At 47.1% G+C, this 137,149-nt stretch overlaps 2 protein-coding genes across 12 annotated transcripts; one reads left to right on the plus strand and one right to left on the minus strand.

Annotated features, from left to right (window-relative positions):
• The first annotated feature begins 18,549 nt into the window (after nt 1-18,549).
• CFAP100 (cilia and flagella associated protein 100) lies at nt 18,550-69,724 on the plus strand. Of its 5 annotated transcripts, none has more exons than XM_047742815.1 (17): nt 18,550-18,846; nt 19,818-19,925; nt 32,090-32,164; nt 38,601-38,701; nt 40,118-40,310; nt 41,927-41,994; nt 42,078-42,241; nt 42,450-42,530; nt 43,013-43,194; nt 43,514-43,546; nt 43,623-43,749; nt 49,533-49,581; nt 49,667-49,818; nt 66,320-66,455; nt 67,491-67,696; nt 68,389-68,482; nt 69,399-69,724. In XM_047742815.1, exons 2-17 carry the CDS (start codon nt 19,877-19,879, stop codon nt 69,510-69,512), a joined length of 1,824 nt encoding a protein of 607 aa, XP_047598771.1. In that variant the 5' UTR covers nt 18,550-18,846; nt 19,818-19,876; the 3' UTR covers nt 69,513-69,724. The 5 variants fall into 5 exon arrangements, with proteins under 5 accessions (XP_047598771.1, XP_047598776.1, XP_047598784.1 ...); XM_047742820.1 differs by having other exon boundaries at nt 19,818-19,910; XM_047742837.1 differs by lacking the exon at nt 18,550-18,846 and adding an exon at nt 22,115-22,234 and having other exon boundaries at nt 19,817-19,910.
• A 249-nt stretch (nt 69,725-69,973) lies between these two features.
• ZXDC (ZXD family zinc finger C) lies at nt 69,974-108,306 on the minus strand. Of its 7 annotated transcripts, none has more exons than XM_047742749.1 (11): nt 107,273-108,305; nt 104,593-104,745; nt 104,419-104,497; nt 103,319-103,449; nt 99,149-99,319; nt 94,980-95,668; nt 93,748-93,810; nt 93,015-93,099; nt 75,353-75,522; nt 73,200-73,301; nt 69,974-71,641 (listed from the first exon to the last, which is right to left on the minus strand). In XM_047742749.1, the coding sequence occupies exons 1-11, from the start codon at nt 108,237-108,239 to the stop codon at nt 71,555-71,557; spliced, it is 2,697 nt and encodes an 898-aa protein (XP_047598705.1). In that variant the 5' UTR covers nt 108,240-108,305; the 3' UTR covers nt 69,974-71,554. The 7 variants fall into 7 exon arrangements, 5 of the variants coding, with proteins under 5 accessions (XP_047598705.1, XP_047598713.1, XP_047598741.1 ...); XR_007129588.1 differs by lacking the exons at nt 69,974-71,641; nt 73,200-73,301 and adding exons at nt 81,437-81,713; nt 84,356-84,474 and having other exon boundaries at nt 75,390-75,522; nt 107,273-108,306; XM_047742757.1 differs by lacking the exon at nt 93,748-93,810.
• Between the last annotated feature and the right edge of the window lie 28,843 nt (nt 108,307-137,149).

The following is a 137,149-nucleotide window of genomic DNA, read 5'->3' on the forward strand; positions in this document are numbered from 1 at the left end:
TATTTATTTGAAAGAGAGATAGTGAGAGAGAGCATGAGAGCTGAGAAGGTCAGAGGGAGAAGTAAACTCCCCATGGAGCTAGGAGCCTGATGCGGGACTCAATTCGGGGACTCCAAGATCCTGACCTGAGCTGAAGGCAGTCGCTTAATCAACTGAGCCACCCAGGCGCCCCCTATCCTACTATTTCTTAAAGATAAATTTGAAAAGTGAGATTTCTAAATGAAAGGGTATTTTTAGATTTGGTATCTTTTGACTGACTTGTCTTCCAAAAATGATATGAATCTAGATCCCCGCAATCAATAAATCCCAATCCCCCTTTTCCATATCTTCTTCAGTACTCAGTATTAGCGCTTTATCAAAAGTGACAAAATTTGGGGCAGTTTTTGCTGGCATGGCGGGTTTTAAAAAAGTACCACTGTTTGAACCTATATCTCTTGGATTATTGGTGAAGTTAATTTTTTCCTATGTATATATCTTCCTGGTTGCTTCTGTGTCTTTGTAGAGTGCCTGTTTCTATCCTGTACTTCGTAGAGTGTCAGGCGAATGTGATAACCACTGCACTACGGAAACTATCCTCTACTTCGCAAGGAAGCTTTCTCTTCCTTGAATTCTGTGCAGGGTAGATGTGGCCAACCACGTTCTTAGAGTTGCAGGATTTGTTTAGATTTCTGTAACCACAGGCAGTCAGGGATTCTAGAAGCCTCTGGTGTCATATTTAGCAAATTCCTCTCTTTCAGGGTTCCCTATGGCTTAGGCACATTTTCCTCCTGCTGCATAGTGATCCATCACCTTCCAGCCCTGCCACATTTCCGAGCCCTCATGAGCTTCTTCAGGCCAGGTGGAACTTATTAGGATGGGCGTGTGCTGAGATTAGACCGGCCATCCCGGAGGCCTGTCCTTCCCCAAACGCTCTCCCGGTTCAGCACTTTCTCCCGTCCTGTGCGGGCTTTTCACACAACTCCCACCCTCAAGAAGAGAAAAAAACGCTCTCCTGTGAGGCCACGCCCCTTTGCTCAGCTTATTCAGAAGAGGACCTGATCAGGGAGAAGATCCCAGGCCAGGGGGCCCAGACCACGGCCTTTCAGGAGCCACCAAGGACATGTAATGGGTAGCCATCGTGGGACAAGGAGCTCCTTCTCCAACTGGCCAGACTGGCAGGCACCCGCTCTGCCCACAATTTGGAGTGATTTATTATCAGGGTCAAACCACACACCAGCCTTTCAGCAGGCTGGCTGCAGTGCGCATCACCTCCCCCAGGTCTCACAATAAATGTTACTTCCCATCTTGATTTCCCAGCTGAGGGGCTGGGCCACAAAGAGGAACCTGTCTCAGGACCCGGCTGCCAGTGGCAGAGGCAAGACAGAGGCTCTCCTGGTGCACGTCCTCAAGCTTTCTGCCACATGAAGGAACCTGTCCCCTGGAGCAGGAACCTGGAGGGTGTTCCAGCTGTCAGGTCAGGCAGTGTTAAGACTCTCCAAGCTGTCAGCGCTGACAGGAGCATGGCCCAGGGCAGGCAAGGGGTCAGAGGTCCCAGGCTTGAGGGCCCCTAGCCATTCTCACCTGCACCCGCTCCCCTGAGCCAGAGTCAACCCAGTGTCGTCAAACATGCGAGGCATCCTGGGATGCGCTTCCCTGAAACCTCCCTGTTCTCAGAAACCGTTCATCCACTCATTCTCTTGCCAGGTGTGTATTGAGCACTTACTGAATGCCACACACTGGTCTGGGGATACAGTAGTTAGCAAGAGGAAAGGGCCTATCTTCTGGGAGCTTCTATTCTAGTGGGGATAAGCAAGGAGGCAAGGGAAAACCTTATAATTACATGAGAATAAGCGCTGCGAACAGTTAAGAGTACTCACCCAAAAGCTGTTTATGTCCTCATGGAGGTTCTAATGCACCAACGTCCTGTGAGGGCGATGGACAGAGGGAAGCTGCTTCAGGTGGGCCAACCCAAGAGGGCCTCTCTGAAGAGGTGACATGGCACGAGAGGAAATTCTTGGGAAGAACAAAGGGAAGGGCAATCCAGGCCAAAGGAACAACAAATCCCAAGGCCTACTGGCGGGAAAGAGCCTGTGGGTTTGAGGCACTGAAAAGAAGCTGAGGCTGGGAGCCGGGAGTTGTGGGCATGCGGCAGAAGCATGGAGAGGAGGTGAGGGAAGGCAGCCCACAGGGAGACGTCACCTTCTGGCCCACCCAGCTTGCATGTTACCAAAGCAGATTCTCACACTATCCCCTAACCCAGGCTCCCTGTGGTGAGTGCTGGTGCCTTGTACTCGGTCTGCTTGCGGTCCTGTCATTCATTACACAGAGGAGAGAAAAGAAAGAAATGCAACCCATGCAATTAACCTCCTGACCTGCTAAGGGACCGCAACTGGCAATTAAACGAACACTATTGTCGATGGTCATAAAGATTTGTGTTTGTATTCTCAGAACAATGGGAGTCCACTGAAGTGTTCAGGGGTGGGAGAGACTGGACCAGATTTAGGTTTTAAAAAGATTGTTGTGCTGTTGTATGCAAAAGGGAGTGTCTGGGGCGTATCAGTCCACCAGTGTCCCTGAGGGACAAGACAATGCCCTCAAACGAGTGATACTGAATCAACGACAGGGCTCTCAACAGAGGTGGGGCAGGTGAGGGGCAGTGTGGCAACCCGTGACTCCCACTGAGGCCAGAAGTAGCTGGAGGACTGGAGTGGGAAGGCGGGGGCGGGGGGGGGGGGTGTTGGTCAGCAGCAGGCCAGAGCCCTGGCATGGGACCGTGCCTTACCCCTCTCTGCTCCCACCTCCCATTGCCTGCAGCGCCTCCTATTGGCCAAACCACACAGGCTTCAGTGAGGTTCAAGGTCAGCCTCCAGGAAAAGGCAGAGGGTAGAGAGAGGGGTGGCTAGCAGACACTGGACACCCAGGAGGAAACAGGAGGAGAAGACAGATGGGATTGGCGGAGCCAGGTGAGCGCCTGTGCTGGCTTGGACCAGGTAGTGGCAAAGGAAATGCAAATGGCTTTGGGAATAAGGGCAGGCGAACCTCAGGGCTAGCCAAGGATTGGATTGGGCTCTGGTAGAGAAAAGGTTTCCTCTTTGAAGCCTTGGAAAAACACAAGATGCAAAACTGGTGGAGGGAGCAGGGCGGGGGTTGGAGTGGAAAGAGCAGACGTCAAGGCCCACAGGCTGGAGGCAAGCCCCCGACTCAGCTCGGGCATTGAGTGAGGGCGGGGAGGATACTCAGAGTACCTGCTGCAGGGTGCAGGCCTCCGCTGGTCAGAATACCAGCAGAGCTGGCTGTGGGAGGCACCCCCCCTCTGTTACTGGGCCAAGGCAGCCCAAGGCAGAGGTGTGGCTGGGAGCAGGGGACCCCTGGGAGTCGGGACAGGGCAGCTCACCCATTGTTGAATATTTTCCTTGTTGGTCCTCTCATTGTGGGGGATCCTGGGTGCATCACCACCCAGGTGTGTCATTTCAGTTAAGGGGGATCATGCTGGAATATTCTGAAGGCAAAAACAAATGACAGAAGCAGAGCTCAACCTGAGATGGCATTTGGGGTGGGGGGCCCAGCCCAACTCAGCAGGATGAAGAAAGATATGTGACATTCCCTTATCTATGAGACCCCCAACATGCTCAGGGAAGGGGCATGAGCAGGGGCAGCCTTGGATGGCACACCTTCCCTCCATGGTCATTTGCAGAAGTCTTTATCCCTCTGTCCAACTAAACAAGTTAGAACCCAGTCATGGGTTATGGGATCCCTTCACTAAAGTGTAATCAGCATTGTTAAGAACAAACAGCAAAGAAAAGGATACTATCAAAAGGGAAAGGAAAGAAAACGTGTGTATGGTAGCTATCTAGCACAGAATATGTGCTGGGTCCTGAGGAGAAGGTAGCAGACAAGCTCCACGGAGCCCATGTTCCAGGCACTTACATAAATACCTCTCAGGGAGGGAGTTTCTCTGTAACGTAGATGAAGAAAATCAGCCCTAGAATGAGAAGGAGGGGGGTAGCAGGAGGCATAGTTATATAGCAATGTCAAGACGGGCTTCTATCAGGGTATTTACATGGAAGGGCCCAGCCAGACTCATAGTCACAAAAAAGCATTCCTAGCCAAGAGCTCAGCACATGCTAAGGCACTGAGGTGAGACAGACTGAGAGAAGACCAGTGTGTCTGTAGCATGGTGAGCACACGTAGTGAAGCAGAAGTCAGGCCAGATGGAAAGGCTTGTTTCCAGCTAAGGGCAGTGAATAGTCATGCGGGGCCCTTCACTATCCTGCCATCAGCCCTGGGTCCAAGGTCCCGGGCTCACCATGGCCCAGGACTGCCACATTCTCTCAGCCTGCTCCCCAGTGGCTTAGGAGTGGGCTCTCCCTGGTTCAAAACAGAACACACCACATGCCTGCCCTGAGCTGAGGCCCAAGTAGGGCACTAAAGGAATGGAAGTCTGGTACCGTGTGCCCAGCATGCCCACTGCTAGGACCTTAACCACATATATCTGTTTTCAGTGTAGCAGATTCTTCTGTGTAACTCATGCACCCAGCAAATAAGCCAAGAGATAGACAAGGGTGTTCAGTGAAGAGCCTGGGTCCCTCCTATTGCCACCTGCTCCCACAGTGCCCCTTCCCAGAGGCCACCCTATGGACATTTCCATGGATATGTTAAGCAGTAAAGGGTCGCCATCTTTAATACACAACGTGGATTCTAATGCACACACATGCACACACGTACGCACACATGTACACATACACATGCTCTTTAACCATCTCCCTGAGGCTGTTCCATATGGATACGGGGACATTCCCCGACATCTGAGACAGTCCCACTGTGTACATGACTCACCATTCACGGTCAGCCCCTCCTGTAGCATAGTGGTTCTGGGCAGGGTGAGGTGAGTAGGGCCAGGTCAAGGGTATTTGTATCTTTTTAAAAGATTTATTTATTTATTCTAGAGAAAGAAACAGCATGGGAGGAGGGGCTGACTCTCTGCAGAGTGCGGAGCCCGACTTGGGGCTCAATTCCAGGACCCTGAGATCATGATCTGAGTCAAAATCAAGAGTCAGACATTCAACCAATGGATTTCCCATACCCAGGAGCCCCAAGGGTATTTGCATTTTTAAAGTTGGATTAATATCTTCAAGGTATCTCATTGACTTTTGATATGGAATCAAAGAGGCAGGGCCTCCTGGTGACTCCAAGTCTGTTAAACCTCTGACTCTTGACCTCAGCTCAGGTCTTAATCTCAGGGTTGTAAATTCAAGCCCCACACTGGGTTCCATGCTGGTCATGGAGCCTATTTAAATTTAAAAACAAAAGGAAAGAAAGAAAAAAAAAAGAATTGAATTAACTGACTCCTAACCTTTTTGCCCACCAGCAGCCCTGCCTGGTTCCCATTCCTCTTGTGGGCCAGGGAGGAGGAATCACTGGCCCAGGAAGGGGGACCACTGTCTCAACCCTACAGGGCCTGGCCCCTATACTTAGAGTAAGTGGAGGCCTCCACCAGGTCATCCAGTCTCCGAATCTTCCTGCATCTTCTCCCACCCACCCCCACCCAGCCTGAGGCCATCCTCCATCCTCAGGATCAAGACCTCTTCAGTTGCCTGAAAGGATCAAGACCTCTTTGGCTGGTCCTAGTCCTCGCTGGGACTTTTTTCCATGCCTCTGGCCACTTCTTGCAAAAGGAAATGTTTCCCATACAGCACCGGGCATGTTGCCACTGTCGGAGAAGCCAGGAAAACTCAGGGACACGAACAGCTAGGGTTGCAGAAGTCTGATTCGGATTGTGGTCTGGGCACCAGGAGCACAGGGCCCTCGGGCAACATGGGCGTCTGGAGTACAGGCCTCCCACTTCCGTACAAGGACACTTGAGAACATCACTGCTAGGTGTCAGCTACTCTCTGAGCATTCAAGCCATATCAGTGAACACACAGGCAAAGATTTCTGCCCTCAAGGATTATGTAGTCTATCGCAGGAAGATAAAAAACGGGCAGCAGGAAGACTCAGACAGAAAATGATAAGGAAGGTCAGAAGAGAGCTATACTATGGAGAAGTAAGAAGTGGAGCCAAGTGATGTGTTCAGGCCGGAGATGCAGACTGTAATGTGGAACAGGCCAGAAGGACAGGGCTTGTTGAGAAGGTGACAGCAGTCTTGAAGGTAAAGGAAAGAGGAAACAGTGCAAATGTCCTGAGGCAGCTGGGCTGGTGTCATTGAGAAATCAAAGAAGCTAGTGTGGCCACAGCAACATGGAAAGAGTCAAAGGAGAGGGGTGACGTTGGGTGAGACAGGCGCCCACTTGGAGACTCTTTCTGTAAACTGGATGAGGATGTCTAAGGCTGAGCAGCAGCCACAGTGTGAAGCCAGCAGGACCCTAAGTGGGACCAAAAACTTAGCCCAGGCCAGGCTCTGTTCCAAGTGCTTTGCCAGTATTAATCCATTTAATGCTCACATAACCTTAAAGACCTGGTGTACTCATGGTCCTGTTGTATAGATAAGGATACTGACGCACCGAGAAGTAAAGGAACTCACCCCAGGTCACACAGCTCACAGATGGTTGAGGTCAGATTTGAACCCAAGTCATCTGAAGCCAGAGCCCAGGTTCTCGAAGAGCCACATGTTTTGGACAAAAAAGTCACAACCTTCACCCTGAGGAACAATGTTTGTAAAGAAAATAGAACACAGAGTTCTTGTCAGAGAGGTGAGCCAGCAGACAGACAAGAGGTCCGGCTTGGGTCTAACACTGGGAAGTCCTACCTGCACACTCACCAGAGGTGGGAACTCAAGCATGCCCCTCGACTTCCCCACATCTCCATCCCACACTGTGAGGAATGGGAGCTGTGACGATAGCTGCCCAGCACAGGGCATGGCTCGGTGAGGGGGTGGAAGTGTTGTCATCCACCTGGGGTGACACAGGCTGCCCACAAGAGTGGGCAGGCCGGGCTGGACAAGGGACCAGAGGTAAGGGGAGCCTGGGTCCCAGGACCTGGGAGGAGCCATTGACAGACAGCAACCAAGAGTAATGGTCACCAGAAGGATGCTGAGTCACAGAGAAGGACCTGCATTAAGGGCTTCTAGGAAAAACTGACCACTGGAGAAGATAGAACGATGTAGGGAACGAGACCCCAGACACACAGACCTGGCAGCTGTGTGGCCTTCACATATCTGGACCCATCGTGGCCTCAGTTTCCTCATCTGTGAAACAGAGAAGGAGAATGTCAGAGGCAGCTGGCTGAGACAGAGTGAGGGCTGCAGGTCACAGAAGCTCCCTGTTGGGATGAGGAACTTGGCTCAAGGTGGTCATACGATCCTTTTGTCTTCTTCCTGCCCCTGGAGGGTTGGGGTCACTCGGGACTGTTTCTTAGGAGTACATTTAAAAGTAATTTCTATTTTTGGCTGGGAAGCTTTTGGGGGCTTGGCATGGTTATGCAAAATCCGTACCCATGTCCCAGCTGTATGTGGCCGCTGAGCTTTCAAGTGTGCCTTGTTTCGTTTGTTCGTGGGTGGACTCTAATCCACCTGGGGTTCCATTCTGCCTTGCTTCTTGCTCTGTTCCCCGCCCCTGGCTTGTGTGTCTTGCCCTGAAGAAGAGCTCTGCTGGTCATCCACAGGCCACCAAGCTTCTGACTCCTGGCTCCTGGAGGCTTGTCAAGTACCTCTCCCTTGTTCACAGATCCCATCACTGTTTAGGTATTACAGCTTGACTGTGGACATTTTTCTTTTCTTTTTATCTTCCTTGCCCACATGCCATGGATCTGAGGCCTTCTTTATCTCATCAGCAATAAAATCGGCCATTTTCTGACCCTTCTGTGTCAAGTAGTCTATTTATTCTGAGAGGACAAGCTTTTTTCTGCCCTCATCAAAGTTCAACAAAGCTTCAGAGTGATGCTATGCCCTGAGAGTGGCCTTTTCCCAGAGATTCCATTGGTCTGGGCGGCTTGTAGTCTATCTTTTTGCCAGTAACTTTCAAATTTCTATCTCCTGCTGGGATCTCTCCCCTGAATTCCATCCGGTCTTTTGAATCCAGTCACCTGTCTGCATCTCCACGTGAGTGTTTCTGAGACACCACCAGCCTTTAGGCTGTTGTTCACCCCTAATATTTGTGGGACCCAGGGTGAGAGGGAAATGGAGGTCCCATCTCCCTGCTTCTCCTCCCTTCCCGGCTCCATCCAGAGTGTCAGGGTCTAGCACCCTCATGCAGACAGAGCTTGTGCTCTGTCCACACCCGTGCCTGCCTCCACAAAGATCACCCTTCCCCTCCCAGGCCTAACAAGGCGTATGCCTGTGCTGCAGCGTCCCTTTGGAAGGGTCAGGCCTGGGAGCAGGCTCTGAGTCATCTGGGCAGGGAACTCTGGGGTCCAGTTCCTGAAAGGTCAAAGGTCAGCCCTCTTCCTGGGCTCATGGCTGACCATCACTTAGTCCTGTAGATTTTGTTTCTGTCTCTCCCTCACCAGTCCCTGGGGCTTTGTCCACACCGCCTCCCTCTCATCCAGAAGGCAGAGCAACAGTTTTTCCCGCATCTCCGCTTGTCGCTCCAATCCATTCCCAGCTGTTCCTGAGACTAAGACCCTAGCTAAGCAGTTTCCACTTGCCCCACACAGACTCTGCCCCCTGCAGCCGTACCACACCCCTCCTCACAGTGGTTTTAAGCACTACATTTTAGGGTGGTTTATTACAGAGCAAAAGCTGACTGACGCTTCAGGGTAGTTCCTAGAGCTCCCCCGGGCCTTCCTGAACTCTGGTCTCTCAAAGGGGCCACTGCCCCTCCAGGTCCTGCTTCACCCTGACCTGCCGGCTGAGCTCCGTCTCAGCCTTTCAACTTGGTCTTAAACAATTGCTCTGTAAGAAGGCTGCTCTCACCATCCTGTCCTCCGTGTAACTCCTGGCTGTCCCTGTCCCCCTTCCTCTGATCCTCCTAGTCTGTCATCCCTGTCGCCTCTCTGCCCCTCCTCCTCCCCACCTCGCTCTCTTCAGCTTGGACTGGCCTGCCTCACTGTGAACCAAGGGGTCTCCCTCTGGTGCTCCTCCTGTCCACAAAGCCCTTCCCTCACTCCCTGTGCCCGTTCACCTGATCCATGTCTCTCTACTCTGAGGGACTGTGAGCTCCATGGGGACAGAGACCACCACAGACCTCCAGCTCCTACCACGTGTCCGGCACAGAGCAGGAGCTCAATAAATGTTTGCTGAGCGAATAAATGGCTGAACAAATGATTTCCATCTGAGTCAACTTTCACTCCAGCACTGCAGACGGCTGTAAACGCGAGCTCAGGGTGGGAATGCGGGGGCAAGCTGCATCCGGCTGAGTGCCCGGCAAGGCCAGGTGGGGAGCAAGAACTCCTCCATCGCCCACAGGTCACTCAGGCCAAAATCATCTCTGCAGTCCTCCCTGGCTCCTCTGTCTCATGACCAGCACCCAGCAACACGCTCACGATGTATCCAGGACTCTACCCCTCGGCCTTTTCCCAATGCAGCAGCGACAAGGACCCTCCAAAAACATGAGTCAGCCCACATCTTCCTCTGTTCGGAACCCACCAACAGCTTCCCACTTCACCCACGGAGGTGAAAGCCCAGGCAATGAGCTGGAAATCCCTGCCACCATCCTCGCCCTCGCTTGCTCTGCACCCTGAGCACTCCCCATCCTCCCTCCCCTCCTCCATCCCACTCCCCCTCCAGTGGTTCACCCAGCTGGCCCTCTCCTGGATTCAGGTCTCCCAGGAAGAGGTTAACTCCTGCCATCACCATCTTCAGGTCATTGTGCCAAAGTTCCCTTTCCCGGAAGGCCCCCGCTGACTACACTGTACAAAGTAACAACTCTCCACCCCCACCAAATCATCCCCAGTCCCCTCACCAGGCTTTTTTTCCTTGCCATTGCATCTTCTGCATCAGGCCTGCTGCCTGTTGGGCTGTTTATGCATTGTCTCTCATGCTCCATGAGGAAGTTCGTTCTTTGACAGGAGGGATTTTTGCTTCTATTATCCTTCGCTGCATTCCCATCACCTGGCTGGTGATGAATGCTCAATAAGTCTTTCTTGAATGATTGAAGGAATAATGTCACACTGCTCAGGCTGTCCCCCCCCCCACCCAGGGGTCATTCCAAGGCCTCATCTCAAATCTCAGCCCAAGCACCAGCCCCTGCCTGGCTCCAACCCACCACCTACAACCAGGGCAGAGAAGGACCCGGTTGTCAGCAGCTCATGCCTTGCGTGCTCCTGGACGGGTCTTTCCTGTGCCCCTCTGCCTCACCAGGGCTCCCTTCACAGAAGCCACACTCTTCCCTAAGGTGACCTCCTTCTGCTTCATCTGGGTCAGGAGTCACTGCGGGGAAATGACTGCCTTTCTGGCTGTCACTAAGCTGCACTGTGTTCTAGAGCTCAGCCACCTAGGTTGGAACCTAACCGGGTTCAATAGACCTTTCCTAAATTCCAGCTCCAGCCCACACTTAAGAGGGATTAGCTGTGCTTGCTCACGGTCCCCCATGGATGTCAGACTTGGAGTGGGCGGGGCTGAGGTGCCTACCGGGGACCACTGCACTGCAAAGGGGACCAGCACAGGCAAGATTGTAGCCACTCATCACTCTCCAACTTCTTGTCACCTCTTTGTCACCAGCAAAATCTGGTCAAACTTTCTCAGAGAAGCAGACCTACAACTGTTTTTTCCACTCTTCAGTAGGGCAATGCGCTGTCAAGTCTGGGTACATTGCTGTAAACAGGAACAAATGTCAAGGCACTGGGGGATATGTGGGTTACTCACATTTTTCAAATTGAACTGAATTGAATATATTATGATCTCCTTAGGTGCAAGGAATAGCCTACTCACCTCTCACATCCTCAAGGCCTGCTTAGCTAGGAGCTGGCATACAGAAAGAAATTCTGTTGCATTGGCTATGTAACAAATACCCCAAAACTTAGTGGCTTAAAACAATGACCACACTTATTTGCAAATCTTCAATTTGAATAGGCCTTGGTGGGGATGGTATACTTCTGCTCCGCTTGGCTTGGCCGCAGCTGGGGTGATTCAAAGCCTGAGAGCTGAAATGATCCAAAAGACTGCTCATCGTATTGCTGGGAGTGGAAGCAAATCCTTGGCTGAAGTCTTAGCTGGGGTTACCAGCCAGGACACACACACGTGGCCTCTCCATGTGTCTGGGAATTCCTCAGCACACGGACACTGGTTTCCAGGGCTGAGTGTCCTGACAGACAGCCAAGAATAAACCCTATCACCTTGTATGATGGAACCTGGAAAACCATACAAGCTCACTCTTGCCACATTTGTCAAGGCAGCTGCACAGTCCCCCAGGCTCAGGGGGTAAGAAATGGTGTCTACATCCTGATAGACAGTCGCCAGGTTCTAGAAATGCATGTGGGACTAGACATATTGCTCTGGCTCTTTGGGGGAAATACTATCTGTCCAAGGGTCTACAAAATGCCTTCAGCATCCCAGCAGAAAAAAAAATCATTCCCACCTAAACTTCTGTACCCAGCAAAACTATCAATCAGGTGAATGTCTGGAAATTCTCAAAAGTCTATATCCTGTGACTTTCTCTCAGAGAGTGTTTGGGCACTAGGAAGTGATATTTAGGGTGGTTGCAAGGGTTTGTGATCATGACATATAGACTGGAACAGATAACAGAAAGATCAGTTGAATAAAATAGAACCTGGACACAGGCCTATGTGTAAACAAACAGATACTATCTGGCCATGGTAACAGTGCAGATTAGACTGGCAAAATTTAAAAGCCTGATAGTACAGAGTGTTGGCAAGGAAACAGATCAAAAGCAACTTAAATTCCCTGTTCACAGGGTGTAAATTGGTGCAACCACTTTGGAAAACTATTTGGTATTATCCAGGAAAACGGAACAAATGCACATCTTCTAACTCAGCAATTCCACTCCCCAGTGTACACCCAAGAAAAACTCTCATACCTGTGCATCAGGAAACATAGAGAAAATTGGTTCTAGAACCATTGTTTGTAAAAGAAAAAAACTGGACAGCACAATGTTCCACAACAGTAAAATAGATCAACTGCCTTACATTCTTACAATGAAAGGTTACCAGGTACCCATGAAAATGAATGGGCCACACACATGTGAGCCGAGGTGGATGGCTCTCCTGATGCTGAGCAAAAAAGCAAGTCCCCAAAGAAGAAGGGCAAATGCTCACCTTTCTATGTTCACCACCAGGTGAGACTAAACAAGCTGCTAAGGACACACACGTGGGTTATAAAACTAAATGAACCAGGCAAAGCACATCACGGAAGTCAGGGTGAGGACACCAGGGATTTCTAAGAGACTGGAAAAGTTTCAGTTCATAGTCTGCATATTTTTTCTTCTTCTTCTTCTTTTTTAAATAAAATTATTCTTGGGGTGCTTGGTGGCTCAGTCAGTTGGACATCAGATTCTCAGGTTTGGCTCAGATCAAGATCTTAGGGTCCTGGGGTCAGCCCACATCTGGCTCCACGCTCAGCGAGGAGTCTGCTTAAGATTCTCTCCCTCTCCCTCAGCCCTTCCCCCGACTCTCCCTCAAAATATACAAATCTTTAAAAAATAAACAAATGAAATAGAATGATACATTCTTCCATATGATTTCTGTATTTCATAATTTTAAAAATGGATAAAACTAAGAAGGTGGAAAACACAATATTTAATCTCAGGGAGAATTGCAAACATTGGGGAAGTGTCAGAAGGGAGCAACACTAATGCAGTCATAATAGGACAAAGAAACATGGGTACTCAAACCCTGAGTCAGCCACACTGGGTAGCTGATGAACAGAACCCAGGGTTGCATGGGATGTTCGATCTTCAGCCCATGACAGGAAGTCAACTGATATTTATTCACAATTGAATCAAGAGATTGAAATCTAAACCTATTATTTACAAAAATGAAGGCACATATCAAAAGAAACAGCCAGAAGAGTTGAGAAAAGAGGGGAGGGGTGTCAGGGTGTCAGGGGCCAAGGAAGTGCTGGTTTTTATCACATGGCTTCAATAAACCTTGTTTAATATTTAATATTTAATAAATAGTTGCTGGGGGAATTTGCCTTTAAGTCCTTCAGAAATGCAAATTAAAGTGATACTTGGGATTTTTCTCCCCATCAAATTGGCAGAGAATAGAAAAGGTGATAATACTCAGCATTGGTAAATGTTGAGGTAGCTAGCGCTTTCCTACACTCCCACATGGGTGGATGTGAATTGGCACCCACAACATACTGTGCATTTGTCTATTTTTTCAGTGTTTTGAAGCATTTATGAATCCATGGTTGGTTTTGGAGGTGGTTCCTATTAAGTTATATTACTATTGGTTTAAGGGGTGCTCTGATTAGGCCCAGCAAAGTTGGGGTAAAGACTACTTGGGTTAGTGCCTGGGGAGGATCAGTTTCAAAATGTGGGCCTGAATCAGGGTCTGGAATAAATTAAGATTCTGATGGAGCCAAGGCTGGGATGAATGGTCTTGGGTTGGAGTTTGTCAGGATGTAGATTTCCCATTAGGTTCTAAGTCAGGCAGCTTAGGATAATGTGTGTTCCCACGTGGGCAAAAGGAACTGCGTAGGCTTTGAGACATCCCGCCTGCCCTCAACACCTCCCTGCGACTTTCTGCAGCAGTTCAAGGCAGGCGTCTTCGGGGTCCCCAACCGGGACGCTGTGGCCGGGTGGCTGCGTTCATATCAGCGAGCAGGACTCCTGTCCCAACGCTCAGCTCATACTTGTGCTAGGAGCAGCCGGACACCGGCCTCCGGGACTAGGGAGCCAAGGTCGAGGTGGCACTTGACGTGAGCCCGCAGGGCAGTGTCTTTTCAACTTATTTACAAACCTGCGTCACCGGGGAACATTTCACCGCTACCTAGGACAAAAGGTTCCTCTTTTGTAAGTCCCCTTTGGACAGAAAGGGCATTCGCACGGGCCCGGAGCTCAAACTGGTGTAGGGCGCCACCCCGTGGTAGATTCGGACAGCGCGCCCACACCCGTCAGCTCGTTCCTCCTTTTGCCCATCTATACCCACTCTACAATCTACCCACCATACATGCATCATCTATCCATACCACCCATCCACCACCCATTCATCCACCTCTCTACCCCGCCACCCAGCCGATGCACGTCCACCCATCAACACACCAGTCACCCATCCACCTACATAAGTATAGCTCAGCTATACATACATTCTCTCTCCATCCAGCCAGCCACACATTCACTTATTCATCTCCAAAAATTTTCATTCTTTCAGGTAAATATTTATTTTTTCCATTCATATCCACTCACCATCCACTATCCGTTGACATATGACAAAATATTTATGGAACACCTTCTGTGTGCTAGGTACTGTGCAAAACATTAGGGTCAAGAGGTCAGAGGGCATAGTTCTTATCCTCATGGGACCTACACGACAGCAGAAGAGACACACTCATAGAGGCCCTTGTGAAATGGCCATTGCTTTGAAGGGATTACAGGGCACTGTAAGAATGTATCAGCTCAGACTTGGGGACTAGGGATGGCTGGGCTGACAAATGACTTCTAGGCTGAGGTTTAAAGAATAGCCAGGGATAAGCCAAGCAAAGAGGAGTAGGAGGACAGCAGCTAGTGGTCTGGCACAGGATGCCACAGAGGCAAAGGCCTGGAATCCAAGTGGGCTCTGAACAGAGAGGGTGGAAGATATTTTGACATATGTGCATCCATGGGAGAGCCTGCACTAGGCTCCTCAGTGTGAGATGGTTGGGGTCAACACATTGTCCATTCAACTTCCGCTCCCTCTTCCACTCTTCCCCAGGGCCATATGCCCTGATGCTGAGATCCCCCACAGAGTCCCATTTTCCATGCTAGCACTGGTTTAGGCATGTGTGGAAAAATTGTTTTTGCTTAGGAGATATGACAAGTGTTCTGAGGGATTTCTCATTGTGTGAGATGATACTGCCTTCTTATTTAAGTCATTTTCTCATGGAGCTTTCTGTTTCTTGAAACCAAATGCAACCTAAATGATGTCAGGAACTATTATTGAGAATCTCCTTATCCTGGGCTCCTGAAGCTCAATGACACACTCTTGTGGGGCACAGTCCAGGAAGTGACAGCCTACTGTCTCAAATCTCCTAGTCCAAAAGCAAGAATGTCCTACCCCACCTTAGCTGCAACCACCCCCACCAATTCAGCACCATGGTTCCTCCATCTTGTCCTCTTTCTCCTCCCCTCTCTCTCTCTCAGTCTTGCTTCCTCCACACCCTCAAGCCTGGTCTAGTCTCAGCCCCTCTTCCTGGATGACCACAATCCCCATGACCACTTGGGACCTGCACCCCACCCTGCCCATCCCCACAAAGCCTATGAAGACCAGGCACTGGAGCACCGTCTTTGATCCAGAACAATGCTGTTGCAACTTTACCAGCCAGCACACAGAATCTCCCAAGCCTTAGCCATCTGGCTTCTCAGCTGTGGCACTGGGTCTACCTCTGATGACCAAGGCTTCAGCAGAACTGCAGGGAAAGAACTTGGTCAGATCTCCCAGTCCCACTGTGGGTCAGTGCCAGCCTGCCCTCAAAAAGCAAGATAGGGCCTCAGCCAAGGCCCTTGTGTCTCCTCCTTCCTCACCCATCAGATCATCCCCAGAATTTCCTGAAACTACTCTCACCCAGGCCACTGACAGTCTCCTATTTGACAAACTCAATGAACACTTTTCAATCTGTTAGTCAGTCAAGAGCATTTCTTCTTCTTTTTAACGTATTTCTCGAGATATTATGTACCAAATAATCACCCATTTTAAATGCATTTAGCATATTCACAGAGTTGTGCAGTCACCACCATAATCTACTGTAGACATTTTCATCTCCCATAAGAAAAAACCTACATCTCCATTTAGTGGTCCCTGCCAGTTTCCCCCAACACCATCCCTCCCTGAGCACCTGGCAACAACTCACGGACTTTCTGTCTCTGTGGATTTGCCTATTCCTGGCAAACAGAATCAAACAATACATGGTCTTTTGGGACTGTCTCTCAGCACTTAGTATAATGTTTTCAAGGTTCATCTATGTTATAGTATTTATCAGTACTGCATTTCTTTTTATTGCCATATAATATTCCATGTGTGAGAGTACTATATTTTGTTGATCCATTCATCAGTTAATGAAAATCCAGGTTGTTTCTTAGCCATCATGAAGAATGCTGCCATGAATATTCACATATAAGTTTTTGTGTGGACATGTTTTCATTTTGCTTGGGTCAGTATCTAGGAGCGGAATTGCTGGGTCATGTGATAACTCTGGTGTAATTCTTTGAGGAGCTGCCAGACTGTGTTCCAAAGCAGCTGCACCATTTTGCATTCCCACCAGCAATGTAGGAGAGCTCCAATTTCTCCACATTCTCACCAGCACTTGTTATTAACCATCTTTTTGAGTAGAGCTATCCCAGTGGGTGTGAAATCATATCTCATTGTGGTTTTGATCTGCATTTCCCTGAATAGGTGTGCTGAGCATCTTTTCATGTGCTTGTTGGCCATCTGTACAACTTCTTTGGAGAACTATCTACTGAGATCCTTTGCCCATTTTTAAATGGGATTATTTGCATTTTTCTTAATGAGTTGTAGGAGGTCATTATTTGAGATACAAGTCCTTTATCAGATATATGCTTTGCAAATATTTTCTCCCATTCTTTCCTCTTTCTTTTTTTTTTTTTTTTTAAGATTTTATTTACTTATTTCACAGACAGAGATCACAAGAAGGCAGAGAGGCAGGCAGCAAGGGGGGAGAAGCAGGCTCCCTGCTGAGCAGAGAGCCCAATGTGGGACTCGATCCCAGGACCTTGGGATCATGACCTGAGCTGAAGGCAGCAGCTTAACCCATTGAGCCACCCAGACACCCCTCTTTCCACTTTCTTGATGGTATCTTTTACAACACAAAAGTTTTAACCGGGATGAAGTCCAGTCTATCTCTTTTTGTCTTTTGTCATTTGTGCTTTTGGTGTCAGAGCCCAGGAATAGCTGCCTAAGTCAAGGTCACAAAAGATTTACTCCTGTGTTGTTTTTTTTCTGAGAGTTTTAGTACTTACATTTAGGTCTCTGGTTCTATTTGAGTTAATTTTGGTAGAGCTCAGCCTCATCCTTCTGCATGTGGAAATCCAATTGTTCTAGCACCACTTGTTGAAAAGCCACTTTTTCCCTCATTGGATTTTCCTGGCACCCACTCTTTAAGCTCTCTGTTCCGCGGACTTTCTGAAAAACACACTTATTTGCCGGCTCTGCGGGCAGGTTTCTTAACCTCACAGTGGTGCAATCTCCCCCTTGAGGGCAGGGTAATAAGAGGGGCCGACCTCACAGGCAGGCTGCATTAAATGGGCACAGAGAACAGTGGCGGGCATCCAGACAGACTCTGAAGGTTCACAGATAATTTACAATCGTTCATAAATGTACCTGCTAATAGCAATGAATTGATAGTATGCTCAGTAGCTTTTCCCTCTTTGGGTCACCTATTTTCAAGAGTCCTGAAAGTCTCATTAGAACTCCAAGTATTTGTGATAAACTATTTTAAAACTCTTTGCTTTCCTCCCTGAGTCACCAATTAATAAAGTGCCTCTGGCCCTTGCTGATAGCTGACTCCACTGTCCAGCTCCTTGTTCTGCTGTGGCAGAGACCAGAGACCAGCAGAGGCTAAAGTGTTTAGGACTTTAAATGACAGCAGAAGGACCCTCTGCCCTGGGGCTACATGGAAACCACTTGTTTGTTCAAGGGGTTGTTCAAGGGGTCTGTTCAAGCTAGCTGCTGTAACAAATAGTCCTCTCCTCTCCACGTACATGTGGGCACCCCCACACACTCATGCACAAATCATGTATATGGCTTGACATAATAAAAATTTCCTTCCTCCCTTGTACAAAGCCTCCTGTAGATAATGACAGTAGAATGCTGTCCTCCAGTGGTGATTCAGGGATCCCCGCTTCTTCCAATCCAAGGAGCGTGGCACTGGTCTTCCTATCTACTACACCTGCCTTGAGCAGAGCTGAGAGCTGCTGGGATTCTCACTGGCACCCTACTTGCTTGCAGACTGCTCCAGAGCAGAGTACAGCTAGAAAGACAGAGCCCTGACTGTGCCCCAGCTCCAAGCAGCCTTGTCAATCTGCAAATTCCCTGGATGCGTGGGACAATGTGGTGACCATGGTGAGAACTGTGGGAGGGGTTCTCCTGTTTCGGAGGAACCAGGGACCTGAGCTGGGGAAGCAGAGAGCACACTTCAGCCCATGGCCACATCAGCTGATGAATCTGAGCTGTCTAAACTGGATCCCTGCTCTTTACCCGTCCCTGCCCTGTCTACTGATAGCCCTTGCCATGCTGTGTCTTTATTGTAAAAAGTCTCATTCACCCTCGGGAATAGTGATTCTCAAGCCTTAGCCCGCATCTTATTCACGGGGAGGCCTGGTTACCGCCCAGATTGCACGGCTCCGCCCCCCAGGCTTTCGGCTGCAGGGGCGGGCACAACTTTTGCTTTTCTAACGAGTTCCCGGCATTATCTGCTGCTGCCGCTGGCCTCGGAACCACACTTTTAAGAACCGACCCTCTAGAGAGTGAGGTCCACTCGGCAGAAAGGACAGGTCTGTGTATGCACCACATGCATCCCGAAGTGCACACTGAATAAATGAATCGGAGAACAAAAGGCAAAGAGCGGGAGGAGTGCGGAATAAGGAATGACGGAGGAAGGAACCGCCTGTGGGCGGTGGGACTCCAGGCCTCTCCTCTACTGCTGGACCCGGACGCCCGCAGGCCCCACCCCCACGTAGCCAGAGCGCCTCGGCTTTGTGACGTCACCGTCCCAGCGGGCGGGGAGAATGGTTGCCTTCGCGACGTAAACCGAACTCCCCGCGCTGGGAGCAGGGAACTGCGGTGTGGAGGCTTCCGGGCTAACCCGGGCGCACTGGGCCGGTGGGTGCGCGCGGCGTCGGGTCGGGGGTGCGCGGGGCTTGGGGCGGGCTCCTCGGGCGCCCCTTGCAAGGCCTCTTTGCAAGTTTGCCCGCCCTTCCTTATTTATTACTGGATTTGCTTTATCACATACCTAACTACCTAGCCATCCCTCTATCCTTCCTTGCCTTGTGCACCTCTGCTGTGTGACCCACGCATCCCCGCCAAGTTGGGGTGCTGGGAGACGGGGCACTGCTAGCTAGTTCCTCTCCAGGACCAGGATTTCTTTCCTCCCGGATTGTAGCAGAATGTTGCTGGAAGGGCGCAGGCTTTGGAGTCAAGGAATCTTGGGGTAGAATCCCAGCTAAGGGCCTTCCTTACTGTGTGACTTTGGACACCTAGCTGAATCTCTCCTTTACTTCCTCCTCTGCAAAATGAAAAATTCATCCAATGAATAGTTACGAAGACCCAAGGCTATGCCAGGCGCTTTGATGAGCACGTTGGCGCCAAATGAGAAAATACCCCTGTTCTCTTGGACCTTCCGTTCAAGGGGTAATAGGCAATGCATCGATGTGTGTGTGCGTGTGACAAATCAGAGAGTGGTAATTGCAGAGGAGAAAGTAAAGTGAGGTCTTATGGAGGTGGGAAGAAAGAAACTGTTTTGAATGGAGTGGTGAGAGTAGTGTCTCTGAAGTGGGTGACATGAGCTCAGAGCTGAAGGGAGAGACCCATTCTCCGCAGCTGGTTGTCCATGAACATTTTTTGGCCACTGAGGCAGACCAAGGTTGGCATGTTCTAGACACTGAAAGATTAGGCTGGGCAGCTAGAACTAAGTCAAGGAGGGGAGAGAGGGTGAAGGAGGGGGGAGGCAGGGAACTATAGGTGTTGGTCACATGGTAGGCCCTAAGGAAATGCCAAGTTTCCTCAGCCACCCTGGGGCAAGGGAAGCTGAGGGCCTGGGGATCACCTGGCTCAAGCACTGTATCACTCCTCAGGTTGGAATCGCCTTTAGCCAAAATCAAGCTTTGCAACAGGCCTTTGTTCCTCTGTCCAGATGTCCAAGATCATGTCTGCTGTGGTCTCCAAGGGTATGACTCACAACGGTAAGTATGGGGCTGGCATGGGTTCAGAGTCGAAGATAGCCTCTGGAGCCTGGGACAGTGCCATCCAGACTTAACTGAGGGTTAAGGGGATTCCAAATCAGACCGTGAGGCAGAAACATAGGTGTGCCAGATTCTGGGGAAACTTAACATTTTATTTCCTCGGGCCGCCATAAGCAAAGTGCCACCACCCAGTGGTGGCTTTAACACCAGAGATTTATTGTCTTACGGTTCTGGAGGCTGAAGTCCAAGATGCAGGTGTCACTGACAGGGCTGGTTCCTTCTGAGGGGTCAGAGGAAGCGTCTGTTCCAAGCTCTCTCCTAGGAAGCTTCTGGTGGTTTGCTGGCAATCTTCGGTGTTCCTGGGACAGGGCACGTGTCATCGCTATGTCTGCCTTCATCATCACGTGGCATTCTGCCCGTGTGCATGCCTGTTGCAAATTTCCCCTTTTTATTAAGGTCAGGAATCATATAGGATCAGGTGCCCACACCACTCCAGCATGACCTCATCTAAGTTAGGGCTGCTGTGACCCAGAGTCACCTTGTGAGGTGCTGGAAGGTAGGATTTCAAGTCTTCAAAACCATTAATTTTGCGGGCGGGGGCACAGTTCACCACATAACAGGCTTTGTGGCAGGTACCAGAATGGATGTGGGGTCTCTCTCAGCCTCTCTGCAGCTAAGGTCACTAGGCTGAGCCCAGAGGAAGTACCAGCCTCAGGCCCTTGTGGGAGATGTCCTGGCTCCATGGAAGTCCCAGGTCTGCTGCCAGGTGCTCCCGCCAAGTGCTGCGGGCGCACCTCTAGGGGCCGTGGGCACTGAGGTGGGCAGAATGGTCAAGGCTGCCTGCTGTCAACTTTGTGCTTTTAATTTAATTTGGTTTTGAATAGGTAAAAGATTCCCATGGTTCAAAATTCAAAAGTGTTCAAAGCCCCCTCTCATGAAAGCCCCTCCCCCTCCTGTCCCCAGATACCCAGTCTCCCCTCCTCAGAGGGGAGTGGCACAAGCCTCTCCTCTCCTGCTCCCCGTGCTCCACGCACATGCTCTGTGCACACAGGCAAATACATACAAACATGGTTTATACCGTTTGTCTTTTTCTCACACAAACGACCACACAAGAAAAAGGCTTCCTGCGCCTTGCTTTTTCCATTAACCCCGACACAGTGAAAAGACTTCCTTGTCAATACATCGGGAGTTCCCTTCAACTTTCCGTGTTGTGAGCAGAACAGCGATCCTGTAGCGTGAATGTATCATAATTTACTGAACCAATCCATGTGAACGGGCACTTAGCTTGTGGCAAACGTGTGCTGCTCTCTACAATCATCCCCACTGCTGCCATTGTGCACGCACTCACTCTGCTCCAGGGCAAATTGAAAAATGAAGGAAGTCTGAAAGGGAGTTACCAAAAAAACAGATAGCTTTGAAATGTTTGCAGATAACAACAAATTAACTTTAGACACACACACAAAATAATGCAGCTGGCACAAGACAGTTGAAGGCTTTATGAACTAGACTGATTCATCCTATGGTACCAAGAGAGTAGTTACATGGCGGGATGGGGGGGAGTAACCTGTGACCCTCGAGATTGGGTTTATCACTTCCCTTGGCAGTGATATGCAAATAGGAGGTCCTCCTCCCCCAAGCTGATCTCCATGGTCTGGGTTGAGGATCTGTGCATTTGGGAGGAAACCAGGCCAGGCAGGCACAGCCAAGTGGACAGACCGATGGCATTTGCAGGCCAAGCCAGGCAGGGGCACCTAGCCAGGTAGGCAAGTGAAGTCAACCTGGATGGGAGCACATCAGCCAGGGGCTCAGGCCAGGATGACAGTTGACCCTGACATCCTGGGTTCAGCTGTAGGAGCTGGGGACGAATGTAAGAGCCAGAAAGACTCTGGGGAAGAGGGGCCTCCTGGGGGAGAAGAGCCCAGGGACACTGAGCTCTGAGCCTCAGCCAGGTACAGATGGCGTTTCTGGAGCCCAGCCGAGGGGGAGAACACACATGGTGTCAGACACACATGGTGGAGTACAACACTTCTGTGAGCCTCAGCTGCCTCATCTGTGCAATGGGATCAATCCCAATTCCCTGAGGCTGCTGTGACCTGTAAGGGGGGGTGCGTGTTGAGGGCTCAGCTCCTTGATACTGCTATTATTAGGGTCTCTACTCACTATTACGATACCCAACACACCACCTCTAGGGCCTTGGCTTGTCTCCCACTGTGTGAAGTCTGAGTCAGAAGATAATGCTTGGGGAGTGCTGGTGGAGGGGCCGTTAAGAGGTCTGGGCAAAGACTCAGCTGGAATATGATATCAGAGAAGTAAGCTCTGGATTTGGTCTTCATTCCCAAATCCTTAGTAAGTGCCAGCTGGAAGAGGGCTTGTGTTCTAATGGGGGATTCAGGGGTGAATAATACCCTCCCCCACCTAGGACTTAGATTGTAAGGAAGGCAGACATTGCAAAGCAAACAGCCAGTAGAAAGGAAACCTACCGGAAGTTTTGGGCAGGGGCAAGGCATAACTTAACTGGGAGAGGTAGTCAAGGAAGGCCTCTCAGGGGAGGTGACATTTGATGCCTATCCATAACAATCCTGAAGGATGAAAGAGGGAGAAGGGCATTCTAGGCAGGGGGGAAGGGCCAGCAAAGGCTAAGGCTCCTATGAGCTCAGTGTTGGAGAGACAGAAGGCCAGTCTGGATCTACTTGGGTAGGACCTATGAACCATGGGGAGGACTATTCAGTTCTGTAAAGATGCTGAGAGGGGTTGAAGCAGGGAGATTGCAGTTTCTGGGATTAATGACTTTTATATAGGGATGGCAATGTCTGTGACACAGACAGAGGGTCTGATTCACCAGAGCCTCCATGGAGACCCCAGGCAAGGCCTCACCCCTGGTGCAGAGTGGAGGACACTTGGTAGAGACCTTGGCCAGGCAGAGGAGTCAGTGAAAGCCCATACTACACCTAAGACTTCCCAGCCAGGGCTTGTGGGGTGGGGTGTGCTGGAACAGAATGTGCAGTTGGAGAGAAAAGCCACAAACAGCTCCCCTCTTGGGGCTGCCCCATTCCTGCCACTCAGCTGCCCATGCTCCTTGGGCTGGGGACACTCCCCTCAGTGTCTTAGCACTGCTGTCTCCCTCCCCAGAATGCTCTCCCCCTAGATCACCCTGTGGCTCCCTCCTCCACCTCCTTGAGACTTTTATTCAAATGTCACCCTCTGTTTTACTTTTCTTGATACCGCTTTCCGCCTCCCACCGTCATCACCATTCCTTCCTTGTTTCTCCCTCCCAGTAGAACATAAGCTCCATCCGGTCAGGAGTGTTCGTCTGTCTTGCGTGTTTCTGTCTCCCCAGAGCCTGGCACATAACAGGTCCTCAATAAAATTCTGTTAGCCTGAAATCTTTCCCCTGAAGGTCAGGAATACGGCCAGGATGTCTGTTTTCCCTGCCATTCAACACTGTATGCTGGCAGTTCTAGCTGGAGCATTTATTTATTTATATGTTAAAGATTTTAAGTAATCTCTCTATCCAATGTGGGGCTCAAACTTACAATTCCAAGATCAAGAGTCACACACTCTACCGACTGAGCCAGCCAGGTGCCCCTAGCCAGAGCATTTAGACAAGGAAAAGAACGAAAAGATATACAAATTGGAGAGGAAGAAGTGAAACTATCTTATTCCCAGATGACACAATCCTATATAGAAATAATTCCCAGGAACCCACAAGAAAGCTACTAGCACTAATAAATGAATTAAGCCAGGTTGCAGGGTACAAGATCCAAACATCGATGTTAGCTCTGTTCCTCCACACCAGCACCAAGCAATCCAACTTGGAAATGAAGAAAGCAGCTCCATTTACAATGGCATCTAAAAGAAGAAAATATCCACGTATGAGGTGACACCTGGGAGATGTTAATTAGAGCAGAAAGCTCCCAGGAATCAGTCTTTCCACCCAAACAACCACTGAGCTGGTCACAACCCTTAGAATCCGAAATCGGAACTCTGGAGCCTGGATGAACACATGCGGGTTCCAGGACAGAACTGGAGGGGGAGGCTGGGAAATTTTGGTGAATGATGACATTCTGTGGAGCAGCTTCTAGCCCAGCAACAATGGGGAGGGCAGCCCACGTTCCTCACGTGGCTGACTGCTGCCCCGGTGGGCCATAAGGACCTTTTCCTTCCCAAGCCCAGCTGTGTGTGTGGTTGCTGAGAAGCCAGTACTGAGGTTGGTCGCTCTTTCAGCTCCAGGAGCTGGAGTGACCTCCCTGCCAGTTCTGTCAATAGTGATTTAAAGACACCAGACCACCCTCTCAGCCTTTCCAGACCCAGACACTGAAGGAAATCTTTAATATCCAGAATGTATAGAGAATTCCTAAAATGCAACAAAAAATGAACAACCCACTAAAAAGGGGGCAAAGGAGTTAACAGACATTTCGCCAAAGAAGATCTTCCGAAGAGCCAATAAGTACATGACATGATGCTCACAATAGCATCAGTCATTAGGAAAGTGAGATATCACATCACACTAGTACGATAGCTATTAAAAAAAAAAAAATCCAATGTAACAAGTGCCGGCAAGGATGTAAAGAAACTGGGACCCATGTGCGCTGCTGGTGAGGAGGTATACAGCTATGGAACATGGGACGGTGGTCCCTCAGAAAGGAATGCATAAAATTATATGACCTGGCAATTCCATTTCTGGGTACATTCACAAAATTATTGGAAGCCCAACACACTCTTATTTGTGTTTGTCACCAGTCTAGAATATAGGCTCTGAGGAGGTTTGCCAGCGCCTGCTGCAGGACCTCACACTTAGAATGCCAATAACCATCGGCCAGCAGACAGTGAATGACCATCTCACCCTGTCCTCCCCACCCCGCCCCCCGCCACCCCACTCCTGCCAGCTCTCAGAGCCCACCAGAGAGTCCTCAGTATCAGCCCAGACACTGCTCTAAAGCCCGCCCTCAGAGACTCAGCTGCCTTCTCGATATCATCACGGATCCCGTGCTGGGAGCTGGGGATGGACAAGCATGGTTCCTGTTGTTTTAAAATGTAGATTTCACTTGTAAAACTTAATACCCAAAAACCAAATAATCCAATTTAAAAATGGACAGAAGACATGAAAAGATGTTTCTCCAAAAAAGACGTACAGGGACGCCTGGGTGGCTCAGTTGGTTGAGCAGCTGCCTTCGGCTCAGGTCATGATCCCAGCGTCCTGGGATCGAGTCCCGCATCGGGCTCCTTGCTCGTCAGGGAACCTGCTTCTCCCTCTGCCTCTGCCTGCCATTCTGTCTGCCTGTGCTCGCTCTCTCTCCCTCTCTCTCTGACAAATAAATAAATAAAATCTTAAAAAAAAAAAAAAGACGTACAAATGGCCAACAGACACAGGAAAAGATGTTCATCATCACTCCTCATCAGGAAAATGCAAATCAAAACTACAGTAGGTATCACTTCAAACGTGTCAGAATAGCTAAAATCAGCAACACAAGAAACAACCGGTGCTGGTGAAGATGTCGAGAAAAAGAAACACTCATGCTCTGCTGGTGGAAATGCAAACTGGGGCAGCCAATGTGGAAAACAGGGTGGAGGTTCCTCAGAAAGTTTAAAATAGAACTACCCTATGAACCAGCCATTGCACTATTAGGTATTTATCCAAAGAAAATGTAAGTACTAATTCAAATGGATACATGCACCCTGAAGTTTATAGCAGCCAATAGCCAAGATAAGGAAGCAGCCCATGTGTTCATTGGCTATGAATGGATAAAGTAGATGTGGTGTGTATACAATGGAATATTACTCAGCCATCAGAAATAATGAAATCTTGCCATTTGCAACAACATGGATGGAGCTAGAATGCACTATGCGAAGCAAAATGTCTCAGAGAAAGACAAATATACGATTTCATTCATATGTGGAATTTAAGAAACAAACGAGCAAAGGGGAAAAAAGACAAAGCAAGAAGTGGACTCTTAACTATAGAGAACACCCTGATGGTTACCAGACGGGGGAGCGGGGGGATGGGTGAAGTAGGTGATGGGAATTAAGGAGGGCACTTGTCATCACGAGCATGGGGTGAGGTGTGGAAGTGTTGAGTCGCTGTATTGCTCACCTAAAACTAATATAACACTGTATGTTAACTAAAAAAAGAAAAAGAAAAAAGCAATCAGGAATACACCCTGTAGATAGATCAAGGTAGTAAGAACGATTAAAATGTAAAGGCATAACATAGATATTAAAATTGACATACAAATAAAAGATAAGTAAACTGTCGGTCTCACTACTGCTCAGGTGTAGCAAGATCAGCAGACAAGGGGATGGCTGCCATTGGAAAGATAGTGTGTGATCTTCTTAGATCCCTAGAATAGGCAGCAGGGCCACACTGGAAAGGACCGGACTGGTCAGAGGAAGAGGGAGCAGGGCACTGTGGGCAGGAGCCTTTGTTGTGATTTCCTTAGGAAGGAGCAGAGGATGCAGAGTGTGCAGGCTTAGGGTTGACTGGTTTGAGTAATGTCAGGACTCTGTGGCACAAGGCTGTCCTGAGTTGTCTGGGACCTGGTCCTGGGTAACTAGAGCAGGGTCCAGGGGCCCTGGGTGTGAGAGGCTGACAGTGGAGGTGGGAGGTGGGCATGTGGTCTCTGGAGTAGTTGGTCTACATTTGTAAATCACCCTCTTGGACACCTCCTTCACTCTCGCTAGGGGTTGACCAACCCCAGGGTGGAGAGATGGGGACAGTCCCTGTGGGGTCCGTAAGACCGATGTGCTAGAACATCAGGTGCAGAAAGTACAAGACATCCTTAATGCACCTGGAGCAGTTGCCCACCTTGGGAAAGAAGGTGACCCTACATAATACCAGATGTGACACGTGCAAGAGAGGGGAGTGCCATCTCTGGGAGGGCAAGCAGTAAGCCCCTCTGTCCTGGATGTGGGGGGAGGTCAGGGGGCCAACAACAGATGAGGGAGATGTTGACTGACGGGGCTTGGACTCCTGTGCAGTGAAAAAAGCAAAGGGTAATGTTGCCTGTGGGACGGTCCGTGAGAGTCTTCAGGTGGCCAGAGGGTAGCAGGGAGGGGTGAGGCTGGGAGCGAGATGAGAAGCTGCAGAGGTCGCTGCGTGAGATCACGTAGGGTCTCCCAAACCCTGTGGATTGCGGTCCTGGACCTCCTAAGCCTGGGATGCCCCTGAAGAGTGGGCTGTGTAACAAATTACCTCAAAACTGAGGGGCTTGAAAAAACAGTAAACATGAGTTAGCTCAGTTTCTTTGGGTCAGGAGCTCATGAGGGGCTTGGCTTGGGGATTCAGACCCAGGGGGTCTCCTCCGTGGTCACCGGAAGGCATGACCAGGGCTGGAGAATCAGTTCTGGGCAGGTTTAGTCATGTGGACATTGGCTGGGGCTGACCCCCTTCAGAACAGGTGATCCCAGAGAGGCAAAGCAGGGCCCAAATGTCCTCTCTGGCCTTGCTTCTGAAGTCCCATGCTGTCACTTCCGCAGCTGACCACACAAACCAACCATGATCTCTTACTGGAGGGACACTGAAGGCTGTGAGTGCCTGGAGCCCGGGGACACTGGGGGCTGTTTCAGGTGCCGTCCACCACGAAGGAGGTAAACACACCAGTGGTTTTATGACTTGTGTTTTAAAGTGGTCTGCCCTGGGGCACCTGGGTGGCTCTGTTGGTTATGTGTCCGACTCTTAATTTTGGCTCAGTCCTGATCTCAGGGTGGTGAGATGGAGCCCCACCTCAGCTCCATGCTAGGCATGGAGTCTGCTTGGGAGTCTCTCTCCCTCTGCTCCTCCCCTCTCTCTATTTTACTCTCTCCACCCCAGCTCAAAAAAAAAAAAAAAAAAAAAAAGGTCTGCCAGGGCTCCTGGGTGGCTCAGTGGGTTAAACCCTCTGCCTTCTGCTCAGGTCATGATCTCAGGGTCCTGAGATCGAGCCCCACATCGGGCTCTCTGCTCGGCAGGGAGCCTGCTTTCTCCTCTCTCTCTGCCTACTTCTCTGCCTATTTGTGATATCTCTCTGTCAAATAAATAAAATCTTTAAAAATAAAAAAGAAATTCTATGTATAAAATATTTAAAAAAAAAAAAAAGGTCTGCCAGTCTGCTCAGCGTGGTCAAGTCTCTTCATACAGCTTCATCTTTGGATTTTGGTCTGTGTCTCTCATTTGCCCTCTCATACCCAGGGATGGGCAAGGCTGCTACGGAATTGCCCCTCTTTGTTTCTTGGACCCCTCAATCACTCCACTTGCGTCACACTTCTGTGTCTTTCTGGGATTCCAGTGGTGGCCGTTCCCCAGCTGCATGGTCCCTTTCTAACTGTGCACCTCCCCTCCATTCCCAGCCATCCCTTGAGAGCTGGCCAAACCTACCATGTCCACTTGCCTCCCCTCCCTAACCCTGTGGGATCTTGGCTTCTGCCCCCTCAATCCACACTACCAATCTCACTCTTGGGGCTAAGACCTCTCCAAAAGCACCTCCCCTCAGACCCTGGCTCCTTCTTCCACCCTCCCCCCAGGGCTCTGATCTTCTCCCGCCTGTCCCTCTGCTCCGCAGGCCTCCTTGCCAAGCTCCTGGACCATCGGGGTTCCTCGGGCTCTCCCCGCCATCCTCTGTCTCGACCACAAGCACGGCCTCAGTTTCCATCTATTCGCCAATGACACATTTTCATTCTCTATTGTCTTAGTCCCCAGACCTCCATCAGGAGTGGCCTCTTCAGAGTCCCTGTTTGGCTGCTCCCACGGGCACCTGAACCCAGCACTTCCGCCTGAGCTCCAGGCCTCTTGCTCCCCCCCACTTCCTCCCTTCTCTGCCATCTCAGCAAACAGTACCTGAAACACAGGAGTTTATACCCAAGGGATGGAGTTTTCCCCTGTGCTTCCTTCTCTCCCTTGCCCAGATCCTGTCTGGCACCAAGCCCCCGGGCTCTCCTGAAAAGCCCTGCATCCACCCCTCCCTCCCAACCTCATTGAAGCCACCAGCCCTCTTCTGTGGGGGAGCAGCGGGGACTTGCAGTGGAGAGGACAGGTTTGCCAGTGTGCAGGGGAGGTGCTGAGTGAGTCCCAGGGTGAAGGAGGGAGATGGCGGGAACTGGGGCCCATGATGGTGGCCCAGCCCTCTTGGAATTGGAATGCAGAGAAGGTGGCTCAGGGGAGTAGAGGGGGAGAGACCCCTGGCTGCTAGAGAGGAGCAGGTCAGCCGATGGCTTCCCTGGGGAGCTGTCGTTTCCCACCGCCCCACCGCCCCCCCCCCCCCCCCCCCCCCCCCGTCCCCGCACTCCAGTACTGCAGAAGGCAGATGGGGTACTAAAATTTTATCACTTCTTATGAGGACATTTTTTACCCGGTTCACCTCCCCTGTCTTTCTTGGAGAATTTTTCTAAAAGAAGGCTCACATTTTAAAACTTCTTAATTTGGGGCACCTCGGTAGCTCAGTCGGTTGAGCATTTGCCTTCCGCTCAGGTCATGATCCCAGGGTTCTGGGATCGAGCCCCCGTGGTTGGGCTCCCCACTCAGTGGGGAGCCTGCTTCCCCCTCTGCTTCTCCCCCTGCTTGTTCTGTCATCAAATAAATAAAATCTATAAAATTTTTAAATTTAAAAATTCAATTCTGTTAAAGTACTAGAATAAAACAGGAGTTTAAAAAATGTATTTAACTTTCAGATGCAGAATTCCTTTCTAAACAAGACACAGAAGGCCGAAGCATTTCACTAAGCAAACATGAAAATGTCCTGTAAGGAAAACACATGAGAGACAATCCAAAGGAAATTGTCATATCAGCTGGAGCAAAAATATTTTTAGCAGCTCTGACAAACAAATGAGCTAGAGTCCTCTAATAGATAACAGTTCTCAAGATCATTTAAAAACTACAACATCCCAATAGTAAAATAGGCAAAGGATACTAACAGAGAAGCAAGCAGATAATTAACATCTGAAAAGACACACAATAGTTTCCATAATTGAGAAGTGCAAATTAAAACTGAGATGCATTGATCACCTGTCCTACTGACAAAATTCCAGGTGTGTGGGACCCGGTCCTGCTCAACTAGGTAATAGAGAGTAACCATTGCACAAGCTTGGAAATTGCGTTAAGACTGGAAACAGCCTCAGGGTCCACCACATGACCTGGCTAAGGAGCAATGAGACTTGGACATGAGCAGACGTTCTTTTTTTTTTTTTAGCATTTTAAAAATTGGGGTCAACTGTATATACATAACAGAATTTACTCTTTGGGGCATTTGTAAGTGGAACGTTCAGTTATAAGTACATTCATATTCGTGTGCAATAATCCCCCACATCTGTCTGCAGAAGTTTTTCACCTTGTAAAACTGAAACTCTATCCCCGTTGAACACTAACTCCCATCCCCTCTTCCGCAGCCCCTGACACCCACCATCCTACTTTCTATGTGTAATTTGATGACTCTAGGGACCCTCATAGAAGTGGTCCTTTTGTGACTGGCTTCTTCCCTGGGCCCAGTGTCCTCAGGGTTCATCCATATTGTAGCATGAAAGCAGATGCATTGTTCAGTAAAGAAGTAAGGGGCATCTAAGAATGTGTGTGCATGGGGTGCCTGGGTGGCTCAGCTGATTGGGAGTCTGCCTTTAGTTTGGGTCATGACCCCAGGGTCCTGGGATGGAGTCCTGCATCAGGCTCCTTGCTCGGCAGGAAGCCTGCTTCTCCCTGCCTGCTGCTTCCACTGCTTGTGCTCTCTCGCTCTCTCTCTCTCTGATAAATAAATAAAATCTTAAAAAAAAAAAAAAGAATCTGTATGCATAAAATACCTCTGTTTAGGTGAACAAAGATCCATCTGACAGGATCTTCATGGTGGCATGTTGTATCAGTGTTCATCATAACACATCAAACGACATTGTTAAAAAAGTCTGCTATGTCTGCACATCATTTTTTCAATTAAGAAAAAGCTGAATTTGGGACGCCTGGGTGGCTCAGTTGGTTAAGCAGCTGCCTTCGGCTCAGGTCATGATCCCAGCGTCCTGGGATCGAGTCCCACATCGGGCTGCTTGCTCAGCAGGGAGCCTGCTTCTCCCTCTGCCTGCCATTCTGTCTGCCTGTGCTTGCTCGCTCTCCCTCTCTCTCTGACAAATAAATAAAAAATCTTTAAAAAAAAAAAAAGCTGAATTTTATTAGAGTTTGGGTTTGTTTGTTTGTTTGTTTGGGTTTTGGTCTATTTGAATAATAGTGGTATGTTCTGATTTTTATAATATGGTTGGTTAAATGTTGCTACCTGGTAATTGAACCTGAGTCACTAAGAAAATACTCACTGAACAGCCTGTGCTCCTGAACAATCTCCGCTGGCCTCACCACTCCCTACCGCCTCCCCTCTCCTTACCATTATATATATGGCTTGACCTCTCCTTACCATTATAAATATACAGCTTGACCTGTAGGCCTTGGGATTTTGGGGTCCCATGCCCTTGACATTCCTGCCAGTGCCACAAGACAGCTGTTCCTCCTCGTTCTCCCCACATCCCATCGCCCAGCTGCTCAGGGTCTGCCCTTCTGTATCACGTCCCTTACCTTGCGAACCCTGTCATCTCCTCATCATCCCAGGTTTCCTCCTCGAAGCTGGTCCAAAAGGACTAACTCCTTGAGCTCCACACCAGACCACACCCCAGGCTCTCCAGCAGCCCCTGCCCCTTCTGCCAGTGGCTGGCTGCCCTCCCTGGCTGGCATAAACTGGAATCGCCAAGCTACAGATGATTTCTGAGTTGGGGTAGGAGGAAGTATCAGACCCACTGCCCCCTTCCCTGTGGGTATCCGTGGAAGAGAGGACAAGAAAATGGGTGTCTCTGAATCTTCTGTTGCATCTGAGGGAAACTCTGGGAGGCTCACAGCAAAAGTGTGGGCAGTGCCATGAGGCAGAGGGCTTGGGTCTGTGACCTCCCAATAAAATAGTCCTACACTCCTCTTAAGGAGCAAGTGGAAGGATGCAAAAGGGAAGGCACAAAATATGTTCTGTGTGCCAGGCATGTGTACACATGGGCCCTTTTCTTGCACAGTTATCACAACTTGCCACAAAGTCAGCGTGATTATCTCAGATGTGGAAACGGAAGCTCAGAGAAGATGAGCACCTTGCCAGGGCCACTTAGCGGGCCAGTGAGGATGCTGGTGCCCAAGCCTCTCCCCAGCCTCACTCTGTGTTTACAGCTTTGCTTTTGTCTCTCTCCAGAGAACAGCCTGGAGTCCCCAGACAACAGTTCTTCTTCAATCATTGAAGAAAAAAAGAAGAAACATGGGAAAAAAGGTAAACATAGCCCTCAATCTGGGAGCTAAAGTCTAAGTTGGTGGGAGTCAAACATCTTCCTTCGTCAACATAGTCACCCATGCAAATGGCAAAGGGAAATGCTTCTATTTCCATTAGGAATTGGGTGACTGAGACCTGAAATAACAGTAACATAAACAAAGTAGGATTTGTTTTTCTTCCAGTAATGGGAAATATGGGAGGCAGTCCAGAGCTCCATGAGGGTCTACAAACAGCAGTTCTAAGAAATCAGGTGACCACTTCCCAAGTCTTTCTGCTCCACCAGTTTTAACCTTAGGGTTTTCAACTGCAAAGTTATCATGCAGTCACAAAATGGCTGCTGCAGCTCCAGCCATCACATCTGATTTCAGACAAGGAGAAGGGGTAAAGGGAAGGGCAAAACTGCACACCAGCCAACTCAGCCCTCCCTGGAAAAAGAGCATTCCCAAAAGCCCCACCCAGCAATTTCTGCCTACATTCCAATGTATAGAAATTTGTCATGTGGCCATCAGTATTTGTAAAGGAGGCTGTGAAGTATAACTGTTCAATGAGGCACATTCAATGAGGCTGCCAACTATTAAGAGGAAGTAGGGTAGGCAGCCAGCTGCTCATACTGCTTCCTCCAAGCCCCTGCACTGCCGTTCATCCCTTTAGCTCCTACGCTGTGCGCTGCCCCCCAGGCTTACTAGCCAGTTTGATGCTTCTGCAGAGGAGTGCAGATGTGAGCATGTTCCCTGAGCCTAGCTCTCTCAGGCTGAGCCCCCTCCAATCAAGCCCCCACCCCACTGTGTCCCCTCTTGCTTTTAATTATGACAATCCAAACCTGCTCAGAAGCAGAGACCAAAATGCAGTGAATGAACGTGCCCATCTCCAGACTCTATTTGGCCACATTTGTTGCATCTGTCCTTTTTATTTTTTTTGCCAGAAATTTTTTTTAAATTTTTAACTCCAGTATAGTTAACATACAGTGGCTAAGTAATATTCCTGTGTGTGTGTATGCCTATCACATCTTCCTTCCATTCATCTATCAAGGCACATTTGGGTTGCTTCTGTACTTTGCCAAAATATTTTAAAGTAAAATCCAGGCATGTCATTTCATCCTTATATCCCGCAATATTCATTTTTCAAAAATAGGGATGTTTCCCTGCAAGGCCACAGTGAAGGCTCCCAAATGTCTCAGAAATGTCTTCCTATAGAAGATTCGTTCTAATTAGGATTCAGATGAGATCTGATCATCTTCCCTCTAAGTCTTGCAGAGTCCCTCTGTCCCCCATGTCCTTCCATTTTCTGAGTCTTGACTTATTGAGAAGTGGTGTTAAGTATCCTATAGAATGTCCCCCATTCTGTATGTGTCTGTTTACTTCCTGGTCATTGTCATTTTTATTGAAACTATTCTTCTGTTCCTCATATTTCCTTTAATTAGACATAACCCTACATGCTTGGTATTCCACTTTGACTACCAGAATCCTTCCTACCTCCTTTCACAAGAAGTCCATGCTCAGTGGGTTCAGGTGGTGACTGCCTGGCCCTCAGTCAGATTCCCATCAGACATTCACCCAACAGCTTCTTCTGCTTGTGGATGCCTAAATTGATCACTATAGCAAGGGTGAGCAGTCTGGGTTTGGGTTTGGTTTGGTTTCTTTGCTAAGGTATAATTCATGTAAGGTGAAATGCACAAATCTTAGGTATACAGTTTGATAAGTTTCAATAAACGTATACAATTTTGTAACTTCTACCCCATGGTCTAGAACCTTTCCATCTGCCCAGATATTCCCTTTGCCCAAGAGATAGCACTGTTCTGTTATCACCAGAAAATCACTTTATCCATTCTCGAACCTTGTATAAATGGGGTCACATTCTGTGCTCTTGCGGTCCTGACCCTGTTCACTCAGCATCACATCTGTGGAATGCCAGTCACAGGACTCCCTTCTTTGTTGTTGCCGTGTGCATCCTATTGTGTGCATATGTCAACAGTGTATTATTCTCTCTGGAGTGGCTGGACATTTGGGTTGTTTCCGGATCTTTGATATTACAAATAATACTGCAATGAACATTCTTGTACATGCCACTTAGGGGAAGAAGCACTGCTTTCTCCTGGGTGTATATGAAGGGGTGGAATTGCTGGTAGTATGTTTAACCTTAGTCAATACCACTGTGCAGTTTTCCAGAACAACTGTACTGGTTTACAGCCCAACCAACAGGTGTGAGCATTCCAGATGCCCCGCACCTCTATGCTTTTACTATTATCTGGCCCTTTCGATAAGTATTAGCATCTTGTATTCCCTGTGACCAATGAGGGTGATCCCTTCTCCATATGTTCACTGATGACTCTGTGTTATAAAATGCCTCCCTGGCTCTGCTCATTTTTCTACTGGGTTGTCCTTTTACTTCAATGATTTCTAGAAGCTCTTTACATATTCTGGAAACAAATCATTCACCAGTTCTAAGCACGCAAATACCTTCCCTTGCTTAGTAGATTGCTTTTTCCTTTCTTGGTGTTGCCTCTTAATAAACAGATGTTCCTAATTTTCATGGAGTTCACTTTACCAGTCATTTTTTTTTTTAAGATTTTATTTATTTATTTCACAGACAGATATCACAAGTCAGACAGAGATCACAAGTAGGCAGAGAGGCAGGCAGAGAGAGAAGGGGAAGCAGGCTCCCTGCCGATCAGAGAGCCCGATGCGGGGCTTGATCCCAGGACCCTGGGATCATGACCCGAGCCGAAGGCAGAGGTTTTAACCCACTGAGCCACCCAGGCGCCCTTACCAGTCATTTTTGTATGGTTGGTACTTTTTGTGTCCTGTTTCAAAGCTCTTTGCTGACCCCTCCCCCGAGGTCATGAAGATACTGTATCTTATACAAGTTTTGTGTTGACTTTGCAATCAGGCCTACAAATCATCTCTAATCTAATTGTAACCATTTTGTTGGTAGATTCTTCAGATTTTCTCCTCGACACTTACATCACCTTGAGATGACATTATTTGCCCTTCCTTTCCAATACTATGCTTTTTATATCTTTTTCTTGCCTAACCACAGTGTTGATTAGAAGTGCAAAGATGGGTATCCATGCCTTGTTCCTGATCCTGGAAGGGAAATATTCAATATTTCCCCTTGGAACTTTCTTGTAGATACCTGTATTCATTTCGTATGGCTGTTGCACCACAAACTCGGTGGCTTAAAGCAACACAAATGTGTTATCTTACAATTCTGAATTCAGAAGTCTGGAATTAATCTTACAGAACTCCTTCCAGAAGCTCCAGGGGAGAATCTGCTTCCTTGCAGTTTCCAGCTTAGAGGCTCACGCGTCCTTGGCTCCCAGCCCCTCTCTGGCTCCAAGCCAGCAGCACAACCTGCCCAGTTTCCGGGACGTCACTCCAACCTCCGCTTCTGTCATCACACCTACTCCTCCTGCTTCTGGCCCTCCTGCCTCCATCTTAGTAGGACCCTTGTGATTACATCAGGCCCCTCTGTCTAATCCAGGACCATCTCCCGTCTTGAAGTCCTTCATCCCATCTGCAAAATCCCCTCTACCATATAAAGGAATCTAGTCACAGGTTTGGGGTTTAGGGCGTGGACATCTCTGGGGGCCATTACTGAGCTCACCATGCTTTCCCTTATCAGATTGGGAAGTTTCTTCCTCTTCCTAGGTTGCTATGACTATGATTTAAAATCAGTTTAGAATTGTATCAGACACTTTCACTGCATCCCTTGAAAAGGTCATATCATTTTCTCCCTCATTCTGATAATGGGGTGTATTCTGTGAAACCATATGAAAAAAAACCATAATGGTGTGTATTATGTGACACTAAATGTGAAACCGACTTGGCATTTGTGGAATGATCTGCTTCAAATGACTGCCAGTCTGGGTTGTAGGCTCATCTTCCCATTAACATATTTCCACTTGGAAACATTTCCCACTCACTGCACAAGCAGTTCCTGTTTTCAGAAGCCAGTCTCCACGCTGCTACTACAGGTTGAGCAGCTCACCTTTACCTCTCTGTCCCTCTGTTCCTCCTCACCAGGAGTAACGATATTTCCCACCTCAGGGTTGTTACGAACATTCAGTCAGGTGAAGTCTGGCCATGGTTAAGTGCTCCGTGCTGGCTAACTAGCATAATTAATGACTTCATGGGGCTGTGGGACATGCAGCCCATGCATGCTACTGCCCCACAATCTGCGTACGTCAAGACTCTAACTTTTCCCTGCCTCTCTCGTCCATGCTCAGTCCTCACTATTCTGAATTTAGGACCCCTGCTTGGGGTTGCTGGAGGAGCACAGGGACTGAGAGAGAGTGGGATGAGGACATGCGGACGGGCGAGCTGCAGGGGTTCTGTCCAGGTCCCTCGTGCCCCCATTGCTGCACTCAGAGCCGTCACTTCCCTGATACCTTCCACCCCCCAGGCCGGCCTACTTGGACCATACACCCCCACTTTACCCCATCCCCGCCACGTTCCCTCTTCCAACCCTCCCTGGCAACTCCCGCCCACCGCTCCCCCACCCAGAGTCATCCCCTTCTTGTCCAGAGCTGTGTGCATTCTCTGAATGTGTGTTACATCATTTCTGGGGACTGGGGTTGGCTTGGTAGGGGAGGCAAGCCATGTGCCCGGTGCACCATCCACACCTCCCTCCCCAGCCTCCCGATTCAGACAGAAAGGCCCTGAAGTCTCTTCCAGAGCGGCTCTAGCAGCCACAAAATCCGTGTGTAAAAGAAAGTCGTGATTAGGTGTGGGACGAGTGTCCACGCTCCAAACCCGCACAAGCCCATCCCACTTCTGTCCCTCCTCTCTGCAGGTCCCTGATGGCCCTGGGGCCGGCACCGCCCCTGTAACCTCTCCCTGTCTTGGGCCGCCCCCTCCTGCATTCTCCCGTCTCCAGGAGCCAGGCTAAGACCTACCAGAGGCTGCTGCGGGCTTCGTCCCCTCAGCGGGGCCTAGGAGCTGGTCATCTTTACTCCTCTTACTCAGATTTGTAAACTATTTTGACAGGATTTCATTCTTAGAGAAAATTTGAAAGAATAGTACAAAGACGTTGTGGACTTGGAGCTTTTCTGCCTCCTCCATACGATGGGTGCAGGCGAAGACCCTGGGGGAGCCGTCTAAGTGACTGCTGGGGTCGCACTGGCCAGAGAAGACCGCGCCTCTCGCTTCTGCTCTGGTCCACTCGGATGGCCTGAGCAGGATGGAGTCGGCCAGCTTCTCCACTTTCACTCATTCATAAGTTCGGCTCTCATGCGGAGGTATTTTGAGACCCTCAGAGCATAACTTCGAATCCCCTTCACAGTCTCTTCTTGCTGGTGAGGGTGTAAAATGGGACAAACCTCCAGAAAGGCAGGTCGGCATAAGGCTCTGAAGCTTGGGAATGCTCACAGTCCCTGGCCCCTTTTCCCCCTTCAGAAAGTCAGTTGCCAAGAGCCAGCCTGTGGTGGCACACCAGTGCCCGAGGCAGCATGTGGCTGCCACTCTTGGTCCCCCGACATGCCCTGGTTAAGTCCTGCCTTACTGCACCCCTTTGTAATTGCGTACAGGGCTCTCACCGAATTAGTAATTTCCCAGGCATTTGCTGAAGGTGAAGTGTTTTTTTTTTTTAAAGATGTGAAATTATTAAAAATAGGTGTTAGAAATTACTAGAAGCAATACCCCCAGAATGTCACCCACAGTTTTTTCAAAGTGGAGGAGTTATTTTGTTCTCATACTCTTTTACTTCTAAGAATTTTTTGTTTTGTTTTGTTTGGTCTTACAAGGAACCCTTTTTCCTCTAAATCGAGGATAAGGGGAGAAAGCATCCATATTTTGAAGCCCTTAGTTTGGTGCCTCTTGGGTTCTGTCCCTGCTGAGCTGAGCAGCAGGAACCTCTCCCTCACCCACAGGAGTAGGAGAGCAGCAGAGCTGGGGTCCTTGGCAGCTCCCATCTCCCAAATTCCTGCCCTGCCCTCCACCCCCTAGGCCTCAGGTGCTTTGCCTCACTCACCCACAAACTCAGCCTTCCCCTGGGAAGCTCCTGGAGAATCCTGCAGACAGGGTATGTTCACCTGGTGTCCCACTGCCACCCTGCAGGCAGGTGCCTCTGTTTTGGAGCTGGCCAACCTCCTGCCAGCTGGCCCCATCAATTCCCGCCTCTTGCTTCTCTCCTCTATGGAATGGGGGTTCCTAAGACTTTAATTTAGAGGGGCCAGATGTCTGAGACACAGATTGTTCTGGGTTCACCAGGTCTCTTTCAGATGCCCATGTCCAACTAGGTTAAACCAGACAGGTGGGTTTATGGAGTTGGAAGGTCCAGGGTTGGACTTCAGGCACTGCCAGATCCAAGAGAACATTTGCCACTAGCTTGTGCTTTCAAGTTCCTCGTGCTGGGCTGGGGGGACGCCAGGACTCCCGAGACACAGGCCACCATTTGGAAGAGCCAGCTCATCTCTCTAATGAAGTATCTCTCTCCCCAGTGTCCACGATTGCTCCTGACCGTTCCACAAATCCTTTCCACATGTCTGGAGATGTGGATTTCTTCTTGCTCAGAGAACAGGAGCGGAATAAGTCTCACGCAGTGAGTATCTAGGATTGATTGCCCTTCTCAGAAGAATGCTTTATTTTATTTATTTAGAGAAAGCACAAGTCGGGGGGCAGATGGAGAAGGAGAGAAAGAATCTCCAGCAGCCTCCAAGTTGAGCGCAAAGCCGGATGACCCTGAGATCATGACCTGAGCTGAGATCAAGAGTTGGATGCTTAACCGACTGAGATGCCCAGGCACCCCAGTGGCTCACCATTTTAAAAAAATCATTTCAAAAGCCTGACTAGCTCTCCAGTCTCTGACCTGTCCCACTGTTCTCACACGGTTTTATCACTACTGTTCCTGGGCCTTATCCAAGTGGGCTGTTAGAAGCTGCTGGGGCCTAGCCTCAACCATGAGGCTTTACTTCTGCTTCCCTTGCACCAGAGGTCATCAGCTCCTGAGACTCTCCCTGTCCTGCAAGACCTATCTCAGACCTCAGGGACCCTCACACCTCCCCCAGGAGACCACCACCCTCCCAACTGCTCTAGCCTTGCACAATCCCCCTCTCTGGAATTCTTGGAAGCCAGATACACACACAAACAAGCACACAGGTGCACACACACAGATACGCATGCCCCTCAGCAGTACCTGGGAGTCCTGGAGCCGGCCCCAACCCCCAGCCCCTGCTTTGTCTGTACCTCAGCATAGTCTGTCTTGCCTCCCCATCCAAGAGCCCCTTGTCCATTCTCACCCCCTGCGGCATGCAAGCAGCCCTGCAGCCAGGCTCGGGGAGGACTCACCTGGGGCATCTCCACTGAGAAGTGGTCAGCATGGGCCGTGTTTCTGGGACACACTCTCAGGGGCATGGGCATGGCCAGTGTTCCAGGCTCCCTCCTGGGCTGACTCTGTCTGCCCCAACTCAGGGTTCAGTATCTGAGATTCCTTGGACAAGTGGCTCCCACTGAGACCCAACCAGTGACCAAAGATACATCAGGAAATGCACATTTTCCAGCCCCACTCCAGACCCCAGGGATCTTGAGTTTCTTTTGGAAGCTCAGATCTAGTTTCCCTGAACCTTGGAGGGTCAGATTTAGCAGATCACAGTAAGTGTGAATTTCAGATGAAAGAGGAATTATCTGTTAGTGAGTATGTCCCTGCACTACTGAATGCCATCTAACTGGGCAAACTGTACTTCCCCTGGGGACCCCATCTTCACCCTGCTCTCTGAAAATGCTCCCTGCCCACTTTCCTCTCAACCCGAGAGCTGTGTTCAAGGCATCCCAGGTGCTTCCACAGGCACACACAGCTCCACAACCTTCCTGTGCAGCGACGGCACATGCAGGACCCCTCTCTCGGACCTTGGTGGCCCAGACAACATGCTGAGGGGAGGAGGCTTGTCCTAGGCTTGGTGGGGGAGGGTGTAGAAATAGATGCTGGCCCCGCCCAACTTCACCTGGCCCCGCCTGCCAGGAGCGGGAACAGAAGACGACCCTGCAGGTGCACGAGAAGATGACCTACTCGTCCAAAGTGTTGGCCAAGCACACCAGCCTGCGTCGGGAGCTGCAGCTGGAGGACGAGATGCAAGACCAGGAGACGCGCGCCGAGGCAGAGCGGCTGCGTGCCTTCCACGACCACACAGCGTGGAAGCTCTGCATGACCAAAGGTGCCCCCTTTTTCTGGAGTCAGGCCTTGCCCTTCATGCTTTTAAAGTGCTTGAAGAGGCGGGGCTGTGGTGCAATGGGGAATGTGGGGGTCTTCATGTCTGACCCTGCCTCCCACTGCCACACACATCAGTTCCAGATGGACTATAAATTTAAAAGCCTTTGAATCCCAATATTGCCTGCATTTGGAACGTTACCGTGCACATGAATGCAGATTGCACACATATAAAATATAGTCCCTTAACTTGATGGTAAAGAGAGTCTGTGTGGCATGAAATTCCCTGAGTTCAGATCTCAGTTTTAGCATTGAATGACCTCGCTCTTCAACTCCTTTGCACAGCAGTTTCCTCTCCTGGCCAGTGACACTGCCGACCTCGTGGGTTGTATGATCCGTCTTCAGATGCTACATATAATTAGAAGGAACTGTATGTGCGTGTGTGTGTGTGTGTGTGTGTGTGTGTGTGCTCTTATTAGTTTTCTGACCCAGTAGGAAATCTTGAGTGCAGAATATGCATTAATATTCTACCAGCCCAGACAATAAAATCCTGGAACCCAGCTGGACTGCAGGTGTACTGAATGGGAATATTAATTAAAAAGACACCCAGCCTCCACGCCTGGCCCCATGGCTTATTTTGGGGTGGAGAGCCCCGAGCTCACTCTGACACTTTCGTGCCCAGTTCTGTGTGAGCAGGAACAGCAGCACTGCAAAGTTTTCATTTCTGTCTCCACCCTCTGTTCCTAAGATCTGGGAGAGGCAGGCTGTGTCTGGATGGGGAAGACTGGACTCAGCATGTTTAGGCACAAGACTTGTCCTTATCCCATATTTGACTTTCAGTGGGGAGCTGGGTCTCCTTGAGGGAAAGGGTCTTCCCACAAGGTGGGCCAGGGAGACAGAGGCCAAGCTGGGTCTCTGCCAGGCTTCTAGACTTAAGACTCCCACACCACAGCATCTTCCAGAAAGGAGAGGGTTTAAGAGATAATGCAGAGAGCCACATGGTTCCATGGCCCTTTCCTCAGTTCCTGGCTTCTCCAAAGTCAGGGCGCTTCTAGGACTTCCTTTCCAGAAAGACGAGAGAAGGAGGCTCCCATGGCCCTTAGCCCCAGCTACATTACCTCTCTGGTTGCCCTCCGGAAGGTGTTCCAGATACCCACCTTAATTTCCTCCCACCTAGCTGAAACCCTGGTGTGCTGACTTAGCTTCTACCGAAATTGGATCCTGAGGGCTTAGGGTTCCCCAAAAAGAGATCATGGTGCCACATTTTTCTCTCACCACCCCGATGCAGGTCCTGACCTAATAGGACTTTCGTTATTAGATCCCGTTGGATGAAATGTCCATGGCGGGGGGTGTCCAGAGTCTTACTCCAGGTGAGAAGAGTACTACAGCAAGAGAGGCTCGAGTCAGACATAGGAAAGGACCCCCCACCTGGCCCAGTCTCCAGCCATGCAGAGTGCAATTCATAAACAGAGCCTTCTTTCCTTTTGCTAGAGGCAGGGCTCAATCTCCCAGAGTCCCTGTAATAACCTGGGCCTCCTAGCACAGCAGATGGGATTGGCCCAGCTCGGGTCTCTCTCGCGCTGCCCACCCCGCCCCCCAGAGGCTTTCCTCCTATCTTTGCAGAAAGGAAGATGGAATCTGATAACATGAACATCTACATTAACCAGAAGCGGCAGATATTCCTCATCCAGGTTGGCCCACCTACAATGCGCAGGGGGTCCAGGTAGGGGGCTCTCCCAGCCAGGAGCCTGACTCCCGCTCTGGTGGCCCTCAGTACGCCCTGGACATGAAGCGGAAGGAGATCCAGCGGCTGGAGATGCTGGCGGCCAAGGAGGAGGCGGAGCTGGAGCAGGCAGAGAAGTCCCTGGAGAAGGACGCAGCCTTGTTCGACGAGTTTCTCCGGGAGAACGACCGCAGCTCCGTTCAGGCCCTGAGAGCGTGAGCCCCCCGCGGAGGGGCAGCCCGCGCGCCCCAACCCCGTGCCCCCGGAAGTCTGCACCTGCGCCCAACCTGCCTGCATCCGCCCAGCCGCCCAAGGGGCCCCAGGAGGCTCCTCACCCCACCCCCCCTCCCCCAAGGCAGTGTACACGCCCCCTTTAACAGTCTGCGGTTGGCTCCCTGCCCCCACCCCCATCCCCACCCCCAGGGCTGAAAAGGAGACCAAAGCAAAAGTGGAGAAGATCATTGAGATCCGTGAACTGACCACCCAGATCATGAACATCAAAAGGTGAGCTAAAGGAGAGAGCCTGCCCATCCTGGTCTGCTGCCTTTCCCTCCGCCCCTCCCAGGGCCAAAAGGAGCCCCCGTGCAGCACAGACCTCATGACTTCACCTCCCAGACTTACTAAATAGCTTAGGGACTCATAAGTTAGGGACTCAAAGCCTGCCAGATGCAGCTGCACATTTTACGGATGAGGTGACAGAGGCCAAGAAAAGATTCAGTGACTTTGCCAAAGCCTCATTAGGAGGCAGGGCTCACTTGGCAGACAGGGTCGCCAGGGTCCACGGCCACTCCAAAGTCACAGACCACTGTCACTGTGGAGGTCTGAGCCCCATTGGTCCCCAGTACAGCAGTGCTGCCATGCCTGTCCCCAGGAAAACAAGGAGCATGCCAGGCTTGGCCAGGCGTGGCCAGGCTTCAGGGGCAGTCCCCTCTGGAGGGGTGTCCCAGCAGGCAGAGCCTGACCTCACCACTCTTTCCCGGGTCTAGTGAAATCTCCAAATTTGAAGACACTTTGCAGCATTACAAGATCTACAAGGACTTCCTATACAAGCTGTCGCCCAAGGAGTGGTTGGAAGAAAAGGAGAAGAAGCACCAGGATCTCAAAAAGACCAAGGAGGCCCCCGAGCCCCCCAAAGAGAACATTTCATTCTCCACAGGAGGGGACAAAGGTAGCAGAAAAGAGACAGCCAGTCCCTGGGTCCATCTAGGGCATGGAGACCCACAGGCTGGGCCCCTTCCATGCTTCACAAAGCCCCAGCCAGAGGCAGTAAGTGCCCTTTGGGGCCTGGTGGCTCAGCTCACACATCCAGTCGAGGAAGATAGAGCCTGCTCTAACTCAGACCCCAGGCACGTTCCTCCCATGCATATCTTTCTGAAACTGAGGGGAAGAGGGCTGGGAGGATCCTGGGGGCCCTGTGCCCTCAAGCAGTGTTGCTGAAATTCTGGCTCCAGCAGAAGCCATCTGGAACCCTCCCTTGCTTCCTGTAGGACCAGGGAACAAGGGCAAAACAAGCTCTAGAGGTATGTGGCTGCCCCAAGCTGGAAGAGTCCTGCCCTGGACTGGGGGATATGGAAACCATTCCTCTGCTTCCTCCAGATGGGCAGGGCCCAAAGAAACCCTCGAAGTCCCTGCCGGTGACCCGGCTGAGGCGGCTTCTATCCAGCTCCATGAGCCTCCAGTACAGCAGACAGCCCAGCCTGAACAGTGAGCTGGACCCCAAAGGGTGAGTAGGCCTCGGGTAGGGCAGGGAAGTGGCTGGGGCCTGGTGGGGAGTGCTCTGCAGTGGCTCTGGGCTAGGGGTGCCCAGGATGAGCCCAGACTCTCTGGGAAGGGCGAGACCATGAGGAAGGGCTGTTCTCAATACAGAAGCTGTGTAGTCGGACTTAAGCACTAAAATCAAAATGTTTTCTGAAAAGTTTTATTTCTGTCCGGTTTGATCAACTTATGCCTGAGGTGGCCCACTCAGGTGTTAATGGGACAGTCTGGTATAAACGGTGCAGGCAGCCAAATTGGGCACAGTGAATGGGAAGACATATGCCCCCTGCCAGCCCTCGGTGGCCAGGGAGTGCTGGCCAAGGAGGTCAGAGCTCCGGAGCCTTTCACGAAAAGCCAGAGTCTGGATTTTTACTAAAATTACCCAGATTTAAGTGTGACACTTACTTTGGACAAACAGAAGCCTCAAACACATCCGCGAGTCAATGCAGACCTATCCCTACCCCACTTTAAAACCTCTCTGCTTCTAAGGCCAGAGCCATACCCCCCCCACCTCCCACTGCTGCTGGGTCACCCCCCAGTTACTCTTCCTCCCTCACTGAAAACTTGTTTAGTTTTAGGAGTTTGCTAAGTGATACATTCAGAAAAATCACAATCGTATAGAAAGGTATAAGCTGAGAAGTCTTAGCCTCCTGCCCCCAGCCCCAGGCTTGGCACACCTCCTTCCAGCCCTCTTCGCACCCAGACTGGCTTCTTGGGCCAAGAAGCCACAGATGGCACTGCAGTGAGATTGGTTATCTACAGGATATCCTACCAACCATTTGGTTTTTTTAAGATGTATTTATTTATTTGACAGAGAGAGCACGTGCGCGTGAATGGGGCGGGGAGGGGCACAGAGGGAGAGGGAGAGAGAGAATCCTAAGCAGACTCCCCACTGAGCCTGAGACCATGACCTGAGCAGAAATCACAAGTCTGACACTCAACCCATGGAGCCACCCAGGCACCCCTCTCCAGCCTTTTAATGTTAACAGTACATTGAACCATAAGAAGTTGCTGTTCAGTAGTTCAAATGAATACCGGCATGTCCTCCTGGTTCAACGTAAATACAAGCAAAGGTGATTTTCTTATGCCCGTCCTTCCTTTTACTGGAGAGCTGACCCTGTGTATCTTGCTGTCTGTCCATAAGCGGCACAGCCGGGGAGCGCTGGAGGTAGTCCTTCTCAGCTTCCCTTGTCTGTCTGTCCCTGGCCTCTTGGCGCTACTGGAGCGATACTAATATGTGATTATGGGGAGGGATGGCCTCAGATGGCTACCAGGTGCTCGCCTTTACAGGGCCAGGGGCCACTGCCAGGGGTCTCACCTGTCTTGTGCAATCTGGACCATCCCCTCGGGCCAGCCTGGCAAGACTGGAGAGCCAAGGGGCGCCTGGGTGGCTCGGTGGGTTGGGGCCTCTGCCTTCGGCTCAGGTCATGATCCCAGGGTCCTGGGATCAAGCCCTGCATCGGGCTCTCTGCTCTGCGGGGAGCCTGTTTCCTCCTCTCTCTCTACCTGCCTCTCTGCCTAGTTGTGATTTCTCTCTGTCAAATAAATAAAATATTAAAAAAAAAAAAAAGACTGGAGAGCCAAGGCAGGTGGCTGGCAGGTGGAAACCCAGGGAAGAAGAGCTGCTGCTGCAGCATGATCTGAAGTCAGTAGGCTGGCAGAATTCCCTCTTCTTTGTGGGAGGTCAGTCTTTGTCTCTTCAGGCCTTCAACTGATTGGACGAGGCCCACCCACACCATGAAGGGTCATCTACTTTACTCAAAATCTACTTATTTGTTCATCTCATCTAACAAACATCTTCACAGAAACATCTAGAATAATGTTGAACCTAGGCAAGTTGACACAAAATCCACCGTCCCAGGGCACAGGGGTAGGTCTACTGGTCATGCATAGTCATTCCAGTGTCTGACAGTTCTCTTAGTCATCCTGGATGCTCTAGCCGAAGGTCCTGCCTCCTCCTGGGATCAGGTTCCAACTCCAGGGACTCTTGCCCCTTAGCCTCTCCAGCACCATCTCTGGGACCACCAAGTACCTCTTACACATCCTGGATTTCTTCCTGCAGTGCCTGACCCCCCCCCACATATGCCCACCAGTGTTCTCCAGCCATGACCAGTGACCACAAGACAGACCTCCTGCCCCAGCCCCCCTGCCCCTTCCCCAGCCAGCCCCTGCCTCTCTCCCTGCTACTTCCCTCGTTGCTACTCCAGTCAGCAACCCCCAAGCCCCAGTGCCTCCTGGAGGGTACCCACATGACAGGCGAGAAAATGGGGTCACATGGAGCCAGATGTAATTGGCACCCTCAGGCCCAGAGCCTACAGGAGCTGGGAAGCTTCAGCAAACCAGTGATGTGATCAGACTTAAGTCTTTTATTCTTTTTCTCTCATACTTATGCTATGTCAACAGATCACAAAAAAAAAAAAAAACCTTTAAGTTTTTTAAGTTTTTTAACTTAACTTAAGTTAAGTGAACAACTCTTGAGTTCTTACACATATATGTACCCGTGTAATCACACTCAGGTCCAGACATAGAATATTCCCAGAGCCCAGAACTCCCTCAGGCCCTCCTCATTCAGACCCCACACCGGTACCTTCACACTATTTTGTCTTTGTTGCCCTGGGACACTCTCCCTGTTCTGAAACTCGGTGCACCGAGGACAGCAGCAGTGGGCTCTCGGGGCCAGTGTCCCTTCACTGAGCATCTGCGCGGTTGTGTGCGGCGGCAGGTGGTTCTTGGCAGTTGCCGCTTAGTGTCCCACCTCATGAAGAAGCCCCACTCTTTGGGTCCTCTCTCCGACTGGTGGCCTTTTGCGTTGTTCCCAGTTCTTGGCTCTTCTCATTAAAACTGCTGCCAACATTCCTGTACTTCTATGCATAAGCACTCTCTTTTGCGTGAGCACTATGTTGGTTGGAAGTAAGAGTGGGACTGCTGGGGCACAAGTGAGTCAACGTGAGCGTTAGCAGCTTCTGCCAAACAGACTTCTGCCGTGGCTGCCACATTTGCCGCTCCGGCTGGCACCCCCACGTCCCGCCCCACATCAGGTCAGATCCTGGGATCATGCTATTGTAGGTTCCCGTCTGTCTTGGTATTCTGGCAGGGTTGTTCAAAAATCATGTCCTAATAGAAAATGTGACAGTGGGTAAGACCAATACATCATGAGATGATGTCATTGAAAAGGTGGTTTTTACTCTGTTCTCATGAGGAGGGGGCACGCCACACAGCCTGGGGCTACAGGGGGAGGCAACCAGCTGGGTCCGGAGGAAGAGGGAGTGCAGGAGGTATGGGCAGGAGCCCTTCTTGTGGTTTCTGCAGGAAAGAGCAAGTGCGCAGGGTACGTGGATTTAGGATTGGTGGGCTTGATTAATTTCAGGGCTCTGGGGCCAAGGGGTGTCCTCGGTTATCTGGCCACCAGGGCAGGGGAATAGTGACCCCAGCTATGAGAACTTGGTATTGGTTGGTTTGCCCCTGAAAAGCATATTCAAGGGTGTGTCCTTTACCCTTTCTAGGAATTGGCTAGCCCTGGGAGGGACAGTCTGTCCAGTCAGGAGTCAGCTCAGCCCCAGGGGTGAAAAGATCAGAATATGGAGAATAAAAGACAGGAGTCCTATGGGGGTGGGGGTAGTATCTCATTGTGGTCTTCATGACACTTTCATGATGACACATATGATGGCTACTCAGATAGCCTCCTTTGTGAGGTGTCTGTTCAATTTTTGTACATATTTATTGGATTATTGGTCTTCCGCTTCTGGTTTTCCATTAATTCTTTATATATCTGGATGCCAGTCCTTTGTGTAAAAGTGTAGTATGACTATATTTGCCCAGTCTGTGACTTGTCTTATTAGTCTCTCAGTGTTATTCTTTTGAGTCCAATTAGCCAATCTTTGCTTTTATGGTTGGTGAATGTTGTGTCCTATGTAAGAAATCTTTGCCAATCCCACTGAAATAGTCTCCTTTGTTTTCTTGGAAGCTTTCTAGTTTATCAGCTTAGGTAAGTGTGGTGGCACAAGGGTTGGAGAGAATGGGTGGCCCAGGAGCTCAGGAGCCTCCCCGCCATTCTGCTGTGCAAGGTCTGTATCTTCTGCTCTTCCCTTAAGTGCATCATCCTCTCTTCTTCCTTCTCTACAACAGCCTGCCAACCCTTCCCCATGGTTCTCTCCTCCACCAGCTCCTGATCTCTATGCCCCTGTGAGCATACCCTGCTCCCTTTGATGTTCTCCTCACTCAACCTCCCACATCCCAAACTGATGTTTCTTGGGCTGCAAGGGGACCTGAGTGCTACCAGTTTCTGAGCTCACTTTCCTCGTTATGCATCATGGTTGTGCCTTGTGGAGAAGAGTAGCCACCATTGGTGGGCCAGGCACAAGCCTCAGGTTAACTTGGATCCCGGCAACCCTGGCCATTGGGAACTGTCTTTTCCAGTTCCTTGTTGAACAGAGGCTCTAAGAGGTTAGCTATGCATGCTTCCCCTGCCTTCATTGCCCTCGGCTCAGGAGCCTCACCCTCAAGGCCCCATGCTGGGGCAATCCCTCAGAAGAGAGGTCTAGGATCACACTACCTGGGTCCCTCCATCTTTTAGCCATGTGACCAGGGCCACTGAGTACAGTTGGACAGGTTGTGGGCTGCACAAGGCATTCAGTAGAGAGGGCAAGTGGGGGCTAAAGTCCAGCCCACCCCACAGACAATGCCCATCTGGAGGGCAGACTCTCAGGCACCTTATGGGTCAGCAGTGCCCTGCAGGTGGCCTTGAGCGGTAGCCAGTTCTCTAAGCTGCATGTTCTTCATTTGCCAAATAGACACCAAGTGTTCAGTATGAGCCACAGGCCTGGTGAGTGCTTTGGTTGGTACTGTGGCCCTTCCTCTGGGAAGTCCTCTGGGGTTCCCCCTCTGGGATCCCACAGAGTCCTGCACTTACCACCTTTCCCTGTCACATAGATCAGAACCTGGAGTCAGGCAGGCCTCAGCTTGGGTTCTTATGGGTGGGGCCCAGATGCCTCTGGCTATGAGCCTGCCCCACCTGCTTCTCAGCCCCCAGAACCAGCACATCCAGGGCAAGGGCCCAGGCTGAAGGAGGCCAGGAGGGGTGATGAAAGCAGGTTTGGAAGTCGGTTGAGGTTAGGTCCCCTCCAGCAGGGCCTCCCAGGTCCCCACGCTGAGTGCTCAAAGCTCATAGTTTTCCCCGCAACCCTGAGGGTCAACCCAGGATAGTCCCTGCCCCTGTGGGGTTCTCAGGGTCAAGCAGAAGTGACTTTGAGTATCACAGGATAGCTCTGAGTAGGACCATCAAGGAAAGTGCCAAGGGCAAATCTAGATAGGGGAGGTGGGCAGAAAAGGCCCTGAAGGTTGTTCTTAGAAAAAGAATGGTAAATGGGGCGAGGCAACTCTAGCAGTGGGAGCGGTGTGTGCAAAGGTCCTGAGGTAGGGTCAGCAACCAGAGAAACAGAAAGAGAGCTGGTAGGAACGGGCTGAGTAACAAGGGGTAGCAGAGGGAGGTGAGGGGGCAGTAAGGGTCCTATAGGCTCTAGGAAGGAGGCTGAGTCCTATTCTAACTGAAATGACATGAACTAATTGAATTTTGAAACCCTTCCCTGACTGCTGTGTGACATGTATGGGGCCAAGAGGGAAACTAGTGCCCTCTCCAGGTCAGCTGGTGGGAAGAGAAGGGGAGGCTTCCCCATTGGGGGTAAAGTAAGACCACCACCAGACCTCTGCCCCCCAGGCTGGGCAGCAGTGCCCTGACCCCACATCTCTCTGCAGGTCAAGCTCTATCTCCACCATGTATGAGGATCCAGACAGTGACGGGGAGGTCAGTGGCCCCACTCTGGGTGGGGCTGCAGAAGCTAGTCCCCCTGTGCTGCCCAGCCAGCCTGCACACGTGGCTCTGGTTGCAGGAGCTGGAGCTGTACTTCACAGATCCTCAGCAGCTCCTGGACATCTTCATGAAGCTGGAAGAGCAGAACCTCTCGCTCATCCAGAATACACAGGAGATGGAGGAGGCCCTGGATGATCTGAATGTCACCCTGAAAAACACCCAGATCCGCATGTAGGTCTCCTGCTGGGGCTGATTGGGTGGGGAGATGAGAGCTTTCTGTCACTGGCTGTCATCCTGGGACCCCCATAGCCACTGGGAGCTGAGCTGTGCAGCCACCCATCTGCCCATCCAGGGCTCCGGCCCTGCACTAGCTTCCACTTTCTGGAAAGCTCCACTGGAAGCCTGACTCTAGGAAGAGGTCATGCCCTGTTGGGCAGGGGAGCTGGGAGGGTGGAGGGTGGGAAGAGGTCAGGTAGGTGGAGACACATGGGGCTTGTCCCATCTCCACCCAGAGCAGCCTGCAGCCAGCAGGAGGCATCAAGGAGTTCCCACCCAGGGGCATTCTGCTGATACCAGGCCCAGCAGGGCTGGGCCATATCAGGCTGGGGCACTAGGTTAGGCTGATCAGGAGCAAGGAATCATCCCTTCACACCCAAACATGGGGTGAGCTCCTGTTCTGGGTCAGGCCCAGGTCAAGGTTCTCCAAAGATAAGCAAGGCCTGCCTCATGGAGCTGATATTTGATGGAGACAGACAGATAGGCCCACAGTTGTGACTTGTAGATGCGACATGTGCCAGAGGAAAATAGACAATGATATGAGAAGGAGACTGAAGTAGAGGGAGAGGGCAGGGTTCCAGGGGAAAGCATCATTTGACCCGGGCACTTCCTGAGCATGGGAAGCTGCACAGACATCTGGTGGAAGAGGGTTCCAGGCAGAGGTAGAGCAGGCGCAAAGACTTAAGGTGGAAGCCAGCCCAAGGCTTTGATGCCCCCTAGGAAGTCATGTTCTTGAGTATCCATGTCTTGTTGGCTCACATGCTGCCATGGAGAATTTCCTGCCCAGAGTCTCCTGCAGGTGATGCAAAACCACCAGCACACTCAGGCAAGACTGTGTCTCCTAGAAAGCTGGGAGTCACCCTGAAAAACACCCAGATCCACATGTAGGTCTCCTGCCAGGGCTGATCAGGTGGGGAGAGGGGAGGGTTCCATCACTGATGTTTTTCAGGGTGACTCCCTTCCATCTCAGAGAGAGAGAGAGAGAGAGAGAGAGAGATGAGCTGGGGAGATGCAGGCAGCCTCCTAGGTTCCAGGAACCTGGCAACAGAACACACACACATACACACATGCAGAGCAGAATCCTGGAGATGAGCTCCAGTTGCTGGTCTTTAGCCAGCTGAGCTGTCCCTGAGCACCAGTACTTTATTATTTCCAGGAGAGTCATGGTCTGTATGCATTAACTGTCATAAACTCATCTGCCCTATCTGGGCAAGAAAAGAAGATATATATCTATATATCTATATATCTATATCTATCTATCTATCTATATCTATATCTATATCTATATATACTTTTCTGAATAGGCCTGGATCGAGGAAATCAAGCCAATTTTTTTATTATGTTATGTTGGTCACCATACAGTATGTCATTGGTTTTTGATGTAGTGTTCCATGATTCATTGTTTGCATATAACACCCAGTGCTCCATGCAGTATGTGCCCTCCTTAATACCCATCACTGGGCTAACCCATCTCCTCACCCCCCTCCCCTGAGCCAATAATTAATAACCTTCAAAACAGAAAGCACCAGACCCAGATGGGCTTACTGGCAAATTCTACTAAATATTTAAGGAAGAAATTTTGCCAATTCCCTACAATCTCTTCCAAAAGATAGAAACAGAGGGAATACTAACTCATTCTGTAACACCAGCGTTAACCTAATTCCAAAACCAGGCAAAGACATCACAAGAAAAGGAAATGACAGACCAGTATTTCTCAGGGACACAGATGTAAAAATCCTCAACAAAATATTAGCAAATTGAATGGAACAATGTATAAACAGAATTGTACATCATGATCAAGTGGAATTTTTCCAGGGTATGCAAGGCTGTCTCAGTGTTTGAAAATCAATTAATGTAATCCATCATATCAACAAGCTAAAGAAGAAAAATTACATGATTATATCAATAGATGCAGAAAAAGCATTTGATAAAATCTAACACCCATTCATAATAAAAGCTCTCAGTTAAGTAGGAATAGAGAGTTTCCTGAACGTGATAAAGAACATCTACAAAGGCTTACAGCTAATATCATACTTAAAGTTTTTCCACTAAGATCAAGAACAAAAGCAGGGATGTCTTCCTCTTTAGTTTTCTTTCAGTTAGCAAAAACAGGTACTAATGAAGATGTTTCATAAAAGGGAAGTGGCGTAAAACAAAGTTTAGAAAAGCAGGAATACCTGTTATACAGATGGGGAAGAAAGAAATAAAGCTTTTTGGCAGATGACATGTAGAGAATCTCAAAGAATCAACTAAAAACTCCTGGACTAGTAAACCATTATGGCAAAGTTACAGAATACAGAGTTACTAGACAAAACTTCATTTCCTATGTACCAGCAATGAACAAGTGGAATTTGAAGTTAAAAATATAATACCATTTTCATTAGCACCCTCAAAAAAGAAATGCTTACATATAAAACTAACAAGGGGCACCTGGGTGGCTCAGTTCATTAGGCATCCAACTCAGCTCAGGTCATGATCTCAGGATCATGAGATTGAGCCCCGATTTGGGCTCCCCTCTGAGCATGGAACCTGCTTAAGATTCCCTTTCCCTCTCCCTTTGCCCCTCCTTGCCCCTGCCCCACTTGCTCAATATCTTTCTCTAAAAAATAAAATAAAATAAAATAAAATAAAATAAAATAAAATAAAAAATAAAACTAACAAAATATGTACAAGATTTATATTAGGAAAAATGCAAAATTATGATGATGGATCAAAGAATTAAAAAGAGCTAGTTCATGTTTATAGGTAAGGAAATTCAGTATTGTCAAGATATCAGTTCATCCCAACTTGATCTATAGATTTAACACAATCCCAGTGGAAATCCCAACTAGTTATCTTGTGGATACTGACAAACTGATACAGAGAGACAAAAGACCCAGAATAGCCAACACATTATTAAAGGAAAAGAACAAAGTTGGAGGACTGACACTACCCAACTTCAAGACTTACTATGAAGCTACAGTAATCAAGCCCTGTGTTATTGGCAAATAAATCAGTGGAACAGAATACAAAGCTCAGAAGCAGACTCACATAAATATAGTCAACTAATCTCTGACAAAGGGGCAAAGTCTATACAATGGAGCAAAGATAGGCTTTTCAAAAAAAATGGTGCTGGGACAACTGGACATCCACAAACAAAATAATGAATTGAGACACAGACTTTACATCTTTCATAAAAAAACTAGCTCAAAGTGGATCATCGACCTAAGAGTAAAATGCAAAACGATAAAACTCCTGGAAGATAACATAGGAGCAAATCTAGGTGACCTTGGGTCTGGTGATGTTTAGACACAATCTCAAAGTGATAAACTAGATTCTATGAACGTTAACAATTCTGCTCTATGAAAGATAAGAGAATGAGAAGACAAGTCGCAGGCTGGGAGAAAATATCTGTGAAATACATATCTGATAAAGAACTGTTATCCAAAATATACAAAGAAGTCTTAAAATTTAACAATAAAAAATAAATAATATGATTAAAAATGGGCCAAAGACCTGAACAGACACTTCATCAAAGAATAGATAAAGATGGCAAATAAACATATGAAAAGATATTCAACATCAAATGTCATTAAGGAATTGCAACTTAAACCAATAAGATACTACTATCTACACCTATTACAATGGCCCAAATCCAAAAGACTAACAGCACCAAATGCTGGTGAGGATGCAGAACAACAAGAACTCTCATCCATGGCTGGAGGGAATACAGAATGGGACAGCCCCTTTGGAAGACAGTTTCTTACAAAGCTAAACATACTCTTACCATATGATCCAGCAAGCACACTCCATGGTATTTACCCAAAAGACTTAAAAACTTATGTCCACACAAAACCTGTACATAGATGTTTATAGCAGCTTTGTTCATAACTGCCAAAACTTGGAAGCAACAGAGATGTCCTTCGGTAGGTGAATGGATAAACAAACTTGGCACATTCCAACGAGGGTGTATCATTCAGTGCCAAAAAAAAAAAAAAAAAAAATGAGCTATTGAGCCATGGAAAGACAGGGAGGAATCTTAACAGCATATTACTAAGTGAAAGAAGGCTATTTGGAAAGGCTACAACTGTATGTTTCCAGCTGTAGGACATCCTAGAAAAGGAAAACTATGGAGATGATGAAAGAACTGGTGATTGCCAGGGCTTGGGGGGGAAGGAAGGATAAGTAAGTGGAACACAGAGGATTTTTAGGGCAATGAAATGACTCTGTATGATACCCCTAATGATGGATACATGTCATTATACATTTCTCCAAACCCATGGAATGCACAACGCAAAGAGTGGACCTTCATGGAAACTATTGGCTTTGGGTGATAATTATGTGTCCGTGTACGTTCATTGATTGTAACAAATGTATGTCGATGGTGAGGGAAGGCAGGTGGGAGGAGAGAATATTTAGGAAAGCTCTGTGCCTTCTGCCCAATTTTGCCATGAACCTAAAACTGCTTTTAAAATTGAAGTCTCTATTAACAAACTTATACAACAATGAATGAGAATCTGTTTCAACATTGGAAGAAAGAGTGGCTGTATTAGAGACAACATACCAAAAAAAAAAAAAAAATTCCCAGGATTCTTCACGGCAAAATTATTCATAATAGGCAAGAACAAGAAACAGCCCACATGCTGGGGGCACCTGGGTGGCTCAGCTGTTTAATTTCAGCTCAGGTCATGTTCTCAGGGTTGAGATGAAGCCCCACATCAGGCTCTGTGCTGCTCTATGGAGTCTGCTTAGAATTCTCTCTCTCTCTCTGCCCCTGTCCCTGTCATGCTTTTTTGTTTGCTCACTCTTTCTAAAGTAAGTAAAATTTAAAAAAGAAAAAATGAACAGCGTGCATGCCCACAGCAGGGGAGCAGACAAGCCATGTGCATGCTGTAACAAATGACTGCACACAGAGTGCCTTACAACAGATGTGTCCCCTACAGTCCTCGAGACCAGAATTCCAAAATGGGTCTTCCTAGGCTAGAATCAAGGCACCAGCAGGACTTGGTTCGTCTCTGGAGGCTGAAAGGGAGATCTTTTTGTTACCTCTTCCAGTTTCCAGAGGCCACCATGACTCCTTAAATTTTCAAACCAGCAATGCCAGCTGAGTCTTTCCCACACCCCCTCACTCTTGACTCTCTTTCCTGCCTCGCTCCTCCATTTATAAGGATGCGTATGATGACAGTGGGCCCGACCAGACAACCCAGGTTCATTTCCCCACCTCCAGGTCAGCTGGTTGGCAGCCTTAATTGCATCTGCCGCCTTTGTTCTCCCTTGCCAAGTAGTATAATATATTCACAGGGTCCTGGGATTAGGGCGTGGACATGTAAAGGGGCCATTACACACTATAGAAATCTACTCAGCAATAAAAAAGGAACAAGCTGTTAACACAGGCAACAATGCGGACAAACCTCACACACACTGTATGGAAAGAAGCCAGGCACCAAAGACGACTGACTGTATTATTCATGTGAAGTGCTAGAACCAGTTGTATTGGTTATCGGTTGCTGCATAACAAATCATCCCAAAACTTGGTGGCTTAATATAACACACATTTATTTCACCCTTTCTGTGGATCAGGAATCTGGGCTCAGCTGGGCTGGCTCCTCTGCTCCGTAGCCTCTCATGGATTGCTGTCCAGGTGAAAGCTGGGCTGCTGGCAGGATCTGATTCCTTGCTGGCTGTAGGCCAGAGCCTACCCGTCAGTCTCTTGCCACATGGGCTCTCTGATACAGCAGCTTGCTGCTTCAAAGTGTATAAGCCAAAAAGCCAACGGAGTGAGTCTGCTAGCAAGATGGAAGTCATGATCTTATGTAACCTAATCACAGAAGCGACATCCCATTCCACATGGGTTAGAAGCAAGCTGCTGGGCTCAGCCCACACTCCAGGGTGTGAATACCTTTGAGGAGGCAGGTGTCACCAAGGGTCATCTTAGAGGTTTGCTCATAAGGGAAAAAAAAATGGGAGACATCAGCCCATTGGGTGCCTGTGGCTGGGGAAGGTGGGGGGAGTTCGTACAAAAGGGCATGAAGAAATGTTGGGGTGATGAAAATGATCAGTGTCCTCATCATGTTAGTCCTTACACTAGTATATAAGTTTGTCAAATCTCATCAAATGCCACACGGATTAAATCTCAATAACAGTATTATTTAAGGCTAACTTTGTCACTTGCCTTTCATTGACTGGGTGCATAAGCGCTCTAGGACGAGCCATGTCCTCCTTCCCTGGCTGAGAGAACAGCATCATTCATTCTTGGCCAAAGACGACTGGTGTGAGGTGGGTGAGACACCCAGGGTGCAATATTTAGAGAGGTGCGTGTGTGACCCCAAGAGTGAGCACTTCCTTGAATTTTCTGCACTGGGTCCTAGCCCCATTTTCTGCCTGCCTTGCTGTGATCTGTTTGAGATGCTCACTCCACAGTTCCTCCAGTTGAGGGTCAAGGGGAGCCAGCCCAGGAAGATGGAGCCCTGGATACAGAAGGGAGCACAAGGATCTCAGGACAGCCTGCAGTAAACTGCAGAGTCTGAACACCAGCGTCAGTTCGGCACTTCCAGCAGCCAGATAGGTGACGGGACCCAAGAGAAGAATGAGCAGAGCTGCTCAAGTGAGATGAAGCCCAACCCAACCCTTCCCAGATTCTGCCACATTGACCAAAAGAACAGAAAAGAGAAAATAAGCCTGAATCCCTTCCTGGAAACCATGCAAAACTTCCTCCGGGAAAACCCAGCCCAGCCAGTGAGTCGGAAAAGGAGCAGGAAGCAACTCAGACTCCCTGTCCCTGCAGTGAGCCAGGGGTGGAGATGAGGATTGGTCTTGCCGCAGCCAGAGCCCAGAGAGCAAGGTGAGCCACACGGAAGGCACCACGAGCTCCAGAAAGCACATTCCAATGCTGACCTCAGGCTAAGGTGAGACCTTGTGTGGGCTGAGTCTTGGTAGCCATGCTAGACACCTGCAACCATGGCTGCCCCTCAGACATGAGTTCCATGGCTCAGAGGAAATCCAGCCTGCACCTCCACCTCCAGCCCAGGCTCCATCTGGACGCACGATCAAAATGGCACAACTCCTCTGAAGTCCCTGGTATTGAACTTGCACCCATGTGCGTCTCAAAGGATACACAAACAGGAAAATGTCACCAGAAACATGAGAAGAAACATTCATTAAGGGATGTGTGTGAGAAATCCAAGTAAATGTAGACCCTGAAGAATCGGGACAGACATCTTCCTCCCAAGAAGCTGCACCCCTGCCGCTCGAGGGGCAGACCTGGGTGCGATAAGCCCACAGGAGGTCAAGACCACAATGAGGACTGGATGCAGCCCGCCATCGAGTGGGCAAGGGGGACCATGTTAAGCTGGGGACAGCTCCCAGAACTCTGAGGGAAAGGACAAGGAGATGAAGCGATAGGACCCCAGGGGGCCATGTGCAGGGCACACGTGGAAGGGATTCCAGGACATGGCTACACATGGAATGGAGGAGCAAAAGCCAGTGTAGTGACAGGTGAAAATTTCCCTGTGCTGAAGCAAAGACCAGGCCCACATGCAGGGAGATGGGCTCACACTACCACCTCCCACAGGGTTTAAGAGTGAGCAGAACAAGCCACAGTGCCAAAGCCGACAATGAAAATGAACAAAAAGCCAGGCACTCAGCGGATGCCTGGGTGGCTAGCTCGGGTAAGTGTCCAACTCTTGGAGTCAGGTCATGATCTCAGAGTTATGAGATTGAGCCCCAAGTCTGGGCACGGAGTCTGCTTAAGATATTCTCTCTCTCCCTCTCTCTCTCATTCCTCCTCTGCCCCACCCCACCTCAAAAAAAAAAAAAAAAAAAAAAAGGCCAGGTACCCATATAGGAACTGGAACTAAGTATGTATCACCTGTTTCCTCCAGGATCCTAAATGCTGGGCAGGGTCTAGCAGAGCACTGCTCTTGAGTTTGTGGAGGCAAAGGGGGTCTCTATTTCTTTTCCTTTTTCAATGTGATAAAATCCACATAACACAAAATTTACCATCTTAACCACTTGCAAGTGTCCGGTTCAGTGGTACGAAGTACCTTTACATTGTGCAGCCGTCCCCACTGTCCAACTCTCTGCTCTTTTCATCTTGTAAAACTGAAACTCTATCCCTGTTACTAATACCTCTCCATTCTCCTGCCCTTGGTCCCTGGCAACGCCACTGTGCTTTCTGTCCTAAAGGTGTTGACTATTCCGAGTACCTCCTAGAAGTGGGATCACACAATATTTGACTTTTTGTAACTGGCTTATTTCACCTAATGCCTTCAAGTTTCATTCATGGGGTAGCATGTGTCAGAGTTTCCTTCCTTTTTAAGGTTACATAATATTCCTTTTATGTCTAGACATTCTGTTTCTCCATTCATCCATCATGCACACTTGGGTGGCTTCCACATTTTAGCAATTGTGAATAATGCTGTGAACATGGGTGTGCAAATGCTTCTGCAAGACTCTGTTTTCAATTCCTCTGGGTATATTCCCAAACACACAATTGCCGGGGCATACGGTATTTCTGTTTTTAACTTTGTTTGGATGCTATTGTAAATGGGACGGTTTTTGTTTTCCTTTTCAACGTGTTCATTATTTGTGTATAGAACTGCATTTCATTGACTTTGTTGACTTTGTTTCCTGCTACTTTGCTGCATTCATTTAATTCTAACAGCTTTGTTGTGGTGTCTTTAGGGTTTTCTTCTTAGAAGATGATGTCATCTGCAAAGAGCTCATTTCACTTCTTCTTTTCCAACTTGAATGATTTTCTTTCTTTTTCTTGCTTCATCACTCTGGATGGAACTTCCAGTACTATGTTGAGTAGACACTTCTACTTCTAAGAATGCAGGCATCCTCACACTCTGATCTTAGAGGAAAATCCTCCAGTCTTTCACCTCTCAGTATGATGTTTGCTGTGGGCTTTTCAGATACGGCTTTTATTATATGGAGGCTGTTTCCGTCTCCCTATTTTGCTGAGTGTTTTCTCATGTTTGTCAAATCCTTTCTCTGCACCAATTAAGATGATCGTGTGGTCTTTTTCCTTCATTATGTTAATGTGGTGTATTACCCTGATTGATAATACAGCCTTGCATTCCAGGAATGAGTCCCACTTGCTGCTTCTAATCCTTGTAATATAAGCATTGTATAATCTCTCAATATTTGACTGAATCCTGTATGCTAATAAGTGTGTGTCACCTGTTTCCTCCAGAATCCTAAATGCCAGCCAGGGTCTAGCAGAGCATTTGTTGACTTTTTTGCATGAATGTTCATAAGGGAGTTTGGTCTATGTAGTTTCTATATAGTTTCTTTTCTTGTAAGTGTCTTTGACTGGCTTTGGTATCATGGTTATGCTGCTCTCCTAAGATGAATTAGGAGGTGTTGCCTCCTCTTCAATATTTTGGAAAAGTTTAAAAAGGATTGGTATTAGATTTTTTTAAAAGATTTTATTTATTTGACAGACAGAGATCACAAGTAGGCAGAGAGGCAGGCAGAGAGAGGAGGAAGTAGGCTCCCCCTGAGCAGAGAGCCCGATGCGGGGCTCGATCCCAGGATCCTGGGATCATGACCTGAGCCGAAGGCAGAGGCTTTAACCCACAGAACCACCCAGGTGCCCCAGTATTAGATTTTTGATTACTGATTCAATCTTCTTACTGGTTATAGGCCCATTCAGATTTTCTATTTCTACATGATTTAATCCTTTTTTTAAAGATTTTATTTATTTATTTATTTGAGGGAAAGCAAGTGAGAGAGTGCACGAACTTGGGGGAAGGACAGTTGCAGGAGAGAGAAACACAGACTCTCCACTGAGCAGGGAGCCTGATATGAAGCTTGATCCCAGGACCCCGGAATCATGACCTGAGCCAAAGACAGACACTTAACCGACTGAGCCACCCAGATACCCCTACATGATTAAGTCTTGGTAGATTTTGTGTTTCTAGAAATTTGTCAGTTTTATCCAAGTTGTCCAGTTTGGAGGCACACAGTTGATAGCGCTCTCTCCTAATCCTTCTTATTTCTGTAGGATCAGTAGTGATATTCCTACCTTCATTCTCATTTTAGTAACTTCAGTTATTTTCCTTAGTCCAACAAGCTAAGGGTTTGTCATTTTCATTGATCTTTTTGAAAAACTGATTGTTTTTCTATTCTCTATTTTGTTTTTCTCCTCTAATTTTTTACTAATTCTTTCCTTCCACTAGCTTCAGGTTGAATTTGTTCTTCTTTAACTAGAAATTCCTTAAGTTGTAAAGTTGAGTTGTTAGTTTGAGATCTCTTTTTTAAATATAAGTTTTGTCATTGTAAATACTCCCTTTAGCACCATAAATTTTGCTGTGTGTCCCATAAGTTTTGCTCTGTTGTGTTCTCAGGTTTCTTCATCTCTATTGTTTTCTAATTTCCCTTATGATTTCTTTTTTGGTCCATTGGTTGTTTTAAAATGTGTTTTTTAATTTCTAGAAATTTGTGAAATTTTCTAGTTTTGCTTTTGTTAACAATTTCTAACTTCATCCAGTTGTTAACAGAGAAGTTTGTATAATATCTATCTTTTAAAAAATCTATTGAGGGGCGCCTGGGTGGCTCAGTGGGTTAAGCCGCTCCCTTCGGCTCAGGTCATGATCCCAGGTCCTGGGTTCGAGCCCCACATCGGGCTTTCTGCTCAGCAGGGAGCCTGCTTCCTCCTCTCTCTCTGCCTGCCTCTCTGCCTACTTGTGATTTCTCTCTGTCAAATAAATAAATAAAATCTTTAAAAAAAAAATCTATTGAAACTTAGTTTGTGACCCTAATATTTGGGACAGCCTGAAAAATGCCCCATTTGCCCTTGAGAGTATATGCTTCTGTTGTTGGTAGAGTTTTCTGTGTATGTCTGTTAAACCTAGTTGGTGTATTGCAATGCTTAAGTCTTCTTTTTCCTAATTCTCTGTCTGCTTGCTCGTTCACTATCGCAAGGTAGGTATTGAAGTCTAACTATTATTATAGAATGAGTTCTCCCTTCTATCTGTAAATTTTGGCTTCATATATTTTGGTAGTCTGTCATTCAGTGCATAAATGCTTATAATTGTTATATTTTCTTATTGTATTATACATTTATTAGTATATAAGGTCCTTCTTTGTCTCTGATGAATTTTTCTGTCTGACCCTAGTATTGCTACCCTTGCTCACTCTCTCTTTTGGTTACTATTTGCATGGAATATCTTTTCCCATCCTTTCATTTTCAACACTTTTGTGTCTTTGGGTCTCAAGTGAGGCTCTTATAGACAGCATATAGTTGAATCATCTGTTATCCATTCTGCCAGTCTCAGTCTTTTGATTGGAGAATTTAGCCCACTTACATTTAAAGTAATTAATGATATGGTGGGATTTCTGTCATTGTACTTTTTGTCTATTATATGCCTTATAGTTTTTGCCCCTCATATCCTGCAATACTGTTTTCTTTGTGTTTAGCTGATTGTAGTGAAATATCTAAATTCCTTTCTCTTTCCCTTTTGTGTATATTCTATAGCTATTTTCTTTGTGGTTACCATGAGGATTATCTTTAATATCCAAGGCTGTTAACACTCAAATTTGAATCTATACCACCTTAATTTCTAACATACAGAACTACAGAACTACTCCCTTACAGTTCCATCATCATCCTTTTGGTTGCGGATGTCACAACCTTATGTTTCCATACATTGTGTGCTCTAAAACATAAACTAAAAATTCTTCTAAATGTATTAGTCTCTTAAATCATGTAGAAAACAGTTACAAACTAGTAGTACTACCCTTGCTCTTTTCCTTCCCTTGCTCCAGTTACAAACCAGTGTTACATTTCTACTAGCTTTTAAAATTGCCAACATTATACCTTTATTGAGATTTTTAGTCTGTCATAGGGCTTTAACTTACTGTCTTGATTTCATTTCACTGTGCAGGACTCCCCTGAGCATTTCTGGCAGGGCAGGTCTCATGGGAATGAACTCCTTCACTTTTGTTCATTGGGGAATCTCTTAGCTTCTCCCTCACTTTTAAAGGACAGTTTTGCCAGATACAGAATCCTTGGCTAACGGGTTTCTTTCCCCCTCTGAGCACTTCAACTATATCAGCCTTCTGACCACCAAAGTTTCTAATGAGAAATCTGCTGATAATCATATTGAAGATCCTCTGTATAAAATGATTTGCTTCTCTTTTGCAGCTTTCAAAGTTTTCTGGCTTTGGCTTTTGGTTATCCTGTAATAGTTTGATTATAGTAATGTCTCAGTGTGGGGCTCTTCGATTTCCTTTTACTTGGAGTTCCTTGAGCTTCTTGGATGATTATATTCATGTCTTTCATCAATTTTAGACTTTTCATCTATTTTTCTTCAAATCTTCTCTCTGCCCCCTTTTCTCTTCCCTTTCTGGGACCCCTATGGTGCGTATATTGGTCCTCTTGATGGTGTCCCACCAGTTTGTCAGGGTCTGTTTGCTTTTTTCAATCTTTTTCTTTCTGTTCCTCAGCCTTGATAGTTTCCATTATCCTATCTTCAAGATCACTAATTCTTTCTTCTCCCTGCTCAGATAAGCCTTTAAATACCTCTAGTGAATTTTTCATTTCCCTACTCCATTGTGTATTTTTTTTTTTTATAAGAATCTTGTAGGTTGTCTCTATGTTGAGACTCATCCTGCAGTGTAAATGTAGGTCTTTTCTGAGACTTTCCCTGGGCATACAGGGTTACTTTCTAATTTTTCCCATATATGCTGTTGTTTTTGCATGTCCTCAGTCTTTAAGATCTGGCTCTCTAAGGGGGAAAAAGCAAAAAATGAAGAGAGGAAAAAGCACTGGCCTTTTAAATCCCTTGAAAGTCAAGTGGGGGATTATGGGGTTGCTTGAAACAAGGGCTGCCTGCCTATTTGTCTGTACCTCTGTGGTCAGAAGCACCAATCAGGGATCAGGGCACAGATCCCCAACACTTGGAGGACAAGGTCCTTTTTTGCCCACCCTAGCTCCAACAGGCTATGTGCTAGTTGCTCCAGAAAACCTGAACAGCTGCCTGCCACATGGCTGGATACATGTCACTATGCTTAGAGCTGAAATGGAGGGAAATTAACCACAATTACTGTCCAAGCCTTTCCCTGGAAGTTGTAAGTTTTCAATAGACTCCAGAGTTCCAAAATGGCTATATCAGATAGGTTCTGCAATCATTATCTGGTGGGGAGACAGATTTATGGTGCTCCTACTCTGACATCTTTCTCTATTTCAAAATTTTTAATTTTTGTTCTTTTTCCTGCTATTTCTGCAGGAATATGGTAACTCTTTCTCTTTTGCTTGGTCTTTTGAATGAACTTTATTCCTATTTGGTGGTGTTTGCTTTTTTTTTTTTTTAAATACTAAGCTTTCTGTTTATATGTCCCCAGGCATTTATGAAGAGATCATCTTGTTACCTTTCAAAAACTTTTTATAACTTCTGCTATTCAGTCCAACAGCTTTAAGAAAATTTCATACATATAAATTTACAAACATAGAGAGAATAGTATCATGAGTCCCCAGGGTCCCATCGCTAGCTTCAGCAGTGATCAACTCATAGCTAATATCCTTTTACCCAGATTCCACCAACTTCTCCACCTCCTATATTATTTCAGAGCAAATTCCAGGCATGTATCATTTCATCTGTGAATATGCCAGTCGATATCTCTAAAAAGATATGGATTCTTTAACATAATCACAATACGATCATCACATTTAGAAAAACCAGTAATCCTTAATATTAAATATCCATAATCCATAAATGATTGGAGTTTTTAAACTTAGTTTGAATGAGAATCTAAATAAGATCATGCTCTGCAATATTCGTTGTGTCATTAAATCCCTTTTGGTCTACGGGTTCCCTCTCCAGCTTCTTGTCCCCCTGTCCAGGTATTGAAGAAACCAGGTCACTTTTCCAGCACTGAAGTGCTTCTTAGACTCTGTGTACACTGGAATCCCCCCCTCCTGAACCTGCATTTCTGACAAACATGCAGGTGATATGCGTGCTAGCCTGAGGAGCAATGCTCAGCAGTATGTCCCCCATGCTTTTGCATTCCCATAAACTGGCGAGATCTAGTTGAGGAGAAAATATTGCGACCCAACAATTTTACATCGAAAGAGAACTAGTAGGAAAGGGTATCTTTTTATCCCAGTTACCCTGAGAAGAAAGAGAACAACAACGAAAAGCCCTCTGCCTCCACCACCACATCCATATAGCAAAAGAGGGCAAGCACAGCAGCCCTGTGCCAGCTGTAGGATCACACTTACCAGTTAAGGGGATGGAAGTGAAGGAAGTATTAAAAAAAAAAAAAAAGGTTATAATTGAATGCAATCATGTATCTTTTGGGACAAGTACCACTGGCCCTAAACATACCTACCCCTACAATGGGCATGTGTGGTTGGAAAAAAGTTGGTCCTGACACCCAGGACATGCTCTCTGATCCCAGGTGACCTGCATGAGCCCCACCAGTACCTGGAGGGGTGGGCTGTGTGTGAGCTCCATGTGGTCCCTCTGGCCACCTACCTCAGCCCCCCTCATACTCACAAGCTTTTCAGCCCTCCACCCCAAAGTCAGGGGAGTGTAGCCTGGAGGGCTCCTGAGGGGGGGGGGGGTGGCCTGCATGCCTGTGCTGGTGCATGTGACAAGCCATGGGACCCACAGTGGGCAAAGGAGCAGCAGCCCACGGGCCTTTGCTTAGGGTTGGGAAAACGTTGGTGAGTTCTATCAACAAATGGGGGAGGAGCCACAGAATCACCATGGGGGGTGGGAGGGTCCCTCGGGGCCTCCCAGGCACTGCTGAGGGAGTGGCCAGATGCAGCTGCCCATACTGGGTGGACCCATGTCAGCCCTAAGAACAGGGATTCTTGCTTGGGAAATCTCGACATATGATGGTCAGTGTATGCCATGATTGTGGAAGATTTTTATTTGGTATTATTCTTTTTTTTTTTTTTAAAGATTTTATTTATTTGTCAGAGAGAGGGAGAGAGAGCGAGTGCAGGCAGACAGAATGGCAGGCAGAGGCAGAGGGAGAAGCAGGCTCCCTGCTGAGCAAGGAGCCCGATGCGGGACTCGATCCCAGGACTTGGGATCATGACCTGAGCCGAAGGCAGCGGCTTAACCAACTGAGCCACCCAGGCGTCCCTTTATTTGGTATTATTCTTTAAGTTTGTTATTTCACTTAAAAATTGATTTTTGGAATTCTATTTCTAAATATATGCCCAAGGGTGCTTGGGTGGCTCAGTTGGTTAAGCATCTGCCTTCAGCTCAGGTCATGATCCCAGGGTCGTGGGATCAAGCCCTGCATTGGGCTCCCAGCTCAGTGGGGAGTGTTTTTCTCTCCCCTTCTGTCCCTCCCCCCTGCTTGTGCTATCTCTAATAAATAAAATACTTATTTATTTTATTTATTTATTTATTTATTTATTTATTTATTTATTTATTTGACAGAGAAAGGGAGAGATCACAAGTAGGCAGAGAGGCAGGCAGAGGGGGATGGGGAAGCAGGCTCCCCGCCAAGCAGAGAGCCCGATGCGGGGCTCGATCCCAGGACCCTGAGATCATGACCTGAGCTGAAGGCAGAGGCTTAACCCACTGAGCCACCCAGGTGCCCCAATAAATAAAATCTCTTAAAAAATAAATATATGCCCAAGAGAATTAAAAACATGTCCTCACAGAAACCTGTCTACGAATGTTCACAGCAGCATAATTCCCAAGAGTCAAAAGGTAGGATCAACCATACATCCATTTCAACAAAGTATGGTCCATCAACACAGGGAACTGTCACATAAACCTCCAAAAGAATGGAGTTCTGACAAATGCCGTTAACATGGACAGACCTTGAAAACATTCTGCTGAATGAAGAAGCCAGACACAAAGGCCACCACTGTATGGCTCCACATTTATGAAGTGTCCAGAACAGACACACAGTTGTGGGGAAGGAAAGGATGGGGAGTGACTGCTAATGGGGAATGGGTTCCTCTGGGTGATGGAAATACTCTGAAATGAGATGATGGCAATGGTTGTGCAATTGTATAAATGCCCTGAAAATTAATAAACTGGTTTTTTTTTTAAGATTTTACTTATTTATTTGAGAGAGAGAAAAAGAGCACACAAGCAGGGGGAGAGCCAGAGGGAGGGGGAGAGGATCTCAAGCAGACTTGTCACTGGGCATGGAGCCCAACACAGGGCTCGATCTTACAACCCTGAGATCATGACCTGAGCTGAAATCAAGAGTCCAATGCTTAACTGAGTCACCCAGGCGCCCCCTGAATTATGCATTTTAAAAGAATTTTATAGGTATGTGAATTATGCCTCAATAAAGCTGTTACTTATTTTTTCATAGTGTTGTTAAAGATCTTAAATCTTAGTCCTGCATCTCAGCAGCATCTCTGGTCCCCGGGCACACACTCTGTGGTCACAGCCCCTTAGCCCTCAGGACAGTGATGGGGCAGTGAGGCTCAGAGAGGTGGAGTTCCTGGAGCTGCGCTGAGTGGGCAGGGCCCTGCCGGTCCCCAATCCAGGGACAAGGAGGTCAACCAGTTGAAGCAGTGGGTCACCACACTGATGATGTCCATCACCAAGGAGGAGGAGACTGCCGCCGAGCTGGAGCTCAAAGCCCGAGTCTTCCACTTCGGCAAGTACAAGGGTGTTCAGGAGGTAGGCCCCCCGATCAGCAGCTGGAGGGCAGCAAGTGTGGAGGGAGTGCGGGTGACCCCAGGCCTGGGGCCCAATCCATTGATGAGCACATCTGGGAGCACCCAGTGCTGACCTCCCCACCTTCCAGGTTCTGTAGGGCTGATCGAGGGGCACTGGCTGAGAAGGCCCTTGGTCCCCCAACTGGAGTCATCTTGTGTATTTATGCCCCTTGGCCATTCAGCTGCCCAGCACACTTCCTCCGTTCCTTCCTTCTTTCACTCAACAAATACATCTGTTTCTTTAACACAAAGTGTCCAGAAGGTGACCCTGCCAGGAGGAAGAAGGCATGCCCCCAAGCCAGCCTGAAAGAGAGAATTCTGAGGGCACAGAGGGCCAAGAATGTTCCAGGGCACACTGCACACTCTTCCTGACAGTGCGCTGGGGGCATAGGCAGAGTCCCAGCTTCCTAATTCCCGCAAATTACTGTTGAACATCTGCCGTGTACCAGCCCAGGGCAGGTACGCAGGAGGCCATAGCAAGCAGGCTGGTGTACCCGCGGCCTGCCAGACCCCCTGGGTGCTGGCTGGGCCCCACTCCTGGCCTGAGCCTGCCTGTCTGCTATTCCTTACTCAGTCCTCACGCCCAGTCCATGTGGTAGGGAGTTACTTTCTAAATGTAAGATCAGGCTGAGAGGGGAGATCATCTGCCCCAGGCCGCACAGGAAGTCGCTCTCATGGGCCAGGGTCCTGTGGGGAGCTGAGGTCAGTGCAGGGCAGAAGAGGGCCCTAGAAGGGGGGACTGGGCCCCATGGACACACTGAGGCAGCTGGGGTAGAACCTCAGTGGTGGCTGGAGCCCTGGGTCTGGCTGACCGCAGGAGGGCAAGGGCAGCTCTGGCCAAGAAAAGTCCCAAGTGTCTAAGCTGTTTCTCCCAGGCTTTGCCAGGGCTCAGGGAGGGCAGCTGCATCACAGCAAGGGCACTGGGTGCGGTGGGCTGTGCGGCGGGGGGGCAGGCAGAGGCCCACGCCACCCCTCTGCCGGCCTGCCCCCCTCACAGGACAAGCTGCTGGAAACCCTGAACCGCAAGGTGCTGGACGTGTACCAGCAATGCATCGGCAGCCAGCAGGAGTCCAACCTGGGCCCCGTGCAGATGCTCACCATCATCGAGCACCACCTGGACGAGCTGCTGGAAAACCTAGAGCGGGTGCCCCAGATCAAGATAGAGCAGGCCGAGAAGGCCAAGGAGAAGGAGCGCCGCATGCGGTGAGAGCCAGGCCCCTGCCCCGCCCTGATGCGGTCTGACCAGCTGCCTCTCAACGCCCTCCACACCCCTGCTTCTGCTCTGGGCAGGCTCATGCCGGCCCTGAGGACAGAGGTCGGATACAGACCCGTCCTCAAAGAGCCCCCAAACCAAGGGAGACAGGAGCTTGGTGCTCCATGCTGAGAGGTCTTCCAGAGAGGACCCCTTAGTCTGGAGTGGGAGAGGATGTGGGCTCAGGGGGCCCAGAGCCAAAGTGAGGGTGTGGACAGCATGGCCTCACCCCAAGGACAAGGGACAGCAGTGGCCATCTTTCCTGCTGGATTGGGAGAGGAAGAGATCGGCATTGCCAGAGACCCGGGGAGGGAAGATGCAGACTCGGGAGGGAAGCCAAGGAAGCCCAGTTTAGCGGCAGGGGAAGGCAGGAAGACTTGGCAGTGTCAGAATGCTAGAAGCAGGCAGCATGGACCCACCCTCCAAGGGGTATGAGCAGATGGACCTAAGTCAGGAACCCTCAAGAACAAGGTTCATAGGCCAACCTGGCCTGGCAGGGAAGGGTGGAGAGGAGAGGGGGGTGTTCTCCTAGAGGGAGGGCCAGGGCCTGACTGAAGGCTGGATGTGAGGCACTGGGAAGCAGATCTGGGAGCTTCCCCAGTGCCTCCAGTTCTTAATCGTCTTGTGCTGCCCCTGCATCCAGACTCCGGGAGGAGAAGGTCATGATGCAGAAGCGGCTGCAGGAGGAGCGTGTGCAGCGGGCCCAGGCCCGGGCCCAGGCTGAGATCAAGAAGAAGGTGGGCAGGGTGGCCCCGGGGAGTCACTGCTGGGCAAGGGCCCCATGACCAGGCACTATGGGACTGAGAGGAGCTGGGGAACTACAGCCAAGCCTGGCTCCCCGTTTTGCAGCTGCTAATTGCTGAGGCACTGGGGGAAAGACGGGGCCATCCGAGTAAGGCCAGGATAGAGCAGGCTGTCCCGTTCCTGGCCCACCAGTCCTGCTGCCCCTTGGGACTGTCTTCCTCAGCAAGTCCTCCTGGGGCTGCCTGTCATCCTGCACATGCACTCCTGGGGGCGGTGACTGGCCTGGCTAGCCCCCTCCCAGTCCTTCCCAGGTGCAGCTCAGCCCCCATAGGGTCCCACCATTCCACCAACACTCCAGCCAGAACCCATCACTCCAGCTCATCCCCCATCACTAGGGTTTCCCCTGACTGCCCCATAGACAAAGGCTAGAGCAGCCACTTTCTTCAGGCCCTGGGAGCAGGAGGGGTGCTCCCTAAAGCAGGCCCGAGCCCAGATACAGCCTCCAGCAGACAGAGGCTGCTCTCTGAATAGAATAGCGCTCTCCATGCTGTCACATGGAGTCGGCAGACACTGTGGGGTCTCCCCTTAAATCCCTGGAGCAAAGGAAGCAGGCTCCTCTGTTTAGCCAGGTACTTGCCCGTGTGTTTGCAGGTGCGCCCCAACACACACACACACATCAAGGGGCGTGCAACCCAGGGAAAAGGCTCTGGAAATGCTAGGGAGGCTCACTCCCAAGTCATTTCAGGACAGCTCCAGCCCTGAGCCCGTGGGCTGATGGGGGAGGCCAGGACGTCCCTGGAACCCCACAGCCCCAGCTCCCTGGCTTCCAGGCACGCTCAGGACCTAGGCGGCGCCTTCGGATGCAGTGAGGCTTCGGGCCATAGCTCACAGAGTCCTCTTGCTCTGCAGAGAGGCAGGAGACTGGTGAGTCGCTCCCGGCCCCCAGCTCTCAAGGTGAAGGAGGAGCCTGAGCACGTGCAGACAGAGGAGGACAAGGATGAGGAGCTGCTGTTCTGCACCTAGCCTCCCGGCACCAGCTGGCCGCTCCACCCACAGCCCAGCAAGGACATGAGCAGGAAGCAGGGGCAGGGCGGGTGGGCCCGCGGCGGCTGTCACCCTATCGCCCTGTCGCCGTGCCGCTCCAGGCCTCCCACTGTACATTTCCTTACTCATGTGAAATAAACTCCCCCTCTTTGGTGGCCTGATGGCCTGTTTAAGGAGGCAAGCTGGTTCCGATATCCGTACCCCCTCCTCTAATTCCTGAGCCCTAGGCCCATGGTTGAGGAAGGAGCTCATCTGGCCCTCAGGTAAGGTGGCTGCGTGGAGACACGAAGGCCAGTTCCACACTGAGGTGTGAAATGCGAGACAAGAAAGGAGGCAACAAGCTAGGCGGGTGAGGGGGTTCTCGCTACTGACTGAAAACAAAACATGACATCCACACTATACACACACTCCCATGAAGTAAAGCCAAGTAACGCCATCAGTACATGACTGGTACAAAATTTTTATTCATTTGTACTAGAAGTTGGGCCCGTGGTCACCACAGAACTCAGTGCCCAGAAAACTGACAGCCAGTACCAGTCATATCAGTGGTGGACATTCCCAGGAGAACGTTCTGGGGAATGTTCCAACCACCCAGCCCAGAGAGAGCATTCCTATGGCCCGGCCCCTCGTCCCAACAGAAGGACAGGGCAGTGCGGCCACTAGGCGACCCAGCCCCCAAGACCACCCTGGCAGGCAGGCTGGCTCCTCATGGAGGGAGGGGGCTGCTGGTGACTTGGAGGCTGAGGGGACAGGCAGACAAAACTTTAGTCTGTGACACAGCACAGAGTTCTGTGGGTAAAAACCATTTCTGACAGGGCCCGAGTTCTCCCTGGGTGGAGAAGTACCTGGAGAGACAGCACCTCAGAGGAGGAGGACAGAGATAGGACTCACCACCAAATGCTGGGGTCATTCCCAAAAGCCAAGGCCAAAAACTCAAGAAATGAAGAAACAAAGAACAGGCAGAGTTTGGACAATTCTAAATTCAAGAACCAAAACAGCATCTGGATCAACATAGGCCTCAAAGGTACATGGCAAAAAACAGCATTTCTGAGTGACCCCATGGCCAGTCCCACTAACAAATAAATATGTGCAAGGTTATTGGCTCGCCTCCTGTGCAAGACAGACCACACTCCGTAAAAATGCACGGCCACACAGAACATGCACGTGTGCAGCCTGGACAAGCAGACACACCATTCTCGCTGCCCCACACGTCATGTTCAGGACTCAGACCGTGACTTTAGAAACCATGGACAAATTAGTATTAAACGTGAATACCCAAATACAGAATTTAGAAAAACGTAAAGTTTACCTCAACCATCCATCCCCAAATTAGGAGCTTTACATTTGGCCTCCATGCAGAGGGGTCGCTAACCCAGTGTGCCCCTCTTCACCCCCATCTCCTTCCCCCTCACACAAGCTCCCCTGCCTGCTCTGCCAAAACAGGGATTCGAATTTGGCTTCACTGTGACAACGGGACCACTTCTGCCCCTCGGGCTGACAGAATCAGCCCAAGCACAGCCACCACCCCAGGGGATGGGAACCAGCCTGCTAGCTCTCAGAAAGGGGAAAGAGTTTCTAAATCTTTCTCAGGCCAAATGCTGAAGCACGGAAGGTGAAAGATCCCATCTGCTTTTACCACAGATGAAGTCCTATCTGACTAGGGAATCTGTACTCCACCCTACCTCCTGCCTAAGTCTCTTCTCATGCAGCAGGGGCTCCATGGCTTCACTCAAATGGGACAAGGGACATCCTGGTGCAAAGGCATGTGCTTGGCCCTGAGGGCAGGCCTTGCCTCATGTTCCTATAAGGTGATTTCCATGAATACTGCCCCAAACCGGTTCCTGATAAAACGTACGAAAAACATTTTTGAGAAGCGAGCCCAAAAGTCTTCGAGGAGCTCAGTGAGCCTCCTGAGCAGAAACCTAGTGGGATCTCCCCCAGGCCTGTAAGACCACCTAACGGAGTCTCAGGGCCACTGGCTGGAGGCGCGGCCCTTGGGTCCCTGGGGCAAAGGGCCGCGGTCACTGCAGGTCCCGAAGGTTGATGGTGCTCCCCGCACACTGCACGTCCTCAGGCCCGACAGCCCCTCCAGTTGCAGGAAGCACCTCCTGAAAAACCAAGCAGAGTAGTGAGGAGCAGAGCCGGGGACCGGGGCAGTGCAGGACCACCTCCCAGAAGGCAGCAGGGCGGCCACACACGACCAGCATCACAATCTACAAGGCCGGCCAGAGAGGGGACCTCCCACTTTCCTAAAGCAAACTGTTTTCCCCTTATTTTCACATATATTCCTTGAAGAAAGAAACTTGAGTGTAAACAAAAAGGCAAAGTGAACTTAATGCTACTGTGTTCTAGGTCTCCTCGGAAATGTCCTTGTTCAATTTATAGCCCTTCCCCGTTCTGTGTGGGGAAGCTCCTCTCTCAGTTCCTGACTGCCTGTGGTTGTCATCGATGGCTGCACGACTGCCCACCCAGCCCACCTCCTCGTGCTGGAAGACCATGCCCCCAGCATTATCTTTGAGGCGATGGCAAACCTCTTTTGGCCAATTATGTGTACACTGCCACATTTCTTTAAGAATGATCTCCTGTGTGGGAATACCAGGCAGAATGGAGTCGACATCCGTGAGGTTTTCTGAATACACGATCCCAAACTGCACTGGAAGGAACCCCCACTCCAGCTGCCTGGGACCCCCACCCACACCTCTGTCTACCAGCGCTTTACTCGATATTTATTTTTGACCTTTTAAGGAAAACATTCAACAGCCCAATTTGAATACAAGAAAACTAAAATTATATGTGGTCTTTTAAAAATACATATTTAGGGCTGAACTGTTAAAAATTTGAAAAGCTACCTACTTTATTTTATAGCCAAATCTGAATTACCTATTGCCACCAATACATGGTTTATGCACTTACTTAAGCAAACTAACTCTCCTGCATCTGTTTTCCCATAGGTCAAAAACTTGGCTGGCCTAGGGATGCCTGGGTGGCACACACAGTTGAGCGTCTGACTCTTGGTTTTGGCTCAGGTCTGATGTCAGGGTTGTGAGATCGAGCCCCATGTCCACTCCATGTTCAGTGCAGAATCTTCTTGGGTTTCTCCGTCTCTCCCTCTGTCCCTGCCCCCCGCCCCAAATAAATAAATCTTTAAAAACAAACCCTGGCCAGCCTATTTCCCATAGGAGAAAGTGACTAGAAATTTTTTTTATATAGTCAAAGAGCATTTTATTTTATTTTTAAAAGATATTTGTCAGAGAGAAAGAACGCACAAGCAGGGGAGCAGCAGGCAGAGGAAGAAGCAGGCTTCTTGCTAAGCAAGGAGCCTGACATGGGACATCCTGGGGTCATGACCTGAGCTAAAAGCAGCTGCTTAACTGGCTGAGCCACCCAGGTGTCCCGTGACTAGAGTCTCTAAATAGAAAATATTTCAAGTGTATTAAATTTCACCTTATTTACAAAGAGGAGCTAAAAGGGGGAGCAAACCTGAGCTTTTTTCTTGGTCTTTTGTTCCTCGGTCATTTACCCACCTTTTCTAGAAAGCAGCAAAACGTCCCGGCCACCAACCCGGTGAGTGTCCACTAGAGCCCCACCTCAGCAACAAGCCTCAGAAAGCCAAAAGCTTCCTGACAGTCTTACTAACAGACCCAAAGAGCTGTAAGGCATCCAGACCTGGAGGACATAGACTGGCAAATCGACAGCGAACAGGGGGTGGAGGGCGGAAGGCTGCGGGCTGAGAACCGATGATGAGGCTGCTTCGCCTGAGGGCTCGTCCTGGGGAGGCAATGGCATGTTTCATTTATCCAGCACAGCAACATTCCTCACTCCGGCCTGAGGAGTCCCCGTCACTCTGATACACAGCCCCTGGATTCCAGGCGAGGCCACACAGGGAGCCCGGTGAGGCCTGAGGACCCAGCAGTCACTGGAATCAGGGGCTGGGGGCTATTTACCTTTCCTCCTGGTCCTCAGTCTCTCATCTTGTTCCCAGCTTAAGGCCCGTACCACCTGCCATCTGGTTGCTCCCTGCTCCCAGGCCCCTTCCCTGGAACTCCCCCATATTCAATACCTCCCCTTAGCCTCGGCCTGAATTTCCCTCCCGTAGGCTGCTCCTGAACTCTGGCGGAGGCTCGCAGCAGCTCTCCAGTGGCTACCTCACAGCACACGAGAAGGCCCACCTCTGCCCCAAACCACAGTCAAGCTGGAAGGGACAAAAGATCACCAGTCTCTGGAGAGAGGGAGGCACATAGGCTCCTGATAATCATGCAAGTAAGAAAAGGGACACTATCTAACCTTTTAGCTTTCACCTGCACACCCAGCCCATGGCGGCCCACGGCCCTGCCACTCAACTCCTGATGCCACCGCCCCCATCAGCCAAGCCCTTCCCTGGCCTCAAGAACCTTCTGTGCCAAGCACTATCATCCCCACTTCACAGATAATAAAACCGAGGCCCGGAGTACTTAAGTAACAAGACAACACTAACTGGTAAAGGGAAAGGTAGAGAATTGAAAAGTGAGTTCTCTCTGCCTCAAGGCTCACGCCTTCAACTGGATGTCTTAAAGAGCAACTTCTCCCTTTCCAATGATTGCCTTTTCTGCAATGTATTAGCTTCCTTGAAGTTTCCGTCAGAACCTCCAGTCCTGCCTTCCCCACATCTCACCTTCCAGCCATGAGCACGTTCAGAAGGGCTCTGCTGCTCCTCCCCCCACCTCCACAGCCCCCGTCTCAGGGGAGCCCTGGCCTCTCTACTGCTCCAACACCCTGGCCCCACACCTGGAAAGAAGAGACCTGTTTTCCTGCTCACCTCTGCAGACCAGTCTTCCAACCCCCACCAAAAGCTCACATTAGCTTCTTGTTTTCTGTAAGAGCAAGGATGCTCACTGGCCCCATCTTCCAGGCCCTCCCCAAGCTCCACCTAGGCCATCCACCCTTTTATACTCTTCATAACCAGCTTGGTCCTATCTCCTCAACAAGCCTCTCCCAGGACTACATACCCCCAGGATCTGGCCACCCTCCTCTTTGGAGTCAGCTTGGCACTCAGAAGTCCTTGGGTATCTGTGCCTTCCCAGGCCCATGGTATTCTACGGCCCCAGAGTACCATGAACACAGGAGACGCTCAGGGACGAGGTGGCAGTGAGATCAGGCCAGGTCAGAGCTACATAGCCTCAGCTTCTAAGCCTCTTCTCTCCCCAAACAGTCCCAACTCATTGTCCTTCTGCTGGACCCTCAAAAAGGACACTACAGACAAAGGTGCCCACAGAGCTGCAGTCAATGTGTCCGGTGAGCATTCACGGGGTGGCTGCCAGCTGCAGGCACCTGGTAGGCCCTGGCACAGCCCAAGAAGTGGCTGGCCTGCCCTCGAGGGGCTCATTTTGTAGAGAAGAAGAGCAGGTGAGGGGGTAGGGAGCCAGCATCCTTAGCACATAAAGACTCTATCCTCGGCACACTGCGGATGCTCCCCAGACACAGAAGAGCCAAGCTGCGTGAGCAAAGCCCCTTCACCCCAGCCCTGAAAAGAGCAGTGGGGTCTAGGGAGGGGCAGGGCTGTGCCAGGTGTCCCGTGGCTCACTGCTCACCTCATGGGGACACAGAAGCGTCAATCCTAGTAAAGACAGAAGCTCAGACCAACAGAGTAGGACAGGGCGGGAGGAAGGGGGGAGCTGGGGTGATGGAGACATCATCCAGGACTTAGGACGTCAGAAGCAGCGTGGGGGGCAGTTCCTGTGGGGATGGAGCACTGGAGGGTGGGGGCTCTGGGAGATGCGGCCCGAAGCGTGGCCCCTGCTCCCACCCTGTGACCAGCATCCTCCGGGCTCACCGGCTCTTACCTGCAGTAGCTGTAGCTGAACGCACTGCACTCCGGCTGCCGGAGCTGGTGCTGGCTGACCTCCACTGGGCACCACAAGGTTCCCACACAACCAGCCAGGTTGGCTCGTGTGCAAGTGAGTAGGACTGACTTTGCCACCTTTCATTTTCCTCTGAGTGGACCCTGAGGCTCCTACGATGAAAAAGACAAACCAACACATGCAGGGTACCGTGCCTCACGGAGGCCACGCTCTGCGGACACAGCCTCCCCATCGTCACTGTGCACAGCCCTGCGGGCTTCAAACTAGTCAACAGGGAGAGTCACGGGCTTCAGAGGCGGGGAAAAAACAAGATTTTGATACCGTAGCAAACTCACAGATGTGTCTTCTGGACGCTCAGCGATCAGAACCCCAGTGCCCATTTCACGGGGGCAGAGGCTCCTCCTTACCCTGCAACGCCAAGAGCTGCAGGCACATGGGAGATCCCCGACTTGGTGGAGCTCAGATAGCGGGCAGGGCTACACAGTCGCAGAAAAGGAACAAGGGAAGGAAGCCAGCCACCACATCCCACCTCAGGCCCCTTGGTGTGTGCTCAATAAGCCACCAAATCCCTTGGGCTGTTTTCTGTCCAGCTTCCTCCTCAAAAGTCATCGCCCCGTCAATCTCATAAAAACATACTTTTAAAAAAATAATAAAGTACAAAGAAAAATCAGAACAATCCAAACACCCAGAAAAGGTTTCTCTGACACACGTGCTTTGTGAGCAGCGCAAAACCCCAAGGACAGCGGCCTGGATTCAAATCCTGGCTCCACCCCTGACTCTACTACCTGACCTTGGACAAGCAACGTAAGCTCTCACCTCAGTGTTCCCTACCTGTGAAATGGGAACAACACTCCCTACCACAAAGTTTTGGGAGGATTAAGTAGAGATTTGATGCAAGTTGAGAACAGTGCCTGGGTCCTAGTAAGCGCCAAGGAATTTCAGGTGCTGTGACAGCTGTGGCCGGAGAGCCCGGGACAGGCATACATGAGTGACTTCATAAAGACCATTTTACAGTGAACATCGTACAAGGTAACAAGGATAAAAGCATCTGATTTTTGTTGAATTTAATGAAATGAAAAGGAACAAGTGAAACTGAAGGCTGTTCTGAACTTCTAGAAAACACGTCTTCGTGAAAATGTCTAACGACTTGATGTTACAGGGAAAAGAGGAAACACATGAGAGGCTGCATTCTCTGTGTACGTTTCTGTACTCGAAGTTTCCATTTTAAACAGGAACAGCTGACTCTGACACAAAGGACAAGCCGCCTCTGTCAGAGCAAGTTCTTGACACTAACACCAGCTCCTCTACCTCAGGGAGCCCAGTGCTCTCCTGCTGGCTTAGCTTCGGCCGCCATCCATGCTTCTCCCCACTGCGGTGCAGCTTCCAGCTGGCAGACGGGCTGGGACAAGGGTGAGAGGCTACAGCCTGGGATCCACTCAGTAAGGAACTCCTCGTCACTCGCTAGTCTCCCTACACATGCACGCTACTCCCCTCAACTCTGGCTTTTTCCCTGAATGTGTTGTTGGGCTTTGAAGTCTTTTATCCCCTAGCACCTTCCCTGTGATAAAAACAGGTATGTAAATTAAAATTCTAGTTTTAACAAAAACTTATAAATATACATTCCAGGAGTTGAAATCTTCATGTGAAAAATCAAGTTACTGTTGCAATTATTAATAACACAAGCCCAGCGGGAATAACCAAACCTAGCAGAAACAAACCAAACGGTGATGGAGTATCGAAAGCTTAGAATGCATAGAGAACAGCGTGACTGCCTGTTTTCCAGGAGGCTCATGGGGCTGGGGGACAGTACTACTCATTGCTAGACTCAGACGCCTTTTGCCAAATAAAAAAGTATTTTAAATACAATGCTCGTGTGCTTTAAATGTCATTTCATCACAATCGCAGCACTCTGCAGCTGCAGCTAAGGGAGCACAAGGCCTCGGAGCCCACGCAGCACCAGCAGTCTGCACTGTCAGGACAGTGCTCCTTCCCCCCGAAAGGTCTAATTCCATTTTTCAGTTCAAATAAACATACTGAAACATGGTTCAAGGGATATTATGAAAGCCACTATGAAATCAATGAAGGAAGGCATCAAGTGATGCACCATTTTAAGCTACTTTTAAAAGCAATATTTAAATATGTACATTAATGCTTATTATTACTGAGTTTTGTAAGATTAAAAACCAGGTCATTCTGAGCCATTTCTCGTCTGTCATAAGGATTCGATGAAAGCTGTGTAGCTCATACTCTGCGTTACCTACGAAGCAAGAAGAATGATCAAAGCCTTGTGTCCCTTTACTAGCTGTGTGCTAGCATGTATGCTACGCAAACGATGGGGAAATTAGGTAAAAACCATGTCAACAACATCAGAAATAGACACCACTTAATTTTGCTGAACATCAACGTTACGGGCTTCCATCACAAACAGTATACACTGCTGAAAAACGAGTCAGTGACGGGAACATAACTGTGTTTTTGTTAAAGGGATGTAAGAGGCAGTAGTTTGGTAACAGGAAGGAAGACAGACTGCACCTAGAACACTTGATGACACATCATAGGCTAAACTGTATTAGCTAATTACTGTATGAGCACACGTGTCATCACGTTCTCTTTACAGCCTGTCCCTTCATCTGGCACCTGACACTCTGGTTACTCCTGCAGATGCCACAGTTCCACTGAGAATCACTGCCCCTAACCGCAGGTGCTCTGGGACCTTCTGCGGTTAACAACTCCTCCCGATGATGAAATGTTCCCAGAGCTAAAAGGAACTGCTCGGGCTTACATATACCGCTGCTTTCATGGGACTCCCCGTAAAAGCAGCTGCTGCTAGGACGAGAGCAGAAGGGTGGGAAAGGTAAGGGTTGACCCCACCCCCAGGGCCCCCCTATGCTGTATCTCACCTCAGAACATCTCAACATGCCCGCCTAGGAAAACCAGTGCATGAGGGAGGCCAAGCTGGCAACAGAGCCACGAGGCGGTCTTGATGCCTGCATGAATGGATCCATACAAGGCACCTCCCTGAAGCCATCACTCTGAAGTGTCCTGGGTCTGGGGCTCTGGAAGATTGTGTTTATATGCGCCCAGGGGGTGCTGCGCCACAGAGAGCTTGGTGGTGGGGAAGGACTCACTGTCGTGAAGGAAAGGTGGACAGGAGAACCTGCAGAAGTCCTGGGTCCTAAGTCTCTAAGGTTACGAACGGAAGACCGCTATGGGAAAGCGGACTCCCTTCAGACTAGCCATGCTCGCCTCCCCTTCAAAGTCTTCTAGTGCACCCAAGGTCCCAGAGTTCAGGCTGAGCACTGCCCATTGGCACCCTGAGAAAGCTGCGAGTGAAGAAGGCAGGGCCGGGAGAGGAGAACGAAAGCTGATGCACTGAGTGCCCTGCACCTGGCCTCCAGACTCCCTGCTCCGGAGAAAAAACACCTTGCTGACCTGCTGCTGCCATCGGGGCAGGGTGTTGGGTTACGTGACCCCAGACGGAACATTGTACCATCTGACAGTGTGCCATCACCGTGTACAATGTCTGAAAATCACACCATTCCAGAGTTGGCTACACAAGCCACCAAGCTACGGATGCCGGAGGGCTTAAAGCTGACACACGGCCTCTACACAGGACCCTACAATGGCCATGCAGGCATCCTCACTAGTAAAAGATGTCACGGCACTGCATGTAACGTGACCAACTTAACCTACAGACCAATGTCAAGAAACATAAAAAACTTCCTTCTCACTCACAGTAGAAATCCAGAAAACCTTAGAGGGCAAATCATCTTCAAATGAACTGAATTTTGCTTTAGTAATCTCAACATTTACCTGAAACACTGGATTGTGCTCGATAACCTGAAAGAGCAGGGAGAGGACAGAAGGATAAAGCTGGCCAGCAGGTCAGCTTCTGGCTAAGAAGACCTAAAAGACAACCCTATTTGGGCATGAAAAAGCCAAGCGAGCTGGAGTACGCCACTACGTGCCCCAAGTCCCCAAATCACGGGTGCACCACGCTGCAGCATGACCATGACCAGAATCAGGTGAGGGCTCAGGCGAAGGGCTCTGCCGGCATACCTCCCGAAGTCGCTCCTAGGCTGACAGCTACAGAATCCAGTACCACCCCAAGCATGTGGCCTCCTCACCCCCGGAGGGCTCTGCGCTGAGTATGGTCAGCTCTCTATCCTGCATAATACGGGCTGCAATGGCTCACTTGCTCCCCCCACCAGGTGTGCAGGAGGGGCCTGATAACCTTGGGCTCTGCTGGGATCCTCACTGAACCAGAAAGCACAGTGACCTGTCTCAGTAACTATTCCCCAGTTCTCCGAGGGATGGGAGGCTGGCCCCATTATGTATCCTGGATGGTGGAGGGCACTGGAGCCTAACCCCTTCATAGTTCCTGAAGTGGTCTGTCCTACACGGCTAGTAAAGAATAAACCACAAACATGTATTTATTCACACGGAAAAATAGTCATGTTTAAAAGCAAAAAGCTGATAAAAATATATGTATATCATTTCTTAAAAAAAAGTAACAGGTGTAATTTATACACATGGGAAAATGTTCAACATCGAAAAGCCAGAAGCGGTTTTCCCTGGGTGGTGGAACTACGGTGGGGGCGGGAAGAAGGCGTGTACGAAATCACCATTACTTTTCCCGAAGAGTAAACCCACGTTACCAGAACCACTGACAGGCTGTGCAGCCTTCGCTTACTGGCCCGCGTGCCTCTGCTCCGGCTGTCCCCAGCTGCCTAGATGGCCTGTTCCCCGGCAGAGCACCGGCCAGAGCACTTTCATCTCCAACACTCCTCAGCAGGCCTGCATCACCAGCACAGTGGTCTCCCTGACCCATGCCCTCTCTTTTTTGAAGTCTGCATGGAGATTTTAACAAAGTTATTCTTCCAGATGAACTTAAAATGGACAGGTGGTTTTTTTTTCTTTTAAAAAGTTCCTTTGGGATTTTAAAGGAACTGAATAAAAGATGTAAATTGACAGAACAGAGTGTTTCATCCAAATATATAATAAGCTGTGGACAGGGCCTTATCCAGGCCCAGCCTATATGTCACTGGTGAAACTGAAATACTTCAGTACTTCTATGGCCACTATGAGTGAGATCTATTTTTCATTACTGTTTTTCCAATTACTGTAATAGAAAAGCTACTCCTGTGATATATGCAAACACTTTTTGTACAATTAGCTACTTAGTTATCCTTATTTATAATTAAGTCTATCCCCTTGGGTTTTCTAAGCCCAATAATCATCATCGATAATCACATCTTCCTATTTATCGTTTTTTCTCTAAAGCTTCCATAAAAAATGTCCAATACTGTTGAAGTGTCAGCTTCGCTGCCTCTTCCGATTATAACGGGAACACATCGCCTCACTGAAAATAATGTTGACTGCTGTTCTAACTTGCTCTCTATTATTACGGAAAACTTTTTTAGTTCCTAGTTAAGGTTTATGATTTTTAAAAATCAGCGATGATTAATTTTCTCAACTGCCTTGTTCAGAATCAGTGAAGATGGCAGGGTTCTCCTCCAGCTTCCTGATGTGGTAAATTACATTGACAGCTGCTTAACCTTGGCCCACCTGCAACCCTGGACCAGCCCTAATCATCCGGAATCCAGGTGCTAATATGTTACCCGGGAGTTCCACGTCCGCTTCACTCGCTGAAGGGGAAACACGCTGTTCTTGTGTATTGTACAGCTGACAGGCTGGTTGAAGGCTCTGGAGCTGGTCAGCCTGGGCTTCTACCCCCAGCGCAGTCACCCATCAGCTGTGCTGCCCCCATCAACTGCATCTCTCTGTGCCTCGGGTTCCTCATCCAGACAACGGGGTATGTGCACCTGCGTCTTGCAGGCTTGCCGTGAGAACCACACTGGGTGTACAGTCAGCTTGAATTAATGCCACCCCTCTGTCAGATGCAGCAAGGGGTATGCTTACTGAATGGCTGCTACTTGACATGTATCCGGTGATTAGCTGTCTCTTCATGCTTTATCATTCTTTCAACAAATATCAACTGACTCTTTACTCCACTGGTACAGGGCTAGAATGGTGAGCCTTACCATGAAGCCTACAACTGGGTACCTGTGTCCTAAGTACAGCTGTTTCCCAGGGACACAGAGATGGGCCTACAATCCACACTCGATGATGAAGCCCAACAGCATCCTGGAAACAGAAGGGGCCGGTGGTGGCAAGAGGCCTTGGAAAAGGTTTGGGTAACACTGCAGCCATAATGCAGTCACGGCCCTGGAGAAACTGCTCATGTTAGGGGAACCATCAGGGTCCCATCAGGGCCCCAGGAACACTCAAGCTACTGCACCCAGAGGGATGTCATGCCGACATGTATACCAGTGACGGTGCACTAAGGAGCAAACACCCTAGTCAGTATGGCCCGTAGGCACCACCACCCCCAGAATCCAGAAGAGGGACCGTACACATAAACCAGAACTATGTCAGGGGCTGCCCATCAAGAACTGAGACCACGGGGGAGATACAGCCATTGTGATAAAACTCCCACTAAAGTGGAACGAGAGCAAGGTCCTGGTTCCCCCTTCCTCCCTCCACCTAATCTCCTGCCAATGCTCCCACTAGCCAACCCTGGCTGGGAGCCTAGGAAAGACAGTTCCTGAGGCTGTGAAGGTCAAACCAGCAAGGCGGGAAGGGTGACTCAGACTTCACAGAAAAAGGCTGTATAGGAGCTCCCAGGGGGACAGGCTATGGGACAGAGTACATCCCCAGGTGCCATCCATAGTTCAGGACAACCAAAGCACATATATTAGGCCAAGGACAGCAGGCCGGGGCTCCCAGGGCACCGTTCCCACCTCTGTCAGCTGAACTGTAAGAGCTAGGGGCCCAAAACCACATAGACACAAAGCCCTGCCATTGTTTTCCTTATCCTGCTCCAACACGAGGCTAACTAAAGGTACAGAAGTATGTGTTGTGATGAGCAAAACCTACATGGAATTCAAGGAAGCACTGGGTCCTCCAATCAGCAGTGGGCTGTTTGACAAGAGTCCTCGAGTGTAATCCACATGACTACCTAGGAAGGCGGGTCCTGTACCGCCTCCTGTAACAGAGGATGCTGCTGCAGCCAGAGGGCCGACACTTGCCCAAGACCATGAGACCGCACGAGCAGACCTCAACTGCATTCCGGACTCCTGAGTTGGTGCTCTGATCCCCAGACACTGCCACCTGGCACCATCCCCACAAATCACCTCACGTGGCAGCCGAACTCTCAAATGCATGGCCAAGCCAATCACATCTTTCGCCAACAAAGGCCTCCTTCTCACCGGGGTTAGGGACCTGCCAGGGAGGGCCCTCAGCAGGCTTCCACACTCCCCTGGCAGCGAGATGAGAGGACCTACAGGCAAACAGGCATCTACCAGGGAGACAGAAAGGAAGTGAGACATGCACTTCAGCAGGGAATAGCACAGGGCAGGCACACAACTAACAGAAACCAAAGTGACAGCTGCTCGTCAGTAAAGGGCGGGCCTAGAGGACCAGGACTGAGAAAATGCGTATCACCAGCTCACTGTCCCAGTGCAGGACACCTCTCAACTCACAGCCGATTCAGGGATAGGAGGCCACATTTCCCCACCAGCATAACAGCAAGATGGCTGCCACCACGCCCCTGTATCCTGCTTCAGGAGATCTCTGGCTATGCCAGCCCTCAAAACCACAGCTCCAGTCCAGGGACCACACGGACCCTCAGCCCTATGGGAACAATGACCAGAGATGGCTGTGGCCCTGGCCACAAGTGCACCGCCAGGAGACTCACTCCACAAAGAGCTGCTCAAGGCAAACATGCTGTGCTTACTCTAGCCTGCAGGGTCTAAGCCTGGCCAGGTGAAGGCCAGCAGTGCAGAGGGAACCACCACGGACAGCTAGAGCAAAGTCATCCAGTACCTAAAAGCAAAGACCAGACCAGACGGCCTCCCCACAGCCTCCAAGCCACTTTGCATGCTGTCACAGGCCCCATCTGTCCTCCAGAGTACCTAAACAGAGTCCACAGGGTATGAGAAAGCCCTGAGAGATTTGGACACACACTTTCCCATACCATCAGAGGGGGCTTTCTCTGGCTGCAGTCCAGACTCCCCATCTACCAGCCGGGGAGCTTCATGACACCCGAGTTCACAATCCACTCTTTCAGAAGTGGCTGTGTGAACGTTCCCAGAATTCTCTTCTAGAAAAAGAGTTACAGTTGCCACCGCTCCCCAGTTAATGGATAGCCTGCATAGGGGCCTTCCTCCTGTCTCCCTCAGTGCAGCTCTTCTGCTCTCAGCATGGCAGCAACAGGAAGAAATGGGAGGAGCCTGGTGATATATGCCCCCAAATTTTTGCTTTAATGTGAGAAAAAAATTTTTTTAAATATATATGTATACACACTATAAAAAATAGATCACGGACTTAATTTCATGGCTCAATCCAACCCAATTATTCAAACATTCACGTGGCATAGACTGACCAGTGGCACCAAGCAGGTCTATCAGCTCCCCCTCCATCTGCATGCCCACCTTCCCGTGCTGGACAAGCTGGCGAGGCTACGGGAGCCACAGAGGGGCCCTGCCCCATGCTGTCTGGCCCCTCTGCCTGCTCCCTGCTGCTCTCATCATCCCTTTCTGGGCAGGGAAACCAATTCCAGACTATTCCTGTCTCAGTTTACAGGGGAAGCAGCTGGAGAGCCCACCCAAGTGCCTTGGGTGCAACCCAAAAACCTCCACTGGTACACTCCACCCCAGGGTGGGACACAGGGGACCACTGTTCTAGTTCCCACTACTTAGATGGGAGTGGTTAATATTTATTTTCTAATTATGTAGTTCATGTGTTTTCATATACAGAAAATGAAAATGATGAAAAATGATTTAAAAACTCAATCTTAACACTCAGAAAAAAACTACTAACCCTGCAAGGGTATGTGTTCTATCATTTTTGTTTCTGTGCAAATACATACACAAATGTGTCTACCGACAACACACCCAGCTTTTCTTATGAACGCGAACTTACCAAAAATATGCACCAAGTGTGCCACTTTCCTGGCAGACACGAGTGATATTTAGTAATACACAGCTCAGCACTGGGCAGCAGCTGGCACATGTCTGTTGACGTAGATCCCTGGATATTTCCTTGAGATAAGTTACAACACAGTCATTTCACGACTGGACATTACGTGAATCTTCTGGCTCTTGCAAACAGTATCAAGTGACCATCCAGAAATGTCACACTGCATCCCCATGTTCCACGCGCACCCCTGTGGGCTCTGGGTTTCCTTGCCTCTGAGCACCAAGCACATCCCCTCTGCTTCCTCATTTGTTGGCCGCCTTCTGCACAGTGCCTACTCATGTCCTGTCCCCATCTTTCCTCTTACTTCATGCTGTGTACACTCATTTAAAACCTTTCAGCGTCCACTGATCTCCAAGGCCTGGCCCCCTGCTCTGCTCTGCTCTGCTCTGGGCATCCGCACCCTCTGAGCAGTGAGCACACTGGGGGAGTGGCTCTGGCGGCCCAGCTGTAGAGCAGGCTGGTAGTTAGTCTCTACCTTAGGGAGCTACTGTGAAGATACACAAGCTAAATCACGTAAAGCACACAGATGAGGGCAAAGCAAGTGTTGGCTATCCGGACAGCTTTCCATGCTTTTAAAAAAAAACCCTGAAACCTCTTGTCTTCTTTCTTTATCCTGTATGGAATTTTAATCTCTTTTTCCCAAAAGGCCATTACTCATTTGCCAATAATAGGAGCCACCTTGACACACACAAGAGTGTCGGTCTTAGGCCTATCGATCAACGTGCTTCCCTGTGTCCTGGCCTATGGATCACAGCCCCATCACAGCTTCAGTGGTTGACGCCTGTGAGATGTCTCCCAAACACAGAGCAACACCTCCAGGCTCGTTTTCCATGTGTCCTCAGGAATCCCCGACCGTAGGTTCCCACACGAGTGTTCTCGGAATTTCAAATGGAATTGCATGAAATACTGTGGGAAGAGTTAGCATGTCTGCAATAATGACTTCTTCCTCTCCCAAACCCCAGAGCTGTCCGCAAATCTTGTTGGACCCATCTTTAAGACAGATCCAGGATATACCCACCTCTTCCCACTGGCAGCCACCATCTGCCCACGGCCATGGTCATTTCCTACTGGGGACTACAAGGAACCCCTACCTGCCGTCCTTGCCCCTTAAGGTTTATTTTCAGAAGAGCAGCTGGGATGATCCTTTCATCACTTTTCCAATTACGTCCCTATGTTTCCCCATCTGACTCAGAGTGAAAGCCGAAGTTCCAACAGTTCCGAGACCCTTAGCGGTCCTCAACAGCCCAGCCTCCCACCAGTTCTCTGACTACTTCAGAAAAGGACCCCCTGAGCCTCCAAACTCCCAACAAAGGTCTTTCTGCTGAGAGCACTTTCCAACCTCAGGCTCACAGGGACTTTGCCCAGATCCATCCTCATGGCTCCCTTTCTCACCTTTGTCAAGGGTCTCCTCCTCTGTTGAGGCCTCTCTCTACCCTACTATAAACCGCAAAGGATCACATACTCGTTCCTTGTTGTATTCACATTTACCATTTGATTTACTGTTTTTGTTTATCCAAAGCTCCCCCGACCCCCGCCCCAGCTCCCACATCAGAATGCAAGCAGTGGTATCCCTGCATGGCACTCCGTAGGGGACATGTATCAAAACGGGAGTCAGGACATCAGGAAGCATTGTCTCTTCTCTCAGTCCCAAGTTTTGTTGTCTCCTCTCTTCCTTTATGTCCTGCCCACTTATGAAATCTCCCCCTAATTGTTCTAGAATTTTTGTTGCTACTGCACATGAGCTGCTCTCTCTGCTGCATTTCCTAACTAGCTATTGCTGCCACACAGGACACTGCCAGTGGTTATACGTTTGTAAGTGGGCACTTCAATGCCTTTTAAGTTCTAACCAGTTTTCACTTGATTCTATGGGGTTTTCCAGTAAGTGGTCAAATCATCTCTTAAGTTACTGTCTTTTCCCTACGAACTCCTATTTTTCTTGATTTCAATGGCAAGAACATCCAGAGCAACATTAAATGGCAAGGGTTAACAATGGTAATAAAAGCAATTCTGGCATGCATGCAGAATGCCTTTGGTAAGCCACCAGTGAGTTATGATGTTGGCTCTTAGTTTGGGCTACGGAATCTTTATTGCATGCCTAATTCTATCAATAATGGATACCAATTTTTTCAATAAATACATAATCTACTGAGAAAATAACATAACCCAAGTACCCGCATGAGCCTCTGAAATACTAACTTCATCCGGGGGTTGCTGTACTGTTTATACTTTTATTTCTGAATAACGGTGATTTTTTTTTTTTAATTGTGCATTCTACTGCAAGTACTCCAATGTATTACCATGTGGTTTGCATGATACTGACTCTCCATTGGATCGGTGGAATTCACTTGCGCTTTCTCTTCTCTCGGTAAAATCACTCAGACAGAGATAGACACTAACAGGGAAGGGACTGTATCCACTGAAGGATGTTTTGTTTGGCCCACACAGAACGGTCTTAAATCATGAATAGGTTGCACACTCAAGTGTCAAAATCCGGATCTGACTCCCTTCAGGTTTGTTCTTTTTCCATCCTGAAATAATAGCTATTCCCCTTAGCTTCCTTTTGAGCATTTAACAGGCAGACACTCGGGTCATACATGCGCCTCCGGCTCGGGTGACATCCCGTGCCTGCATACCTAACAACGAGAAGCTGACACTGACTGCTTTTAGGCATCTCACCTGTATTATCTCATTTAATCCCCCCAAGAATCCTAAGTAGGTGCTTTTATTAACCATTTTACAAAGGAGAAAGCAAGGAGGCTGCTTGCTCAATTCACACTCTGTAACTGGATAGTGATCCAGTTTTTCTGTAACTATCTGTAATCAGCTTTTATTTTTTTACTCAGAGTTTAGTAGGTTCTTTTGCTTTCTAAGTAATTTTTACTTTTTTTTTTTTTTTTAAGATTTTATTTATTTGAAAGGGAGGGAGAGCGAGTGGGAGGATAAGAGCACAAGAGCCGGGGAAGGGAGAAGCAGGCTCTCTGCTGAGCAGGGAGCCCGATGCGGGGCTCCATCCTAGGACCCTGGGATCATGACCTAAGCGGAAGGCAGACTGCTTAACTGACTGAGCCACCTGCGTGCCCCAAATTTTTACTTTCTATTTTACCACGTTATAGTAAAAACATGTACTGCCAGGTTGGGTTTTTCCCCCTTAAAACTTTGTTACAGTTTTCCTAATGGCCTAGTTTATTCAGTTTAATTTTGATAAATATCCCATGGTTATCGAGTACAACTTACTAAATTTTATTAATCACACTGTAAACATCCTTCATATCTGTATTTTTTTGTGCTTGATCTGCAAATGAGTTTAATTACCCACTTCCAATATTGCTAGGTTTTCATTTATCCAATTATAGATTTCCACCAGTTTTTACTTTATCCTATTTGATATTATAAGTTTTCATATAAATACTCACATGCCTGGTTACAAATCTTAGTCTTGCTGTTGATTACATGTGAACAGCATCCAAAAATAGGAAAAACCTTCTCTGCCCCAATTGTTTCCTTTGAATTCCACATCTCTAATATTACTATTGACCCTTGTTTTTTGTTTTATCTGGTCTTAAATTTTAACCTTCCTAAATATTTCCATCCAGGGTGTGTCTCTTCTAGACAACGCAGAATTGGGATTTTCCTTTTTCACTTCATCAAGAAAAAGGGCAGTCAGTAGGTTTTGCTGTTTACTGTGTCTTCCTGTAAGTCCCATCTGTTATTTGCTTTCCCCAGCCCTTAGAGACAAGAAAGCTATATATCTATTCATAAGCCCGAAGATGGTTACATTAAAAAAAAAAAAAAAAAAAGTTTGTTTCCCTATCAGATTCAAGAAGGAAAGTTTCTCTTTACTTTTTATGTTGAGAAAATATTCTTGGTTTATTTGGGGCAGGGAAAGCCACAATACTAAAGATAAAGAAACTAGCACAATTTTATTTTCTATACGCAACAGCAACCCAACAGGAATAATCTTGAATTTTAGACATTTTACCTTTATTTTTCAAATCATTCAGACTGCACGTTTTCTAAGACTCGATATGTGTACTCTGCACTTAACTACAGTGACAATAAAATCCCAACCGTGTTTAAGCGTCTCAATTCCACTAAGTCCTATTTCCCTGCAACTTCTCTGTTCTTAGCCTTATTACACAAATAAATCCTTTAATCCTGAAAACCAAAAAGCTCCCAAACCCACATTTCCCCTCCTAAATTTGGTGCCAAAAATAATCACCGGCCAACAACTGACCTGAACTTTTATTAAATGAATATATTTAACTGAAAAGTGCTGATGCAGTAACTGGGCATGTTAAGAAATATAGAATATATGAACCTTATTACCGTTCTACAACGTAAAATATTCTGAATTCAAAACACAGCCAGCATGCTAATGTACATGAAGATATTTCCTAGCACTGTCTGCTGTGAGGGCCTAGACACAATGACAGCTGGATAGCAATGAGCAACAACCACACAGAGCTACCAGACCTTGGTTTCTAATACCTTTTTCTAATAAAAGGAATAGCACTCCTTGGGGAAGTGACTGAATCCTGGGCTGGGGCAGGGAACACACAGATGGTGCCAGAAGGTAGGGAAATGCCCCCTAAAAACCATGGCACAAGAATCCAACCGAAAGAGCTCCCAGTGGCCAAAGCTGGAACAATCTGGACAGCAAAATAAATACTGATAATACTGATTATAGTCTAATATTCCTTATAACAGCCTAAAGGAGAAATACCTTTGAGTCCATACTGACAGAAGGGAATAAATAAATGAGTTACAAGAGACAGCTTTTCCTTACAGACGTTGTCTAATGAATGCGCAAGAATAAGTGAGGGGGGATCACCACCAGAACATCACTGTAACAAAATCTACCCTTAAGCCCTGAATTGATGGGAGGTTTAAAGAGAAAAAGGATATTTGCACAGGTATGGGCAGATTAACCTTGCCCAAGGTCACGTCTGGCCTTTCCCCTGGCTCCTGAGAAGAAATCACAAGGTCCTTGGAAGGTCCTGCCTGGGAAGTGTGTCTGTTTACCTCGGAGCTCTCAGCTACTCCAGATTGTCTAAGTCTAACAGTGTGACTTAGAATGTAGGTCTTGGGTCACAGTGTCCGCTCGAGCTTCAGAGGGGCTGGAGACCAAGTCAGCCGCATGGACAGGCAGCCATCTGTGCAACTGAGACCTGATAAATATCTGGACATGAAGGCTGAGGTGAGCTCCCCTGGCTAGCAATACAACTCCAGGGAGAGGCCGGTGGGAAGCTTCACACTAGGATCTTACCTGGAACCTGCCCTACGCCTCTCCTCTTCCCTTGGCTGACTTAATTCTAAATCTTTTCACTCCAGTAATCGCTAACTGTGAGTTCTGAGCCCTCCTCGAGAATTAGTGAACCTGAGAGTGGTCTCAGACACCCTGGAAATTGTAGAAGTTCAGGGTCATCTCGCAGATCCCTGAGATTTGCACACCATCTCAAAGTATCGACCTCAAAATAAATATTTATTCACTGTAAAAGGAAAAAATAGTAACTTCATGATGGACAAACCTGGCAGACAACACCTTAACCCAGTGATAATGGTTAGTATCACCTGTAATACGTTTATTGCATGGACCCCAATATGACACAGTGCAATGGGTACCTCACTTCTAGCTTCATCACCTCCGCCTAATGAAAAAAGCATCAGGCCCAAACAGAGTAAAGGACCAGCACTCTTCAAATGTATCATGAAGGGCGAGGAAAGCTGAGGAACTGACCCAGACTACAGGAGACTAAGGAGTTGTGACAACCAAGTGCAGCCTGGGAACCCCGACGGGATCAGCAGTAGGGTGCCGGTCAAACCCAGATAGAGTCTGCAGTCCGCTCCCTGGGACTGTGGTGGTGATCACTCCTTAGCTTGGGTAAACACACTATGACTATGGGAGATGTTAATATGAGGGGAGGCTGGGTAAGGGGTTCTACAGCTGGAAAACATGAGTGAGTGACAATATTCATAGAGTATGGCCAGCCAGGGAATCATTTTTTCTGCAAGTCTGAAATTCTAATACAATAAAATGACAAGGGATGAAGGGGAAATAGAGTTGGCCCCAAAGATTCTGGAAAAGGGATCATTTCTCTATCTCTTGGCTAATGACAAGACTTCATGAGGGCTTTTCAAGAAAGATATGTGGGGGGCAAATATGTAAGCCCTCATAAATACAAGAAAATTCTACTACATAAACATTTGGAGGTTGGAGATTATTTCCCCTTAAAAAAGTCTATAAAATGTTTAAATCAGGGCACCTGGGTGGCTCAGTGGGTTAAAGCCTCTGCCTTCTGCTCAGGTCATGATCCCAGGGTCCTGGGATTGAGTCCCACATCGGGCTCTCTGCTCCGCAGGGAGCCTGCTTCCTCCTCTCTGCCTGCCTCTCTGCCTGCTTGTGATCTCTCTGTCAAATAAATAAAATATTTTTTAAAAAAATGTTTAAATCAACGAGTGTATAAAAGTACTCTGACCACCACTGGAGGATGCAAAGAAACCAGTTCATTACTTTGAAAACTGATGAAGAAAAACGCTCAGACATTTATCCTGACATTCCAGTATGACTGTACCTCAAGGTAAAGAATAGATGAGAAGCTGCTCTTTACAGAATTCTAGCTAGTAATGAAATGAGAAGTATCTTTTGCAAATCCTCAGGAATTAATAAATCCAGTCATGGTCATCAGTGGCTGCTAACAACACAGGACAGACCAACCACCAGATGTCACGGACCCACCACTGGCAAATGACTTTCATCAACCCCCAGTGGCTGACACATCAGATCAAGCCTCTAGGTGCTGATTTACAGGAACCCCAGATGACAGAGGAAACCTGTTAAACTAAAAGGGATGCCATTGGCCAAATCTAGACTGGCCAACTTGACAGGACAAGCCACCTGGTTTCTTCCACAAATACACCAGCGAGAAATGGAGAGACCTATACATGTTAAAGATACTTAAGAAACATACCAACCAAGAGTAAGAGGAGACTTACTTGTATTCTGATTTAAGCAGACAATTACATGAAACATTTACAGCTTTTGAGACAACTGAAAATTTGAACACTTGCTAGATATAAAGGAAATACTGTTATTTTTTAAAGTGATAATAACATATCACTATGCTTTTTAAGTGACCTTCTTATTAAAAGATAATGCTGAAGTATTTATAAAAACAATTAAAAATAAAACCCCCTCTATAGATGACTCCAAAGCAATGCAATCAATGTGACACACACTGTATCCCTGAATGCTCAGTGTTTTTCTTCCTTCAACTGGAGATTACCTATCAGGCTAAAGGCAGCTGGCTCCCCTCACGGACTTTGCCTAGTCTGTGCTGAATTCTTTCACTCTACCTATCTCCTCTCCCCTCCACCCACACCTTCTTTTATTATCTCTCCAAGCGCCATCTGGACACTTCCTGAACGGCCCTGAACCCTTCCCCAGTCACCATGAACAGGGACATGAATGACATCCATTATAGGGCAGTATCTGCTTTAAGACAACTAATTAACAGAAAATAGGGAGTGAAAGAAGCCATGCTATTACGAACAGAAAAACACAAAACTGTATGGCTAACCCCACACTGTATAATTCATTGTTGTATAATTCACTGTACATTTTCTCTGATTATAGAAATCACTATTCTTTTTTTAAAAACATTTATTATTTCAGAGAGAGCGTGTGCAAGCAAGCAAACACATGCGTTTGTGAAAGGAGGGACAGAGAGGGAGAGAGAGAATCTCCAGCAGACTCACTGCTGAGCGCAGAGACAGACTCAGGGCTCTATCCTACCACCCATGAGTTCAGGAGCTGAGCCAAAACCAAGAGTTAGACACCTAACCAACTGAGTCAACCAGGCACCCTACCATTTGATATTCTTCAAACAAATTTTAGGTAAAGAGACACATGAAATATGCAGAAAATGGTATTAGAAGAAATCACTGTTACCTTTACAAAAGGATTGCCAGTTTCTTTAAGCATCGCATCCCACTACCCCACTTTCCGGACAGATATTTGAAGCCACAAACCAGCAGGTCTGGTTTGGTCCACTGTTTTTTTTGTTTTGTTTTGTTTTTTAATTCCAAAAAAAACTGCTGACATTTTAAAATGACAAGATTTCAACAGAACTCGGAACTAGGTACCCATAATGCCACGTGCCACCCAGGGGCTGGCTCCATGGAACCCTGCTCCTGGGACAGCTGCAATCTTGTCCCCAGGCTCTTCCCAGTGCCAAGGTAAGGGGCCAGTGGCCAGTTAATTTCAAGTTCACACTTCTGCTCTTCTGACCCCTGGCCAGTCTATTCTTTGTCCTAGCAGCCTGGTAGGCAGCAGACACTGGAGTCTGCGACCACTAATTTTTGCACAGCCTTTTTTAGATAAATAAAACATGTCTATACTGATGCTGGAAATCTTGCTGATAATTTTTTCTTAATGGATAATTTTTTCTTAGGTTCACATAAAACTAAGGAATTGATAAAGGGCATTTTGAACATAAAAGTAACACAAAGAACATAGAAACACCTATTCTGCGTGTTTCTTCTGTCCTTAATTAAGGCCCAGGGCGACTCAGATCCCTCAATCCCCCAGCACACACAGCCTCACCTGCGTTGCTCCCAGTTCCTTTCTGCTTTTTTTTCTTGGCTAGTTGAATGGCTCGGGAATCAGTTCTTGCTGAGCCCCCACTTTCCTGAGACCAAAGAAAAGCATGTCAGTCACTCGTTCCAAATAGTAAAGGAAGGGTAGCAAAGGAACTACGGAAATGTACTAAGTCTGCCTCCTGAACAGAGTTGAGTCCAATAATCTTTGAGGATCTCCAGCAAAGGTTCACGGAGAATCAAATGTTACATCCAATTACAGTGACAACTAAACAGAATGAGAGTTGGAACAATATACATAATTTTATTATCCAGAGAAGCAAAGTTTATTCCTCCAAAGTCTAAACATATTAAAATACTTTACACAGAAACTGGTATAAAAGGAGTTACATACTTCTCTGCTGTCTGAAACAGGCAGCCTTCCCTTGCTGGTTCAGGGTTAATTAACTGCAGCACTTCTCAACATTTTCCAGAACATGCCACACTACACTTGTACGGCAGACCCAGGGAGACCCTATTTCATAAACCCACTACAGAGGCCGCTCTGGTGGCAGGTGCCGGACTCAAAAGTTATACACACCAAAACAAGAACTACATTACTGAATTCAGAAAGTTTACGGAGGTATCCAAACAGTATTCAAATGGGACTTCACTTCTGTAAATTTGTCAACGTTTGATACGAAAAACAGCTCAATGCTTATCACTACAAAAAGAACATCCCTCAACAGCTTGTGGCATACCTGTAACCCATTCACCACACACCATCTGTGCTCAGAGAATCGAGGCAGCCCAACGTCACACAGCTAGCGAGAAAATGAACAAGGAGTCAGGATCAAGGTCATGGTGGCTCCTCCTGCCTCCACCCACAGTCACAGCTCTGGAGATGCAGTGACACCAAGGAACTATGGTTTCCCAAGGTATCAAGGCCCTCCACACAGGCCCTGCCTCCCCAGTGACCTGTGAGCCTCAGCCACCTCCCCATTCTGGCCCAGTCACCTGGGTGGCTTAGCAACTGCTCTGGCCACCTGAGCAAAGGCTGGCAAGTATGGCTAGGCCACCGACAAGTGAGAGCCATCAGAAAAGTTATGACAGACTGTGCTTCTCTCAGACTGAAAGGCTCATGGTAGATGGGTTACCACATCCCTCACAACTGATTCAAATTCAAATTCGAAGGATTTATCTTTTTTTTTAAAAATTGTGGTAAAATAAGATTTAACATTTTGAATATAAATATCACCATCTAATTTAACCTGTGCCACAAAGAAAAAACCTAGTTGATCACTCCCATCTGAGACTGAGGAAATAATCAGACTCTCCCCCAAGAATCTTTAATTAAATTATTTTAAATTAAATTATATTAAATGTATTAACTGACATAAATATAATTAAAGTATATTAACTGCCGAGCCTCAAAATTGGAGAAATACTCTTAAAACCCTCCAGAAACAAAAGCTCACAAACCACTCCCTTTTTTCCTTGTTAATTCTAATTTTTTTTTTTTTAATTTTTCTGCATGGTTTTAAAGTTTCCATTAAACCTGATGTCACGATTCCTCTTCCTCTGGCCATTAGTAAGTCTAAGGACCTGTTATTCCATGAAAAGCACAAAGGCAGAACATTTCAACATTACGAAATACCCCCTTTTTTTTTTTTTTTCCAAGAAAAGAAACACATCATCACAGAATCACAGAACTCAAAAGGACCTTAGAAATCATCTAGCCAAACCTCCTCATTTTAGAAATAAATGAGAACTTAAGGCTCAGACAGGATAAGTGATTTCCTTAAGGTCATAAAACCTAGCCAGTTCCAGACTCAAGATCAGAATTCAGATTTCCAGACTTGTAGTCCAGGGCTCCATCTTTTCGCAAACCAGTAAGAAATGTCTGCACATGAACGATTAATCCAGAACATCCTCAAAACAGAGTGTAAGAGAAGCGAGTTATGCGGTGGCGACTGAATAGAGCACTTCATACCAAATAGAAGCTGCCGGTCCCCGCACTGAGCCCCGTGTCTTTCTGAGGACTGTGCTTTTCCGCAGGGCTGCAGAACACCGACCTGGGCGCCCCTCGGCTCCGTTCCTGCTGCCTTACAGTGTCGGGGCTGGGAGGTGAGGCCGGTTCCACTTTGATTGGAGCCAGCAGCTCTGGGCCACTGGTGTCTCCAGGTGGGGGGCTCGGAGAGGTCAGTGTGGAGGTGGTGTCTGCTAAATGACCACCTGAGGTCAAAGCCTGTGGGTCCGGACTCAAGTTCTTCACAGGCAGAGCTACCAAACAACCTAAAGCTCCTGCGTTTACAGTCTGTACGTCATCCATACCGAAGCTGCCTTGTTGAAGAACGGTGGCTGCTGTCCCAAGAACGAGAGGGCTATCCAGGCTTGGAGGAATGTCACTATGGGCCACCAACACCAGTGGGTCCATGGGCCCCAAGGAACTATTGTTAGCGGGAAGGTTCCCTCCGAGTGAGGCGCTCACAGAAGTAACATCAATAGTCAGGATGCCAGAGTTCAGTGCCTCGTCTGAGGCCCCCGCCGCACTCCCACCATCACCAGGTGCGTCAGAGAAGAGCGCTGCCAGGTCTAGGTTGTTCAGCTCACTTTGGCCTGGGCTGCCAAGTTCACTGCTATGCGTAAGAGAACTCGGAGCTCCAAGCTGAGGGAAGAGATCTGAAAGAGAAATGAACACTCCAGTTGTCTTATGCACTTTGAGCAGACTGAGAGGTTTGGTTCATGCTCAGACGTTACGCAGTAAGCAAGCCATCAAGGTAACATCTACTCCTCCTGCCCCTGCCGCCTGGTGCATCGAAGGTGGCCATAGGCTGAAGAAAGGCATTGCTTGATAACCTATGAGGCATTCTAAGTACACTCCCTCAAATCCTTGAGCTCACAGGGATTCCTCCAGACGGGAAATGACCTGAGAGTCTAAATAATACTTCCTAAAGTCACATCAACTTGTAACAGAAAGAGGGAAGAACTGAATCCATGTCTTTCTGGCTTCAAACGCTATGCTCGTTCTGCTACACAAGAAGTGCCCTCAGAAGCCTGTAAAACCTAACCCAGACCACAAATCTTCAGAAGTCAGACATAAGCTGAACTCCGGCTCCAGGATATTTTTGGAGTCAGCTGGTGTCAGCTCACGTCTCATCAAAATCTATGCCCCCCTCCACAACTAGCTGCCATTCCAAAACAAATTTGAGTCCTCTGGGGGTGACCAGTGGGTAAAAGAACTGTCCTGTATGGCATGCTCTGGAATAAATGCCCTGGCTCAAGGTCCAAACCCTACGGGCTATAGAGAACTAAGACATCAGCCCCCCAGGCACTCTGGAGTTGTGTCCCCTCCCTGGAGCATCGCCTGATAGGCTCTCCTTCTCCCCGCCACCACTGTGTTTCTAAACTCGAACACTCTTTCCTTGATCACCCTGAAGGCAGGGAGTCTATCTCACCAACAATGTCTCTTTAGCACCATGCACTGGCACCTCGCCCTTAAGCAGTACTTAATAATCACAGAAAAATTAATTCTAGTAAATCCCTCTTTAGTCTTGATTGTTCATTCAGCCTCTGTTGTTGGTCATTTCACTCATCAGATATTTGATTCTCTTGTCACTCAATTATAGTAACTTAAACAGTCAGACTACCCTTGGAGGAATAGTGAGCATTAGCATACTTTTACAGAATTTCACTGAACGGTGCAGGCGGGCTTAGTCAATGGAGCACGTGACTCTTCATCTTGGTTGGGGCTGTGGGTTTGAGTCCCCGTTGGGTGTAGAAATTACTTAAAAATAAAATCTTAAAAAATTTCAATGAATATTCAAGTCAGAAATTTATACACCAGTGAACCCAATCAATCATCCCAAATCCTAGGACTGTTCAAGCAGCAAGCAAACAGGAAGATGGGAGTATAAAATATTTGGGTAAGGGAGCCAAACAGGGCCCTCAAGTTAATCCTTCCCAAGAAATTTGTAGCTGAAGCTTCTAGAACATGCCAGTGCCTGGCCAGAGGGAAAGGCTCTCTCAGTTCTTTGGTTCTATTCCTCCTGCACCAACTGTTAGCTAATCCCAAACTCATACTTTTTAGTGGTGGGCACCATGTAAGAGTGCCTACTATAGTTTTAATGCAAACCTATGAAAGAAATCCACAAGAGACCCTTCCAAACTAAATTAATAATCAAATCCCGATTATAATCTTCTTCAGTTGTCATACTACTTCAAAGCTGAAAAATAGTATCGATATATTATTGCTTCTTCACTAAGTATCTCAGTACCAATAAAACAACTTTAAAAAATGGCAGAGATTCAGAAATTAAAAATGGAAAACAGTCTCTATTACAAAACCTCCCAAAAATTTCCTTCACTATCTTGAGAATTTCATACGTATAAAAAAATTAGTAATAATAATCTCAGTGCAAACAGACACCAATTTGTTCATAAATTTCCTATTTAGCCTTGGAATCACAGATATCTTCTGGACACCTGCTATTATAAGGCCCAGATATTCAGAAATCATTAAACATTAATTAATACAGCATCTAGACCAAGGTTATAAGCATGACCTCGCTCCAGCACTTCCCAGTGTGTGGGACCTCAGACAAGTCCCTCTCCTATCCACCTCGGCTTCATCAGGAATGGAGCAGTGAAGATGCCCCTGCCCCAGGATCACTGTGAGGGAACTCCAACACCCAGCCCAGGGTCTAGCAGAGCCCCTGGCAGCGTCAGTCCACAACAAGGCAGATTCCCAAGCACCCGTTTCTCACAAGGCTGTAGCACTGGGACACTACCTAGTTATCCACCCCTGACCACGGCAGAGAAGAATGACACGCAAGTCAGTCAATGGCACATTATAAATTCAGAGCCTGGGAAACACAGGCACTACAGAGCCCCTAAGAGGCTCTCACATGGAGACAGAGACTAAGGAAACTTGTGTGGAAGGAATGATGCTGTTGCTGAGCTCCGAATGAGCCAAGCCAGGAAAAGGAGAAGAGCAGGAGCACAGAGAGCCGGGTGCACAGTGTCCTATAGTGCTAGCTCAGAGCCAGGAGGGGCGAGGGCTAAGTTCTAGAGACAGAAGTAGCAACCCGACCACTGAGGGCCTCTCAAGACCAGCCTACAGCTCCTGACTAGACTCTGTGAGTTGAGGTGACAGCCTCTCATATGAGTCCTCATCAACACCTAGAGTTCAGAAGGGCAGCTTCTTAAATCCCAAGCGAAATGGCAATTACTGTTAGAGCCAAAGGAGTGACGTGACCACATCTGTAACAGGATGGGAAGAAGCCAGAGGAAGGATGTTTCCTTCAGAACACTACACAAATTCTCTTCCATGTTTTAAATATGAAAAACCAAAGCTCAAGGACCTGTGCCCTAGCCTAGATCCCATGGTTGGGAAGTAGCTGTGCCCCAACGCTCCTGCTGCCTGTCACACAGGTGGCAGGGAGGCAACCCACTCAAATGACTCTAAGGCTAGCGAGGGCTTCCCCTGCCAGGAGCAGCAACCCCATCGTGCCCCAGAGAGCAGGATGGTTCGAGCTCCAGGTCAGAGGCAGCGCATGGCTGCCCACACCCCTCAACAGTCTGCCCACGGGGCTGTGCGTGCAGCTTGAGAAGCAGACCGTCATCCCATGTCACCACGCAGCCAGATGACCAGGCTCCCTGCTCCAGACTACTGCTGTGGTTTTCCCACCCTTCTCCCCTACCCAGGCCCTCAAGCCCCGCCCCCTGCTCACAAGGTGAACCACCACTCTGCACAACCAGACAGAGAGGGGTGAAGACAGAAACAAGGGAGGGGTAGGCTCAGAATTCAGGACAAAGGTCACAGAGAGAGAGAGACTTAGGAGACACATGCTAGGAAAAGCCAACCAAGAAAAACAAATAAATAAATATATAACTGAATGCTCCTTGAAGGAAGCACTTCAGAGGTGAGGGATTAGGGTCAAAGGCAAAAAGTGGCAGAAGACAGTCCAAAAGATGACACTAAGCTTGGCAGCCATGGTTTATGGGCCAGTAAGACTTTGTTGTGCTCAATTAATTTAATCCATAACCAGACAACTTCTGAAGGGGGCGGAGGAAGGAAGGAAGGACACACTTTAGCTTCTCTGACACATGTCAAGCAGACGCATCTCTGCAGTGCCCTAAGAGAGATGTAAACAAGCAGACCTTGGCGCCGGCTATGCTGCCGGACCACATGGGCCTTCATGCTATGCTTGGAGGTGAAGAGTCTGTTACAGCTGGACACTGGGCAACGGCTTTTCGGAGCACCCACATCCTGCAGGTGTTTCTTGGAGTGAATGTAGAGGCTGCTACGGGCAGAGAACCTGGCACAGCACCCTGGAACAAAAAGAACAAATGAGTGGTAAACCTGAGGATCCCCAAGGAACCAGTGCTGACATTTCCTCCCATTGGAATCATAAGACAATGCATGCCATGCTCCAGCCACTGACCAGGGACAGACACATAGCCCTTAGGGCAACATCACAAATGTGGGGCCAAGGCAGGGTGCCCCACGCCAGGCCTCTTTGGCATGCAGGTTATGCCAGCTGGAAGCAACCAAGGCCTAAAAGACTCGGAAATAAACTTTGACATCCCTCTGCCTACTGCCTAAAAGAATTTAGATGGAGGACATACTCCAGGAAAAAAGCTACCACCACAGATAACTATGTTATGATATGAACTAGGTATAGGGGACAGGGAGGATCTAGCAAGGCCTGTTTGAGCAAAGTCTGCTCTGTGTCACATTGTTTCTGTGAGCCCAGGAAACACCTGTTCACCAAACATTTACTCATTTCCATTTTCCTGTAAAATGCTTTCCTTTCCTCTGAAAGTCCCAGGTCCCTATCCACCCTTCTCTTTAGCTCAGGATGACATATATAATTCATTTTACCTGTCTCTGAAGATCATGTCTGTGTGGGTTTTCCATATATATAAAATTAAATTTTATTTTCCAGGGGTGCCTGGGTGGTTCAGTCATTGAGCATCTGCCTTCGGCTCAGGTCATGATCCCAGGGTCCCGGGATTGAGCCCTGCATCGGACTCCCTGCTCAGCAGGAAACCTGCTTCTCCTTCTCCCACTCCCCTGCTTCTATTCCCTCTTTCCCTGTCTCTCCCTCCCTGTCAAATAAATAAATAAAATCTTTAAAATAAATAAACGATTAAATAAATCTTATTTTCTGTTAATCTGTCTCACATCAATTTAGTCCAGCGAGAACAATCTTGAAGGGTAGAAAAAAATTCTTCCTCCCCAACACAAGGAATTAAATTTGAAAGCAAACTCCATTTAAAAGGAGACAGGAAGTTCCCCATCAGTTGTGTAGAAGACACATAACCTTGACAAGTTAATGCTGGGCCTGTTTCTTCACCCGCTACACACGGCTGCTGGACGAAGTAAGTTAAATTCAGTGTTAAACAACTCCTTAAAAGTTCAATCACTAAAAATTTGTACCAATTACCTGTACTTAGCTACTACTAAAAAACTGGAACCCTATGACATTTAGAGTTGGAAACTATCTCAAAATATCACCAAAGCCAATTTTTCTCATTTTACTACTGAGAAACTGAGGCCCAAAGGGACAAGCAAATGACCATAAATCGAAGCACAATTGGAGACTGGAGGTGGAGTAGTCTTGCTGATTACTCAACAGCTTAGCCAGAATCAGTAAGACCATCAACCTGCACATGTGTGTCAGAGAGAAAACAAGACAAATTACAAAGTATCATCACCTTCCTCTTGGCCTAATCTCCCACTGTTGGAGCTCTGTACCACAGGGACAAGCAGAGGGAAGCAGGGGTCTAAGTAGCTACAAGCTTGTGACCTGGTAGGGATGTGAAAACCAGCTGTCTTAAAAAAGGGCAAAATAAAACCAGTGCTAATGCCATGGAGTGTTCTAGAAGCAGAAGAAACAGTGTACCTCTTGAGAAGAGAGAAAAAAGGTTTCAAGAGGTAGGTAGCATTTGAGGTGACTGGGTCTTGACAAATGGTAGGGGCCACACAGCAGAGCAAGGTGTACAGGCTAAGCAACTGCCACCTAAGGCATGGAGGCCACCAAGCAGGGTGGGCAGACCTTGCACTCTGGAGCAACTCTACTTCAGACCCTACTGGCCATGTGGCCTTATTTATTCTTTCTGGGTCTCCTTTTCCTTTTCTGTAAAGTGGGAATGACACACGCCTCACAGGGGTTATGAAGACTATAGGTAAACAATTCCAACCTACGGAATGCTCGCACAGTGCCCGAGAAAGTAGAATGAGCATCACTGAACTTGTGGAAGCTTCTTGGGATGGCGAGGTGGAGCTGCTGGCGTCTAGGGCCTGGGGGAGGCCTATTTTAGGCAAAGAGGCTATGAAGACAGGATACAGCCAGATGACTAAGGGTTCTGGCTGCCTCTGAGAGGCGTTTTGAACTTACTTCACTTTCAAACAAAGCTTCCAGCTTGTTTCCAGGTCAGGCTCAGGAGAGAACATTTGGAAAACACACAAGAGGACAGATGCCTCCAGGTTCACCCCTAGATGCACCATCTACAATGTGTCCCTTGCTCCACATGGTGCCCAGGGGTTCTCTATACCTGCACTGTCCCTCAGCCCCCTTTCCAGATGGGACACCTCCACACACACTTAAGGAGGCACAGCACAGAGGAGAGGTGCTGAAAACACTTCTTACCAAACTGCTTTGCCAAGGACAGGAGTCAACCACAACAGGGATGTCTGCCACACTTGTTAGCAGTGGTTTCCATTTTTAAAAATATTTGTTAACTTGACAGAGAACAAAACACACTTCATTTTCACTTGTATATCCTTTGATGGCCAGGAATGTGACTGCTTTTCCTCTGTGGTTTTATGGCCACTTCAAAGATGAGGGAAAGAGGCAGAGAGTGCTTGAGCCACTTGTCAGAGGTTACAAAGTGACTTAAGTGGCAGGGTTGGGACTGGGGTCCAGGAAGCCTCAAGCCTTCAGTTACCACACTCTACCTCCCCTCTTCAGCATACACCAATCCTTGAGCCCTGCATCCACTTCCGCGGCTTAGCTCATCCCCATGTGGACCAGCCTCACTCCCAGCCCACCTCCTCACTGAGCCCACCAAGCAGTACATCCCTGCCTCCTGAGCATCTGAACTTGGAAAGCCCGAGGGCACCTAAAATGCAGCACATCCTCTTCTTCCAACCACCGGCCCTGTGTGCCCACCTCAAGTGAGATGCTGGCCCTAACTACTGCTTCACCCAAAACCCCTACTCCCAATTCTATCACCAAACACTGCTGGCACACTGTCCAATTCCTATCTCTCTCACCTGTGCATTCTCTCCCTTCCCACTGCCAAGCCCCAGTACAGGCACAAGCCATCTCCCCAGGAAACCAGACTGAGCCCTAAACTCAGTCATGGTCCCATCACACTCCTGCCCTGAACACCCAGCCTGCTGCTCTCACCATTCTGGGAGATGCCCCTACACTGGCCTCTTCTGCCTCCTTTCTAACCCTGGCGAGCTCCGCCTCCTTCTTCAGCCAACTGGGAGACCACTCCCATGCTCCCATGCTCTAGAAGCAGCCTGGGTGACCGGTGTGTCCCCACAGCACCCTATAGGCACTGGTCTACCTGGTGTGCCCCAACTGGAGCTCTGATGACAGGAGGAACTATGTCTTGGTTAAACCACCTATATGACCTTCATGACATTCTAGGAACTGGTCTTGGCTTCAAACTGGTCTTTATTATCTCTTTTCCAGATAAGGAAATTAATGCCCAGAGAAGCTGGCCTGAGTTCATCACCTGAGGGAAGGGGAAGCCAGGAAGGAGACTCGCAAGTACACACTGACCTGCTCTGCCCTCCCACACACCTGCAGCAAATATAGTAGGCCAGCACACACAAGCCATGGAGCATACTTCTGCCCACGAATTGTGCCTTCACTGTGCAGAGAAAAAAACATCTGAATGCCCTTTTCAAAAAGCTAGCCTAACTTGACTGCTGTCCAATCATAGCATGCATAGATAGCTACCATTTACTGAATCCGTGATAGGTGCCAGACGCCAAAACAGGACTTTTCAACAGGTCATTTCACCTACTCCTCACAACCACCAAATTAAACAGGTAATAACTAGAGCCACGAATCTAGGGAGTGCACTTCAGAGCCAAGAGCCAAACCAGGTCTGATTCTGAAATCTGTTCTTTTCAATACACTACTCCCAAGATAAAAGAATTAACTAAAAACCGGCCAATTAAATCTAATGCTGCAACTTACACTCGCCTTGCCTTGAAGCAAATAAAACTTACCTTTAAACAACTTAAACTTACAACGATACAGTCACATACTAGTTTACAGCTCAAAGTAATCTATTAAAATCTACCTTCCACGGGACACTCGAATGGCTTTGTGCCCAGGTGGGTGATGCTATGGCCTTTCAGGTGCTCTGCTCTGGTGAATGACTTCCCACAGCCTTCAACGGGGCAAGTAAACCTCCGGTCGTCATCGTGTTTCCTGCCAGAAGAGAAAAACAGTGATTTTTCACTCACACAACCCGGAGACACCAAACCTCAGAAGTGATTCTTTGTTTAAGATTCTGCAAATTACAAAGTCTTAGCAATTAAAGAAAATGATCAGCACATTTCAGAAAATCTTAATTCTTTCTAACCCATGTGGACAGGTTTGCAATTTAGCTAATCCTGCAATTAAAAATTCTACTTTAATGACAAGGCTGACTCAAAAGTCAGACATGACAATTAGTACTGCTTCAATCTAGGAACAAATGGCTGGGTCCCAAATGTACTGACAAAGCTACCTCCAATGTTGAGAGATTCTGCTAACAAATAAGGTTTCCAAGCTGCAGGGGGCAAAGAAAAGCATGCACAGAAAATCAATGGCAATGCTAAAAGGACCCCCTCAAGTTCATGCACAAATACAGTCCTTTTCTAGTAATGGTGTTATACTTAAACCCCTCAAATCCCCAGCTGTGCAAGCATGGACAAACCACCCAACCTCTCCGTCCCAATGCAAACCAGGGAGAGTAGGAACATCAAAGTCTGAAGTAAGAACATCAAAGACATGGTCATTGTGACGGTTAAAGGAGAGAGGTTAAAGGTAAAGTGCTGAACAACACCTGCACATAGACAAAGCCCCCCAAGGACATCGTTACCAGTATGCAAAGTTTATAATGACATCAGGAAAGCTGCTTCCACAATGTTACCTTTTTTAAATATTGAATTTTGTATAAAGTACATAAATTACATTTAAAAACAAGTATAACACAGAAAAACTAACATTAGGTGATCAGATGCTGCGTGGTTTTCTTTTTACAGCTTTCTGAACTTTCCAAACTATCTACAATGGGCTCCTTTCCTTATAACTTAAAAAAATCGACAGATATTTAATCCACAGGCTTCTGCTACTGACAAACAACTAACTCACTCATTTTCTATATGGGTAATTCAAGTGAAATGTAAAGATTACCTTTTGTGTCGCAGGAGTTTAGACATGCTGGTAAAGGTCCAGCCACAACTGTCAGAGTCACAAATAAAAGGTCTTTCACCTTAGAAAACAAAAAAATTATGCCACGTAATCATAAATGCAAGCTACCACAAAGGCAAATCTTAAGTACAAATGCTGTATTCTCCAGCTCATTACCTGTATGACTTCTCAGGTGAATTTTCAGGCGACAAGCTTTGTCATATTGTTTGCTGCACCCAGGAAAGGAGCAAGAAAAGAGTTCTTGTTCCCTGAAGTGAGCTCGGTTATGGGAAAACAGAGCACTCACTGTGATGAATGTCTTCTCGCAGCCTGAACAAAGAAAACACAAACCCTGCTCACTGGTGTGACAAAAATCACATACCACAGCTAAACTAGTCACCACTCCAGGACACCATTCACACTGAAGCAAACAAGAAAATGAGATAGAAGCAAGTCCAGAAAGTTACAACCACTGTTATAACCATTGACAACTGTCCTTGTAGCAGAGGCTAAGGGCAGCCAGCAAGCACAGGCAGGCCACCTGCTGTGCTACGATTTTAGCTATGAAGGCGTGATCAAGGGAAAGTCCTCCAATCACAGCCACATACTTCCCGTTTCCACAGCACAGATCTTTCTTACATTTTGTGAACTCAAATGTCAATGCTGTCTGTGTGAGGCCACGAAAAACCCAACAAGAGATATTAGATACTAAGGAACAAGGATTCTGTCTGGGAGGGCTGAACCTGAAGGGCCACAAACCATTGTTCTATCTGAGACTTCTTATTTGCCCCTGCACGTGACGCTGTGTCCTCTGCAATTACAAATGTCCTCTTCGACATCCTCTGCAAAGGGCAGCAGCCCCCACTGTCACCTGGCTTCTTTTCCTTCTGCTTTTCTCACCAGGATTCCCTGCTGTCAAAGGAGGCTCCCAGAGTCATCATCCACACGGCCTTTTCCTTCACTCCCATCTTCAACCCCACTTGAGCCACCAGAAAGGAACTTCCTCAGCAATCCCCAAACTTTCCACATCAATAGCTCTCCTTTGACAAAAAGGTTCAGTGTTTAAATAGAGTAGAAAATACCAGGTTGCAAGATTCCTATCTTTGTGGCAGCTCTTCCCAGAACCTGTAACATGCTACCATCGTGCCTATAAACCACCAAGCAGATACACGCTGCACATCACCGCCTCAAAGCACTGAGCCCCAGAAACCCTACTTTCCCTAGCAACACTCAACTGGGAAATGCTCCTCTTCCTAAATGCCCCCAAATCATCCTGCTCCTCCTCTTTGGCATAAATCTGCTTTCCCCTCCCACCCCCCTCATTCCCTATTTTGGGTTTTGGTGCATTCACACACTCCAAGAGGTAAATCTCTCTGCCTTACCAAGAACCACCCTCCCTGCAATCAACAGTCAAGCCCTTTGATCCTGCCTCTGCCATCTTTCTTACAGGAAGCCCCTCACCACTCCCAATGCCTCAGCAAACTCAGGTCCAGAACATTTAGTGAGGCTTCACAGTTTCCTCCCCTGAACCCACCCATGTGGAACACCTCTGATCATCCAACCCAAAACTCTCAGGAGGATTTCATACCCTAAAGCAAGCTAAATCCCTCATCTTCCTAGTATTACACTTGAAATGATGCTCTTAGTACACTTTACTCAGGAGCAGTCTATAAGCCAGATACACAGTGTATAATATAGAAAGGTTCTGAAACGGTCTAAACCTATGATCTCCACAAAGAGGGATGCACAAGTCCGTCCACAAGCATATGGGGGAAAAAGAAACTAGAACCTATTAATGTGTTTTTCATTTCACCCTTTCAAAATCCCTATAATTTAAGTATATTTTCTAACAAACACATTACTGTGAGAGCACTGCACATATATAACGCATCAATACACCTGAAAGGCACATGCTAGGCACACAGTTGAGGTTCTATTTTAAGGAAGAGGATGGAGAAGGTCCCTCCCCTCTACTGGGCCCTCCCACACTCTCCCAACTTCACTGGCCACCCCGCCGGCACCATCACAGCAGGCACTCCCTGCCTTGGCTTTGCAGTGCCACCCACCAGCACCGCCTTCCACCCCAGCCCCCGCAAGCCAACTCCTTCCCAGGTAGGAATCTTCTCTTCCTCCTGGAGAGGCACACTCTCCCTCTTGGAGCATGTAAATCTGCCTCTCCTGGTGGAGTTCATGGTTTTGGACCCTGCATTCCCTCCTACTGCAGGCAATGACAGAGGGGAAAGAACCCTTCACTGGATTTTATCTTTATTTTACTGGGCCTCAGACTCTTCCTCTGTAAAATGATCATTTTTAGGACTTCCCAAAACTGTGAAGTCCAAAGAAGATAAAAGCATAAAAGGCCAGAAAACTGCACTGCACCACACACCTGTGACTATCCCCTGTGGGCCTTGGAGTGTTCCACCTGGCCAGACTCATCTGTGCCACCTAAGTATCTGATACCTTAATTTCTAACTGATGAAACCCCCAAGAAAACAGACACCTGACTCATAAGTCAAATCTCTAGTAAGATGCTTTATCACCTTCATTAACCTGAAGCACCTTAAGAGAGACTTGTTGCCCCCACCGTGGGGAAGGAAGGCTGTAATTACTAGTGCTTCCTTTGTCGAGATCCCCACAGCAGTGCAGGGCTGAGGTGTCAAACCCAAATCACCTGGAAAGAACTGGAACATGAATACGAGAGTGCTCGGTTCCCGCCCCTCACTCTTGGCCCACGGAACTTAAATCCTGCCCAGATGAACAGCAGGGCGACGCCGCACCCACTGCGGGCGGCTGAATTTGCACCTGGGGTCCCGGGAGCCCCCCGAAGCCCGCCCGCAGGCCCGTGGCGCGCGGTTACCGGGAAAGTCACACTTGTAGGGCCTCTCCGGCTCGAAGTGGCTGCGCTGGTGGGAGCTGAGTTTGGCGTGCGTGGGAAAGCGCTCAGAGCACACCTCGCACTTGAACAAGTTCTCCTGCTCGTGGCCCTTCATGTGCGCCTTGAGGTTGTACACGGTGGTAAACTTCTTGCCGCAGCCGCCCACCGGGCAGCCGAAGGGCCGCAGCTTGTCGTGCGACTGCAGGTGCCGCTTGAGCTTGTAAGAGGTAGTGAAGGCCCAGCCGCAGCCGTCCAGCGGGCACTTGAAGGGCCGGCGGCCCTGGCTGCCGCTGTGCGTCAGCAGGTGCACCTTGAGCTGGTGCTTCTTGGCGAAGGAGAGCGCGCACTGCGGCTCGGGACAGCGGTAGCCCGGGGCACCAGAGCCCGGACCCTGGGGACCCCGGCGGCCCTCGGCCGGGCTCGCGGCCTCCTCGCCCGGCGGCGCGGGCGGGCCTCGGGGAGGCTGGCCCGGCTGCGGCGGCGCGGCGGCCAGCGTGAAGACGCCGTGATCGAAGCGCACCAGCAGGTCCTGGCTGTTAATGGTGACGGTGCCTGCGAGAGCCGCGCCGGACCCGGGGGCGGCGGCTGCACCGCTGGGGCCAGGCTCGGAGTGGGTGATTGGGCTCGCGCCAGCGCCGGGCCCCACCTCCCGCCGCCCGGGGTCCTCGGCCGCACCGCCGCGCGCCACTTCCAGCAGCACCACGAAAGAGTCGCCACCGTCCTCGGGGGGCGGGGGGCTCGGCCCCGGGCCCGCCGACGCCGCCCGGGCCTCCCCACGCACCGGCCCCGGCCCGCCATCTTCGGGGCCCCGCAGCAGTAGCAGGCGGCGGCGCGCCGGGCCCGGGCTGGGCGGTGGCCCCGGGCCTCGGCGGAGTCGGCCGGGGCCGCCGCCGCCGCCATGTTGGGCTCCGCGCGCGGTAGGGGCTGCGAGCAGGTTCGGAAGGTCCATCTTGGGCCCAGCCGCGGCGTCCCAGCCGCCGCCTCGGAGGAAGCGCGGTCCGCCCCGCCCAGCCGTGCGCGACGCCGTGCGGCCGCCGCGACGGGTCGACACCAAAGCCCGGCGCGGAGCACAGCCGGACTCCGGCCCGGAGCTGCGCGTGCGCGTGAGCCGCGGGGCGCCGCGCGGGGCCTGCCAGGCGGGGGGTGGTCTGCGCCGCTCGGACGGGGTCCTGCGGGTGCCGCTCGCCGCCGAGCCTGGGGGTTTTGGCGAGCCCTGACCGTGCAAGCCGCATCCTGACTCCCTGCATGGGGAACGACGCTCGCCGGACTCCACGATCGTGTCTTCCATCTGGGTGGTGGATCGATAACAGCAGCCAACTTTTCTTTACGCTCTCAAGTGTGAGGAAACTGAGGCACAGACGGCTTGAGTCCCTTGCCCGAGGTCACACAGCTGGGATCTGGGAGAGTCAGGATTAGGGCATCCGGCTGGGCTCACTGAACTGCGAACAGCCCAGCCGCCTGGCTCCCAGACCTTGGCGCGCAGTGCCCCCAGATCCGACCCCCCGCCACCCCAAGCCCTCCACGGGGACCCCTGCCTGTGCTCTTCCAAATTCCTTTCCTACCAGACTCTGTACTGGCCCACACGGCCTCAGCCCTTACTCATTGCCTGAACTCCCCACTCCACCAGCTCAACCCGGATTCAGTCTGCAGTCCCTCTGCTGGGCCTCAGGTCACTGTCCTCCGGATGGGAGCCCCTCTTTCAAGCCTAGCTTCTTGGGAAAATAACACCGCAGCTGATCCGCAGCCTCCACCAAACCTTCCACCCAATCTAGTCTCAATAGGGCCGACTTTTGTGATCTTCCAAAAGTGCAAATCAGTTGTGCCCCAGTCTTCGGGACTCTCCATTGCTCCTATGGCTTAGGTAGTCTCCCCCACATTTCTCACCACTTCACCCCTCAATCTACAGTCCCAAGGCTCCACTCTCTCTTTCCATTTCCTCCAGCAAGCCGAGCTAGTTCTGCTGGACTACACCCATGGTCCCTGCTTTTGGAAGACTGGCCTTCTGATTAGGTACACCCTCACCCAGCCCCTCATTCTCCACCCCGCAATTTGTTACCTCTTATAGCTCTCAATTGCTGTTGTTTTATTTGCCCCTTTCCTGGATAAAATCCCCCTCTAGAATGAGACTCATTTAGGACAGGAACTGTGTTGGTCTCCTTCACAGCTGTATGCTCAGAAGCTAGTAGCAGAGACTCTCAGTAAATATTTATTGATGAATGCTGTATTGTTAAAAGTTCTTAATAAGATACATAAATATTGTTGAAACGAATAAGAAATACCATATTATATATGAAATGTGAAGTTATGCCCCCAAATAGGGAAAGAAAGATCTTTTTAACAAATGATTCTGGGACAACTGGGTGTCCACACATGAAAGAATGAATTTGGACCCCTATTTCCCACCAGACACAAAAGTAACTCAAAATGGATCAAGGACCTAAATGTAAGAGTGAAAACTATAAAAGTATTAGGAGAAAACAGTATATCTGTGTGACCTAGGATTAGGGGATGGTGTCCTAGATATGAATCTAAAAACACAAGCAATGAAAGAAACAAATTGGGCTTTGCCAAAACCGAAAACTCTTCTGGTCAAAGAACACCAAAAAGAAAATGAAAAGACAACCCACAGAATGGGAGAAAAATTTGCAAATCATATATCTGATAAGCAACTACTACCTGGAATATATTTTTAAAATCCCATGACTCAACAGCAAAAAGACAACCAAATTTAAAAACAAAAGATTTGAATCGACATCTCCCCAGAGATGTACAAGTGGGCAAGAAGCACATGAGGAGATGTCCAACATCATTACCCATCAGGGAAATGCAAATCAAACCATAAGGAGATAACATTTCTTATCTGCTAACAGCAATCTTTTTTTTTTTTAAAGAAAAAGGAGTGTGAGGATGACAGAAAAATTGGAACCCTCATACATTTCTGCTGGGAATATAAAACAGTGAAGCCAGTGTGCAAGAAGGCTTGGCAGTGGGGCACCTGGGTGGCTCAGTGGGTTAAGCCTCTGCTTTCCGCTCAGGTCATGATTTCAGTGTCCTGGAATCAAGCCCCGCATGGGGCTCTCTGCTTAGCAGGGAGCCTGCTTCTCCCTCTCTCTCTGTCTGCCTCTCTGCCTACTTGTGATCTCTCTCTTTCTCCCTCTGTCAAATAATTTTTAAAAATTTAAAAAAAAAAGGCTTGGCAGTTCCTCAAAAAGTTAAATATAGAATTTCCATATGACCCAGCAATTCCACTTGTAGGCATATACCCAAGAGAAATGAAAACATATTCACACAAAAACTTGTTTGTGAAAGGTCATAGTAGCATGTTACATAATAAAAAGTGGAAACAACAAAGTGTCCATCAATAGACAAATGGATAGACAAATGGCAGTGTATCCACACAATAGAATATAACTGGGCCATAGAAAGGAATGAAGTACTGATACAGGCTACAACATGAGTGAACCTTGAAAACATGTAAGGGGGGAAAGCCAGACACAAAACACATAATACATGATTCCACTCATGCGTCTAGAAAAGGTAAACCCATAGAGCCAGAAAGTAGATTAGTGGCTGCCAGGGGACAGAAGGTGAGGGGAAATCAGAGATAACTGCTGATAGCTACAGTATTTCTTTTGGGAGTGATGGAAATGTTTTGGAATTAGACGGTGGTGATGGGTACACAACACAGTTGAACATACTAAAAACTACTGACTTAAACAGTTTAAAATAGTGACTTTTATGTTCTGATTGGTTCTGTTAAAAATATATTGTTGGGGAAAATCAATGCAGAACAATTGTTTATATTTAGAAGGATTCCGTTTGTGTAAGGAAGGAAAACTATACCTATGCTCATATGCTTGCATATCCTTAGTAAGTTTGTAAAAAGATACACAAGACACTGCTAGTACTTGTGACTACTTCTAAAGGGAGGTGGGAAAGGGCACCTTCACTTAATACTTCTCTCCTGTTGGCACTATTTGCTTTTGTTTTAGATCATGAGTGGGATTCTGTTTTTGTTTTTGTTGTTTTATTTTAATTCCAGTGTAATTAACATACAGTGCTATATTAGTTTCCAGTGCACAACATAGAGAGTGATTCAACAATTCTATACATTACTCAGTGCTCATGACAGTAAGTGTACTCTTAGTCCCCTTCACTATTTCATCTATTCCCCGCCCCCCACCTCCCATCTGCTACCACCAATTTGTTCTCTGTATTTAAGAGTCTGGTTTCTGGGGCGCCTGGGTGGCTCAGTGGGTTAAGCCGCTGCCTTCGGCTCAGGTCATGATCCCAGGTCCTGGGTTCAAGCCCCACATCGGGCTTTCTGCTCAGCAGGGAGCCTGCTTCCTCCTCTCTCTCTGCCTGCCTCTCTGCCTACTTGTGATTTCTCTCTGTCAAATAAATAAATAAAAATCTTAAAAAAAAAAAGAGTCCGGTTTCTTGTTCATCTTTTTTCTTTGTCATTAGTTTCTTAAATTCTACATATGAGTGAAATCATATGGTGTTTGTTTTTCTCTTATTTATTTCACTTAGCATTATACTCTCTAGTTCCATCCAGATCATTGCAAATGGCAAGATTTCAGTCTTTTTTATGGCTGAGTAATATTTCATTGTATATATACACCACTTTTTTATCCATTCATCTGTTGATGGACACTTGGGCTATTTCCTTATCTTGACCATTGTAAATAGTGCTGCTATAAAGATAGGGGTGTTGTATTCCTTAATGTTTTTGTATTCTTTGGGTAAATACCCAGTAGTGATTGCTGGATCTAGGGTAGTTCTCTTTTTAACCTTGTGAGGAAACTCCATACTGTTTTCCACAGTGACTGCAACAGTTTGCATTCCCACCAACAGTGCACAAGGGTTCCCCTTTCTCCACATCTTTGCCAACACCTGTTGTTTCTTGTGTTGTTGATTTTATCCATTCTGACAAGTGTGATGTGATATCTCATTATACTTTTGATTTACATCTCCCTGACAATGAGTGATGGTGAGCATCTATTTACATCTCTGTTAGCCCTCTATATACCTTCTTAGGAGAAATGTCTGTTGACATCTTCTTCCGAACTTTTATTGGATTATTTGGTTTTGGGATGTTGAGTTGTGTAAGTTCTTTATATATTGTGGCTACAGACCCTTTATCAGATATGTCATTTGCAAATACCTTTTCCCATTCCATAGGTTGCCTTTTAGTTTTTTGATTGTTTCCTTGGTTGTGTAGAAGCTTTTTATTTTGATGTGGTCCCAAAAGTTTAATTTTGCTTGTGTTCCCTTGCCTCAGGAGGCATATCTAGAAAAATGTTGCTACAGTCAATGTCAGAGAAATTACTGTCTGTGCTCTCTTTGAGGACTTTTATGGTTTCATGTCTCACATTTATATTTTTAATCCATTTTGAATAATATTTTGTGTATGATGTAATCATACACAAGTATGGCCAGTGGGCCAGTTTCATTCTTTTGTATGTAGCCATCGCATTTCCCCAAACCATTTGTTGAAGAAACTGTCTTTTTCCCATTGGATATTCTTGCCTCCTTTGTCGAAGTTAATTGACTATATTATCATGGGTTTATTTCCGGGCTCTATATTTTGTGCCATTTGTTGATCTATGTGTCTATTTTTGTGTCAGTACTATACTGTTTTGATGACTACAGCTTTGTAGTAAATCTTGAAATTTGGGGTCATGATACCTCCAGTTTTGTTCTTCTTTTCCAATTTTGCTTTGGCTATTTGAGGGTTTTTTGTGGTTCCATACAAATTATAGGATTATTTGTTCTAGTTCTGTGAAAAATGTTATTGATATTTTGATAAGGATTGTATCAAAGCTGTAGGTTGCTTTGGGTAGTATAGACACTTTAAAAAAATATTTATCCTCCCAATCCATGAACATGGGATGTCTTTCTATTTTTTTGTGTGTCATCTTCAATTTCTTTCATCAGTGTTTATAGTTTTCAGAGTACAGGTCTTTCACCTCCTTGGTTAGGTTTATTCCTAGGTATTTTTATTTTTATTTTTGGTGCAATTGTAAATGGAATTGTTGTCTTAATTTCTCTTTATGCTATTTTGTTATGAGTGTATAGCAATGCAATGGATTTCTATATTGAGTACTTTACTGAATTCATTTATTGATTTTAATATTTTTCTAGAAGTCTTTTGGGTTTTCTATACATAGTATCCTTTCATCTGCAAATAGTGACAGTTTTACTTCTTCCTTAATAATTTGGATACTTTTTTTTTCTTTTTATCATCTGATTGCTATGCCAGAACTCCCAGTACTATGTTAAATAAAACCGGTGAGAGTGGACATCCTGGTCTTGTTCCTGACCATAAGGGAAAAGCTCTTTGTTTTTCCCCATTGAGTATGATGTTTTTCTTTTCTTTTTTTTTTTTTATAATTTTTTTATTTTTTTTCAGCATAACAGTATTCATTATTTTTGCACCACACCCAGTGCTCCATGCAATCCGTGCCCTCTACAATACCCACCACCTGGTGCCCCCAACCTCCCACCCCCCACCCCTTCAAAATTCTCAGATCGTTTTTCAGAGTCCATAGTCTCTCATGGTTCACCTCCCCTTCCAATTTCCCTCAACTCCCTTCTCCTCTCCATCTCCCCTTGTCCTCCATGCTATTTGCTTTACTCCACAAATAAGTGAAACCATATGATAATTGACTCTCTCTGCTTGACTTATTTCACTCAGCATAATCTCTTCCAGTCCCGTCCATGTTGCTACAAAACTTGGGGATTCATCCTTTCTTTCTTTCTTTTTTTTTTTTACAGCTTTATAAACATATATTTTTATCCCCAGGGGTACAGGTCTGCGAATCGCCAGGTTTACACACTTCACAACACTCACCATAGCACATACCCTCCCCGATATCCATAACCCTACCCCCTCTCCCAACCCCCTCCCCCCATCAACCCTCAGTTTGTTTTGTGAGATTAAGAGTCACTTATGGTTTGTCTCCCTCCCAATCCCATCTTGTTTCATTTATTCTTCTCCTACCCCCTCAACCCCCCATGTTGCATCTCCTCTCCCTCATATCAGGGAGATCATATGATAGTTGTCTTTCTCCGATTGACTTATTTCGCTAAGCATGATACCCTCTAGTTCCATCCACGTCGTCGCAAATGGCAAGATTTCATTTCTTTTGATGGCTGCATAGTATTCCATTGTGTATATATACCACATCTTCTTTATCCATTCGTCTGTAGATGGACATCTATGTTCTTTCCATAGTTTGGCTATTGTAGACATTGCTGCTATAAACATTCGGGTGCATGTGCCCCTTCGGATCACTATGTTTGTATCTTTAGGGTAAATACCCAGCAGTGCAATTGCAGGGTCATAGGGTAGTTCTATTTTCAACATTTTGAGGAACCTCCATGCTGTTTTCCAGAATGGTTGCACCAGCTTGCATTCCCACCAACAGTGTAGGAGGGTTCCCCTTTCTCCGCATCCTCGCCAGCATCTGTCATTTCCTGACTTGTTAATTTTAGCTATTCTGACTGGTGTGAGGTGATATCTCATAGTGGTTTTGATTTGTATTTCCCTGATGCCAAGTGATATGGAGCACTTTTTCATGTGTCTGTTGGCCATCTGGATGTCTTCTTTGCAGAAATGTCTGTTCATGTCCTCTGCCCATTTCTTGATTGGATTATTTGTTCTTTGGGTGTTGAGTTTGCTAAGTTCTTTATAGATTTTGGACACTAGCCCTTTATCTGATATGTCATTTGCAAATATCTTCTCCCATTCTGTCAGTTGTCTTTTGGTTTTTTTAACTGTTTCCTTTGCTGTGCAAAAGCTTTTGATCTTGATAAAATCCCAAAAGTTCATTTTTGCCCTTGCTTCCCTTGCCTTTGGTGATGTTCCTAGGAAGATGTTGCTGCGGCTGAGGTCGAAGAGGTTGCTGCCTGTGTTCTCCTCGAGGATTTTGATGGATTCCTTTCTCACATTGAGATCCTTCATCCATTTTGAGTCTATTTTCGTGTGTGGTGTAAGGAAATGATCCAATTTCATTTTTCTGCATGTGGCTGTCCAATTTTCCCAACACCATTTATTGAAGAGGCTGTCTTTGTTCCATTGGACATTCTTTCCTGCTTTGTCGAAGATGAGTTGACCATAGAGTTGAGGGTCCATTTCTGGGCTCTCTATTCTGTTCCATGTGTCTATGTGTCTGTTTTTGTGCCAGTACCATGCTGTCTTGATGATGACAGCTTTGTAATAGAGCTTGAAGTCCGGAATTGTGATGCCACCAACTTTGGCTTTCTTTTTCAATATTCCTTTGGCTATTCGAGGTCTTTTCTGGTTCCATATAAATTTTAGGATTATTTGTTCCATTTCTTTGAAAAAAATGGATGGTACTTTGATAGGAATTGCATTAAATGTGTAGATTGCTTTAGGTAGCATAGACATTTTCACAATATTTATTCTTCCAATCCAGGAGCATGGAACATTTTTCCATTTCTTTGTGTCTTCCACAATTTCTTTCATGAGTACTTTATAGTTTTCTGAGTATAGATTCTTAGTCTCTTTGGTTAGGTTTATTCCTAGGTATCTTATAGTTTTGGGTGCAATTGTAAATGGGATGGACTCCTTAATTTCTCTTTCTTCTGTCTTGTTGTTGGTGTAGAGAAGTGCAACTGATTTCTGTGCATTGATTTTATATCCTGACACTTTACTGAATTCCTGTACAAGTTCTAGCAGTTTTGGAGTGGAGTCTTTTGGGTTTTCCACATAGAGTATCATATCATCTGCGAAGAGTGATAGTTTGACTTCTTCTTTGCCGATTTGGATGCCTTTAATTTCCTTTTGTTGTCTGATTGCTGAGGCTAGGACTTCTAGTACTATGTTGAATAGCAGTAGTGATAACGGACATCCCTGCCGTGTTCCTGACCTTAGCGGAAAAGCTTTCAGTTTTTCTCCATTGAGAATGATATTTGTGGTGGGTTTTTCATAGATGGCTTTGATAATATTGAGGTATGTGCCGTCTATCCCTACACTTTGAAGAGTTTTGATCAGGAAGGGATGCTGTACTTTGTCAAATGCTTTTTCAGCATCTATGGAGAGTATCATATGGTTCTTGTTCTTTCTTTTATTAATGTGTTGTATCACATTGATTGATTTGCGGATGTTGAACCAGCCTTGCAGCCCTGGAATAAATCCCACTTGGTCGTGGTGAATAATCCTTTTAACGTACTGTTGAATCCTATTGGCTAGTATTTTGGCGAGAATTTTTGCATCTGTGTTCATCAAGGATATTGGTCTGTAGTTCTCTTTTTTGTTGGGATCCTTGTCTGGTTTTGGGATCAGGGTGATGCTGGCCTCATAAAATGAGTTTGGAAGTTTTCCTTCTATTTCTATTTTTTGGAACAGTTTCAGGAGAATAGGAATTAGTTCTTCTTTAAATGTTTGGTAGAATTCCCCCGGGAAGCCGTCTGGCCCTGGGCTTTTGTTTGTTTGGAGATTTTTGATGACTGTTTCAATCTCCTTACTGGTTATGGGTCTGTTGAGGCTTTCTATTTCTTCCTGGTTCAGTTGTGGTAGTTTATATGTCTCTAGGAATGCATCCATTTCTTCCAGATTGTCAAATTTGTTGGCGTAGAGTTGCTCATAGTATGTTCTTATAATTGTCTGTATTTCTTTGGTGTTCGTTGTGATCTCTCCTCTTTCATTCATGATTTTATTTATTTGGGTCCTCTCTCTTTTCTTTTTGATAAGTCTGGCCAGGGGTTTATCAATCTTATTAATTCTTTCAAAGAACCAGCTCCTAGTTTCGTTGATTTGTTCTATTGTTTTTTTGGTTTCTATTTCATTGATTTCTGCTCTGATCTTTATGATTTCTCTTCTCCTGCTGGGTTTAGGGTTTCTTTCTTGTTCTTTCTCCAGCTCCTTTAGGTGTAGGGTTAGGTTGTGTACCTGAGACCTTTCTTGTTTCTTAAGAAAGGCTTGTACCGCTATATATTTTCCTCTCAGGACTGCCTTTGTTGTGTCCCACAGATTCTGAACTGTTGTTGTTTCATTATCATTTGTTTCCATAAATTTTTTCAATTCTTCTTTGATTTCCTGGTTGACCCATTCATTCTTTAGAAGGATGCTGTTTAGTCTCCATGTATTTGGGTTCTTTCCAAATTTCCTCTTGTTATTGAGTTCTAGCTTTAGAGCATTGTGGTCTGAAAATATTCAGGGAATGATCCCAGTCTTTTGATACCGGTTGAGACTTGATTTAGGACCAAGAATGTGATCTATTCTGGAGAATGTTCCATGTGCACTAGAGAAGAATGTGTATTCTGTTGCTTTGGGATGAAATGTTCTGAATATATCTGTGATGTCCATCTGGTCCAGTGTGTCATTTAAGGCCTTGATTTCCTTGTTGATCTTTTGCTTGGATGATCTGTCCATTTCAGTGAGGGGAGTGTTAAAATCCCCTACTATTATTGTATTCTTGTCGATGTGTTTCTTTGATTTTGTTATTAATTGGTTTATATAGTTGGCTGCTCCCACGTTAGGGGCATAGATATTTAAAATTGTTAGATCTTCTTGTTGGACAGTTCCTTTGAGTATGATATAGTGTCCTTCCTCATCTCTTATTATAATCTTTGGCTTAAAATCTAATTGATCTGATATAGGGATTGCCACTCCTGCTTTCTTCTGATGTCCATTAGCATGGTAAATTCTTTTCCATCCCCTCACTTTAAACCTGGAGGTGTCTTCGGGTGTAAGATGAGTTTCTTGTAGGCAACATATAGATGGTTTTTGTTTTTTTTATCCATTCTGATACCCTGTGTCTTTTGATTGGGGCATTTAGCCCATTAACATTCAGGGTAAGTATTGAGAGATATGAATTTAGTGCCATTGTATTGCCTGTAAGGTGACTGTTATTGTATATTGTCTCTGTTTCTTTCTGATCTACTACTTTTAGGGTCTCTCTTTGCTTAGAGGACCCCTTTCAATATTTCCTGTAGAGCTGGTTTGGTATTTGCAAATTCTTTCAGTTTTTGTTTGTCCTGGAAGCTTTTAATCTCTCCGTCTATTTTCAATGATAGCCTAGCTGGATATAGTATTCTTGGCTGCATGTTTTTCTCATTTAGTACTCTGAATATATCATGCCAGCTCTTTCTGGCCTGCCAGGTCTCTGTGGATAAGTCTGCTGCCAATCTAATATTTTTACCATTGTACGTTACAGACTTCTTTTCCCGGGCTGCTTTCAGGATCTTTTCTTTGTCACTAAGACTTGTCAATTTTACTATTAGGTGACGGGGTGTGGACCTATTCTTATTGATTTTGAGGGGGGTTCTCTGAACCTCCTGGATTTTGATGCTTGTTCCCTTTGCCATATTGGGGAAATTCTCTCCAATAATTCTCTCCAATATACCTTCTGCTCCCCTCTCTGTTTCCTCTTCTTCTGGAATCCCAATTATTCTAATGTTGTTTCGTCTTATGGTGTCACTTATTTCTCGAATTCTCCCCTCGTGGTCCAGTAGCTGTTTGTCCCTCTTTTGCTCAGCTTCTTTATTCTCTGTCATTTGGTCTTCTATATCGCTAATTCTTTCTTCTGCCTCATTTATCCTAGCAGTGAGAGCCTCCATTTTTGATTGCACCTCATTAATAGCTTTTTTGATTTCAACTTGGTTAGATTTTAGTTCTTTTATTTCTCCAGAAAGGGCTTTTATATCTCCCGAGAGGGTTGCTTTAATATCTTCCATGCCTTTTTCAAGCCCGGCTAGAACCTTGAGAATCATCATTCTGAACTCTATATCTGACATATTACCAATGTCTGTATTGATTAGGTCCCTAGCCTTTGGTATTGCCTCTTGTTCTTTTTTTTGTTGTGAATTTTTCCGCCTTGTCATTTTGTCCAGATAAGAGTTTATGAAGGAGCAAGTAAAATACTAAAAGGGTGGCAACAACCCCAGGAAAATATGCTTTAGCCAAATCAGAAGAGATCCTGAATTGTGAGGGGGGAGAAAGGGGATAAAAAGGGGTTCAGAAAGAAAGAAAAAAAAACTATTAAAAAAAAGAAAGCCGATAAAGAAAAAATATAAAAAGAGGAAAAAAAATATATATATTAGATAAACTATTTAAAAAACGTTAAAAAAAGAAAACGGTAAAAGTTAAAAAAAATTTAGCAGAAGAAGAAAAAAAGAAAAAAAAATTGAAAAAGAAAAAAAAAATTAAATTAACTGCAAGGCTAAAAAATCATGGGGAGAAAGCCATGAGTTCCGTGCTTTGCTTTCTTCTCCTCTGGAATTCCGCCGCTCTCCTTGGTAGGTGAACTTGGTCCTGGCTGGGTTTCCCGTTGATCTTCTGGGGGAGGGGCCCGTTGTAGTGATTCTCAAGCGTCTTTGCCCCAGGCGGAGTTGCACCGCCCCTACCCGGGGCCGCGCTGAGTCATCCGCTCGGGTTCGCTTTCGGGAGCTTTTGTTCCCTGAGCGCTTTCCGTAGAGTCCGGAGGATGGGAATAAAGATGGCGGCCTCCCGGCCTCCGGCCCGGAGGAGCCGAGAGCCCGGGGCCCCACTCCTCAGCGCGCCCCCAGAGAACAGCGCCAAATGACTCCCGTCACCCTGGCCTCCGGCCGCGCCCCGAGCTAACCGAGCCTGCGACCGGCTCAAGGCAACCCCGAGCTGAGAGTCACTCCTCGGCTCTGTCTCTGCAGCCGGCTTCCCCGTTCTAATACCGGTAAGCTCTGCAACACTGAGACACCCCCGATCCTTCTGCGATCCTGCGGGACCTGAGGCCGCGCTTACCCCGCCTGGGCTTCACCCCAGTTAAGCCTCTGGAGCGATGTCCCTCAGCGGAACAGACTTTTAAAAGTCCTGATTTTGCTCCGTTGCTCTGCCGCTCGCCGGGAGCCGGCCCCTCCCCCCGCGGTCTATCTTCCCGTCGCTTTGGATTCACTTCTCCGCCAGTCCTACCTTGCAGAAAGTGGTTGATTTTCTGTTTCTGGAATTGCTGTTCTTCTTCTCTTCAATCTCCCGTTGGATTTGTAGGTGTTTGCAATCTTTAGATAAGCTATTTAGCTGATCTCCCGCTACCCGATGTAGTCTCAGCCTGCTACTTCTCCGCCATCTTGACTCCCGAGTATGATGTTTTTCATATAAGGCCTTTATTGTGTTGAGGTATGTTCCCTCTAAAGGGAAAGGTTAAAAGTTTTTATCATGAATGGACTTTGTCAAGTGCTTTTTCTGCATCTATTGAAATGATCACATGGCTTTTATCCTTTCTCTCATTCATGTGATGTATTGTCTTGATTGATTTGCAAACACTGAACTACCCTTGCATATCAAGAATAAATCCTACTTGATTGGGGTGAATGATTTTTTAGTGTATTGTTGGATTCAATTTGCTAATATTTTATTGAAGATTTTTCTATGTTCATCAGAGATATTGGTAACTATAGAGTTCTCAAGATCATGACTGATTTCAAAGTAACTTTTATAATTAAATAATTTTTTCCACTATGGAAAACAGTATGGTGGTTCTTCAAAAACTGAGCATAGAATTACCACAAGACCCAACAATTTCACTCTGAGTAGATACTGAAAAGAACTGAAAGCAGAGACTCAAACAGGTATTCCCACAGCAGCATTATTCACACTGGCCAAAAGGTGGAAGCAATCCAAGTGCCCACAGATGGATAAATAGCTAAACAAAATGTGGTTTATAGATGTAACAGAACATCATTCAGTCCTCAAAAGGAAGGAAATTTTGACGCATGTGAGCACATAGAGGAAACTTGAGGACATTGTGCTACATGAAATAAGCCAGTCAGAAAAAGGATAAACCCTGTGTCATTCTATTTATATGAGCTCCCTCAAGTTGCCACATTCATAGACACAGAAAGTAGGACGGTGGTCACAGGGGCTGGGGTGGAGGGTGGGGGAGTCAGGGCTTAATAGATATGGAGTTCCAGTCTGGGAAGATGAAAAAGTTCTGCAGCTGAATGGTGGGGACGGGTGCACAGCAGGGTGAGTGCACTTCACTCTGCTGGACTGAACTCTCAGAAACGGTTAAAGCGGTAAATTCTGTGCTATGCATATTTTACTACAACAAAAGAAAATTTTGAAATTTTTAATGAAAAATATTTTGTGGGAATATCAGTGAGTTTCAGCTTTTGGATTTTGCCATTTTTAAAAGATAATTCCACGTGCGCCTGGGTGCCCCACTGGGTTAAGCATCTGCCTTCTGCTTAGGTCATGACCTCAGGGTCCTGGGATGGACCCCTGGTCAGGCTCCCTGCTCAGTGGGGAGTCTGCATCTTCCTCTCCCTCTGCCCCTCCCCCCGACTCCTGCGCAGGCTCTCTCTCTCAAATACATAAAATCTTTTTTTAAAAAAAGATACTTCCAGTATCTTTCATATCACTTTAAAATGAGTGAAATTAACTTTATTGAACATCTGGCAAGGACTCATCTCACCCTTCCTCCTGCCTGAGGTTCTCCATTACTGCTAGTAATAAGGCTCATAGTGAGGAGCAGATGTGCTAGCTCCTGTGCTGGGCTTGAATAGTTGATGTTGTTCCATGGTGTCTCAGTCCGAGAGGAAATCTCCAAGCATGTGTGTGTAGGAAGCGGTTTGGGGCAGCCAGGGAGGAGAAGCAGTTGACACACAAGGGCTTGTCACATTTGCTTGCAATTGGGGAGAAATCCCACCAGGCCAGATGTTGCTGGGAGCCCAGCACTATAGCCGGGGGGCACAAGGGTGCAAGAATCCCTGCCTCCAGGGGTCCCAAACAGTCCCAGGTTGGGCCACTCACCGCCGCCAAAATCCAAATGCAAAGAAATAAGCAGTGGTAAAACAAGGAAGGCATTCCTTTACTGAGGCCACCCCTGGGAAGACCGCTGACTAGTGTCTCATAGATGGTCTCTAAAGTGCCAAAAATTGTTCCTCATTGATATAAGGAAAATGTGGGGGGAAAGAGGGTGGGTACATGCAGATGGGTGGTGAAGGTTTTATACTGGGCAGGGCTTTGCTGGCTCAGGGCAGTCCTTATTGCTTAGGGGGTGATTTCATTCCTATTAGGAGTTGCTTGGCTGCAAGGGTCTTTTGCCTGAATTAAGAGACAAAATGAAAAGAAGAATTTAATCAATTAGAAAGTACAGACTGAGGTCAAAACAGAGGGAGCAGAAGTCTGCTATGGGAACTCTGATGACATCCTTGTGGTCTTTGAATTGCCACCATCCATGTGCAGAGCATCGCAGGTTCTGGCAGGAGCAGGGATGGGCTGTGGTTGGGAGTTCCAATGTGCATGCTCCTTCCAACACCACTGAGACAGGGAACCTAAAGGGACCCCAGGAAAGCCTGCTTTTTTGTTTCTTTTCCCGCTCCTGTTCTTGCTGGGACCTATAAGCCTGGCTTACACACACCTCATCGAACAGATAACGTGAGTCTGCTTTGTAAAGCGGGGAATTAATAATTTCTTTGGAGGCTTCCAGCACAATAGGTAGCATCTAAGGAGGAGCTGATGGTGTCATTATGGATGTTTTCCAAGACCACTGACTTACCAAGCCACCTGATTCCTGGGCAGAAATGACTTACGGAGGTCAGCTAAACACTCGTCTTTGTTCCCGGATGCCCAAGAAGACACGTGTGCTGAACCACAATCCTCAACAAAAACCCCAGTCTCCAAGCAAAGATGAGACTCACTCTTTTTCCCTTTCTGAGTCTCCCAGATGCTCTTTCTGTATGTGTTCTCTATACATCTGTGATAAACTCTGCTCTCACTTCTCCTCCATGCATTTGACTTCTATCCCACCCAAAGCCAAGGATCTTCCTGGCTGGTCCTGTGGGAAGCCCTCTGTGTCCTGGGACATGGCCAGCCTGCATCACCACTAATCAGTTAACCCAATTCTTACACTATCTACCTGAAGATGGGTCAGATTGCCTAGGTTATGGGCTCAGTCCTACAAGACTGCCCCCCTCCACAACACACACATCAGTTTCAAGCCCCAGTTGTCAGCTGTGCTTCTGATTGACCAACAATAGATTGGAGACTCCCATGATTCCCTCCTTTGGTTTGACTCATGAGCTAGAGTGGCTCACAGAACTTTGAGGAACATTTTTTAACAAATATTTTATTGATCTGAGTGAGAGACAGAATAAAAGAGTGAGTGAGCAGGACCCGGAGAAGGAGCAGAGGGAGAGGGAGAAAACAGGATCCCCACTGAGCAGGGAGATTGCTGAGGAGTTCGATTCCAGGACCCTGGGATCATGACCTGAGCCGAAGGAAGATGTTTAACCAACTGAGCCCCTCAGAGGGACATTTTACTTACCAGCTTACCAGTAAAGGATGTTGCTCAGGAAAAGCCAGATAGAAGTGATCCATAGGGCAAGGTATGAGGAAGGGGCGCAGAGCTTCCATGCCCTCTCAACACACCATTCTCCCCAAATCTCCATGTTCCCCAACCCATAAGCTCTCCTAGCCCTGTCCTTTTGGGTTTCTATGTTTCAATACTCTGTCATGATTGATTAAACCATTGCCATTAATGATGGATTCAATCTCTAGCTCCTCTCCTCTTTCCAGAGGTCAGAGGGTAGGACTGAAAGTTACAACCCTCTCATCACTCCTTGGTTCCCCTTGCAACCAGTCATCATCCTTAGGTATTCTCCAAAAGTCACCTCATTAACATAAAGGCAGGTGTACTTGAAAGAAGTTTGTTATGAATATCAAAACACCTTTTTACTGTATCCCATAGGTTTTGGACCGAAGTGTCTTCATTCTCATTGGTTTCCATGAATTGTTTCAAATCTTCTTTGATCTCCTGGTTGATCCAAGCATTCTTAAGCAAGGTGGTCTTTAGCTTCCAGGTGTTTGAGTTCCTTCTGAACTTTTCCTTGTGATTGAGCTCCAGTTTCAAAGCATTGTTATCTGAGAATGTACAGGGAATAAGCTCAGTCTTTTGGTATCGGTTGAGTCCTGATTTGTGACCCAGTATGTGGTCTATTCTGGAGAAGGTTCCATGTGCACTTGAGAAGAATGAGTATTCTGTTGTTTTAGGGTGGAATGTTCTGTATATATCTATGAGGTCCATCTGGTCCAATGTGTCATTCAGTGCTCTTGTTTCTTTATTGATTTTCTGCTTTGATGACCTGTCTATTTCTGAGAGAGGCGTGTTAAGATCTCCTACTATTAATGTATTCATATCAATATGACTCTTTATCTTGATGAACAGTTTTCTTATGTAATTGGCTGCTCCCATATTGGGGGCATAGATATTTACAATTGTTAGATCATCTTGGTGGATAGTCCCTTTAAGAATGATGTAGTGCCCTTCTGTATCTCTGACTACAGTCTTTAGTTTAAAATCTAATTTGTCTGATATGAGAATCGCTACCCCGGCCTTCTTTTGAGGCCCATTGGCATGAAAGATGCTTCTCCATCCCTTCACTTTCAGTCTGGGTGTATCTTTAGTTTCAAAATGGGTCTCTTGTAGACAACATATGGATGGGTCCTGTCATTTTATCCAATCTGCAACCCTGTGCCATTTTATGGGCACATTTAGGCCATTCACATTGAGAGTGATTATTGATAGATACGTTTTTATTGACATCATGTTACCTTTGAAGTCTTTCTTTCTGTAGATTGTCTCTATATTTCTGTTCAATGCTATTCTTAGGATTTTTCCTCTTTTATAGAACCCCCCTTAATATTTCCTGCAGTGTCGGCTTGGTGGTTGCATAGTCTTTTAAGCCTTGCCAGTCTTGGAAACTCTTTATCTCTCCATCCATTTTGAATGTCAGTCTTGCTAGATAAAGTATTCTTGGCTGCATGTTCTTCTCATTAGTGCCCTGAATATATCTTGCCAGCCCTTTCTGGCTTGCCAGGTCTCTGTGGACAGGTCTGACATTATTCTGATGGGATTTCCTCTGTAAGTAAGGAGCCTCTTTGTCCTAGCAGCTTTCAAGAGATTATATCTACAATTATGATTCCTCAATTTGACTATCAGGTGCCTTGATGATTTTCTGGAATCTATAATCTTAGGTGGATCAAACCAACTCCACACATAAGAAGGGAAATAATCAAGATTGGAGCTGAGATCAATGAGGTAGAAACCAGAGACGCAGTAGAATGTATCAATGAAACTAGAAGCTAGTTTTTTGAAGGAATCAGTAAGATCGATAAACCATTGGCCACACTAATCCAAAAGAAAAGAGAGAAAGCCCAAATTCATAAAATTATGAATGAAAAGGGAGAGATCACAACTAACACCAAGGAAGTGGAAACAATCATCAGAAGTTATTATCAACAGTTATATGCCAATAAGCTAAGCAACCTAGATGAAATGGATGCATTCCTAGAAAACTATAAACTCCCAATATTGAACCAGGAAGAAATTGACAACCTGAATAGACCAATATCTAGTAACAAGATTGAAGCAGTGATCAAAAACCTCCCAAAAAACAAGAGCCCAGGACCCGATGGATTCCCTGGGGAATTCTACCAAACTTTCAAAGAAGAAATAACACCTATTCTCCTGAAGCTGTTTCAAAAAAATTGAAGCAGAAGGAAAATTTCCAGACTCTTTCTATGAAGCCAGCATTACCTTGATCCCCAAACCAGGCAAAGACCCTACCAAAAAGGAGAATTTCAGACCAATATCACTGATGAATATGGATGCTAAGATTCTCAACAACATCCTAGAGAACAGGATCCAACAGCACACTAAAAAGATTATCCACCATGACCAGGTGGGATTCATTCCTAGGCTACAAAGATGGTTCAACATTCGCAAATCAATCAATGTGATAGAACAAATTAATAAGAGAAGAGAGAAGAACCACATGGTCCTCTCAATTGATGCAGAAAACGCATTTGACAAAATCCAGCATCCATTCCTGATTAAAACGCTTCAAAGTGTAGGGATAGAGGGGACATTCCTGAACTTCATAAAATCTATCTATGAAAGACCCACAGCAAATATCATCCTCAATGGGAAAAAGCTTGCAGCCTTCCTGTTGAGATCAGGAACACGACAAGGATGCCCACTCTCACCACTCTTGTTCAACATAGTATTAGAAGTCCTAGCAACAGCAATCAGACAACAAAGAGAAATAAAAGGTATCCAAATTGGCAAGGAAGAAGTCAAACTCTCTCTTTGCAGATGACATGATTCTTTATATGGAAAACCCAAAAGACTCCACCCCCAAACTACTAGAACTCATACAACAATTCAGCAACGTGGCAGGATACAAAGTCAATGTACAGAAATCAGTGGCTTTCTTATACACTAACAATGAAAATACAGAAAGGGAAATTAGAGAATCGATTCCATTTACTATAGCACCAAGAACCATAAGATACCTGGGAATAAACCTAACCAAAGAGGTAAAGGATTTGTACTCAAGGAACACAGAACACTCATGAAAGAAATTGAAGAAGACACAAAAAGATGGAAGACCATTCCATGCTCTTGGATCAGAAGAATAAACATTGTTGAGATGTCTATACTGCCTAGAGCAATCTATACTTTTAATGCCATTCCGATCAAAATTCCACCGGTATTTTTCAAAGAGCTGGAGCAAATAATCCAAAAATTTGTATAGAAGAGACCCCAAATCGCTAAGGAAATGTTGAAAAACAAAAATAAAACTGGCGGCATCACGTTACCTGATTTCAAGCTTTACTCCAAAGCTGTGATCACCAAGACAGCATGGTACTGGCATAAAAACAGATACACAGACCAGTGGAACAGAGTAGAGAGCCCAGATATGGAGCCTCAACTCTATGGTCATATAATCTTTGACAAAACAGGAAAAAATATACAGTGGAAAAAAGACAGTCCCTTCAATAAATGGTGCAGGGAAAACTGGACATCTATATGTAGAAGAATGAAACTCGACCATTCTCTTACACCATACACAAAGATAAACTCAAAATGGATAAAAGACCTCAACGTAAGACAGGAATCCATCAGAATCCTAGAGGAGAATATAGGCAGTAACCTCTTCGATATCAGCCACAGCAACTTCTTTCAAAATATGTCTCCAAAGGCAAAGGAAACAAAAGCGAAAATGAACTTTTGGGACTTCATCAAAATCAAAACCTTCTTCACAGCAAAGGAAACAGTCAACAAAACAAAGACGCAACCCACAGAATGGGAGAAGATATTTGCAAATGACAGTACAGACAAAAGGTTGATATCCAGGATCTATAAAGAACTCCTCAAATTCAAGACACACAAAACAGACAATCATATCAAAAAAATGGGCAGAAGATATGAACAGACACTTCTCCAATGAAGACATACAAATGGCTATCAGACCCATGAAAAACTGTTCATCATCACTAGCCATCAGGGAGATTCAAATTAAAACCACATTGAGATACCACCTTACACCACTTAGAATGGCCAAAATTAGCAAGACAGGAAACAACATGTGTTGGAGGGGATGTGGAGAAAGGGGAACCCTCTTACACTGTTGGTGGGAATGCAAGTTGGTGCAGCCACTTTGGAGAACAGTGTGGAGATTCCTCAAGAAATTAAAAATAGAGCTTCCCTATAACCCTGCAATTGCACTACTGGGTATTTACCCCAAAGATACAGATGGAGTGAAAAGAAGGGCCACCTGTACCCCAATGTTCATAGCAGCAATGGCCACGGTCGCCAAACTGTGGAAAGAATGCCCTTCAACGGACGAATGGATAAGGAAGATGTGGTCCATATACACTATGGAGTATTATGCCTCCATCAGAAAGGATGAATACCCAACTTTTGTAGCAACATGGACAGGACTGGAAGACATTATGCTGAGTGAAATAAGTCAAACAGAGAGAGTCAATTATCATATGGTTTCACTTATTTGTGGAGCATAACAAATAGCATGGAGGACAAGGGGAGTTAGAGAGGAGGAGTTGAGGGAAATTGGAAGGGGAGGTGAACCATGAGAGACTATGGACTCTGAAAAACAATCTGAGGATTTTGAAGGGGTGGGGGGTGGGAGGTTGGGGGAACCAGGTGATGGGTATTGGAGAGGGCATGGATTGCATGGAGCACTGGGTGTGGTGCAAAAACAATGAATACTGTTACACTGAAAATAAATTAAAAGAATTTTAGGACAGAGGGCGAAGCAGACTCCCCACTGAACTGGGAGCCCAATGTAGCAGTTGATCTAAGGACCCTGAGATCATGACTAGCTGAAGGCAGCTGCCTAACCGACTGAGCCATAAGTCCCCAGAATATCAAAACACCTTGATCACGCTTGTCAGTTAGGAAATTCCAAGGGTTTTAGGAGCTCTGGGAATGAAAACCATGTGTCTATATATTTGGAATGAATACAGAGAAATAGGAATGAAGACCAAATATCTATATATACTTTTTATTATAAACCAGAATATTGCAGAGTGAAAGGAAACTTCTCTGTCCGGGATTTCTGTGCTGGTTAATTTTACAGATCAACTTCAGTGGGCCATTTTAACATTGTTTCTGAATATGTTCCTGTGGGTGATTCCAGACAGGATTAGCATTTAAGTGGATGGCTCTTATCCAGGTAGGTGGACATCGGCAATTCTTGAAGTCTCAATCTGTTGAGATCTGAACAGAACAAAAGGCAGAGGAAGAGGAATTTCCTGTTCCATACCTTACTGAGCTGGGATACCTCATTTCATCTCCTGGTCTTGGACAGGGGTTTACACCACAGCTTCCCTGGTTCACAGGCATTCAGACTTGAACTGAATTACCCCTCTGGCCTTCCCAGGTATCTAGTTTACGGTTCCACAGGACTGCCATGATATATATAGCAACGATATCTATCTATATGGAGACATCTATAGATATCTATATTATATATGTACATATGTACATATGTTACAGCTACATCTCCTCTTGGTTCCGTTTATCTAGAGAACAATAATACACAGAGATCTGAATACCACCAGAGACCATGCAGGTGACACACAGTGCAAAGGATCTCAAGCCCAAGAAGGAACAACACTTGGCCTTACCATTGGAGGGCATTAAGGACTGGTAGGGACTGTGGCAAAGTGGAAAAAACAAGCGTAGCCCCAAGGAGCTTCCAGCTGATTGCTGACGCAGAGGTGGTAAGGGCACAATGTCGCCCGATCCCTTGACTTCTTTAAGTACACTGAAAATCTCGACATTTAAGTGAAATCTTCCAACTTGTAAAAGTTGGTGACAAGGGGAGCCTGGATGGCTCAGTGGGTTAAAGCCTCTGCCTTCAGCTCAGGTCATGATCCCAGGGTCCTGCGATCGAGCCCCACATCAGGCTATCTGCTCAGTGGGGAGCCTGCTTCCTCCTCTCTCTCTCTCTCTGCCTGCCTCTCCACCTACTTGTGATTTCTCTCTCTCTGCCAAATAAATAAATAAAATCTTTTTTTAAAAAAAGTTGGTGACAATGTCAAACATTTTAATTTTTTTAATATTTTATTTATTTGAGAAATAGGGATAGTGAGAGAGGGCACGAGTAGGGACAGGGAGAGGGAGAAGCAGACTCCCTGCCAAGCAGGGTGCCTGACACGGGGCTCAATCCCAGGACCCTGGGATCACGACCCAAGCTGAAGGCTGATGCCCAGCCAAATGAGCCACCCAGGCGCCCCTAAAGTCAAACTTATTTTTTATTAAGATATAATGTATTATTTGCCCCAGGGGTACAGGTCTGTGAATCATCAGGCTTACACATTTCACAGCACTCACCATAGCACATACCCTCCCCAATGTCCATAACCCCACCACCCTCTCCCAACCCCCCTCCCCCCAGCAACCCTCAGTTTGTTTTGTGATTGAGTCTTTGGTTTGCCTCCCTCCTGATCCCATTTTCTTTCATTTTTTTCCTCCCTACCCCCCACAACCCCTCACCCTGCCTCTCAAATTCTTCATATCAGAGAGATCATATGATAATTGTCTTTCTCTGATTGACTTTTTTACTCAGCATAATATACTCTATTTCATCCATGTTGTTGCAAATGGCAAGATTTCATTTCCCTTGATGGCTGCAGAGTATTCCATTATATATGACACTTCTTCTTTACCAATTCATCTGTTGTTGGACATCTATCCTTTCCATAGTTTGGATATTGTGGACATTGCTGCTATAAACGTTCAGGTGCACGTGCCCCTTTGGATCACTACGTTTGTATCTTTAGGGTAAATACCTAGTAGTGTGATTGCTGGTTCGTAGGGTAGCTCTATGTTCAACTTTTTGAGGAACTTCCATATTGTTCTTCAGAGTGGCTGCACCAGCTCACAGTCCCATCAACAGTGTAGGAGGGTTCCCCTTTCTCCTCTTCCTCGCCAGCATCTGTCGTTTCCTGACTTAATTTTAGCCATTCTGACTGGTGTGAGGTGGTATCTCACTGTGATTTTTTGATTTGTATTTCCCTGATGCCGAGTGATGTGGAGCACTTTTTCATGTGTCTGTTGGCCATCTGGATGTCTTCTTTGCAGAAATGTCTGTTCATGTCTTCTGCCCATTTCTTGATTGGAATATTTGTTCTTTGGGTGTTGAGTTTGATAAGTTCTTTATAAATTTTGGACACTAGCCCTTTATCTGATATGTCACTTGCGAATATCTTCTCCCTTTCTGTCAGTTGTCTTTTGGTTTTGTTGACTGTTTCCTTTGTTGTGCAAAAAATTTTGATCTTGATGAAGTCCCAATAGTTCATTTTTGCCCTTGCTTCCCTTGCCTTTGGTGATGTTTCTAGGAAGAAGTTGCCACGGTTGAGGTCAAAGAGGTTGCTGCCTGTGTTCTTCTCAAGGATTTTGATGGATTCCGTTCTCACATTGAGGTCCTTCATCCATTTTGAGTCTATTTCTGTGTGTGGTATAAGTAAATGGTCCAGTGTCATTCCTTTTCATGTGGCTGTCCAATTTTTTTCAACATCATTTGTTGAAGAGACTGCCTTTTTTCCATTGGAATTCTTTCCTACTTCATCGAAAATTAGTTGACCATAGAGTTGAGGGTCTATATCTGGGATCTATGTGTCTGTTTTTGTGCTAGTACCATACCGTCTTGATGATTACAGCTTTATAATAGAGCTTGAAGTCCAGAATTGTGATGCCACCAACTTTGGTTAACTTTTTCAACATTCCTCTGGCTATTCAGGGTCTTCTCTGGTTCCATGTAGATTTTAGGATTATTTGTTCCATTTCTTTGAAAAAAGTTGATGGTATTTTGATAGGGATTGGGTTAAACATGTAGATTCCTTTAGATAGCATAGACATTTTCATAATATTTGTTCTTCCAGTCCATGAACATGGAACACTTTTCCATTTCTTTGTGTCTTCCTCAATTTCTTTTAAGAGTACTTTTTAGTTTTCTGAATACAGACTCTTTGCCTCTTTGGTTAGGTTTATTCCTAGGTATCTTGTGATTTTGGGTGCACTTGTAAATGGGATTGACTCCTTAATTTCTATTTCTTTTGTCTTGCTGTTGGTGTATAGAAATGCAACTGATTTCTGTGCATTGATTTTATATCCTGACACTTTACTGAATTCCTGTATGAGTTCTAGCAGTTATAGAGTGCATCTTTTGGGTTTTCCACATAAAGTATAATATCATCTGCAAAGAGTGAGAGTTTGACTTCTTCTTTGCTGATTTGGATGCCTTTAATTTATTTTCGTTGTCTGATTGCTGAGGCTAGGACTTCTAGTATTATGTTGAATAGCAGTGGTGATAGTGGACATCCCTGCCATGTCCCTGACCTTAGGGGAAAAGCCCTCAGTTTTTCCCATAGAGAATGATATTCACTGTGGGTTTTTCATAGATGGCTTTGATGATATTGAGGAATGTGCCCACTATCCCTACACTTGGAAGAATTTTGATCAAGAAAGGATGCTGTACTTTGTCAAATGCTTTTTCAGAATCTATTGAGAGTATCATATGGTTCTTTTCCTTTCTTTTATTAATGTTTTGTATCACATTGATTTGCAGATGTTAAACCAACCTTGTAGCCCAGGAATAAATCCCACTTGGTTGTGATGAATAATCCTTTTAATGTACTGTTGGATCCTATTGCTAGTATTTTGGTGAGAATTTTTGCATCTGTGTGCATTGAGGATATTTGTCTGTAATTCTCCTTTTTGATGGGGTCTTTGGTTTTGGGATCGAGGTAATGCTGGATTCATAAAATGAATTTGGAAGTTTTCCTTCTATTTCTATTTTTTGGAACAGTTTCAGGAGAATAGGTATGAATTCTTCTTTGGATGTTTAGTAGAATTCCCCTGGGAAGACGTCTGGCCCTGGGCTTTTGTCTGTTGGGAGATATATGATGACTGCTTCAATCTCCTTACTGGTTATGGGTCTTTTCAGGTTTTCTATTTCTTCCTGGCTCAGTTTTGGTTGTTTATATGTCTCTAGGAATGCATCCATTTCTTCCAGATTGTCAAATTTGCTGGTGTATAGTTGCCCATAATATGTTCTTATAATTGTTTGTATTTCTTTGGTGTTGGTTGTGATCTCTCCTCTTTCCTTCATGATTTTATTTATTTGGGTCCTTTCTCTTTTCTTTTTGATAAGTCTGGCCAGGGGTTTGTCAATCTTATTAATTCTTTCAAAGAACCAGCTCCTAGTTTCGTTGATTTGTCCTACTGTTCTTTTGGTTTCTATTTCATTGATTTCTGCTCTGATCTTTATGATTTCTCTTCTGCTGGGTTTAGGCTTTCTTTGATGCTCTTTCTTCACCTCCTTTAGGTGTAGGGTTAGGTTGTGTACTTGAGACCTTTCTTGTTTCTTGAGAAAGGCTTGTATGGCTATATATTTTCCTCTCAGGACTGCCTTTGCTGTGTCCCAAAGATTTTGAACAGTTGTGTTTTCATTTTCATTTGTTTCCATGAATTTTTTCAATTCTTCTTTAATTTCCTGGTTGACCCATTCATTCTTTAGTAGGATGCTCTTTAACCTCCATGTATTTGAGTTCTAGCTTCAGACCATTGTGGTCTGAAAATATGCAGGGAAGGGTCCCAATATTTTGGTACCACTTGAGACCTGATTTGTGGCCCAGGATGGGATCTATTCTGGAGAAAGTTCCATGTGCACTAGAGAAGAATGTGTATTCTGTTGCTTTGGGTTGGAATTTCTGAATATATCTGTGATGTCCATCTGGTCCAGTGTGTCATTTAAGGCCTTTATTTTCTTGTTGGTCTTGTGCTTGGATGATCTGTCCATTTCAGTGAGGGGGGTGTTAAAGTGTCCTACTATTATTGTATTATTGTCGATGTGTTTCCTTGATTTTGTTATTAATTGGTTTATATAGTTGGCCACTCCTATGTTAGGGACATAGATATTTAAAATTGTTAGATCTTGTTGGACAGACCCTTTGAATATGATACAGTGTCCTTCCTCATCTTTTATTATAGTCTTTGGCTTAAAATCTAATTTATCTGATACAAGGATTGCCACCCCAGCTTTCATTTGATGTCCATTAGCATGGAAAATTGTTTTCCACCCCCTCACCTTAAATCCGGGGATGTCTTTGGGTCTAAAATGAGTTCCTTATAGACAGCATATCAATGGGTCTTGTTGTTTTTTTTTAATCCATTCTGATACCTTATGTCTTTTGATTGGGGCATTTAGCCCATTTACATTCAGGCTAACTATTGAAAGATATGAAATTAGTGCCATTGTATTGCCTGTAAGGTGACTGTTACTATATATTGTCTCTGTTCCTTTCTGGTCTACTACTTTTAGGCTCTGTCTTTGCTTAGAGGACCCCTTTCAATATTTCCTGTAGGGCTGGTTTGGTGTTTGCAAATTCTTTCAGTTTTTGTTTGTCCTAGAAGCTTTTTTTTTTTTTAATTGTCTTTATTTATTTGACAGACAGAGATCACAAGTAGGCAGAGAGGCAGGCAGAGATAGAGGAGGAAGCAGGCTCTCCACTGAGCAGAGAGCCCGATGTGGGGCTCGATCCCAGGACCCTGGGATCATGACCTGAGCCGAAGGCAGAGGCTCAACCCACTGAGCCATCCAGGCACCCCTTGTCCTGGAAGCTTTTTATCTCAACTTCTATTTTCAATAATTATCTAGCTGTATATATTATTGTTGGCTGCATATTTTTCTCATTTAGTGCTCTGAATGTATCATACCAGTCCTTTCTGGCCTGCCAGGTCTCCTTGGATAGGTCTGCTGCCAATCTGTTTACCATTGTATGTTATAGACCACTTGTCCTGAGCTGCTTTCAGGATTTTCTCTTTGTCACTAAGACTTGTAAGTTTTACTAGTAGGTGACAGGGTGTGGACCTATTTTTATTGATTTTAAGGGTTCTCTGTGCCTCCTGGATTTTGATGCTTGTTCCCTTTGCCATATTAGGGAAATTCTTTACTATAATTTGCTCCAATATACCTTCTGCCCCTCTCTTTTTTCTTCTTCTTCTGAGATCCCAATTATTCTAATATTGTTTCTTCTTATGGTATCACTTATCTCTTGAATTCTCCCCTTACGGTCCAGGAGTTGTCTGTTTTTTGCTCAGCTCTTTTATTCTCTGTCATTTCATCTTCTATGTCACTAATTCTCTCTTCTGCCTCATTTATCCTAGCAGTAAGAGCCTCCATTTTTTATTGCATCTCATTAATAGCTTTTTTGATTTCACCTTTGTTAGATTTTAGTTTATTTCTCCAGAAAGGGATTCTCTAATATCTTCCATGCTTTTTTTGAGGCCAGCTGACACCTTGATAATCATCATTCTGAATTCTAGTTCTGACATATTACTCATGTCTGTATTGATTAGGTCCCCAGCCATTGGTACTGCCTCTTGTTCTTTTTTTGTGGTGAGTTTTTCCACCTTATCATTTTATCCAGATAAGAATAGATGAATGAAAGAACAAAATAATAAAAGGATGGCAATGACCCCAGCAAAATATATGCTGACCAAATCAGAAGAGACCCAAAATTGGGGGGGGGGAGAAGAAAGGGAGGAAAATAGGAAATATATATGTGTGTGTGTGTGTGTGTGTGTGTGTGTGTGTGTATGATAGACTGGTGAATAGAACAGAGCCACTCACTTGATTTTGGGTGTATTCTGGTCTCTTAGAAGAAACTATCTCCCAAAATTTTAAAGAAAGAAAAACTTATATATATACAAAAATAAGGGTAAACATGATGAAGGGAGGGAATATGACTGCAAAGATGAAAATTAAAAACAATTCTAAAAAAGGAATTGGTAAGAGTAAGTTGGTTAGAAAAAAAAAAAGAGGAGAGAATGTGAACAGGCTGGAGACTAGAACACAGCCATGTGCTCGATTTAGGATACATTTTGATCTATTAAAAGGAATTATATCCCAAAATTTTAAAGAGAAAAAAAAAAACCCTATATGTATACAAAAAATAAGGTTAAATACAATGAAGGGATAAAATATGACTATAACAATGAAAGATTTAAAAGATTTTTTAGGGGCTCCTGGGTGGCTCAGTGGTTTAAAGCCTCTGCCTTTGGTTCAGGTCATGATCCCAGGGTCCCGGGATTGAGCCCCACATCAGGCTGTCTGCTCTGTGGAGAACCTGCTTCCTCCTCTCTCTCTGCAACCCTCTCTGCCTGCTTGTGATCTCTGTCAAATAAATAAATAAAATATTTTTTAAAAGATTTTTAAGAAAGGTATTGATAAGATAAAATAGTTTAAAAACGTCAAAATAGGAAAGAGGAAAAGTTAAAAAGAATAGAATAAGGAAAAAAAAATTTTAAAGATTTTTATTTATTTACTTGACAGAGATCACAAGTAGGCAGAGAGGCAGGCAGAGAGAGAGAGGAGGAAGCAGGCTGCCCGCTGAGCAGAGAGCCCGATGTGGGGCTCAATCCCAGGACTCTGGGATCATGACCCGAGCCAAAGGCAGAGGCTTTAGCCCACTGAGCCACCCAGGCGCCCCAAGGAAAAATTTGTTTTAATTTAACTTTGGACCTGTACCCCTAGGGCTAATAATACATTATATGTTAATAAAGAATAAAAACTATAAATAAAAAAAAGAAAAAATTTAACTTTGAAAGACTAAAAGATCATGGGGAAAAAGCCATGAATTCTGTGTTGCATTCCTCTAGTTCTGGAGTTCCACAGTTTTCATTGATCAGTGAGCTTGGTCTTGGCTGGATGTTCTCGCTGATCTTCTGGGGGAGGGGCCTCTTGCAGTGATTCTCAAATGTCTTTGCCCAGGGCAGAATTGTACCGCCCTTGCCAGGGGGCAGGCTAAGTAATCTGCTTGGGTTTGCTCTCTGTAGCTTTTGTTCCCTGAACGCTTTCCATACAGTTTTGGAGGATGGGAATGAGGATGGCGGCCTTCCAATCTCTTCCAATCTCCAATCTCTGGCCTGGAGGAGCTGAGAGCTTGGGTTCCCACTCCTCAATGTGCCCTCATAGAAAAGCAGTCAATCCCTCCTGTCTCCCTGGTCTCAGGCCATGCTCCGTGATTAGCCTGCCTTTGACCAAGCATTTCTATCTCTGGTGCACAGCCCTGTTTGGAGTCTCCAAACTCAGCAGATTCCTGCAATGTGCTCCCACACCACTCTGCCACTTGTGGGATCCCTACTCAAAGAACAGTGGCCTGACTGTGCCTTGGATCATGGTTTAAGGTAACCCCGAGCTGAGAGCTCACTCTTTGGCTCTGTCTCTGTAGTTGGCTTCCCAGCGATGATACCTGGGGGGCTCTACCACACTCAGACACCCTTGGTCTCTCTGTGACCACATGGGTCCTGAGACCACCATATCTCAGCGAGGGCTCAACCCCCTCCTTAGACTCTGGAGTGACGTCCCTCAGTGGAGCCAACTTCTAGAAGTTCTAATTTTGTGCTTCACTGCTCTCTCACTTGCTGGGAGCCGGCCCCTCCCCCCATGGTCTATCTTCCCATATATCTCCTCAGATTCACTTCTCCACACGCCCTACCTTCCAGAAAGTGGTCAATTTCCTGTTCCTAGAATTGCTGC

Source organism: Lutra lutra, chromosome 1 (assembly GCF_902655055.1).
Source record: "Lutra lutra chromosome 1, mLutLut1.2, whole genome shotgun sequence".
Taxonomy (NCBI): Eukaryota; Metazoa; Chordata; class Mammalia; order Carnivora; family Mustelidae; genus Lutra; species Lutra lutra.

Bases quoted from the DNA above. Each gene is read 5' to 3' on its own strand.
- CFAP100 (XM_047742815.1), top strand. From the start codon at position 19,877: ATGTCCAAGATCATGTCTGCTGTGGTCTCCAAGGGTATGACTCACAAC. The intron at 38,702-40,117 runs GTGAGTATCTAG...CCCGCCTGCCAG, and splicing joins AGCGGAATAAGTCTCACGCA to GAGCGGGAACAGAAGACGAC. The intron at 43,195-43,513 runs GTAGCAGAAAAG...TGCTTCCTGTAG, and splicing joins CTCCACAGGAGGGGACAAAG to GACCAGGGAACAAGGGCAAA.
- ZXDC (XM_047742749.1), bottom strand. From the start codon at position 108,239: ATGGACCTTCCGAACCTGCTCGCAGCCCCTACCGCGCGCGGAGCCCAA. The intron at 93,100-93,747 runs GTATGCCACAAG...CTTTGGTCTCAG, and splicing joins GTGTGGTGAATGGGTTACAG to GAAAGTGGGGGCTCAGCAAG. The intron at 71,642-73,199 runs GTCTGGATGCCT...TTGGTTTTTCAG, and splicing joins TGCCAGTCTATGTCCTCCAG to GAGGTGCTTCCTGCAACTGG.